The 140,028-nt window shown below is 46.3% G+C and overlaps 6 protein-coding genes and 1 long non-coding RNA gene across 14 annotated transcripts; 4 read left to right on the forward strand and 3 right to left on the reverse strand.

The window, feature by feature from the left end:
* Window positions 1-2,493: 2,493 nt before the first annotated feature.
* On the reverse strand, window positions 2,494-4,392 carry LOC148684033 (uncharacterized). The gene is made up of 2 exons (XR_015946585.1): window positions 4,276-4,392; window positions 2,494-3,495 (listed from the first exon to the last, which is right to left on the reverse strand). It is a non-coding gene; the product is annotated as an uncharacterized LOC148684033 (long non-coding RNA).
* An 8,065-nt stretch (window positions 4,393-12,457) lies between these two features.
* On the forward strand, window positions 12,458-46,750 carry LPCAT4 (lysophosphatidylcholine acyltransferase 4). The gene is made up of 14 exons (XM_035136217.3): window positions 12,458-12,916; window positions 35,721-35,863; window positions 35,979-36,199; window positions 37,267-37,379; window positions 37,478-37,538; window positions 38,634-38,692; window positions 39,520-39,554; window positions 39,689-39,743; window positions 40,686-40,768; window positions 42,027-42,152; window positions 42,784-42,925; window positions 43,768-43,866; window positions 45,046-45,202; window positions 46,118-46,750. The coding sequence occupies exons 1-14, from the start codon at window positions 12,488-12,490 to the stop codon at window positions 46,273-46,275; spliced, it is 1,881 nt and encodes a 626-aa protein (XP_034992108.3). The 5' UTR covers window positions 12,458-12,487; the 3' UTR covers window positions 46,276-46,750.
* A 1,287-nt stretch (window positions 46,751-48,037) lies between these two features.
* Window positions 48,038-60,998, reverse strand: NUTM1 (NUT midline carcinoma family member 1). The gene is made up of 6 exons (XM_088655352.1): window positions 60,478-60,998; window positions 57,470-57,598; window positions 57,227-57,366; window positions 54,200-54,489; window positions 51,845-51,961; window positions 48,038-50,639 (listed from the first exon to the last, which is right to left on the reverse strand). The coding sequence occupies exons 1-6, from the start codon at window positions 60,966-60,968 to the stop codon at window positions 48,291-48,293; spliced, it is 3,516 nt and encodes a 1,171-aa protein (XP_088511478.1). The 5' UTR covers window positions 60,969-60,998; the 3' UTR covers window positions 48,038-48,290.
* A 3,500-nt stretch (window positions 60,999-64,498) lies between these two features.
* NOP10 (NOP10 ribonucleoprotein) lies at window positions 64,499-66,033 on the forward strand. Its single transcript, XM_035135733.3, has 2 exons — window positions 64,499-64,624; window positions 65,623-66,033. The coding sequence occupies exons 1-2, from the start codon at window positions 64,571-64,573 to the stop codon at window positions 65,761-65,763; spliced, it is 195 nt and encodes a 64-aa protein (XP_034991624.3). The 5' UTR covers window positions 64,499-64,570; the 3' UTR covers window positions 65,764-66,033.
* Window positions 66,034-70,714: 4,681 nt separating this feature from the next.
* On the forward strand, window positions 70,715-119,420 carry SLC12A6 (solute carrier family 12 member 6). 7 transcript variants are annotated; one of them, XM_035134639.3, is made up of 27 exons: window positions 70,715-71,016; window positions 71,803-72,984; window positions 74,815-74,877; window positions 98,559-98,603; window positions 103,697-103,794; window positions 106,169-106,300; window positions 107,358-107,504; window positions 108,038-108,092; window positions 108,560-108,690; window positions 109,351-109,592; window positions 109,910-110,124; window positions 110,690-110,848; window positions 111,275-111,373; window positions 111,560-111,617; window positions 112,371-112,545; window positions 112,796-112,914; window positions 112,991-113,089; window positions 113,410-113,529; window positions 114,043-114,147; window positions 114,355-114,523; window positions 115,392-115,587; window positions 115,683-115,852; window positions 115,950-116,081; window positions 116,665-116,772; window positions 116,853-117,052; window positions 117,602-117,735; window positions 117,886-119,420. In XM_035134639.3, exons 2-27 carry the CDS (start codon window positions 72,738-72,740, stop codon window positions 117,975-117,977), a joined length of 3,510 nt encoding a protein of 1,169 aa, XP_034990530.1. In that variant the 5' UTR covers window positions 70,715-71,016; window positions 71,803-72,737; the 3' UTR covers window positions 117,978-119,420. The 7 variants fall into 7 exon arrangements, with proteins under 7 accessions (XP_034990530.1, XP_034990531.1, XP_088511471.1 ...); XM_035134640.3 differs by having other exon boundaries at window positions 116,868-117,052; XM_088655345.1 differs by lacking the exon at window positions 74,815-74,877 and having other exon boundaries at window positions 70,736-71,016.
* A 1,493-nt stretch (window positions 119,421-120,913) lies between these two features.
* On the reverse strand, window positions 120,914-124,862 carry EMC4 (ER membrane protein complex subunit 4). Of its 2 annotated transcripts, XM_035134643.3 has the most exons (6): window positions 124,805-124,862; window positions 123,236-123,327; window positions 122,992-123,106; window positions 122,672-122,825; window positions 121,504-121,664; window positions 120,914-121,171 (listed from the first exon to the last, which is right to left on the reverse strand). In XM_035134643.3, the coding sequence occupies exons 2-6, from the start codon at window positions 123,319-123,321 to the stop codon at window positions 121,136-121,138; spliced, it is 552 nt and encodes a 183-aa protein (XP_034990534.1). In that variant the 5' UTR covers window positions 123,322-123,327; window positions 124,805-124,862; the 3' UTR covers window positions 120,914-121,135. The 2 variants fall into 2 exon arrangements, with proteins under 2 accessions (XP_034990534.1, XP_088511477.1); XM_088655351.1 differs by lacking the exon at window positions 122,992-123,106.
* Window positions 124,863-124,888: 26 nt separating this feature from the next.
* On the forward strand, window positions 124,889-131,841 carry SDR39U1 (short chain dehydrogenase/reductase family 39U member 1). The gene is made up of 6 exons (XM_088655350.1): window positions 124,889-125,313; window positions 127,490-127,596; window positions 128,330-128,412; window positions 128,741-128,862; window positions 129,564-129,707; window positions 131,054-131,841. Exons 1-6 carry the CDS (start codon window positions 125,298-125,300, stop codon window positions 131,467-131,469), a joined length of 888 nt encoding a protein of 295 aa, XP_088511476.1. The 5' UTR covers window positions 124,889-125,297; the 3' UTR covers window positions 131,470-131,841.
* The last annotated feature ends 8,187 nt before the right edge of the window (window positions 131,842-140,028 follow it).

Here is a 140,028-nt window from a genome sequence, read left to right on the forward strand (position 1 = left end):
CTCGGGAGGTTGTGAACTCTGCATCCTTAGAGGTTTTCAAGCAGAGGTTGAATGACCATCTGTCAGGGACACTTCAGTTGAGATTCCTGCATTGCAGGGGGTTGGACTAGATGACCCTCGGAGTCCCTTCCAACTCTACAGTTCTATGATGCTATGACTCTAGAACTCCTAAACAGCAGAAGTATATGGCGACAGACGTGAGTGAAATTCCTAAAGATCTTCTGAAGCGTGATATTGCCGTAGAAAGATCTGCAATATTGCTACATTTAAATGCATCATCTGCCTCACCCAAATACATATATGTAAAATCAGTGCTTTTTTTCTAAAAAAAGAAAAAATTGAGCTACTCTCATTTTGACTCAAGAAAATCACCATTTTATAGTTCAAATCGGGGGGGGGGGGAAATAAATACTGTAAATGGACAAAAGTACAAAGATTCAAAAAATGTTTAGGGGTATGCGTACCCCTGCACACACACACACCCGAAAAAAGCATCGTGTAAAACCATAGAATTGTAGCATTGGAAAGGACCCAAATGGCCATCTAGTCCAACCCCCGGCAAATTTCATTCCTCTTGAAACCGTAAATTTGTGGAACAGGACTCAATTTGCTGGCCCCTCAGGTCTGTCATACTATTTCCAATAGTACCCAGGCAGGTGTCTTCAGAAAACTCATGTGTCCTTAGCCACTAGCATTCTGTGGTACACTGCTTCTGAACATGGAGGGTCCACTTTGTTATAATGGTTAATAGTTAATAATAATGGAAAGTCTCCACCCCCTTCCTCGAAGCCCCACCCCTTCCTTGTGGTTGGTGGTGCCTGTTAAGACTGGTAGGGCAGAAGGAAGGGAGACCAGCAGTACGTAGATGCAGCCAACCAATGGCGGGCTGAGCCACCTCCTGATTGGTTGTAAGGAAGAAGGCAGGCCAACAGGGTCTGAGGTTGGTGGGGCAGTCTGCCACTCACCTTTATGGGGCAACTTCCACCACTCAAAGCACCCTAAACATTTCTCGGTGGCTGTCAGAACTGCCTGGGCCTTGAAAGACATGAATAGATTCGTGCCAAATGCACAGGATGGGTATTCTTCAAGGGTTCCCTGGCTCCAGCCTCCGCCCGAGGGCAGCCAAGGTGATTCCCTCGGCTGTAACCCAAGCTCTGGGGTGATCGTGCTCACCTCGGCCCGGGCTGCAAGCAGTCCCCAGCCTCAGCACCCTGCTCATCGGAGTAACCAGCAAAGCCAAAGATAGATCTGGTGGGGGTCAAAGAAGGACAAGTGGAGAGGAAAACCAGGAGACTGGACTGCTCCCAGCCGGGCCCTGGATTCTTCTGAGGCCCAGAGCCAGGAATAAATATGACACTGACTGCTGACATCTTCTATCAGATGCCTTTCAGAGAGAGAGAGAGAGAGAGAGAGAGAGAGAGAGAGAGAGAGAGAGAGAGAGGCTGCATAGCACACTATGCAGTTAAAGCACACACACACACCCTAAGAATCCTGGGAACTGCAGTGTGTTAATTCACAAGTCATAAAATCATAGAGTTGGAAGGGGTTCCCCAAGGGTCATCTAGTCCAACCTGCTGCACTGCAGGAACCACAACGAAAGAATCCTTATCCATCAAAGTGTGGCGCAATGAATAAAGGTGGGTTGTTGTTGGTTTTCTTAGTATGAGGGAACCCAGGCACCAGTGCCCACCCCCATCCTTATCTATTTGCTTACTTTATTTTATCCAAACCTTCCTCCAAAGAGATTAGGGTTTCCTCCATTTGCATTCCGTCTTCACAACAGCCCTGAGGGGTAGGTTTGGTTGGGGGGGCCAAGTAACCAGCCTAGGACTATAGCTGAGGGGGAGATGTGAGCCTGAGTCCAAAGGTGCTTCCAGACTGTCGCCATTTTCAAGTGTGATTCAGGTTGCGCTGTTAGAGCCAATTACCTCAGTTTCCCCACTGGCAATATATGTATCCACCACAGTGAATCTTACTGGGATAAACCGGCTGACGTGAAGGGTTGCAGATAAGGACGACTTGCACCTTAGTCCTGGATATCACCCAGCAGGAAAAACCGGTTGGTCTGGTCAGTAGGAGCCAAAGTCCAACTGTGGAGTCATTTTCTTGCCCTGCCATTCCTCCGCCCTTGGTGCTTGCTTCCAAACCCGAGGCTTAGGCTTGGAACCTGTCAAGAACCCCAATAACAAACAGGCCCTCTGAGCATGCACAGAGAGCCCTTGCTTTTATGCTAAGCGCTCCACGTTTCCAGAATTTCCCCCTTACGTTTTGAGGTTCTCTGTATAGCATTTGTTTAGAAAGCTGCTTTTCCTGTTCGAGGGAAGACATCTGACATATCGAGGCTATTAGTTGGACACTAGTTTTTAAATTACCGGCAATTTATATCTGTGGGGTGATGTGTTGCACGTGCCGTACATTGCTTTTTTAATAAAAAAAAAAAGGACACGCTTATGTCCCTTGAGCCTCTGGGGACAGAGTATTGTGGAAGCTGAGTTGAGGGAAGGAGATTTTATTTATGATACTGAACCCTGTGACTAGGCAAAAGGAATGTGGCTTCAGTGAGGAATGAGGAAGGCCAGGATTCCTGGCTTCTCTGCTATTTACCTCTCCGAAGTACCACGCAGCACAGTTTCTACCATGTTTCTGTGGTAAGGGGGGGGGGGGAATCCAGCCTCAACATTTGGCAGCCACCAAGATGAGGAAGGCTGTGGAAGACCATTCTGGCAAGGTATCACATACAGAGGTCCTTGGGCGCTTGTGGCATACGCTGTTAAAAGCTTTGCAAAGTCATCATATCTCACCAGTAGCTTGGCCTATATCTCAACATAAAAAAAGAAGTGCTGCACCAACAAGTACAAAATAACCCCTCTGCAGTGCCACAAATCCAACTCAATGGTGTAACATTGGGAAATGTTGATCACTTCTCCTACCTGGGTAGTTACACAAGGGCCGACATTGATGCTGAAATTGAATTGTTTCTAAATAAGTGTTTCCCCCAACCTCTAGTCATATATGTTGTTGGACTACAACAACTCCCATTCTCCCTGACCATTGGGCAAAGCTGTCTGGGGTGATGGGATTTGTAGTTAATCTGGGGACCCAGAGTTGCACAACGCTGCTCTAATTCATCTGTTCGTCAGGCTGAACAAACCCAATTCACAATTCAACACTTAAGTTCCTTTGCTATTTCTGAACACGTTCCAGTTTGCTAACATCCTTCTTAAATGATGGTGTCCACATCTAGACGCAGGACTCCATGTGAGGTCTGATCAAAACAGGATGGAGCAGCCCCATTACTTTTTGTGGGCCCGATACTTCCGCTGATGCATCCTGGAACTGCATTGGCCGCCTTCTTCTTTTTGGCAAACACATCACACAGTTGAGTCACGTTGCTTGAGCTTGTGGTCTGCTAAAACTCCTCAGGTCCTGTTCACGTGCACGCCTGCCAAGTCAGACTTCACCAATCTTGTACTCTGTGCCTCCAGTTCTTCCTGTCTAAATGCAGGAATTCATATTTATCTCTGCTGAAATTCAGGGTGGGGGTGGGAGGGGAGGGGAGGGGTGTTTTACTCTTGTCGCAGCTCCTCGTGGTGTCTGGGTCATCTCAAATCCTATTTCTGTCACAGGAACCCAGGAGCATATCTAACCGGGGCGTTTACATGACATTACTCATGCCCATTTATTTTAATGGGTCTGTTCTGAGTATGAGTATGCTGGATCCATAATAACTGATCTCCGGGGTTTCAGGACACTGAGATCCAGCGCCGAGGGCCTTCTGGTGGTTCCCTCACTGCAAGAAGCAAAGCTACAGGGAACCAGGCAGAGGGCCTTCTCGGTAGTGGCGCCCACCCTGTGGAACGCCCTCCCATCGGAGGTCAAGGAGATAAACAACTACCTGATATTTAGAAAACACCTAAAGGCCGCCCTGTTTAGGGAAGTTTTTAATCTGTGATATTTTTATGTATTTTGGTATTTGTTGGAAGCCGCCCAGAGTGGCCGGGAAAACCCAGCCAGATGGGTGGGGTATAAATAAATAAATAAATAATAATAATAATAATAATCAGGCAGGAAGTATTTCTCAGCCCTACCTGGAAACAGTCCAGGTATAGAACCTAACAAACAAACCCCTGTGTTGCAAACAATTATCAGTAATATCCAAGGCAACACGATGACCAAGTACAAAGATAAATGTCAATTATCAACTCTTTATGAAATCTATACAGAACAGTAAACGAAATGAATATTATAAAATATGGACTCTAAATACAGTGGTACCTCAGTTTGCGACCACAATCTGTTCCGCCGAGGCATTTGCTCGCCGAAGGCACACTTCTGTGTGTGCACGAAGCACCAATAGAGCACTTCTGCGCGCACACACACTGCGCAGATCGCTTCTGTGCATGCGCGAGCTGCACAGATTGCTTTTGCGCATCTGACGCCGCGGAACCTGGATGTAAACACTTCCAGGTCCGCGGCGTTCGCTCGCCGAAGCATTCGTAAACGGAGGTGGTCATAAACTGAGGTTCCGCTGTAGATTCTCTTCAAAACATAGAAGCAAATGAACATAAATCTTATAAGTCCCTGAAAGTCTCTGTAGGCTATGCAAGTCTTTGAATGAAGCAATATATCAGATTTTTATCTGGTGAAAACAAGCTGCAAAGCTTTGTTTTATGGCATCCAACACTGCCAAAGTGGGCTGCAAACAGTAGTTGTGAGCAGTGATTCCGGATAGTGCACACTCTTTCGTGAAATTCTTCTTCAGCACATCAGAAAGATATAGAAATTAACCCATCTATTATGCGAATGGATATGTATGCAAAAATCAATTGCTATGGAGCAGTGGTCATAAAATTATGTTGTCACAGCCATTTTACTACTACTACTACTACTACTACTACTACTATTCCATCCCAGTTTGGTGGCACCTGCAGGCTTGATGAGGTAAAGGTAAAGGGACCCCTGACCATTAGGTCCAGTCGTGACCGACTCTGGGGTTGCGGTGCTCATCTCGCATTATTGGCCGAGGGAGCCGGCGTATAGCTTCCAGGTCATGTGGCCAGCATGACAAAGCCACTTCTGGCAAACCAGAGCAGCACATGGAAACGCCGTTTACCTTCCCGCTGTAGCGGTACCTATTTATCTACTTGCATTTTGACGTGCTTTCGAACTGCTAGGTTGGCAGGAGCTGGGACCAAGCAACGGGAGCTCACCCCATCACAGGGATTCGAACCGCTGACCTTCTGATCAGCAAGCCCTAGGCTCAGTGGTTTGGCCCACAGCGCCACCTGGGTCCCACAGGCTTGATGAACTTCCCCTCTAATCCTCTGCCCAAGTCATTTCAGCACCTGCTAAAAGCATTCCTAAAAGCCTACACAGATTGCTTAGAAAGTTAGAGCAATTTTAACCCTCTTTTGTATTTTAATTTTCGAACGTTTTAAAATTGGGTTGTACATTTTTCTTGATTTTTACTGTTTTGAGGTTTGTTTGTTTTTGCAGTGTATAAATTTTATGAAATAATTAAATTCCAGGGTTCTATCTCAGGTGTCCCATAATCTGGTAGCAGATGATATGAAAGACAAACAGGACCTTAGGCCCCATCTGTACTACAGATTTAAAGCAGTATCATCCCACTTTAATCAGTCATGGCTTCCCCCCCCCCCAAAGTATCCTGGGAGCTGTACTTTGCTGAGGGTGCTAAGAGTTGTTAGGAGGTCCTCTATTCCCCTCACAGAGCTACAATTCCTTAACAATCAATCTCTCATTCCAGAGAACGCTGCAATTCAATCAGCACTCACCACCTGAGTTTGCTATGGCAGAAGAAGTAACAGTAAAAGGGAGGGTTTTCCAGATCCTCCAAGTGTCCCTATTTTCCAGGGACATCCCTGATTTAGAGAAGCCGTCCCAGTTTCTGATTTGATCCCGGAATGTCCCACTTTTCCTTAGGACATAGCTGTCAGCCTTCCCTTTTTTTGCTGGAAATTCCCTTATTCCAGCACCGTTTCCCGCTGCTATCCTGGATTGTTAGATATACAGTAGACTGTCCCCGGGACAGGTGAGGTTGCTGCTGATCCCTTATTTTCAAATCCGAAAGTTGACAGCTATGCCTTAGGATGTCCCTATTCTCATTGGAGAAATCTTGGAGGGTAGGGAGTTATCCGACCCCCAAGCCATCTGAAGGCAATCCTTGGGTTACAAATGCCTCAGGTTACAGACGCTTCAGGTTCCAGACTCCGCTAACCCAGAAATAGTACCTTGGTTTAAGAACTTTGCTTCAGGATGAGAACAGAAATCGTGCGGCGGCAGTGGGAGGCCCCATTAGCTAAAGTGTTACCTAAGGTTAAGAACAGTTTCAGGTTAAGAACGGACCCCCAGAACGAATTAAGTTCTTATCCTGAGGTACCACTTTATAGGGAAGGGTTTTTTATGTTTAATGTTTTATTGTGTTTTTATATATGTTAGAAGCTGCCTAGAATGGCTGGGGCAACCCAGAAAGATGTGTGGGGTATAAATAGCAAAATTATCATCATGGAGTGGGACCTCACTATTTTCATCAGAGAAATACAATATTAGGAACGGGGTGAGGGGCTGCCGGTTCTGCAGGCAGGCAAGGGGTAACATAACTGGGCTCCTGAGGCTCAAAGCACGCTTCCCCACAGGGGAGCCGCAGAAAGAATGTAGTTGGTCAAAGGAGCCATGGACTCAAAAAGGTTGAAAACCTCTGGCTTAGACTGAACTGCGTTGCATTTTTGTTTGGTCCTTGTTACTGGCTGTTTTGCTTTGCTTTTTAAAGACTTATTTATTAGCGCTTCCTCCAGGAACCTCAAAGTGGTTTCCCATCAGCCTCTGGCACTTACCAGCCTGTGGCTCCTCTAAGTGTTAACGCGTCAGCGGCATCGCATCCCCTCAGACCGTGCCCTCAGCGGCCCCTTTTTACTGTTTTATTGATTGTACTACGCTCTCAGATCTGCAGGAGCAATGCATTGTTATGGTGCCTTATGGCCTGGAGCCTGGGACAATATATTTCTCAGATCGTCATATGGAAGATGTGATCTACATATGCAGCAGATTCTGCATGTGAGGCCTGCTGGATCAGGCCCAAGCCCTACCTAGTCCAACATCTTGTTCTCACAGTGGCCAACCTGATGCCTATCGGAAGCGGGATCCATGGCCGTCTTAAGCGTATCTGGCGCCGTGGTTCGAAGATCCCTCTGGCACCCGCCCTGTTTTCCAGCGCGGCTGGCAGGTGGGCGCAGCGCGGCCGCCGCAGGCACAGCCATGCGGCGCCCCCCTGGCAACCCGGCGCCCTGCCGCCACCCAGCCTTGCCTTAGAGCCGGCCCTGGCGGGATCACAGCAGCACTCTCATCACCTGTGATTCCTGGCAACTGGTATTCAGCAGCAGGCTGGCAAAGAAGAGCATAGCTATTGTGACTAGTAGCCATGTTTTCAAAAGGAGAGAGATAGAGAATATTTGGGGTCATTTTTGGAAATCACACTCCTTTGCCCTGAAAGTGAGTAAAGAAGGTTGTGGGCACTTAATACTGACCGAAACTCACTTTGTGCATGCTCAGAGACATTTAATTTAAGCTGCTAAGACAGGTTGTCCCCTGGCTGAGTACAGTCGCACCTTGGATCTCAGATGGAATAATGATAATGATAATTTATTTGTACCCCGCCCATCCAGCTGGGTTTCCCCAGCCACTCTGGGTGGCCTCCAACAAACATTAAAATACATTAAAATGAGGGACTCTGGGGGGGTGGGGGAGGGGGGGACATAAACTCAACTACAAAATGGAACATCTTCAACTGCCTGCCTGCATGGGATACTCCTGTGGCAGGGGAGGGCCCATGGGAGGGGGGGTGGAAAGAAGGTGGAAAATTTGTTTATGAAAGTGTTTCTTTTATATATGTCTCTTTTTGTAATCTGTAAAATCAATAAAAATTATATTAAAAAATAAAATACATTAAAATGTCACAGATTAAACTTCCCTAAACAGGGCTGCCTTTAGGTGTTTTCTAAATGTCAGGTAGTTGTTTATCTCTTTGACCTCTGATTGGGGGGCGTTCCACAGGGCGGGCGCCACTACCGAGAATCCGTTCCAGAAGTCCATTCGACTTCCGAAAACATTAGAAAATCAAGACGATTGGCTGCAGGAGCTCAACCAGAAGCCGCGTCAGGCATTCGGCTTCCAAAAAACGTTCACAAACTGGAACACTCACTTCCAGATTTGCGGCGTTCGGGAGCCAAAGCGTTCGAGTCGCAAGGCATCCGAGAACCAAAGTACGACTGTACTGGTATTGAAAACCAGCTTCAGATCCTTCACTTTCCCTGGGCCACCAGGGTTGGTAAAGGCAAGAATTTGCCCCCTTCTCAGGGAGGAGGAGAGGGCTGGAGAGCCTGGCATTGCGCTTTGTGTAGACTGCAAGGGATTGGCTGTAGGCATGAGGATCACAGGTCCAGCGTCTTAGGATTTAGCCATTAATTAATCAAACATCTCCATCCCCCACCCACTGTGCTTCTGGGGCTGTGGGTAGGGCTCCCATATGTCCGTAATTTCCTGGATATAGCTTGGATTCATCTGTCGAAAATGGCAGCTGGGCAGAATTTTAGAAAAGCAGGGGGGGAATGTCCGGGAAACCCTGGGTGTATGGCAGTCCATATCAAAAGTTATCAGAAGTATTTATTTTTGGCAATTTGGTTTAAAACTTCGATTTTTGGGAGGAGATTTTGCAAAAAACTTTTGTTTCAGGATTTTCACTTCTTGAGATATTTTGCAAAAACCTTTGTTTCAGGATTTTCACTTTTTGAAATATTCAACTTAGCTGTGGGTGAAAAAGAAGTGGGTAGTAGCAGCAACTACCAGAGAGAAGACTCAACTGCCTACACTGCAGGGTTGTTGTGCAGCAGTTGGGAAAGGAAGGAGGTGTGAGAAGTTCTCCTGAGCATGCTTGCACACACTGCACCTTTGTCACAGTGACAAAGAGGATGGCCTGTGTAGAAGGAGGAAATTCATGTTTAATTTGCATGGCAAGCAACACCTGTTGAATCTTCCCTCTTCTGCACAACTATTAAACGTAAATTAGCAAACTTTTTCAGCAGGGGGCCAGTCCACTGTTCTTCAGACCTTGTGGGGGGCCGGACTATATTTTGGGGGGGAGAGAATGAATTCCTATGCCCCACAAATAACCCAGAGATGCATTTTAAATAAAAGGACACATTCTACTCATGCAAAAACACCAGGCAGGCCCCACAAATAACCAGAGATGCATTTTAAATAAAAGAACACATTCTACTCGTGTAAAAACATGCTGATTCCCAAACCGTCCGCAGGCTGGATTTAGAAGGCGATTGGGCCGCACCTGGCCCCCGGGCCTTAGTTTGGGGACCCTGGTTCAGATCATCAGCCATGCAAGAGGAAGAAAAGCAGGTGGAATGAGGAACAAAGCACCAGACTTTTAGGGTGGACGAAGGGTGTGAACGAAGAGCAGGATGTAATTCAGGACCAAAGATCATTAGATCTTTCCCAAGAAACCTGTTTGAACGCTGGGACATTCAGCCAAGGCGCATGTGATGATTTGCATGACCATGTGCTGACCAACATTTACCTTCCCACTGCCCATAAAGCACCTCAAGGCAAAAGAGATCAGGGTTTCTTCTGTGTAAAGGACTCAAGTCCAACAGGTGCAGCTTGTAATACAAGTTGCCACTTGCTGGCACTATTTAAAAGTGCGGGGTGACTGGTTCCAGTAATAACTGGTTCCAGGAGATTTTAAGTTAGGGAAAAAATATTATCTAAAATCTGCATCGACTACAGTCTACTTCCGTAAGCAGTGGGATTGTTTCCAGATCTTTTAATTGTGTTATTGTTTGCTTGTTTGCTACTCTAGGCTATTTCATTACATTCAAGACCAAGTCCTAAAACAGCTGCTCGGAATAAAGCCCAGATTTGCTCAAGACACACAAAAAATCTACTTTGTGTAATTTTAAACAGTATCGGTCCAGTACACCTGAAGGAGCATCTCCACCCCCATCATTCTGCCCAGACACTGAGGTCCAGTACCGAGGGCCTTCTGGCAGTTCCCTCACTGCGAGAAGGGAAGTTGCAGGGAACCAGGCAGAGGGCTTCTCGGTAGTGGCGCCCGCCCTGTGGAATGCCCTCCCACCAGATGTCAAAGAGAAAAACAACTACCAGATTTTTAGAAGACATCTGAAGGCAGCCCTGTTTAGGGAAGCCTTTAATGTTTAACATGACTATTGTATTTTAATATTTTGTTGGAAGCCACCCAGAGTGGCTGGGGAAACCCAGCTAGATGGGCGGGGTATAAATAAATAAATTAATAAATTAATAAATAAATAAATATTACTATTATTATTATTATTATTATTAACAGCCAACTTTGAATCTCATCAAACTGTCTCAGCCTGAGATACCTCACCTGGAAAATAGGGTTTATAATTGGGGTGATCAGTGAAATTTTGGGGAAGGTGGAGGAACTATTGTTCAGCACTCGTAAAGCTTTTGGGACAACTGCCAGTCACACACAAGGTGCTCCCCCCCCCCCATGACAACATAGCAACAAACTATCACCCCCCTCCCACATTACTGGGGTACCCAGTAAATTTTTTAAAAAGGCAATTTAAAAACGGAAACACCTGATGGCAGCAAACAATTGCAATATTTAAATGATGTGTTTGTAATATTAACACACACACACTCAGTTCAGAAGCACCCACATTCTTCCCCCATCACCCTCCTGTTATTTTGCTATCTCCCTTGTGTCACTGCCTAGATTGTAAGCCCCTTGCGGGCAGGGACCTCCTCTCTCATTCTCTGCAAATAATAATGATACAACACAGGGGCAGGGGACCCTATAACCCTACAGTCATTGCTAGATTCCAGTTCACAACAGACCCAGCTAGAAGAGCCATTGGCCGGATCCAGCAGTCTCTTCTTGTGCCCTTATGTAATTGCAGCCTGCTGCAGGCTGTTTGCATCTTTTATTGACTGAAGAATCCTATTATACATGTTGATGCTGCTCCATGCACAACAACTTTAACCTCATTTCCCCGCCCTTCCTTGTGCCAACAACAACAAGCGCCTCTGCTCATTCCTACCTTGCAAGGCTGTGGCAAGGATCAGCAGATAGCTGCAATTAAAAAACCGGCCTCATTACTTGTAAGAGGCATAGTAATGAGCTTCGGTGACACAGCACTCGCAATGGGCACTGAGCAGCCTTATGAAACGTGATGTTTCCAACATATAGACAAACGACTACACCTCCCAAAGTAGAAAGAAGAAAGTAGAGAGAGGAAAAGGAGGGAAATAGCCCTGCAACAAAAAGAGCGGAGAGTGGGGGGGGGGGACAGAGAGAGGAGGTTCCGGGTGCGTCTGCATGATTTTTCCCGTAGGGGGGGGGGGCAATGCAAAACATTAAAGTGGGGAAAAGCAGGCTACTTTCTCACATTCACACAAATTGTGGAAAAATAGTGGCTGTACACGGGGCTGGATATAGGTTTGATGAGGCCCCAAGCTATTATTATTATTATTATTATTATTTAACATTTATACCCCACCAAACTGGCTGGGTTTCCCGAGCCACTCTGGGCGGCTTCCAACAAATAAAAAAATACATTAAAATATCACAGATTAAAAACTTCCCTAAACAGGAGTGCCTTTAGGTGTTTTCTAAAATGTCAGGTAGTTGTTTATCTCCTTGACCTTGACCTCCAATGGCTCCTTGACTACCGAGAAGGCTACCGCTTTATATGTCCAGCTGTCCTTTGTCAACAACAAATTGCCGCTCTTTTTTGTGTTGAATATATATTTTGTATGGTAATTTATGGACCGAATAGGTATCGAAAGCCATTGGCACATAACAACAAATGTATTTTATCAAAGTTTTTTTTCTTTAAATTTTTGGGGCCCCAAAGACAGTGGGGCCCTAAGCTATAGCTTGTTTAGCTTATACGTAAACCCGGCACTGTATTGGTTTGTTACATAAAATCGGTTTGATCTAGATATATAATAGCGCGTGTGCATTCTGCCTCATTTTTTGAGGTTCTGCAAATGCTACAACTTTAGTATTCTCTCTCTCTGTGTGTGGGGGGGGGGAATCTGAGGTTTATCGTTGCGGGGGTGGGGATTGCAAGGACACACTGCTCTGTAGGAGCCCAACTCTTAGGGGGTGAGGTCCCTTTGCCTCCCTCCTCCCCAATAAAGTATTTAATTGCCTCAAAGTTGATGGGCACTGCCATTCAAATAGTGTGCGTGTGCTGCGCCTTGTGGTCGATTACGCGGGGTGGGGCTTACCTTGTCGCCCCCCAATACGTTATACAAGTGAGCACCGCTGCAGTGCTCAGATTTTTCTGAGAAGGAGCCAATCGACAGGTGCTTCTCCCTTGCTTAAAACCCATCTTTTCTTCCTAGTGGGAAGATGCAGGTACTAGAGAGAGAAAGAGGGAGGGACTGATGATGGAGAGATGGAGAGATGCTGGAGCCTGCCCCCCCCTCTCCCTCCTTCCCTCCCTTCTCCATCCGGCCCCTCCAAAGCGAAAGTCCGTCCCCCAGCGGTGGTGTCGCCGTGACGACCGCGCCGTGGCCCCGCCTTCCCGCTCGCCTCGCATCCTGGCTCCCTCCTGCCGTGGTCCGGTGCCAGGGCGTCCGTCCAGCCGCCCGCCGGTCCCATCCATCCATCCCTCCATCCTTTCCCCCCATCCTTTCCTCCCTGCCCAGGGCCCCGGGCTCCGGCCGCGGGGACAGCTCCCAGGCTGGAAGAAGGGCAGCCTGGAAGGGGGGTACGGCCATGGAGGAGGGGGCCTCGAGCCGGGCTGCCCCGGAGGAGGACGAGGCTGCCGCCGCCGCCGCCCCCAACCCCTTCGTCCACGAGCTGCAGTTGACCCGCCTGCAGAAAGTCAAGGTGAGCTGCGGCGGCGGCGGCGGGCGAGGGAGGCTCCCCTCACCCAACGCGCGTATTTCCGACGGGGCGGGCGGAGCGCAAGGGCGCGCCCGGGGAAAGGGAACAGCAGGGAGATGTTGCTGGACGTCGTGGGGGGGGAGATATATGGGGCCGCGGTGGTCGGTCGGTTCTCTCTGGAAATCTGGGGTGCCGTCTAGGAAAGAACGGTCTCCTGTTGGGGAAAGGGTTGCTGTGTGGGGTGTTTGTGTTTTCCCCTACGGGGGTCGAAGATGTGGGGTTTTCTCTGAAGTGGCCTTGCTCGGCTGTGGGTCTCCTGGAAGTGAAGGGCGCTTGGAGGGGAGGCCCATGGGCCATCCGAGGGGGCGGGGAAGCGTTTTGGTGGAGTTTTAGTGGTCTTGGCAGGGTTGTTGTTTTAAGACTGCGGGAGATCTGTTCGTGCCTCTGTGGGCTGTCCTGTAGGAACTGCAGCGCATATGGGGGCTGGTGCGATTTCTGTAGGGTTTTCTTGATGGGTCTCGCAGGAAGTCTTCCTCCCCCCTCCCCCAGTTAGCTTTTGATTTTATTTTATGGAGCTTGACATCTTTTTGGGGGGGGGTGATTCTGGAGTTGGGATGCCCTTAGTGGAGCGAGGGGGGGCACGATCAGGGGGGTACTATAGGGTTTAAAGGTGATGGCCAGTTGTATAAAAGGGTTTAGTGCAGTCGGCAAGGCATTTCTGGGTGGGGGGGGGGATGTGTCAGCGTGTGTGTGCAATGTTTGCCTCCCAGTTTTTTGCAGTTTTGGAGGTTCCAGCAAGGAGTTTACTTTCAGCTGTGTGTGACACTGGGACCCATAGATTGCCGGGGTGTTTTTTTTTTTAAAAAAAAGGGGGGGGGCTACTATAGGCCAATCATGATGATGGATGGGATTCCTCGAGGGACTGGAGTTTTAGCAGGGTGAGACAGCATGGAAGGGGTGTCCCTTATAAGAGGGGCCATACCGGGTCTATGGGACTGGAATAGGTCTAGAAGAAGCACTGAGGGGGTCCAGAAGATCCTAGGGATTCCTCACCAGCAGGATCTCTGCAGAACCTCTAAGCTGTTGGACAGGCACTGTTTGTTTCAGAGAGGTGGCGGCAGATTCGGGAGTGCTTTATAGGGTCAGGAAAGGGCAAGGGCTTCGTGGGGGCCGCTGCAGTGCATTGTGGGTGATTATGCAGTCCTTAGCGAGCCACAAGGTTGCTGTAGGGTCTGCCCCCTTTCCCCAAACAAGCAGGACAAGTTTTACACATGCAAAAAAGACCCCCCCCCCAAACCACTGGGGACAAAAAGTGGTAGAATAGAGGATTTCTATATAGAGCAAGTGCATGATGAGGGTCACTGGGGGGGGTTCCCTCTTGGCTTTTGGAGAAAGGAGATGGGGAAGAACTAACGTCAAAGTGATGACTCTCTGCTGACCCCCCCCCTTTTTTTGCTTTAGCCATGCGACATTGTTGAGGGGGGGGAAGCAGAGGAGAAAAAGGAGGCAGTGGAGAAGGCCGGGAGGCCTATCAAAGCAGGAGTGTTGTGCCTCTTTCCAGGGGTTGCTGCCCCAGACTCAAATCTTGGTGCAGCCCCATAGCGGGGGGAGGGGAGAAGCCCGGTGGTTGGTTTACACCAGCGGTGTGGGCCAAAAAAAGCAATACCACAGATTGAAGGCAGCAGCAACTGATCTCTACTTCCACCCCCACCACAAGCAGCGCTTGCCGTTTGCTGTCTTCCTAGTTCTGCTTCCCTGACTCTGTATTAGCTCTCGCAGTTGTTAAGACTCTCCTTGGCAACAACAACAGGGGCTGTTTAGAGGGGGAGGGCAGGTGCCCCTCTTCCCCACATCCAGCCTTGCTGGCCTTTATTCTTCTTATCAGCCTTGGCATGAAATCCCCCTGCCTGCCCCTTCTCCCCTCCGCACGGTCTTATGCCCATTCCCCAGTATGCAAGCTCCCCCTGCCATCCTGCCCTGCAAATAACTCTTTTATTATTCTATTGCTGAGTCCTCCTCCTCCTCCTCCTTTCCTCCCCCCACCACCCGCCTGCCGCCTGGTGCTAAATATTCCCATTTGTGCTTGTCAGCTGGGCAGATTTAAACTGAATTTTTCAGTTCCCATAGCGCTGAGAGTGCAGAGACGCGATTCCCAAATTATATGTATAAACACACACATCTATATATAAACCACGAAACATACATACATAAACAAACAAACACACACACTTCCCTTTCTTTCACTGTAGCTTGGAATCATAGAGTTGGAAGGGCCCTCGAGAATCATCTAGTTCAACCCCCTGCAATTCAGGACTCTTCTGCCCAACATGGGGCTCAAACCCACGACCCTGAGGCTAAGAGCCTCATGCTCTACTGACAGAGCTATCCTTCCCAGCTTAAGGCAGGGGAGGGGAACCTGAGGCCCCTGTGAGTCGAATATGGCCCTTGAGAATTTTGTGGCCCCAACTTCACACCCTGAGGGTTTATGTCAGGGCAGAACAAGCCCTTGATCTCTGTTTATTCCACTTGCTTGTCCGGATGGGAGATAAGAGAAGCATTTGTTTGTAGAAATCTGCCTAAGGAAGGGCAGTAATATTTACACTTGTCGCCCCCACTCACTTTTGCTTCTGTCCCTGCCTGCCCGCCCAGTGGCTTGGGTCCTTCATGTTGAAAAGAGGTTCCCCCACCCAGCTTAAGGGCTTGGGGTGCAGGAGAAAAAGAGATACTTGCTGTAGGACAGGGGTCAGCAAACTTTTTCAGCAGGGGGCCGGTCCACTGTCCCTCAGACCTTGTGGGGGGTGGACTATATATATATATATATATATATATATATATATATATATATATATATATATATATATTGGGGGGGATGAACGAATTCCTATGCCCCACAAATAACCCAGAGATGCATTTTAAATAAAAGTACATATTGTTGTTGTTTAGTCGTTTAGTCGTGTCCGACTCTTCGTGACCCCATGGACCATAGCACGCCAGGCACTCCTGTCTTCCACTGCCTCCCGCAGTTTGGTCAAACTCATGTTCGTAGCTTCGAGAACACTGTCCAACCATCTCGTCCTCTGTCGTCCCCTTCTCCTAGTGCCCTCCATCTTTCCCAACATCAAGGTCTTTTCCAAGGATTCTTCTCTTCTCATGAGGTGGCCAAAGTATTGGAGCCTCAGCTTCACGATCTGTCCTTCCAGTGAGCACTCAGGGCTGATTTCCTTAAGAATGGATAGGTTTGATCTTCTTGCAGTCCATGGGACTCTCAAGAGTCTCCTCCAGCACCATAATTCAAAAGCATCAATTACATAATTCAAAAGCATCAAGTACATATTATACTCATGTAAACACACCAAGCAGGCCCCACAAATAACCAGAGGTGCATTTTAAATAAAATGACACATTCTACTCATGTAAAAACACACTGATTTCCGGACTGTCTGTGGGCCAGGTTTAGAAGGCGATTGGGCCGGATCCGGCCCCCAGGCCTTTGTTTGCCTACCCATGCTGTAGGAAGACATGGTAGCCCAGTGGCGGAAAATATGGTTACATGCAGAAGGCAACAGGGTCATAGCTGCCAAGTTATCCCTTTTTTTAGGGGTTTTCCCTTATGCTGAATAGGCTTCCTCGCGAGAAAAGGGAAAACTTGGCAGCTATGAACAGGGTCAACCTTTGGCATCTTCAGGTTAGATGGGGGTGAGCAGGGGGACTCCCAGTCTTACACCGAAGAGCCACTGCCAGTCAGTGTAGGCTGGATGGAGTTTGATGGACCAATGTCCTGACTCAGAGTAATCATGTTTCCTGCGTCGTTCTTATGCACCTATCTTCTATGTGTTTACAAAATTTGCAAATAGGTAGGAAGGCAGTTCCCTGCCCTAAGGCCAGCAATGCAGAACAGCCATCTCTAGCCAGATGTTTTGGACCATTGGTCTTCAGCTGTTGTGTTGGGACCAGTGTTCGAAGTTTGACAGGTGCATTTTGCCCCTTGGCTATCGGCCGCTTGAGACCAAGTGAGGGATGGTCCGGGTGCCAGGATGTCTTCTGACGTCTCCAACATCTGGAGGTGCATGCCTGGGGATCTTTGGGTCTTGGCTGTTTCCGCACACTAGCAACGCATCCTGTAGAATTCTATTTGTTATATTTCATCTGCACCATCAGAATGAATTTCAGGAACCAAAAAGTCGCATTGAAAAATACGACCTTTGAGCACTCTGGCACAAAAATGGCAACTAGGCAATCCATGTTGGCGACCGTAATCCTGGTTTAGGGAGCCATTTGGCACCTAGCTTATATATTTGAATTTCTAACACTGGTTGGGACCCGCTACTGGGGCCAACTCAAGGCCTGATCTAAGATGAACGGCAAAAAAGGAGAATTTGGTTCCCAAATGCATGTTTGGGTTAAATCGGGGTCTTTGGCTTGAAAATGCTTAAAACTACTGTTTTTGGACTGCAACACCCACCAACCTTGACCATTAGACATGCTGCTCAGAGTCTGGTGGGAATTGTAGTCCCAAACATTTTGAGTGGGGGCAAGTTGGGGAAGACTGATCTGAGGTGCGGCAGACAGAAATCAGTAGAAGAAGGGACAGAAAATGGAGGGACAATGTGTCATTATTTCAGTTCCCAGTTATTTGGCTTAAATTACAGTTGGATATTCCTGCCAACCTAGCAGTTCGAAAGCATGCAGTGCAAGTAGATAAATAGGTACCGCTCCGGCGGGAAGGTAAACGGCGTTTCCGTGCGCTGCTCTGGTTTGCCATAAGCGGCTTAGTCATGCTAGCCACATGACCTGGAAGCTGTATGCCGGCTCCCTCAGCCAGTAAAGCGAGATGAGTGCCACAACCCCAGAGTCGTCCGCGACTGGACTTAATGGTCAGGGGTCCCTTTACCTTTACCTTTACAATTGGGTATGAGGATTAGGAGGTTGTGAGAAAAGCTTCCTGGAAAAAGTGGAATTTTTGCAGTGGAATTTGATGGATTATAGAGTCCAAAATATAACTGAAATGGCAGGTGCGTAAGGAATGCACACAGTCATTCATGGCTAATCTCAACCGGATCAGACCCCACTAGTGCATATGGGGCGGAAAACCACCGTCCCAACTTCATATTGCGCATCAGTGGGGTCTGAGCAACTCTCTAGGAAAGTGATCTTGGGGTCATGGAGATCGGGCAATGAGTGCAGCAGCGAAAAGGGCAAATTCCCTGCTCTGGGATTATTAGAGAAAGATCTGAAAATAAAACAGGTGGTATTGTAATGCATTTATACAGGCCAACCACATTTGGAACACTGCTAGAACAGGGGGACAGAAATTATCAAAGCTGGGTGGGGGAGAGATGGACAGAAAGAGAGACAGACAGAGAGCGAGCACATCGTTCCATACAGAAAAGGTAAAGCATTGGGGCTTTTGCATTAGAAAAAAAATGACTCAGGGGAAAGGAAATGGCAATGTTAAGATTTCTAAGAGAGATAGAGTGGCCTGGTTTTCAGAGGGCCTTCCTCTAGCTCAGCCTTCCCCAGCTAGCACCTTCCTGATGTTGTGGGATTTCCAACTCCCATCAGCCTCAGCTAATGTGGCCAGTGAGCAGGGATGGTGGGAGCTGCAATCGATCAATACCTGGAGGGCACCAGGTTTGGGGCAGGCTGCTTTCTTTGCAAGATGCCAACCTGGTCCAAGCCTGGATTGAAGATCCTTAAAGAAGTGAGAGTAGGAGAAGCTTTGGCACTGCCCATCAGCAGCGAGCACCAAACAGCAGACTCATGCAGGTCACGTGGTCATAGGGTTTCCCCCTTCCTCTTTCACCCAATAAAGTTAGTGGGCAGCAGAATTGGGACAAACACCTTGCACAACACCTGAATTGTTTTTGTGGAACTCCCTGCTGTTCTGGAACCTCGTTAAAAGGGGAGGATGCAAATTTGTTGAGGAGGGTTGGTCAGCCAAAAGCTGCTAGCCAGGATGGCTAAATGGAGACTTCATGTTCGAAGGCAGTCTACCTCCGAATACCTATTCCAAGGGAGACAAACAACAGGAAGGGAACGATTGCCTTCCATGTCCTGACTGGGAGTCACTGGGTTGGTTCCAGATTTAGTTGTGTTCAGAATAGACCCATTGAAATCAGTTGCCCTCTCCAACTATAGGTGCAGTACCATGGCATGACAAGGACCATGGCTCAGTGGCGGAGAATCTGCTTTGTATTACTACGTTCCCAGGTTCGATCCGTGGCATCCCTGGCTGAGAGACAGCCCTGTCTAAAATCCTGGGCAGCTGCTACCAGCCAATGTAGACAGTACTGAGCTATATATACCAGTGGTTGAAAGAAAGCTTCATTTAATTTCAGCGGGTTGACACTAAAAATGATAAGATGTGGATCCACCCCACTGTTGGAAAAGGACGCTGGACTGGCTCCTGAGCCTGATCCAGCCCGTCTCTCCTTCTGGCCTTCACTTCTCGCCTGCTTCATCCTGGGAGTTTTGATTTAATTTCCAAAATGAACAGCTGCTGGGATGCCGGTTTGCCTGGGAGCCATTCATTGTGTGACCTGGAAGGTCCTGTTTCGTTCTAAATCCTCAATCTGTCAGTCCTTCCTGTGGATGCTGCTCAGCACTGAAGGGTAGCAGGGCGGGGACTGAATTAAATCGGCGATTTAGATCATATTCAAATCACTAAATGGGGGGAAAGCTGGTTTAAATCAAGTTTTCCAGCAGTAATCCATATATATCCTTATTTTTTTAAAAAAAAAATTAAGATGCATATTGATTGGTTAATCTAATCCCTAAAGCCCGTTGACAGTTAAATATGCAGGTGTAATTGCAAGGAGAAGGTGAATTGACAGAGAGCAGACTTCCTCTTTCATTTCTCCCATATTGAGTCACACTCCTGCTATGGAAACCAAAATCAGAGTAGCTAAGCCATAAAAAAATAAAAAATTCTCCCTGTAGCTTTTGTCTGTTTTGAGACAAAGGGCCCAGAATCAAGGGGAGAGCGGTTTGTTTTATGCTTTCAGAAGACATAAAGAAAACGACCTTGTTTGCTTACGGAGAGTAAATATTCACAATTTGAGAACTGAGCAAATTGCAGGATTCTGGCTGAAGGGCATTTTTTTTTAAAAAAAAAATGGGAGCATGCAAGTTCCGCCCGGGCAGGAAATATCTCCCAGTGCCGGAAGGTGCAATGATTTGTGAGTCCCCAGGATCAAGCCCATGATAACAAGGCCCTATGTGATCAGTTCCTGCCATATTTAGAGTGCTTGATCTCAAGCCTGGGCAGTGTGCTCACACTCACACTATGTATTTAAAGCACATGGCTTCCCACAAACGAACCCTGGGAACTGTAGTTTGTTGGGGGCACCGGGAAGTGCAGCTTTGTGGGTGCATACTATATTTCCCAAGATTGCTTGAGAGAAGCCGTGTCTGTTAGTGTGCTATGAATGCTCCTTAAATGGTGTGGATGGTTAGTTACGGAAGTTCAGGGAGGAATATTTATTTTACTGTGCATCTTCCTTCTGGCAGTAAGAGCTGTTCAACAGTGGAACAGTCTCTCTCAGGAGGTTGTGGACTCTCTTTCCCTTCCAACCCTGCAATTCTAAGTCTATTATTCCTGCAGCCCTGAAACGCCATTCTGGAGGGTCTGGGGAGCTCATGATTTGAGTGGGGTGGGGGAAAGATCAGAAACCAGGAAGACCAGGTATTCTTAAAAGACTGGAATACCTTTTTAATTTATTTGAGAGCAGGGTCGTCTTAAGTGTATCGAGCTCCGTGGCGTGACAATCCCTCCGCACCTCTTGCGCTCTGCCGGGCAGGGCCAGGCGCAGCAGGCCGCCCGAGGGCGTGGCGCGACAGGCAGGGATGCTGCGAGCTGTACTCCGCCTCCACCTGCTCAGCCAAAGCAGCTGCTGCCCCGACAGAAGGTTTGCCGACAGAGCATTGTGGGGCAGCGCCTGCCCACACTCCTTCAAGTCACAGCGAGCACAGTCAGCCGCCGCCGCCTCGCTTCAGCCACCGCTGCCGGGAAAGGGGCGAGGCGGAGGCGCGGGCAGCTCCATGTGCCTCCTTGATGCGCCCCCTGCTGGGCAGGCGCACTGGCGCACCATGCCAGTCAGCCCAATGGGAAGGACGGCCCTGTTTGAGAGACCCCTGTAAACAGTTGAAATCATTGGCAGGAATACTGTACAATGACACTTGGATACTAAAGTGGATACTATGATCATAGATACAGAAAAAGGAGTAAAATTTAGACATGGAACCCATGGAGGGAAGGAAGGAGGTCTGAAGATTCAAAAGAACCCTTTTTTAAATTTTGAAATAGTTATGCTTGTTGTGCACAACCTCTATGTAAAACTAATTTTAAAAAACAAAATAAAAAAATTCCTTCCAGCAGCACCTTAGAGCACCTTAGAGACCAACTAAGTTTGTCATTGGTATGAGCTTTTGTGTGCATGCACACTTCTTCAGATACCAATATTAAAAAAAAAAAATGAATTGGGTGGGATGGGGATCAAGATCTCTGTGGCAGGCCAGGATCAGAGGAGGCAAGGAAATTTGCTTCCTCAAACTTCCTTAACTTATTTTGCCACCCAAGCCTGATTTTGGACCAATTTCTCCCTAAGCAGCAATCACCATGCCATACCCCTCCCACATTGTTCAAGAGGGCCCAGCCCTATAGTGGGCTGGAAGGGAGGGGAAAACTTATTTAACTTAATGTCTCTTAGAATCCAAGCCATTCCCCACCCCGCCCCCCACATTGCTCTTTATTGCACCCTTTTGCCCAGTGGCCTGATTTGGACATGGATTCATAGCTTGCTAAGCCATTGTTGAGCAGCTGGGAGTGAGCTCTCCCTTTATCCCTCAACTCACCTCCTCTGTGGCAGCATGCTGATCCTCCTTGGCATAAAAACTACAGTTTCCTCTTATGTCCAAAATGGGGAACTGGGGTTTAGGTTGTGATTCTTATTTTTACTTACCTGGAATAAGTCCCATAGGATTGGGCTGTGAATGCATGTTTACAGCTCGTCCAGGTGAGCATTCCTCCCAGTTTGTTCACACAAAGATTATATTCCATCTTTACTGATAAGTTTGCAGGGCGGTTATACAACAGTGAACACTGGTCCTGAATTGCCCTCATTTGCTTGTGGGGTGCTCTTCCCTTTCGTCATTCATGGACCCCACACTTTTCCATGCATTTCGCTGTCGCTTTCCAAACACCACAGAGTCTGTTTCATTTTTTCAAAAAGTGGATTTGTTCCACTAAGACGACAGGGCCCTTTAACCCACTTTCATTACCTTGGCCTAAATTTTCGGTTAGCGTGTGAATCCCTCCCACAAAATAGCAACAGTCCAAAGGGACTCATCGTCTCTGGTATGAGAACATCGCCTGTGCTCCTGCTGCCTTTGATCTTGGCCCAGGCGTGGCTTTGACTACGCATCTGCCCTTGGCCCATGGACTAAAATGCAACTGCTCCTACCTGTTTGCTGCCTGGCTGCCTGGCCTCTTGCTAAGGCACGAGGGAGGTTTTGCCATTGCTTGCATCTCTCATCCTGTGGCGGTGAGTTCCATCTGTGAACTCTGTGATGTGTTAGGAAATATGTCCTTTCTTCCATCTCAAAGCTCCCGCTAGTGAGTTTCATTGGATGGTTCCTGATTGGTTGGTTTATTTAGACAATTTATATACCGCTTAAACACAGCCATCTCTCGGCAGCATACAGGGAGTGCCATACAATACAAATAAAAACCTGTCAAATCTATAAAATCAGAATTTGGTTTAATATGCCCACTGGACTGGGGTGGTGGTGTTAAGGTTTTGTTTGCTTTTGTTTATTTCTTAATTAATGGGTGTGAAAATAATGATAATAATAATAATAATTTATTTATACCCCGCCCATCTGGCTGGGCTTCCCCTGCCACTCTGGGCGGCTTCCAACAAACATTAAAATACATCAAATATCACAGATTAAAAACTTCCCTAAAATAATAATAATTATTATTGCTTTGTTTATTATTTGAATATGGAGTATGGAGGTTTCATTTTAAATTGATGTTAAAAGGTAAAAGGACCCCTGACAATTAAGTCCAGTCGCAAATGACTCTGGGGTTGCGGCACTCATCTCGCTTTAAAGGCCGAGGGAGCCAGCATTTGTCCACAGACAGTTTTTCCGGGTCATGTGGCCAGCATGACTAAGCCGCTTCTGGCGAACCAGAACAGCACATGGAAATGCCGTTTGCCTTCCTGCCAGAGCAGTACCTATTTATTTACTTGCACTGTGTGCTTTCGAACTGCTAGGTTGGCAGGAGCTGGGACCCCGTTGTGGGGATTCAAACCGCCGACCTTTTGATCGGCAAGCCCAAGCGGCACAGTGGTTTAACCCACAGCGCCACCCGAGTCCTAAATTGATGTTACGTTATATGAAACATTAAACCCCCTTTCCCCCCTAAGATATTATGTACTGTATGTCTTTTTTCTTTTCTTGCTTTATCTTCTGACGGTAGTTGCCTTTGGGTTACAAGCAACTAATAAGTCAAATAAATGAATGAATGAATGGGATTTCTCAAAAAAGTTTTCAGTAGATGCTGGAACTTCAACAGGCCTGCCAGGGAAGGCAATGCTGAATGCTCATTCTAGCATTTTGAAGGAGAGAGAAAATGCTCAGTGTGGTGTAGTGGTTAAGAGCGGTAGACTCGTTATCTGGGGAACCGGGTTCGTGTCTCCGCTCCTCCACTTGCAGCTGCTGGGTGACCTTGGGCTAGTCACACTTCTCTGAAGTCTCTCAGCCCCACTCACCTCACAGAGTGTTTGTTGTGGGGGAGGAAGGGAAAGGAGATTGTTAACCGCTTTGAGACTCCTTCGGGTAGTGAAAAAGCGGGATATCAAATCCAAACTCTCTTCTCTCTCTCTCTCTCTCTCTCTCTCTCTCTCTCTCTCTCTCTCTCTCTCTCTCTTCTTGTTTCCCATTCCTGCCTTGCACATGTGGGGTGGAGGGGGAAGAAAACCACTTCAAAACAAAGGAATGTAGTAGCTTAAACCTGCTTGACTCACATCCTATTCTCCCTCCCCTTCTTGACCTCTCTGCAATCTAAACATATCCCTGAGTCATTGTCCCAACCCACATTCACAGTTAACTGCTGCCTTTTTTAAAAAAAAAATTCTTCTTTGGGATGTGTGCAGTGCCGGAAGGCATGAAATGAGACCTTATTTACCACCGGGGAGAAGCTGCGCGTGTCAGTGGAGACCTCCGGTTTAGAAATCCAGCTCAAAGCAAGGTCATTCCTGATGCTTTTCTGTCCATATATGGGACTACGAAAGAGTGGTGCACACTGGGGCAGGCGTTTCCAAACTGTGTTCCTCCAGGTGGTCCTAGGAGTTTCTGTGGACTCGTGGCTGAAGGCAGGAGAGAGAGCGCACCCATTGCATTTAATAGACATACTGATTTTTGATTGCTTCTTTTATTTATTTTGTTGCCTTGAAATCTGAATTCTGTGGAATTCAATAAAATGCAATATATAAAAGACAATAAAAAACACAATTGAAAATCATACGGCATCTAGCACAGCACGTTACGATTTGCTACAACAGGTAAAAAAGAAAAGAAAAGAAATAGTTCAGTGGTCTGGGCAGACTCTCCACAATTTTTAGATGGGGTGCGTGGGAGCAAGTTTGGGGACCACTGCTTTAGAATCCTTTGCAGTGTTCAGGGGTTCCATAGCAAGCATCTAGGGTGGGGGACCTGTTATAAAAAATGTAAGGTCTTAGATATATAATAAATGTTCATAAATGTACAAGGCAAACACGTACATAAATATATAAACCACTGACTGAAAACAGTACAAGAAGACAGTCCTGAAACCTGGAAGATGATGTATAGATGGCATTTAACCCCGGTGAAATTAGCAAAAATGTATAGAATGAGTAATAGAATGTGCTGGAAATGCAATGAAAAGGAAGGGGATTTTTATCATATGTGGTGGAAATGTGAAAAGGTTAAAGGTTATTGGGAAATGATATATAATGAACTGAAAAAGATTTTTAAGTATACCTTTCCCAAAAGACCGGAAGCTTTTTTGTTAGGAATGATAGGTCAAGAGATAACCAAGGAGGATAATACCTTATTTCTGTATGCGACAACCGCGGCGAGGACATTATTAGCCCAAAAATGGAAGACCCAGGACTTACCGACAATCGGAGACTGACTGATGTATGTATTTTGAATGTTTGTTTGTTTGTTTGTTTTGTATAATCTTTTAAATGTGTTTAATTGGAAAATTTAATAAATAGTTATAAAAAAAAAAAAAGAAGACAGTCCTGAAACCATTTTGACTTCCAAACTGACCAAATGTTTCTCTGCAAGGACGGAGGGGGTGAGGGAACCTTCCCATTGTCTCAGGAATTAAGTAATTACCACCTCAAAGAAATGGCCAGACCACCAGGAAAGGCAATTAGATAAGGCATTATCAGATAACATGGCAGATAAGAAAAACAACAACATTCAAATTTCCGTTGTAGACCTCCTCTTCTGTGATGTATGTATGATATATGGAGGGGTGGTCTTGAGCTCCAGGGCAGGGAATTTCAAAATGTCTATATAAGGGCAGGCACACCTTTGTTCTGGGTGCTCCTCCTTTCTCCTGCATGAGAGGGAGCACCCTGTTGCAACTGTTCAATAAAGATCAGGCTTACTAGCTGCTTTGCTTCTCAGTATTCTCTGGTTGGCCTCTGTTATTTTCTCCTACAGATGGAGAACCTACAAAGGACTCTATAAGGGCAGATTTTGTTTACAACAGACCTCAGGCTCAGAGACTGAATGCTGCCCTGGAGACTTATTTCTCAGGCCCTCAGGATGCTCCCATACCCTGCCCCTCACTGGTCCTCCTTCACATCCTCCCCAAGTGCTTTGGCCTGACTGAAATGTGCCCTTGAACATTAAGTAACTCTTCTTGCTTTTCTGGATGGGAGGACAGGGACGGGTTTGTTCAGGGGAAGGGAAAAAAATACATTTGTTTGCCTGGAATGTCAGTGGTTGCACAAAGCGAAGACAGAGAACCTGTGAGCCTTTAGATCAGTATTTCGCAAACTTGAGTCTCCATTTGTTTTTTGGACTACAATTCCCATCATCCCTGACTACTGGTCCTGTTAGTTAGGGATGATAGGAGTTGTAGTCCAGCAAGACCCAAGTTTGGGAAATCCTGCTCACGAGGTTGCTGGACTCCCAACTCCCATCAGCCTCTAGCCAGCAAGGGTCTGGGGTGATAGGAGACGTAGTCCAACAATGTCTGCAGGGTGCCATGTTTCTCATCCCTGGTACAAAGGTTAAGAGTCACACCCATTGCCTCACATACCCCTTTGGCCCTTGGCTCCACCCACCACTGGGAATGTGGCCCTCAGGATGAAAAAAAGTTCCTCACTCCCGTCCTGATTTAGGGATTGAGCTCTTGTGGACAGTTTGCATCATATAACTCGGGATTGGATACAGTCGTAGCCATTCTTAGAGTAGGCCCATTGAAATAATAATAATAATAATAATAATAATAATAATAATAATAATAATAAATTTATTAAATTTAAATACTGCCCTTCATCACGAGATCTCAGGGCGGTTCACAGGGTGAAAATACAAAGTTAAAACACAAGTAAATGGTTAAAACAAAAACAACGAAACAATACACCCCCTTTAGTCAAAAGCAGTCAGGGATTATTGGTAATTTAACACTCTTGTGACCTCTTCCACAAAAGAGGCTGCCCACTGTATCTCTTAACAATCGGTTCCTTTTCTTTTTGTCTGCATCTGCACTGGGTGTGACTAGGTCACTTGGTCAAACCCAATGTAGCAGCGGCCTCAGAAAAGCCCATTCATGGAAGAGTCTGCCTGCTGCAACCCTGTATGAGTCAGTGCCCTAGGCTCATCTCTACCCATTCAGGGGGCCTTACTCAGGACGCATACAGAAGCACGGCTCCACTGAGAACAGCAAATTCTTTCTTTTTCATACTCTAAAATTAAAACTCCTTTGGAGGGGGGGTTTAAGCGTTCCTCTCCTTTTATTAAATAATGATTTCTGCGTGTTGTGTGACATTTGGAAAAGCACGGCTTTATTTATCCTCCGCCCATGCTGTTTCTGCCTTGCTGAATGCTTATTTGCCACCTGCTCCTTTCCGAAGATTGCTCTTCCATTGAACACACGTTGTAGATTTTACCGAGCTCCTCCTCTTACACACAAACACACCTGTCTCCTGCCAGATTTACTGCTGCAGATCTGCCCGCTAACCTGGTACCATTCCATGCCTGCTTCTCCCGCATGCCTTCCCGTTGCCCCCTCCAAGCTTCCCCTCATCTCCCCTTCCCATCCTTCAGCCCTCGCAGGCTCCTTCCCTCCTTCCCGTAAACAGCGCAGGCCCTTCCCAGGGGAAAGGTTACTAGCGGTCAAGGCAGCACAAGTTCTTTGGGGTATTTATGTCCAGAGAGGCCCGAGAGGGGAGCCAGAGTGGGACCAGCTTCTCTGCAAGCCAGGAATTCCAGAGCAACGGCCACTGGGACACGGGGCAGGGCTGTTTCCTCCTGCGGCTGGTTTGTGAGAACAGCCGCCGGTGTGATCACACAATATTAGCCTGATTCTTTTAATAGTGGGCTGGCCAGCCTGTGCTCGTTAATGGGCCGGCACATTTTAATTTGCAGACTCACAAATTAAGGTTGCTCCTTTCTTTATTTTTTTTAATTTTTGGGTTTCCCCGCCCTCTCGCTGATTAGGGAAAGGGAAAGGCAATTCTAAAAGAATATAGACTCTGTAGGGAAGTTATTTCATGTTCCGTTCCAAACCCTCCCCAAGGTCCCGTTATAAGAAGGTTAAAAGGGACACAGGTGGCGCTGTGGTCTAAACCACGGAGCCTCGGGCTTGCGGATCAGAAGGTCAGCGGTTCGAATCCCCTTGACAGAGTGAGCTCCCATTGCTCTGTCCCAGATTCTGTCACCCTAGCAGTTCGAAAGAATGCCAGTGCAACTGGTGGGAAGGTAAACGGCGTTTCCATGCGCTCTGGTTTCCGTCACGGTGTCCCGTTGTGCTAGTAGCATGCTGGCCACATGACCCAAAAAGCTGTCTGTGGACAAACGCTGGCTCCCTCAGCCTGAAAGCAAGATGAGTGCCGCAACCCCATAGTCACCTTTGACTGGACTTAACTGTCCGGGGTCCTTTACCTTTACCTTATAAGGAAGTTACTGTAATCTTTGCAACTGGTTGATTTTTTGAAAGAGAATTGATTAAAGTAGTCCTTGCCAACTTGCTCCCCACCCCCCAAAAAGTTATGTAGTCCCAAATAACCAGCATGACCAAGGGTCAAGGTGAGTTAATATATTTATTGCTACTTGAATAGCTCAGTTGGTAGAGCATTAGATTCTTAATCTCAGGATTGTGAGTTTGAGCCCCATGTTGGGCAAAAGTCTCCTGCATTGCAAGGGGTTGAGCTAGATGACCCTTGGGGTCCCTTCCAACTCAACAATTCTATGGTTCTATTGCATTTCTACCCCACCTTTTTATCAAAGGAGCTCAAAGTGGCATACATGGTCCTTCCCCCTCCTCATTTAATTCCTACAACAATCTTCTATGAGGTAGGGTTCGGGTGAATGGAAGTCACCCAGTGAGCTTCATGACCGAGTGGAGATTTGGACCCGGGTCGCCCAGGTCCTAGTCTGCCACTCTAACCACTGCACTCCACTTGTTTTCTTCAACTGTTCCTAGACCCACCTCTGACTCCCAAGCTGCAAATGGGGCCCACTTTCATGTTTTCACTTTTGATTTACCGTATTTTTTGGACCATAACATGCACCTTTTCCCCTCCTAAAAGGGAAAGGGGAAAGTCACTGTGTGTTATGGAGCAAATGCCAGAGCCAGAGCCCATGCAAAGAGCCAGAGCCCATGCAAGAGCCAGAGCCCGTGCAAGAGCCAGAGCCGTGCACAGCGGGAAACCGGCTCTCGGGTTGCTTCCGTGACAGCGAGCGAGGTGAGAGGAGAGACGGAAGGGAGCCCCTTCCGCCCCTCCTCCCAGCTTCCATATTTCCTCCCCTCCCTCCCTCTCTTTCTCTCTCTCTCTCACCCCTTTCTTCCCTCCTTCCTACCCTCTCTCTTCCTCTCTCTCTCTCTCTCTCTCTCTCTTTCTTTTCACCCCTTCCTTGTCTCTCTTTCTTTCTCTCTCTCACCCCTTCCTTCCCTCCCTCCTTCTTCCAAACGCTTCTTCCAACTTCAATAAAATATTGGGGGCAGGTAAGCCACACCTCACATACTGTATCAGCCTCCCACCTCCACCACATTCAGCGAGAAGTGGGAGGCAGCATAGGGATGATGCTCGTTCTTCCCCGCCAACCCCCGCTGCCTCCTTCGCTCCCCCTCCATTGCCCCCTTCCCAGCCTTTTAGAGGAGAAAAACCAGGAAAAGTTTTTTTTCCTCGTTTTCCTCCTCAAAAAAACTAGGTGTGTGTTATGGTCCGGTGCGTTTTATGGTCCGGACAGTACGGTATGTGCATGCCATTAATCCCAAAACGGCAGTTCACTGAGCAATGTACATAGTGTTACTTCAGCATGACTACTAAATGAAAACTAGCCCTGCAGTGTGTCAGTGCCCAATTCGCCCTAATGGACCAGCCTTCGCTGATTTGGTGCTTTCCCACCCTTCATCCTGGCAGAATGAGGTGGTAAAGCAGAGCTTTCCAAACTGTGTGTCGTGACATGTTAGTGTGTCTGCTGCAGTGTGCAGGTGCGTCTTGCGAAGGCTCCCTGTGCTCCTCCCGGAGTTGAAAAGGGGGTTAGTTTAACCTCCAGTTTGCTAGTAAAACTGAATTGCTGTATTGCGGAAGGATGCGTGTCTTAAAAGTGTGCCACCAACATGTAAAGTTTGGAAAGTTCTGTGGTAAAGTCTCAAGGTTATAGAGTGAACTGTACCACTTTGGCCTTCAGGGGGAGAACTGAGTTTAAACACACACACCCTCCCCCAGTGCTAACCACGCCGGCAACAATTCCCTGCAAGCTGAAGGGAGGAAAGCGCTAGCTCTGTCCTGTGCGGGTTTTCTGCTTATAGGGGAGCCTGTGAGCAGCGCAGGGAAGCATCACAAAATGTAACCTGTCAGCTGCATGTTAAGTGGTGCAGTCCGTTCTATCATCCTGCTCTGCTGCATGTGCTGAGCAAGGGCTGGATCTCACTGCGTTGGGGGGGGGGGGTTACCCTCAGGTTAGTGGTGACGAGAACTGCAAACTCAGAGCCAAAGCTCGACGTGACACCATTCGTGCAGTTAGCAATTGTGTCTCTTTGTCAGTAGATATATCGGGAGAGACAGACTGGAACGGAAAGGTTCTTCTTGTTTTTAAGCAAAACCCTGCCTCTTCCATTTGCCCTCTTCCTTTCTGTTTCATTCTTCACAAACCTTATACCATTTGGCTGCTGCAGGGCTTGGGTGCATTTGTGCCAAAACTGTCTCGCGTGCCTGGTCACTCGGTTCATGCTCTGTGTCTGTATTGACTGGGGTTTGTACGGAGAAAATCAAGCTAATTTAGTCTCTGTGGGGGCAGGGAATCTGGATGCTACTTTGGCTTTGCCCTGTAAGTATATGTCTTGTCTTGGAACCCCGGAAAACACAGATTGCCTAAGATCATGACATACCCGTCTTAAGTGCAATGCAGAAAAACACGTTGCTCCTTTCCTGGTTGCTCGTCCTGCCTTTCAGCCACGTGTTTTCAGGGAACAAGGGACAGCTGCCATGAAAACAAAGAGTGTCTCTGTATAAGCGCATGGAGCTAAAACTATATTACATTTTATTTGTTATTATGGTAGTCAGCAATGCATTCCAGAAGCAAGGGCTCCCTCCAGACATTCTTTCCATTGTGCATTCATGATTATTTGTGCTCATGATAGTATCGGAGTGGCTAGACATGACCCTGCTTTCAATAGCATTTGGTCCTGCAGAAGTTTCAAGGAGGACACGATGCTTTGCTTCTAGTCAGTGCATGTCTCCATAACTCCCTGCTGAATTCCTATAGAATCATAGAGTTGGCAGAGACCACAAGGGCCATCCAGTCCAACCCCCTGCCAAGCAGGAAACACCATCAAAGCATTCTTGACATATGCCTGTCAAGCCTCTGCTTAAAGACCTCCAAAGAAGGAGACTCCACCACACTCATTGGTAGCAAATTCCACTGCCAAACAGCTCTTACTGTCAGGAAGTTCTTCCTAATGTTTAGGTGGAATCTTCTTTCTTGAACTTTGAATCCATTGCTCCGTGTCCGCTTCTCTGGAGCAGCAGAAAACAATCTTTCTCCCTCCTCCATATTACATCCTTTCATATATTTGAACATGGCTATCATATCACCCCTTAACCTTCTCTTCTCCAGGCTAAACATACCCAGCTCCCTAAGCCGTTCCTCATAAGGCATCGTTTCCAGGCCTTTGACCATTTTGGTTGCCCTCTTCTGGACACGTTCCAGCTTGTCAGTATCCTTCTTGAACTGTGGTGCCCAGAACTGGACACAGTACTCCAGGTGAGGTCTGACCAGAGCAGAATACAGTGGTACTATTACTTCCCTAGATCTAGATGCTATACTCCTATTGATGCAGCCCAGAATTGCATTGGCTTTTTTAGCTGCTGCATCACACTGCTGACTCATGTCAAGTTTGTGGTCTACCAAGACTCCTAGATCCTTTTCACATGTACTGCTCTCAAGCCAGGTGTCTCCCATCCTGTATTTGTGCCTTTCATTTTTTTTTTTGCCCAAGTGTAGTACCTTACATTTCTCTTGTTAAAATTCATCTTTTCCTGTAACTTTTCATACCACAAATGCTCCAGTTTAATTTTTTGTGCCTGTTTTGTTGCGCAATAGCGCCGCAAGAGTGATCCTCTAGGCAGGAATAGTGCGGTGAGGTTGAGGAAGGATTGCAGAACAAGAAACAACAGGGAACACTGTGTGGACCCTCCAGTATAAATCCACCCCTAATTCACTACTATTGCATATCGTCCAACACAGCACACAGAAAAACTGGGACGCTATCTTCCGGGGCTGCATTCTTGTGTGAGATTGCAGCCCCGATAAAAGCACTTTTTCTGGGCACAGTGCCCCAAAACACACAGTTTGGGGTGCTGCACAAGATTGCGGCCCTGGAAAAATCACTTTTTGGGGGTGAGATAGCACCCCGAAATTGCACGAGAGCACAGCTCCTGAACTGGCCGTTGTTCTTTCGCGAGGAAAAACAGTATGTCCTGGTTTGCCCGGGACAGTTGTGGGGTATGCTGTTGTGCCAACTGACATGTTTCAGAATACATCTACTTTAAAAGCACCAGTTTAAAGTCCCATTGGGTTCAAATAAATGTGCATGGGATGGTTGCCTTACCAGTAAATTCTAGTGTGAGCCTACGTTTTCTACTCAAAAGTAAGCTCCACATGGGAGTTCACTTCCCAGTAAGTTTGCAGAGGATCATATGATTTAAGGCCTATTAGGGACAATCAAATATACTTCAAAGTAAACACATATAGGACTGCACGCTAAATCAGTTAAATTTGTTTACACTAACGTATTAATAGAATAAGCATTTTGTTTCTCCCCGCTTTGTTAATAAAGGATGTACGTATTTGTCACAGTGGGAGCTATCTTAGAAGATGCATGCCATCCTATGTGAAATAGAGTGTTTTTTTGGGGGGGTTGCTTTTTCAGTGATGGAGCCTGTTACCTACAGATTTTAAGTTCTTTTATTAGAAACAATTATATGAAAAATGTGTTGCCTTTTTAATCAAGAATGCTTTTATCAGAGTTAATTGAAAGGGTTTTCATGGGGTTTTCATCTGGCCAATTAATTAGCTAAACATTCCACCCTGCATTGAAGTCTGGAGTTCTTGCAGAAATTTTAAATCCAGTTTTGCAGTGTTATTTTATAGCATGACAACAATCACTAGGGACTCTGCAGACCACCACCACCACCCCACACACACACACACACAAACCACCGACACACACACATCATTAATTACATGATTGTGCCCCGGAAGTCTGGAATTTGTTTTTGTGCCTAGCAAGTTCAACATCTTGGGAATCTCTGCTTCAAGTTTTGTTGCTGTTTTGTTAAACAGAAGTAAGTCTCCAGACCTTAAGACTTCAGAGAAACACTTTGGAGTACCGTAAGTGGCTGAGCACGTATCTCACAAGCTGGCAGCGGGAGGGCGGGTTGAGAAAGCAGATGCAGAATACATTTTTATGCTAAGCAAATATCCTGGAAACTCTTCTTAAATTGAATAACTAAGACCGGATTTCAGAATTCAGCTTCTCTGGGTGCAAAAATGTGGAATCGCTCGCTCAGACAGACAGTTTTCATGAGGCTCTGTGGATTGTCCTTTTGTCAGCAAGCATGGAATCAGGCCAAAGAGGAGGAAGGATTGAAATCCAGTCATTACCGGGTTCCAAAGGGGCAGCTGAAAAAGGCTGGGCTGGCAATATGGCTCACCATCAGGACAGTGAATAAATCTAACATGTGCCCTGGCAGATGCCACCGTTTTGCCGGGGCTTTTAATCCGTGCAAATCGGGGCTGGTGGTCCCTGCAGAGTACACGTGATTAGCCTAACTCAATGCCAACCGCCCAGCCTGCCTGGAAGTCGGAGCATGAGATATTATTAGAAATAATTTCCTATGGCACGTTGAGCGCAGAGGGCTCGCAAAGTGAAACAGGGATGGTTTTGTTAACGAGAGGTCAGGTGCCTGAGCTGGGCTGGCGGTGGCAGCACTCAGCGCCCTTGGGTGGCAGCTGCCCACTAACACTGGCACCAGTTTGAACCTGCCTGCCTGCCCCTTGGCTGTGAGATCCTCTGGTATCAGCCAGCTGGGCCCGCCACTTGCCATTGTAAGGCCCAAGTTGTGTGTAATGCAAAGCCAAGCCATAGTTTTAGTGTGAGCTAGCAGGTTCCAAGAGAGGAGACTGCAGCTGCACTGATCTAAGCCATGATTTAGCTCCGCATGTCGAGTGATCCTGAGCTCATGGTTCAGCTTTTTCTAGGCTAAACATCATCCACCAGTTACCGTACTCCAGCTGTCTTGTAAAGATGTACAGTGGTACCTCTGGTTGCGTTCCGCTCTTGTTCCGGACTTTCAGCTTATGAACGTCGCAAACCCCGAAGTGTTTAGTTCCAGGTTCGCCCCGTGCGCAGGTGCGCTCAATCACGCTGCAGACATGTGTGGAAGAGGCACTCTAGCTGCAGACTTTTCGGGGTGCAAATGGATTAAGTCCGCAACTAGAGGTACCACTGTATCTTTTTGCCCTGGCTTTCCCTGGACCCACAAGATTTGACTCTGTTGTTAATGAATTCCTGTTGTTATAATGCTGCTTTTCTTTTTTCTTTTTGGTATCTCAGTGTTGCTATACAATTGTCTTGTTTTATGTTGTACTTAAACAGATTTTTAAAATATTAAGCGGTGTGGAAACGATTCTAAATAATAAAAATAACTGAGAGCCCTTTTGGGGAAATGCCTTGTTTCCAAATGTGGCATTGAAATTCTTGAGTAAAATAAATTCAGAAGTCTTTTTGAGGGTGTCTTCTGCAGTTTGCTTTAGGCATCCTCTGCATCCCAGAGGGTTTTGAAGTTTCTAATTCCTTGTTTACTTTTTCAAGTGTATTTCACAGTGTTGTGTATTTTCAACCTTTTCATGTACATAACCAACAAGCAACTGAGCAAAGAAAACAAAGGCGCCCCCACCCCACCCCATAATTATTCCCTTTTACCATTTTAGATCTGGAGATTTTAATAAACATATTAATATTACACTACCCCCCACGCCCACCCAATCTTTGTCCCAGACTTAAGGTGATGGCTAGACCTGAGGCTGGTCTTTAGGACCTCTTTGTGCTCCCTCCGGTCTTACGACTTTCTTATATTCTCCTAAAAACAGCCCGACACAAGGCACTTTGCGACGAACCCAAAGGACTTTGCCACCAATTAATATGCGACAAACCCAGTCCCGGCGTTGTCACTAAACTTTCGGGGATCCTTCTTAATATGAGACGAAATGTCCTCCCTCTCTATTACTAAAACTGTGACACAAGAATCCAGGGGTGAAACCACCACCCCCCACTTCTCCTGCCGCCTTAAAGTAAACCCCTGTTACTTGGGTTTCTTAGTAAAGAGAGTCTTCCAGCTTACGTGGCCTGGTATCATGAGAAACTCTAGGCTGTTTGACGGAATAACCTCCTGCCTACAGTAAAGGGTCTCACTCAGTTTGATTCCCCACTGCAAAAGTTTGCCCTTTCCACTCTGGCAACTTTGTAGCACCCCAGGTTATCCTCCTAAGCCTCCTCAGTGTAACTCTAAGACACAAACTGTCGCCTCTATTCCCGAGGTAAGTTTTGTCCTCTATTGAGCCACCACTTCTGTGAGTTCTGATACCCTGCTGGAATAACGAGGAACATCCACTTTTAATAAAACATTTAAGAAAGCTTTATTACTAGAGGTCTTTTAAACATGTAATGGTTTCATGTGTACAGGCTCTTAGATCATATTCTTAGTTTCCTTTAACAATGGCTAGATAATATAATTCAATTAAACTCCTCAGAACACTTTAAGATCTCCTACGCCTACCCACACTCTCCCTCGCTCCCACAACCCTCTCCCCCGAATTAACTGCCTCCCATTCCTTTTAAACTCCTGGCAGTCCCGCCCCTCAGGAACGGAATGCGTCATTTATCCAGGAGGTTGGGGTTTAACTCTCTGCACCCTGGAGTTCTTTTGACCACCAGGCCAATCCGTCACACACTTGACCTGGGCTTCCTTCTTATGACGTGCCTCCCTCTGACTTTGCCTCTTTGCAGTTCTATGTGCTGGGAGCTGTACTGGCCCCGATCCGTGTCGCTCTGGCCTTCGTGGTCCTGTTCCTCATCTGGCCCTTTGCGCTGCTCCAGGTGGTGGGATTGCCGGAGGAGACCCTCCAAGAGCCCTTCTCCGGTTGGAGAAAGTAAGTAGTGGGCCCCGCTCTGTGGGTTGCCTGACCCTTTGGACCCGGCTGGGCTCAGATCTCCTAATGCTCCTTCCTTTTGTTTCCCGCCTCCCCATTTCTCCCCCCTTTTCAGCACAGTTTCTCACAGTTCTGTCTACTTCCTGAGCCGCCTGATGTTCTTCTTGCTGGGCTTCATGAGGATACGGGTCCGGGGTCAAAGGGCTTCGCGGCTGGAAGCTCCCATCCTGGTGGCAGCCCCTCACTCAACCTTCTTTGACCCAATCATCCTGCTGCCCTGCGACCTCCCTAAGGTGGTCTCTCGCACCGAGAATCTCCACGTGCCCGTCATTGGAGGTGAGCGACTCCAGCACAACAGACCAGGGCCGTGGGGTGGAAAGGGAATGGGGCCACCTTGCAAGCAGGAAAACATAGGCGGGAAGAGGTTGCTCTGTGGCCTTCTCGGAGTGATGCCTCTGAAACGAGGACCCCACCTGAACTCAAATTTGAAGCTCTATTATGCCACTTTCGGTAGCATCTAGTCCAACCCAACCCCCTGCCATGCAGGAGTCTCAGCTAAAGCATCCAGGACAGGGGACCACCCAACCTCTGGTTTAAAAACTTCCAAGAAAGGAGAGTCCACCAACTTCTGAGGGAGACCACTCCACTGTTAAACAGCTCTGGCTGTCCGAAAAGTTCTTCCTGATATTTACTCGGAATCTCCTGCCTTGTAACTTGAAGATTACTTCGACAGTAAAGTATTTACAGTGGTACCTTGGTTGTCGAACTTAATCCATTCCAAGAGTCCGCTCGACTCCAGCAACCGTTCAGAAATCAAGGTGTGGCTTCCAATTGGCTGCAGGAACTTCCTGCACTCAATTGAAAGCCGCATTGGATGTTCGGCTTCCCGAAAAATGTTTGCAAACCGGAACACTCACTTCCGGGTTTGCGGCGTTCGGGAGCTGATTTGTTCAGGAGTCAAGTCGTTCAGGAACCAAGGAACCACTGTACTGGGATGTGCTTCTTTTGTTGAATCTATACTGTTCAGGTTGGAACAAGTTTGTTTTATTGTGTGTGTTTTGAATATATTGTTTTGCTTTTAAAGAATAAATACATGACTGTGTTGCCACGACCTGCCCTGGGACCTAGTGGCTAAGGGTGGAGCAGAGATCTTCAATAAGTTGATTAAAATAAAATAGGACTTTTGGGAAAGCAGGGCGGCTCTGCTAGATGGGCCTTTGGCCTGATCCAGCTGGGCTCTTCGTATGAAGCACTCGTTCAGATCGCCACAGCGATTTCAGATTTAGCGAAAGCCTCCTTAGGCCCGTTACCGGGATTGAGGTGTCTGGCGACGACCCAGGGATGCCCCTAAGTCCATCCTGCTCTTCCGAATCCCATTTTTCTTTCTCTTCCACCCCCACCAGCCCTGCTGAGGTTTAACCAGGCCATCCTGGTCTCCCGTCATGACCCGGCTTCTCGCAAGAAAGTAGTGGAGGAAGTGAAGAGACGGGCGACTTCCCAGGGGAGATGGCCGCAAGTAAGGTTTTTACAGGAGCTGCGGTTTGCATTCCTGAGTTTCCGGTTTGGGTCCCCGAGTAAGATAATCCACTTTATTTCCCCTTCTCTTGTTTGCAGGTGCTTTTTTACCCAGAGGGAACCTGCTCAAACAAGAAAGCCTTACTGAAGTTTAAACCAGGTAAGAAGCTGTGGGGAGTTGGGCACGCAGGTGTGCCTGTGCACAGAAGTGGGTGCAGGGTATTTTAGCCGAGGTAGGAACTCTAGTCCTCTCATTCATGCTGGGCAGACGGTCCAGGAAAAATGGGGGCACAGCCTGGGTTTACCTTCAGCCACCCATAGGATGACTTGCTGTTATTTTCATTGATTATAATCTAGCAATTCTTTATTGTACAGTCGTGCCTTGGAAGTTCAACTTCCAAAACGTTTGGAAACCAAAGCGTTGCTTCTGAAAAGGCTGCAGGAAGATCCTGCAGCCAATCGGAAGCCGCACTGGCCATTCGGCTTCCGAAAACCGTTTGAAAACCAGAACGCTCACTTCCGGGTTTCAATCGTTCGGGAGCTGATTCGTTCGGGAGCCAAGGCATTTGAGATCCAAGGTACGACTGTAATCGTTAAGTGTAAACTGTTTAAATTATTATTTGCGGACATTTAAGTTTTCTGTTGAGAGTCCCATGGACTGCAAGAAGATCAAACCTATCAATTCTTAAGGAAATCAGCCCTGAGTGCTCACTGGAAGGACAGATCCTGAAGCTGAGGCTGAGCTTCCAATACTTTGGCCACCTCATGAGAAGAGAAGACTCTCTGGAAAAGGCGCTGATGTCGGGAAAGATTGAGGGCACAAGGAGAAGGGGACGACAGAGGATGAGATGGTTGGACGGTGTTCTCGAAGCTGCCAACATGAGTCTGACCAAGCTGTGGGAGGCAGTGGAAGACAGGAGTGCCTGGCATGCTCTGGTCCATGGGGTCATGAAGAGTTGGACATGACTAAACAACAACAAAGTTTTCTGTTTACTATTATAGTCCGATGGATTATTTAATATTGCTTTATTTGATATAAGTTATGTTTTTATTATATATTTCCCCCCCGGTATTGGATCAGATTGCTATTAGGTGTGTGGCCTTTGCTATCTATTTTGTTGTTTCTTCTTCAGCTCGCCAAACCACCTTGTGTATAGCTATCCAGAAAGACGGTACACAAATTAAAAGTGACATGAAAAAAATGAAACGAAAGACACAAGAGCAAGTTTTGAGGGTGTGTGTTCTTCATCCTCAGGTGCCTTCATATCTGGTGTCCCCATCCAGCCGGTCCTCATTCGATACCCAAACTCTCTGGTGAGTCTACAAGAACATTAGGGAAGGGCGGGTAGAGCACCTGATTTCCTTGAGGATTATTATTATTATTATTATTATTATTATTATTATTATTATTATCTGTTGTGGCTCCCAACAGAATATTAACAACACGATAAAACATTAAACAGCTTCCATCCCTGGCATCTCCAGGTAGGGCTAGGAAATATTCCCTGCCTGATGTTCCTAAGGGTGCTGATCATAGCTGCCAAGTTATCCCTTATTTTAAGGGATTTTCCCTTATGCTGAATAGGCTTCCTCGCGAGAAAAGGAAAAACTTGGCAGCTATGGTGCTGATTGAGGCAGCTGAAGAGGCTATATTTCAGTTCCTCCGCACATCTGTACAGCTTTGCACCTGAACTATCTTGGTCCAGTATACCTGAAGGAGCATCTCCACCCCTATCATTCTGCCCGGACACTGAGGTCCAGCTCCGAGGGCCTTCTGGCGGTTCCCTCGCTGCAAGAAGCCAAGTTACAGGGAACCAGGCAGAGGGCCTTCTCGGTAGTGGCACCCGCCCTGTGGAACGCCCTCTCACCAGATGTCAAAGAGAAAAACAACTACTACCAGACTTTTAGAAGACAGCCCTGTTTAGGGAAGCTTTTAATGTTTAATGGATTATTGTATTTTAATGTTCTGTTGGAAGCTGCCCAGAGTGCCTGGGGAAAACCAGCCAGATGGGCGGGGTATAAATTTATTATTATTACTATTATTATTATTATTATTATTATTATTATTATTATTATTATTATTATTATATTACGACAAACCTCCCTAAATATTATTTTAAAAGTGCTTCTTTTCTTTATAGGATTCAACAACATGGGCATGGAGAGGACCTGGAGTGTGAGTAATTGACTAGGGGGCGTCAAATCTGGAACACTGTGTGCACTGATGTGTGGGGTGGGGTGTGGTTCTTCGGCAGGCCGATGGGGGCTCGGCTTGTAGCCAAGCGTCACCTTCCATTTTTGTCCTTCTAGGTTAAAAGTCATCTGGTTAACAGCATCTCAGCCCTGCACAACAGTGGAAGTAGAGGTAAGGAAAGGTCTCTTTTTCCTTTCCTTTTCTTTTTTGCACTGCAGCGCCCCCTACTGTGCCATGCTTCCTATTGCAAAGTCCCAGATTGCCCAAACTCTTTAGGAATCAGTCAGAATCCATAAATTCAGGTTCAGTTAGCTACCCACTCCACTTTTTGAAGAGAGTAGTTTTTCAATACCCCTCACCCCCACCACCAGCATGGTATCTCTCTTTTATCATACACAATTATGGGACTTTCTGGAAAATTTGAAGCAGTAGAGAGGGAGAAATGGTTTGCTGCTGTTTTTTCCTAGGGAAAACAGGGTGGAACTTTTGTGGGGAATTGGAATATATGCAATACTTATTTGCCAAAGGTGAGCTCATTTTACTACTTTAACTGCATAGAATGTATTACAGTCATACCTCATGTTGCGTCCGCTTCAGGTTGCGTCTTTTCAGCTTGCGAACGCGGCAAACCCGGAAGTGTTTACTTCCGGGTTTCGTCGTGCACGCACGCACAGATGCGTTCTGTGCACTTTGCACATGCGCAGAAGCGCTCTTATCGCGTTTCGCGCATGTGCAGAAGCGCCGCTCTAGTTGCGAACTTTTGGGGGTGCAAACGGCACCCCGGAATGGATAGTGTCTGCAACCAGAGGTACCACCGTATTTAGTAGGGAGGACGGCATGGCAATGTACAGAGAAATCGTAAGGATGTTTAATCAGAGACAGGGCCCACTTTTCAGTGGAACAAACTCCTAGGTAAAGGCTCCCTGAAATTCCTCTCCTGCTGGAAAAATGGGGGTGGGAAGTCCTAGCAGAGTGGGACAAGAAAGTAGGGGACTTTTTTTTCTTCCCAGGAGGTTTTGTGGACCATCATAACTCTTACCAGTAATCGCATATCAGACCCAGAGTAAGCCATCTCTCCCAGATCGCGCTCATAATTCTTCCTGCCATTTTCAGTTCCTCCCAGTTTATCAGCCCAGCGCTGAGGAGGCTGTGAACCCCACACTGTATGCTAACAATGTCCAGAAAGTGATGGCCAAGTAAGTATGGAGAGGGAGAGAGTCTTTGTAGGTTGGGGGAATGAGGGACTTTGGTAGGCTGGGCATGGGGTGGAATTCTATTTAAAGTCCTTGCTTCCCCTCAAAGAATTCTGGGAAGTGAAGGTGACCCTTTGACAATTCCTAGCACCCTTAACAGTTCCCAGAAATCTTTGGAATTACAGCAATCTTTGAGGGGAAGCGATGTGCTTTCTGTGTATGCCACGGATACGAGCAAAGAGGACCAGAAGTGAGGAGGAGAGGCAGTGGCAGTGTGGAAGAGATAGGGTGAAAAAGCTGGACTCAGGGCCCAAATCAAGGGGGCTCCCCCCCCCCACTACAGTGGTGCCTCACTTTACGAATGCCTAGCACAACGAAAAGCTCGCTAGACGAAAGAGTTTTGCGTTGCGCGAAGCATTCATGAGACAACAAAATTTTCTATGACCGCCACTTCGTATTACGAAGTGCGGCCATAGAAAGCGGCAAAGGAAGATCAGCTGTCAGCGAGGGAAGCTGACAGCTAATCTTCCTTTGCCAGGGGGGACGGAGCCGAATGTTGGGGGAGGCAGGCAAGGCGGTGTCTGGGAGAAGAGAGCTTCTCCCCCCGCCGCCTTGCACACAGCCGACATCGAACGGGGCTTCGGGGACCTTCTCCGAAGCCCCGTTGCATGCCACTGCCAGTCCCCCAGAGCCTATAGGAATGCATTGTTTCAATGCATTCCTATGGGAAACTGGGACTCGCTAGACGAAAAATTTGTTACATGAATTGACCCGTGGAACGAATTAATTTCGTCTAGCGAGGCACCACTGTACAGCCGCACAGGTTGCACGGTCACGATCAAAAGTCTTCCATTCCACTTTTTCACAGAGTGTAGAAACTTCTGCTGCTTGAAAGGTGTCAGAAGCAGCCGCAGGGACTGTGAGCATTTAAACCTGAGGGGAATGGGGAATGTGGTAGCTGTAGTCAGAACAAGAAGAAGTAGCAGCAGGTAAAATAAAGAGAAAGAGAGAGGCTTTTCTTCTAGCAGGAAAAAAAACCCCATCAGCCTTAGGCAGCTGGTTCAAGTCCCCGGTGGTTAATATCTGGGGGAGATGATCAGGATGTTTGTGGGCAGGAAATGTGGCTGTAGCATTGGGCCTTGACGCAAGCTGATGGGAAACCCCTCCTCTTATCAGGCGAGGCCTCCATTTGCTACCTAGACCTTTTTCTCTCTCTCTCCTCTCCTTTGCCTCTTACCTCTTCTCCCCTTTTTTTGGCCAGAGCCCTGGGAATCCCGGCTACAGATTGCGAGTTTGTGGGCAACCTTCCAGTCACCGTCGTGGGGCGCTTGAGAGTGGCCCTGGAACCACGCATCTGGGAGTTGGGCAAAGCGCTTCGGAAGGCCAGGTGAGAGGCCACATTTGCGTGCAGGAAGGTTGCAGGTTCAACCCCAAGCATCTCCAGTTAGAAGGATCAGGAAGTAGGGGCTGGGGCAGATCTGGGCTTGAGATCCCGGGAAGCTACTCTTGAGCCAAAGAACACTGGGCTAGATGAGCCTGTCCTCTAAAAAAAAGAGGAACAGAGGGGCTGGGAACGCACAGGAAGCAAAGGAAGATGCCTCATATCAGACTCTTGGTCCATATAGCTCAGTGTTGTTTACACTGGCTGGCAGCAGCTCCCCAGTCTCTCCTAGCCCTGTCTGGAGATGCTGGGAATTGAACCTGGGACCACCTATGTGTAAAGCAGATGTTCTGGCGCGGAGCAAGGGGCGTACGTCACTGGCAGGAGAAAGCCACTAGTTCTAGAGTGCATGAGAGGGTCCCAGCCACAGCATGATGGGAGTGCCCAGGATGCCATGTTGCCATTTTCTGATGGCAGCTAAGTTCCCCTTCAGTCTCCTCTCGCAACGGGCGGACATGCCCCCTCATCATCCATGGCAGAGTGAAGCATGTGGGGAAATCCAAAAGGAGGGTACTTGTTACGGTAAATGTGAAAACCTGGCTTTCCTTATCTGTCTCCCCCCCACACCTTCCCGCAGGTGCCCGACAGATGGAGTCAAAGGCCAGTTGGATTCCTTGCCTGCAGGTGCATCAGGGCAGCTAGGGCCAAAGGAGCTGAGTCACTGGCTGGGGCTGGCCTGCCCCGAGGATGTTGAAGGGCTTTGCACCTATTTCCAACAGGTAAGTGGGAGCGGGGGGGTGGAAGCACACAAGCGGCTTGTGCAATCGTAAGCCAGTGTTTTAAACGTGAAATGTCCCTGAGGGTTTTGGCAGGACGGCGGTATGCAAATGTAGCAAGAAAACGTGTTGGGGTTATTGTTTTTTTTGTTTGTCACTATGGTATTTATTTTTTGTGTTTTAATATTGTAAGCCACCCTGTGATCTTTGGATGAAGGGCGGCATAGAAATTTAATAAATTAACAATGATGCGTTTTATTCATTGTATTTATATCCCACTTTTCCCCCATGGAGATCAAAGTGGTTCTCCCCTCCCTATCTAATCCCCACAACAGCCCTGCGAGGTAGGTTAGGCTGAGAGGCCATGACTGGCCTCCCAGGTCCAAGTCCTAGTCCGACACTCCAACCACCGCACCACACTGGCTTTCCAAAATAGAAAGGACATGGAAAGATGTGGTATTAAATGAATATCCTGAAACAAGGGGAGATGTTTTGTGAAAATGGCTGCAAAAATTCCAAATCGCTGTTAATGTGCTCCCTGATTGGCTAGGGTTGGCCATTTTGATCTGCATGGGAAACGTCGCCATTGTCTTTAGCTATGTAGGCCTAACCTGCCCTCCGTTTTGCCTGCACATAGCCAAAATCTGATGGGAAACAGAATGGGGAAAATAACAATGAAACAGGGGTGAGCTATGGCTGTGAACAGCTTCGAAAAAAGGTGATTTCAAGGGAATCCACCCCCCTGCCCAATGAGTCGCTACTTTTTGAGGTTGAAATTGAGCCAGGAGAACATCTGGTTCAGTGTGCAACGCAATCAGTCCTCTCCTTCTTGCATCTCTTCCCAGGATGCCGATGGCAACATGGACTCCCGGGAAGTGGCCCTGGCCCTGGAGGCATTGGAAGGAGAGCACAACCCACAGGAACTGACGTTTCGTGCTTTTAAGGTAACCACTGTGGTTGAGTTCGATGGAGAGAGAGAAAGTCAAGCTAGTGATCTGATGGGGGCAGAGAAACCCAATTCTCGGCTAAACATCTAACGATAAGTTGGACGGCACTGGCTTGCTGCTTCCTTCGGGCTTGGGAAATGCATCTCAGCATCTTGGTTGGGGAGAAGCATCCAGGGAGGGGAGCTCTAGGGTGGTCGCTACAGGACTTCTGCCCACGTGAAGCACAAGTGGGATTGTGAGTTTAGAAAGGGGTTAATCCGAGCGATGGAAGACATGGCTGCGTGTCTCTGTGTCAGTCTGGGTGGGCTATATAGAACAAAAGGGGCGGGGATTGGGGCAAAGTGGACCGAACCAAAGGTTTAAAGGGGAGGAGCCTCTGCTGTGGTGGGAAAGAGGACATTACAGTGGTACCTCGCAAGACGAAATTAATTCGTTCCGCGAGTCGTTTCGTATTGCGAAAATATCGTCTTGCGAAGCGCGGTTTCCCATAGGAATGCATTGAAATTTAATTAATGTGTTCCTATGGGCAAAAAAAAAAGCCGCTGCCCTCCAGGGTTCCTGCAGATCCATCCCCGCAGCTCGCTCGATTCCCCTCCCCCCAGCTCGCCTCGGGAGCCAGAGCTCTTTCCCGCCGACTCAGCCGCCACAAGAGCCACATTGCCCCCAAACGCCACGGCCGCTTTAAGGCTCTTCCACTCCATGGCCGTTTTAAGGCGCCCAAGAGAGGAAGAGAAGCCCGCCCGCCTCCCTCACAGCCATCATCTCCGCCGGCGGCGCTGAGGCCCGAGCCAGCCAAGCCAAGACTCCGCTCTGAGGGAAAGTGTTGAAGGGGGCGCGTGGCGATGGGGAGGCGTGGACGAGGCCTGCTGCCGGCTGCGCTGCCCCCTCGGGCCAGACGGAGGGCCAGCCTTCTTCAGGGGGCTCCTTTCCTCATCAGTCATCGCAGCGACGATGGCGATGGCTTCCCTTCCTGTCACGAGGTTACTTCGTCTTGCGAAGCACGGCCATAGAAAACTTAGTTTTGCGAGTCTTCAAAAAAAACCACAAAACGCTTTCGTCTTGCGATTTTTCCCTTGTGCGAGGCGTTCGTCTTGCGAGGTACCACTGTATATGCAATGTTACGTTCAGAGTTCATGTCTGTGTTCCTGACACGCACACCCCTCTCCACAACGCCAGCTCTTCATGGATACAGACAGTGAGGCAGAGAACGGTCGGCTTCGCCAAGATGGATTCTGCGCCATTTTGCGCCTCCTGCTGGGCACACCAGCTGCAGATGGGGCCGAACTCTATAGTCGACTTTGTGGGGACCACAGCCACGATGGACTGACCCTCGGTGAGATACCTCATAAAAGCAGGGCATGGAAGGGAAAGGGGAGGCATGGCGGGTGTTGTATGTCGAGTAAATGAAGGGCACGTTAACAACAAGTTTTGAGGAAGAAGGGCATTAGGTTTTGAAGACTCCTAGGAAGTGGGTAGAAACCAGGGTCTCATCCACACCATATACTTAAAGCATGCGGCTTCCCCTAAAGAATTCTGGGAACTGTGGTTTGTTTATTAAGGGTGCTTGGAATTGCAACTCTCTGAGTAGGTGAACAAGTTGCCAGGAGTCTTTGGAGGAAGCTATGTGCATTAAATATTATATATTCAGGAAGGAAAGAAGTTGCTGATTGGGTAGAAGTGACATGAGAATTGTGATGTGTTGATTTTGGTCAGCTCAGCTAGGGAAATTGACGAGGAAATGGGGAGATTGAGGGTTATGGGAATGATTAGGGAAGAGGATTGGGGTAAGGGGCAAAAAGTCAGGTGGTTGTTAAAAGTTGCAGGAAGAAGCGTCAACCCCGGGGTGTCCAACATGGCATCTGTTGCTGGCACTCACAGTCAGCTCTTCCCTCCATGCTGAAATTTGTCGTGAAAGATGCATTCTGCTGTAGCCGGCAGAATACCTGCAATGTTTGTTAGATTGCCCAGGCGGGCGAGCCCACAACAGTTTCTCAGGTTTCCAAATGGGCCCATGGGTCCCCAAAGGGTGGCAGCGCCTGGTCCAAACTGACGCAACTTCTGATGCCAGGGGATTCTTCCTAGGGCTACCCATACATCACTTTTACACTGATGTTCCTTATTTGTGCTTTTTATCTCGTGGTTTTTATCTTGTGAACTGCCCTGACATCTTTTGATGAAGGGTGGTATATATAAAGCTAATCAATGAAGGAAAATATTCACCCTGCTTTCCTTTTTCTCTCTTACCCAGATGAGTTCCAAGACTTCTCTCTCCGCCACCCTGACTACGCCCGCCTCTTCAGCACGTACCTGCGCCCCTCCGTGGTGTGCACTCTGTCTAAGCCTGGCCTCCCGCGCACCTATGCTAATGGCGTTCCTGCCTCCCTTCCCAAGAGCAAGGCAGACTGAACCCCCTGAAAACTCTTTAGCCACGTGTATACAACAAAACACACACACACACACACACACACACACACACACACAGCCATGCCACATCCTTGGCCACGCAAACCCCGCCCCTCCTGCTCGCTTGCTCGCTCTCTGCCGCCACGGTGGTTAGGCAAAGGGGGGCGGAGACACCCCCATCTCAGGGCAACCGTAACCGGGGAATCACAGCCGCAAGTTCTTTGGGGATTGGGGCTTCTCTCCGTTTATTTTAAAAGTTTTATTTTTGTTATGTTTTAATTCTATCATTTTATCTTACGTTGTTGATATTCTGTTTCGTTCGTTTGTCAATGGGGAAGGGAAGGGTGGAAGGGTGAGATACTGTTGCTTTTCGTTCTATTTTCTGTTTTGTAAAATATAAAAAGTGCTATTTTATATATAAAATAAATATCTATATCTCTATAATAAAAAAGATATATGTATTAAGTTTTAAAACAAAGGTGGTTCCTGATTTTGTTTGCTTGCTAAGACAACTTAGGGAAGACTTGGGGAAGGAGATGGAGGCCACACCTTGAGTTTCAAGGTTTTTAGTTCAAGGTTTTAAGGTTTTTAGTTCAAACATTGGAAGTTGGTCCGTTTGGGCAAGTGGAACACTGACCCAGCACACACACACTCTCTGCTTTCAGCCATCCCTCATCTGCCTGCCTTCTTACAACCAATCCAGGGGGTGGCACTGCCAGTCACGGCCTCAACCATTGTCCAGAGGCTGGCATAATGGGACACCTGATCTCTGGTTGGTCACATTGCTACTGCATGCTAGGAGGAGGAAGGGCAGCACGGCAGCACTAGCAACCACAGCGCTGCGCAAACGCTGGCAGAACCAATCTTGGGCTCCTGCTGGCACGTTTGCACTGCACCAACCTCCCCAACCTTCTCCCCTCCTTTACTTCCCAGTAAGCAGCAGTGGTGAGCAGAGGTATCCCACCCTGCTGCCTGCTACTGCTGTAGTCTCAGCATTGCCTCTGTAGAAATCGATAGGGAGGATGGGGACAAGACTAGAATTAGTCAGCTCTGTCCTGTCAATGGGTCCTTGCCTTCTTCCCTACCAGCCGCCGTGGAACTCCAGTAAGATATGCACGTTACGTGCCGAGGTTGCATTCAACTCGGCTGTAAGATGAGAGCAAAAGGTTGCGCTGTGTCGCCAGCCTCTTAACAAGAGTGATTCTATCCAGGGCTCTGTCCAGCCTGAAACTGGAGCACTGGAGCATTATTCAGAGACGGGGAAGGGAACTGGATCTTGATTTCTGCCAGCCCTGAACCTGTCATATAGCCAGGAGGTTCAGGACAGTGAGAAAGGGCAGAAGTATCATGTTTTCTTCCCTTTGCTTCCTGAAGCCTGCCTGTGCAGTTCAACTAGGGGAATTTTTAAAAGCTCATGTCTCCTCCCTTCTCAACCTTCATGCTCGCCTCCAGGATGCTGTCAGCTGAAGGAGGCAAATCCCTATCCCTGTTGTTTTTTAAACCAAAGTGACCATTTCAAAACTTTATAGGCTTGGAAACCACCGAGTGCAGGCTGGGGTTGCTCTTCTGCTTTATTACACCCCCACCCCATTTAATTTTATTTTTAAACCAAATGTATATGTTTCCACAGGTATGCAGAAACAAGCACTGCCTTCCTTTCCAAAATTCCAAAACAGATCGGCACAGGAGAACCTGAGTTCGATATTAGGCAGGCTGGTAGTCTGGCGAGGTGGAGCTTTCAGAGCCATGCTTGCAGCCAAGCAAGTTGGATTCAATATCTCTTTTAATTTGCTAAGAAATTTGAACAAATGTGTCAAGTCCCACAGGAAGCGTATCTAGGCAGACAGTGACTCGGTCAAGGTATTTTGGCGTAGTCTTTTTCCCTGTTACCCGTACTATTTTGAGTAATGGCGGGGCTCTGAAATCTCAGCACAGGTGGCAGCTGCCAGAACAGGGACTTTTAAGAGACTTTACCAGGGTTTGCTAGAGTCAGCCTCCATTGAAAGAAAGGAGCTCCGCTACTGGTTGCGAAGGCGCTTGCTCCTCCGCGTACCTGAGCCACTGTTTTTTCTCTTGTGACTGTGCTGGGCGGCTGTGTTGGCTTCCGGACTCCTGTTTGGTGGGGTGGTGGAATTTTGGGGCACCTGCGCCCTCGTGGAATGCCTTGTCTTAGCCCCTTGCTTCCCAGCCTCCGTGGGTGAGGAGGAGGACAGTGTGTCTCCTTGTTCCCTTGCAAGAGGCGCAAGGGCACTGTGAGGGGAGAGGCTGAGCTTGGAGGCAAGCAAGGAGGAGAAGCTAGATAGCTCCTCATCCTCCTCTTCATCGTCTTCTTTAGCGCCATATTTAAGGATGCCTTCCACGCTTCCTCCGGGGAGTTCTGGAAGCAGGCCCTTTGCCACAGCGACTCCCTCAAGCAAATCGCCCCCTTCCCCCTTACTCGGGTTCTTTGCGTTACTCTCTGAACTGATGGGCCCCCTGTGGGCTTTAGAAGGGAGCAGATCGCTAGACTCAGATCCCTGACTGGCCTCATCATTTCCATGGCTGCCTCCACTGCTTCCTCCACCTTGTTGTAGTGGAAACGCTGCTCCCCCTTTCCCAGAACTGGCGGCCACAGGAGTGTGAGCTCCACCCGGACTGCAGCTGCCTCCATCAGCTTCCACTGTGGCAACGTAGCTTGAAGGGTTTGGCATGGGCTCTGGGTTCCCCTTGTCATCTGGAAGGTTTTCCACCCAAGGCGTGACTTTGCACTGATCTGTGAGTGGCCACTGAGACTTTTGGAATATCTCAGGGCACTTCTGGATACTTGGAGATTGAGGCCCTGGTACTGAGAGGGTGAAATATGGCACATGCTCAGAATCTATGCCTGTGGGCTGCTCTTCAAGCAACCCTACCTGACTAGAATCGGATAAAGTCAACTTCTGTCTGTTTCCCTGGCTGAGTTCAACATGCGACTTTTTAGTTCCTTCATCTGTTTCCAACACGGGTGAGTCAATGGGCTTTTGGCCATCTTGTCTAGTGGAAATTGGTTGCTTTTCTAATGATATATTATCTGCAGGCAACTGTACACTTTTGACTAAGCCATTGTCCTTTACTGATGTCGCTGTCATTTGTTTCCAGTTAGGCTCTGGCTTCTTCTGAGATTTGACCTGTGCTTCTTGGCCATTGAGATGATTCCCATGTCCAGAGGGGCTCAATGCTAGGCTGTCATGCGCTGCTGAGCTTTTCCCACATGGCTTGATGCCTCCAAAATGAGTTACAGTTACATTAGGAGTAGGTTTTGCCCCTCTATAAACGCCTTGGGACTGGAGTTGATCTTTGGCTACTTCTCCTTGACAGCCATTTTGCTTTTCACATTCAACCTGAAGGAGTTCCTGTTTTATCTGGTTGCCTGGGTGAGATATCATCTCCTCACCTTGACAGTCAAGTTCTCTTCTACTGGAGATATCCTTCGGCCCCCTATTACTTTGAACTTGGAGTTGACCTCTGGCCTTTTCTACAGAGTCAACATTTTGTCCCCCATGCCCATTCAAAGTCATCCTAAGAGTCCTTTCTGCTGCTTTGCGATCCCCTAATAACATTTTGTTTAGGCCTTGGCTATTATGGTCGGTCCCTTTTGGATCATCTTCCTGTATTTTCCAGACAGCATGAGCCTTCTTTAGACATTTGACCTCCCCTCGTTGGATACCATCTTGTTTTTCACATTTGTTGTGGGGTGCTTCTAGATTATTCCAAACCAGCTCCATCCCATTAGAGAACTGTCCTTTGACAGCAAGGCTGCCTTGCCCTGTAGCATGCTGCTTGACCTTTCCTTCTTGGCCGCCATCTTGCTTTGAATGTTCCAAGGCATGGGGCCTTGCAATACCTTGCTTGGCCTTGTTGTCCCCTTCGGACGTTAAGTTCCCAGTAATGCTGGTGTTTCCTGTTATACCAGGAGTAGCTTCCAATGTGACCCACTGGCTATGAGAAGAGCTTCCATGACTTTGAACCTGGCCTTGTCCCTGTGAGTTCTGGGTTTCCTCTTCATCTGTGCTCTTCAGGGAGAGGAGCATATTTGCTTCCTGAGAGTCCTGGGTGCCACATTCGTGGTGAGGAGAACTCTCTGCTTTTGGTGGAAAGCCTCGTTGCTGCGAATGATGTGCCAGCGGGGAACTGGTGGCTGGCATAGGCAGTTCTGGCTGGTTGCTTCTAATGACTTTGCTGGCCAAAGGCCTCTTCGGGGTGTGGCACGACGCATCTTCTCCTTTTCCATTACCACTGACCTCGTCCTCTTCCTCAGACTGCGAGGGAGTGGAGTCAGAATGGGATGTAGGGTAGACAGAGGGCTCCCTCTCTTCTTCTGACAGCGCCAGGAGTCTCTTCTCTGTCAGCTGTAGATCAAAAGGAAAAGGGATCAATGCAGAGTAGTTGTGGGGAAAGCCTTGCCCGTACTGCCTCTCAGCCCAGCCCCTTAGTGGGATAATTATGTGCCTCCACAGCCATATGCAGGTTCAGACCCTCCAAGTGTCCCTATTTTCCAGGGACAGTCCTGGATTTACAGAAGTCATCCTGGTTTCTGATTTGACCCCAGAAGGTCCCACTTTTCCTTATGATGTCCCAATTTTCATTGGAGGCCATTAGAAGACATCTTCCCTGTATAGGGAAGGTTTTTTTAAATGTTTAATTATGTTTTAAATATGTTGAAAGCACAGAATCATCATCATCATCATCATGAGATAAAGGTAAAGGGACCCCTGACCATTAGGTCCAGTCATGACCGACTCTGGGGTTGCGGCACTCATATTGCGTTATTGGCCGAGGGAGCCTGCGTACAGCTTCCAGGTCATGTGGCCAGCATGACAAAGCCGCTTCTGGCGAACCAGAGCAGCACACAGAAACACCGTTTACCTTCCCGCTGTAGCAGTTCCTATTTATCTACTTGCATTTTGACCTGCTTTCAAACTGCTGGGTTGGCAGGAGCAGGGACCGAGCAACGGGAGCTCACCCCGTTGCAGGGATTCGAACCGCCGACCTTCTGATCGGCAAGCCCTAAGCTCTGTGGTTTAACCCACAGCGCCACCTGCGTCCCTCATCATGAGATAGGATGTGCCTATTTTGGAGGGAATTGAGTTATGGTCTGGCCTTTCAAAGGCCACTGCCAATGTCACTTTATGGGGACTGATGTGGCAAAAATAGGATTCCACGCATGATGGGAAATATGCTATGTCCCCATTCAGTGTTATGGTCAGTTTCCAGTTGTATGGGTAGTAACCAACACAAAATGGTTGGGACGGTCTTGACAGTGGTGAAGGGGAGGAGATAGTCCTCCAATTTGCAACATGGCCGTTCTGACCAAACAGCAGCTTTCAAATGGAAACAGGAAATGAGGCCTCTTTGTCTTTTCCACATGCTTCACACACCTCTCTGCACGAGACTTCTAAACCACAGGCTGCTGTGGCTAGAAGGCACAGTGGCAAAGCTGACATAACCACGGCTGCCATGGTCTGAACTGGCAGCCTGAGCAGGCCCAAGCTGCAGCCTTGAAACTCCAAGCATGTCCCGATGATTCCCACTCCATTCTCATTCCACGTGTTACCTGGTTGGGTGTTAAGTTTAGCTCCTCCGCCAATTCCTCCATCAGATCCAGAGGATCCTGACTTTTCTCCAGAGACAGCAAGTCAGCCATAAACTGTGGATGAATGATAGCTTCAACCTGTCGGAGAGAGGAAGGGAAAGCGTCATGGCTTGTAGTATTGCACCTGGCTGAAAAGGAGCAAAAGTCTGCATGCCCAAGAGATAATGTAATAACTCGTTTGTTTAAAAATACTGTTAAGGATCTGGGTCAGGGCAGTCTCGAGCAGGTCGGGCACCCTGGCGCTGAGGGGCGGAGATCGCTCCGGCGCCCCTGCCCTTGTGGGGCGCAGCATGGCTTACGCACGGCTTTGCCGCGCAACGCCCCGCCTACTGGCCCGGCACCCTGGCGCCCCACACCACCGGGACTCTACCTAGAGCCGGCCCTGATCTGGGTTAGGGGAGAGATCCCCCTAAAACCTAGGAATGAATAAATGCTAGGATTTTGATTCATTGGGAAATGGATTAAAACATAAAATGCAGGATTAAAACATAAAATGCAGGGCTGTGCCAGACAGGGAATTCCTGGGCTGGCTTATGCAAACCAACCTTGCGAAATGAGATACGGCTAAAGGGCCATTAACTTCTTCCCCCAGGTGTGAACGGAGGGGTTGGGGAGGCTGCTAGGGTAAAACTGGGGGAGCGCAAAGGGTTTTATGGGAAGAAGAAGGGGAGAAGGGTCTGAGATCAATCTTGGAGAGAGATTGCCTGAAGGTTCCTTGCGATGCTGCCTATGGAAATGTGCATGAAGTAAGATCTGGACTCCCTCCACACAGACTGGAGGTGTAAATAGGCGAATAAATCATATTTCTTTAGGCACGACAGTCTCCACTGTGTCTTCTATTCTCCAAAGGGACACAGACCCTGTATGTGTGCCCGGGACCCCATGGGCTCTTGCCATCACTCGGCAGAGAGAGCGGTAAGATGCAGGCTTTGGGGAAGCGAGGCTTTGTCAGCAGAGGAGTTTCCAACCCACCATGGATGGATAAGACCAAAATGGTGGGTAGAGACCACTGAATTCTAAGAGGGGAAGGGTTAGTGGAGCTAAGGTTCAGATGGTGGAGACATGAAGCAGGGAAAGGAAGTGGCTTGAGGAATGGATACGGAAGACCAACTCAGCATATGGAATGCTGTGGTCCAAGGCATGGGTGTGGATTGGGAACTAGCCTTCCCCAACCTGGCGCCCTCCAGATGTGTAGAACTCCAACGTTCATCACCCTCTGACAGCATGGCTGATGGTTGGAGATGATAGGAGCTGCAGTCCAAGAATCTCTAGGGGGCACCAGGCTGGAGAAGGACTACAAATATCTGTTTATTTCTCTAGATAGATATCAGTAAGGAAGGGAGAAGTAAAATACAAAGTTGCATTGGATAATAATAATAATATTATAATAATTTATTATTTATACTCCGCCCATCTGGCTGGGTTTCCCCAGCCACTCTGGGCGGCTTCCAACAGAAAAATAAAACACAGTAATCTATTAAACATTAAAAGCTTAGCAACAAATAATTGCTTAGCAACACTCAGTAGTGCATTAAAGCTGGGCTTGTGCTGTTATAGCTACAAGACACAAAAGTCAGGTGCTAACCATGTGTTCGTTGTGTGTTTGGCTGCCACCTTTTTAACATCTAGTAGGATTTACCATGATGATGATGATGATGATCGTATTATGGCCCCCTCCAGACGTCCTTTCTTATGGTGCATTTGTGTACAGTGGTGCCTCGCAAGAACAAATTAATTCGTTCCGCGAGTCGTTTTGTATTGCAAAAATTTGTCTTGCGAAGCACGGCCATAGAAAAATTCGTCTTGCGAGTCAACAAAAAGATCGCAAAGTTTTTCGTCTTGCGAGTTTTTTGTTGCACGAGGCATTCGCCTTGCGCGGTACCACTGTAATTTGTGCTCATGATGGTATCAAGGCACTTATACATGATTCCGCTATCAGTGTTGATTGTACCTACAAAGGTACATACTCCTTTATTTCCAATCAGTGCATGGCCCTCCTGAAATCCTGTACCTTTATCATACTACAAACATTCCGGTTTGTTAGTTGTCCTTCTTTCGTTCTGCTACAGTGCAAGTGATGCCCCTCTAGATAGCAATAATGCAATAACACTGGGGAAGGATTGCAGAACAACTAATAAATCAGAATGATGTGTGGGCGGTCTTATATCAATCTGCCAATAATGCACTATTATTGCCTTAGTGACTTGTTGCAGAGTATAAATGGGGGGGGGGGGGTGAACCAGAGAGGAGCCGAGAGAAGGACTGCAAAATTTACATTTGCTCCTTTCCCACGAAGCAAACGCCACTACTGTTTACCTTACAAACAAATTCTTCATCGTCACATAACTGATCGATATACTGCAGCAGGGCGGGATCTGGGAAGGCCCCCTCTTCCTGCTCTTGGGGGTTGCTGCACACCCCTTGTTCCTTCTTCTCGTCCTCTTCTTCCTCCCAACTCGTGTCCAGGCCTTCCATGATCTCAGCATACTGGTGCACCGCCTCGGCAGGGATCTCCCTGGGCGCTCCTGGGGTGGAAGTGCTGGGCGGACGCCGCTGGCGACGCCGAGGCTGGCGGCTCTTGGAAGCTGACTTCTTGGGGATGTAGACTTTGGGGGAAGCAGGGAGATCGTGGAGTCAATCCTACATGAGTACACTGAGCTAGGTGAGCTTGAATGGCGTGTGCCAATCACAGTAGTTCAAAAGGAGTGTAGCCATTTCCTGATGGGTCCAAGTTTACTCCACTTTCGGGAGGAAACGGGATGCCATCAGACCCCACTTTCCCCACCCACCCTTTTTGGGGGGTTGGCAACTGGGAGAACAGCTAGCACTCCGCCAAGAGGGCCTGCAGCAGCTGATCTCTGCCTAGGCCTGGAATGGGGAGAGGGGATGGTACCCCCAGCATATCCTTACAGGCCTAAAATGGTTGGTGACCCCTGCTCTCGGCAGAGACGGGGCAACCTGCTCCGGTACCCTGAGCGGCGCTCGTCCCAGGGGGTGTGGCATGCGCCCCAGGGGGTGTGCGATGAGTGGTGCACGCGCCCGGAGGTGCCGCCGATCGGGGGGTCAGCATTTTGTCACCCCACCTTTGGAATGGCACCCGGGGCGGCCACCCCACCCCCGCCTCGGAACGCCCCTGGCTCTTGGTATCTTGTTGCTAAGAGGAAGTGCTCAAAAATAGGTTGGCAATGCCAGACGGTGTCTCAGAAGGCAAGGCTCATGGGGAGTGCAGAAGCAAGAATTTAAGTGGGCTCAGGGCTGCTGCATAGCTCCATCCCATAACTAGGGGAACCGGAATCAACTGCACAGCAAACAGATTTAAATGTATATATTTATGCAAATAAAATGTATTGAAATCTGCATAAAGTCAGGTTTTCTTGTAGCAGAATATGGCTCAGAGTTGCGATTTTAAAATAAGCACCACACCGTCTCCTGGGCATAGGGAAGAATTAGCACATGGAGGCGGTGTGTAAAATGAACCAGGAAGTCAATTCCATGTGGGGTTTTATGATCAAAGGCATACTAGCTGCCTGGGGTGAAAACATGCCAGACAGGGAAGCAATATAGAGTGGCTGGGGAAACCCAGCCAGATGGGCGGGCTATAAATAATAAAATTATTATTATTGGGAGGAAGGAAAGTGAGCTTATTAGCCATTTGCATACCAGTTCCCCATCAGGTCCTCTTCCTATTGACCTTGGATGCTGCTCCATTAGGACAAAACGGGGGACTGTCCCACCAACCTCTCTCTTCCTTCAGTCAGCCCTCACCTGCCTGCCTTCTGACTTACAATCAATCTGACAATCCAAAAGCAACCCGGTAGGCTAATAATATACCTACAATACTTTTATATCACTACTGAACTATGTCTTAATTTACAATCAGATAACGTACAATATACAGTGGTACCTCAGGTTACAAACACTTCGGGTTACAAACACTTTGGGTGACAGACTCCGCTAAGCCAGAAGAAGTACCTCGGGTTAAGAACTTTACCTCAGGATGAGAACAGAAATCGTGCGGCGGCAGCGGGAGGCCCCATTAGCCAAAGTGTTACCTCAGGTTAAGAACGGTTTCAGGTTAAGTTCGTAACCAGAGGTACCACTGCATACATGGCGACACCAACTACTATGAGTTAATAAAATGTCCCAAAGTGAGGGATTTTTAGGCTAGTATAACATCACGAAGAATCACTCAGGCTTGAGGCAACCAGTGGCGGAGTTCGCTGCATGGGCGCCCGGAGTGGCGGCCATGCCGTGCATCCGGGGGCTTGACGCGAGCTGCACAGGGAGGTGGCGTGATCCGCCGCGCGCAGTGGTGGTACCGGCGGGACGAGCCCCCCGTGGTTTGCCTTTTTGTCACCCTCCTCGTGAGTGACACCCGGGGCGGACTGCCCGCCCCTGCCCTCCCCTTCCTATGCCCCTGGAGGCAACATGCCTCCCAAGGTTAGTGTCTTATGCAGTGTTTTACAGGGAGTGAGCTGAAGGATGTTGGTGCTCCAAACACCGCAACAGGACAGTCCTTCCAGGATAACCGACCGTTTCAATGTTCTTCCTCAGCTGATAATAATACCAAATAGAATCAATTACATTCAAATGCAATAAATGAGACATTTTCTTAACTCATATTAGTTGGTATCACCATGTATATACAGTGGAACCTCGGTTTATGAACACCTCGGTTTACGAATTTTCGGTTTACTAACGCCGCGGACCCATCTGGAACGGATTAATTCACTTTCCATTACTTTCAATGGGAAAGTTCGCTTCAGTTTATGAACGCTTCAGTTTATGAACAGACTTCTGGAACCAATTGTGTTCATAAACTGAGGTACCACTGTATTGTACATTGTTGTTGTTTAGTCGTTTAGTCGTGTCTGACTCTTCGTGACCCTATGGACCAGAGCACACCAGGCACTCCTGTCTTCCACTAATATTACAGATAACATAATATAATTATCTGATTCTAAATTAAGATATAATTCAGTAGTGATATAAAAGTATTGTAAGTATATCATGAGCCTACCGTGTTGCTTTTGGATTGTCAGATTGTTCTGTTTGCAACACAGGGGATCTTTTTCGTTTCCAACCAATCTAGCGGGTCGCTCCAGCTGCCAAATTCCTTCTCCTTAGCCTCAGAGTTGTAGAATTCAGCAGGGAGGACGATGTGGGGAGGAAGACACTAGAATTGGCTGGCTCTGCCTATCTTTGGTTCTGCCTCCACCTACCGTTGAATTCAATGCCTTCTGCCCTACTAGTCCCTACGAGCCACCCCTGTTGGCCAACAGTTGGTCTAGATGGGTAGGAGTTTTGCTCAAAGTGCAGAGCCTTGTGGGAGGAAGACACTACCTTGCTGCTGCCCAGACTCAGGGGCAGGGGACGGAGGTGGCTTGTTGGGTTTGGGAGCTGGGGCCTGGAACTGAGAGCAACTGGCCAAGAGCTTCATCTTTTGGATCTGTTGTTCCTCTTCTGCTTCAAACTCCATGAACCTGAGAAAAGGAAGGGCAGAGGAGGGAGGGCAGAGTTGAAATGAGGGGCCCCTCTTCACCCGCCAGCCACCCGTAAGCCCATATGTGGGTGGGGAACTCTTACTTTTCTGCCATTTCGTAGAAGATCATGCGCTCAAAGTTGCTGCTGTGCTCCCATTCTTGCACGGCACGGGGAACCCCATCCTCCAGGGTCATGTCGGGACGCAGGCGTGCCAGTGAGCGGAGGACGGGGCTGTAGGGGCAGGATGATGATGTCACATCAGTGAGAGCAAAGCTTCTAAAATGTGAGCAGCAATCCTTGCCTCTATGGTCACACCCACACCAAAAATCTAAAGCACATTTAACACACATGGCTGTGGGATAATTGGCCTCATATAACCAGCATGCTTAAGTCTAATTCATGAAGGGGTTAAGACCATAGAGCAAGATGTGCTGTCAAGCTTAGCTAGGTCACTCCCCCTCACCTTGGGGAAGGGTTATCAAACTCAGGTTGCATGGCTCAAGCAAGCCATCTTTGTGTTTCTATGCAAATAAATTAGAATCATTCACCACTTTGGAAACTAAGTTTGACAGCCTGTGTTTTCTTAGTGCTGTATAAGAAAGCACATGAATCTGATCTTTGAATAAGTAAACTTTTTAAAACTTACCATACACATGGTCTCTTTCTATTATAGAAAGATGTTGGAAGCAACTTAGAAGGGGATATTTTAAAGCGACCTAAATTTCCACATTTTACTTTGCTGCACCATTGTCTCTCCAAACCTGGATCTAAGCATCCAGGGAATTCTTTTTATTTACCATATTTTTTGCTTCCCAATCAGCAATGGCTTCCTCCAAAGAATCCTGGCAATTATAGCTTAACCCTCACAGTACTACAATTCTTCACACCTTTAACAAACTACAGTTCCCTAGTTCCTTTGGGGGAAGCCATGTGCTTTAAATGTGCTTTCAGTGTGGGTGAAGTAGTTCATAGCCGTTCACCACCACAACCACCCACAACTTTGGCTATCATGACATTCATGGAGCCTTTTCTAATCCCAATGTAGCTCCTTAACCTCACTTGACAGTATAACAATAATAATAATAATTTATTATTTATACCCCACCCATCTGGCTGGGTTTCCCCAGCCACTCTGGACGGCTTCCAACAGAAAAATGAAATAAAATAATCTATTAAACATTAAAAGCCTCCCTAAACAGGGCTGCCTTCAGATGTCTTCTAAAAATCTGGTACCGGTAGCTGTTTTTCTCTTTGACATCTGATGGGAGGGCGTTCCACAGGGCGGGCGCCACCACCGAGAAGGCCCTCTGCCTGGTTCCCTGCAACTTGGCTTCTCGCAACGAGGGAACCTCCAGAAGGCCCTCGGTACTGGACCTCAGTGTCCGGGCAGAACGATGGGGGTGGAGACGCTCCTTCAGGTATACTGGATCTAGGCCATTTAGTATAGGCAGTATAGCCCAGTGGTTAAAAGAAGAAGAGGAGGAGAGCTTCAAATAGGTGCCAAGGAGTGTTGTTGTTACACTGGTACATGAATACTTTGGAAAGCGCCCTTTCTGCCATGGAGGAACTTTGAGCAGTTGTAGCAACCCCTGATTGCAATTTGTCAATACTTTTCAGCTTATGAAATGAGCAGAATTAAGTGCTAAAGCTACCTCACCCAACCCCCTGCTTTTAATTGTACTTCAGGTTGCAGGTCCTGGATTGCATGGCAACTCTAGTTGAAATGTGTTTTTCACAGGGGAATGTGCATGCATATTCAAGTGCAGTGTGGTTGGGTGGGGGTGGGGGGGTACTTCTTGATTCTGCTGATAAACAGGAAAAACTAGCCCTTAAGATGATGGCTGTGTGAGTTGATACCGCACTTCAACAATTTCCCCAGGGTATAAAATGGGAATCGCCATGAGGTCCTGGGTTGGCAAAGTTAGGATTAGTGTTCAGTTCTCAACCAGGGCTTCAGGGTTCATAAAGAGAAACATTCAGAACTCCCAAATCCTTATTTTGTGTGCAGAGTTCTACCACCAAGCTCAATTTGCTCATGACTCAAGGCCTTCCATCTAACTTCAGCCATTCTGTGTGTGTTGGGTTCAGTGCCTTTAGAAAACAGTGGGGTCCCACAACTCAGTACAGTGGAACCTCGGTTTATGAACACCTCGGTTTACGAATTTTCGGTTTATGAACACCGCAGACCCATTTGGAACGGATTAATTCACTTTCCATTACAGTGGTACCTCGGTTTATGAACACAATTGGTTCCGGAAGTCTGTTCATAAACTGAAGCGTTCATAAACTGAAGCGAACTTTCCCATTGAAAGTAATGGAAAGTGGATTAATCCGTTCCAGACGGTCCGCGGAGTAACCGTTCATAAACTGAAGCGAACTTTTCCATTGAAAGTAATGGAAAGTGGATTAATCCGTTCCAGACGGGTCCGCAAAGTACTTAAACTGAAGCGTTCATAAACTGAAACATGGGTGTAATTGGTTACGGAAGTCTGTTCATAAACTGAAGTGTTCATAAACTGAAGCGAACTTTCCCATTAAAAGTAATGGAAAGTGAATTAATCCGTTCCAGATAGGTCTGCGGCGTTCATAAACCGAAAATTCATAAACCGAGGTGTTCATAAACCGAGGTTCCACTGTACTTTCAATGGGAAAGTTCGCTTCAGTTTATGAACGCTTCAGTTTATGAACAGACTTCCGGAACCAATTACACCCATGCTTCGGGTTAAGTACGCTTCAGGTTGAGTACTCCGCGGACCTGTCTGGAACGGATTAATCCACTTTCCATTACTTTCAATGGGAAAGTTCGCTTCAGTTTACGAACGCTTCAGTTTAAGTACTCCCCGGACCGTCTGGAACAGATTAATCCACTTTCCATTACTTTCAATGGGAAAGTTCGCTTCAGTTTATGAACGCTTCAGTTTATGAACAGACTTCCGGAACCAATTATGTTCATAAACCGCTGTACCAATGCTTTTGCTGTCTCAATCAATAGTAACCCAAGGCTGACCAATCCCCCTGCCCATCATCACAGTTTGTTATCTGCTTATTATCCCCACTCTAGGTCACCCTTGTCTCCCAAACCAAACGATCCTTGCCACCAAGACCCTCACATGAAGAAACAGGCGAGAGCTTCGGCATCGGGCGTGGCAGGGAAATGGCGCCTGGCCAAGGCCTTGTAGCGTTGCCAGCGCCGATAATTCTCATAAACCCCCTTGGAGGTGCAGGCAAAGGAGGCATCACTGGGAGGGGGCGCTCGGGCAGATGGCATGGCCTCTGGCACTCTCTGTTTCCTACCACCTGGCTCCTCGCCAGCTTTCGCCAGCAACACTGTGCGGATGCCGGGGCCTGCTGGCCCATCCCGGCGCTGGGTGGCCCAGCCCAGTGGCATCCCCGTCAGAAAGAAAGTCTGAGTCCGGGGTATTTCCTCGGCGCCCCCCATCATGGGGCCTTCTCGTTTTAACTTGATGATCAGCTTGCTCCCCGGGGCATCGGCTGAGGTCACGAGCAGAGCCGTCCCAGGGAAGGCGGGCAAGAGCAGGGAGGGGGCGCTGGGTGGGCAGGAAGGTGGGGCAGGGCCCGGGGTGTGGGCCTGAGAGGCCATGGCCCTATGGGAGAAGGAATATGGAGCAAAGAGAGCCGTTCAAAGGAACTGGGGCCCTGTCTCTGTTTGCTCCGTGAAGTCCTGTTGTGGGATCGTTGACGGAAACGAATCGGATACAGGTCCTTCTGGGAAGTTCACAATGATGCCATTTGGTTTCCAAGAAGATCCATCATTGTTGACTCAACTCTAGGTGCGAAGGTTGAAGGATAACAATTCCAGAACCTTGGGGATTCCAATAAGTGGGAGGAAGTTAAAGTTCTAACCTGCAGGCCTGATCTCTATTCTGCATGCTACGTCTGACTTCATCTTCATACTGTTTCCTGAGTATCCGCATGTGCAAGGGCTGTTAATGGATTCCACAAGGAGCAGGTGTTCCACTCGATCTCAGCATTACCTCCAACGTGGGCTGTCAACCTTTCTATTGGCCCCTGTTCCTGGGTCTTTAACAACAGCAGGACCTGCAGAGACAACAAACAGGTGACAATCTCCATACTGCAAAACACTTCTCTTGATGATGTCTCCAACCCACCCTATTATTATAAATAAAAATGTTGTTGTTGTTGCTGTTGTTAAGATTGGCCATGATTTTTCCTGATTATCAATTACCCACCCTACCTCTGTCTATAGACATTTGAAAATGAAAAAGCAACAGGGGGAATCTGACCAGCATCGGTCCACACCAAAGATACACACCTCTCCCAACCCACGACCCCAGAAATGATGCAAGAGGTGCTACCTGCCCAAATCCAGCCCAGATTAAAATAGCAATACAGTAGTTGTTTGTGAGGTGCCTCTTGACTTGTTTTGTGTCTGCTCTGACATCGGGCAGCAGATGCAAGCGCAGGGTTGTGCCACATGAGGGCAACAAGCAACAAATCTTGACCAGTTTGAAACTGTTTAACTGTCATGGCTTACCCTGTGGAACTTTGGGAAATAAAAGTTTTGAGAAGGTGCTGAGAATCATAGAATCATAGAACTGGAGAGTTGGAAGAATTCTCTCTCGGGTGTGATGATTTGACAGAAGTTTCACCTGAGCAGTGTGTGTGTGTGTGTGTTTTCTGCTTTATTCTGCAAACCAGGAATTGTATCCAACCAAGTACTTTCCAAAGCAAACCCTTTGAATTTACCCATAGAGAGGGTGTCACAACTGAAAAGGCTGTCTTCCTGGTTGCCTCAGTAAAAAATCTCTGCAGTATACGGCACAACCAGGAGGCCCACCTCTAATGAGCTTCGTGATCGGGTAGGCTAATATGGACAAACAGTTAGCCTCGTCCAACATTTGGGGTGGATTTTATTAAGTCAATGCTAAAACCTTAAACCTGCCCAGCAGCATATTATTATCGGCCAGTGCAGCTGCTTTAAGACTGGAGTAAAGTGGGTGTCATAGGATGCCCCATTCTTCAACCTAGCTGCTGCACCCTGTACTTCTGGGTTATCCTTCAGGGCAGCCTTACATGGAGCATGTTACAACAGTCCAGCCTTGACATTACCAACACATGAGTCACAATGACAAGGCTATCCTTGTCTAGGCTATCCTTGTCTGGGTCTGGAGGCCCTCCTAGGCACTGTGACCTCTTGTGCCTCCAGCAATAAAGATGGTCGAAAGAGTACTCCCAGACTACACCTTCTCCTTTTGAAGGAGTGCAACCTTGTCCAGTTCTGGAAGATCTTTCCCATTCCCAGATGTGTGAACTACCTGCCCATAGGACTTCCATTTTGCTGGGATTCAGTTTCAGGTTATTTACCCCCACTGCATCCAGGCAATGATGCAAGAATTGCACAACCACATCTGACTACGATGCAAAAGAGAAGCCCATGCAGGTATCACCAGCAAACAGATGCCACCATGCTCAAAATCCCCAAATGAGAGCTTGATAGGCCTTCTTAAATTATTGCCTCCTGTTTTATCTCCCCTCTTAATTCTTTGGTTTAACTATTCTATATGGCTTAGCTCTGAGGCTTATTAGAACCCCATTGACATACAGCCATTCCCACAACTAGGCCTGTCTCTTGTCCTCTCCTCTGCACATAAAACTTTGTTTGGCCATCCGTAGGCTCCTGCTTATACCCCATCCTTAACATCTGGTTTGAATCAAAGAAATGTAGAGTTGAAAGTGACCACATGGGTCATCTACTCCAACCCCCCTGCAATGCAGGAATCTTTTACCCAACCTGGGGCTCGAACCCACGACCCTGAGATCCCAGCACTTCAGAAACTCCTCCTTTGCCCTCTCCTGCTGGAATCCTGCACCTGCCTCTTAACTACTTAGAATCAGGCTACTCAGCTTGCCTTTGGACCCTTTGAGGTGTTTGTTTGTCATGACAGGGAAATGCAGAGGAAAGCTTGGGAATAGCAATTGCTTAAAGCAACGTAATCTAACCTCCTGGCAAACAGATCGGGATGAATGCTCCCAAGGTGCTCCTTTAGGCCACTCTTGTCCTCGCTTAACACCCTCTTTGTGATTTCACCTGGCAGGTATGTGTCCTTGAACTCTGATGATTACTCCTGCGTACCTGGAGGGAGGATAGAACAGGGTACAAAAATAAACCTACTTTAAATATGCAAACCTTACATTTATTATTCTGCACACTTTTGACTCGTGCCCTGACCACTGATGGCATACGGCCCCTGGAAGGCTGCCCACAAGGTAATGTGGCCCTGAGCCTGAAGAAGTCCATGCAGAGCTTTTATTAGGCCCAGGGCAGGAGTCACCAGTCAGCTGGGAGGCACAGAGCATTTTTGGCATGACATTAGGTACCTGCCCCACCCCCACCCCCCAGAAATGTGTACCCAGCTGCCAACCCCCTTCTGCAGGGGTACAGGTCACCCCATTATTTGTAGAGGTGCTTTTAGTAGAGAAAGATGCAGACTTTCAACAGGGAACTCTGAGTATGTTTAGCTGGTAGTTGGGTATGTTTAGCCTGGAAAAGAGGAGACTGAGAGGAGAAAGGATAGCTACGGTATCTTCAAATATCTAAAGGGCTGGCACATGGAAGATGGAGCAAGCTTGTTTTCTCCTGCTCTGGAGGGTAGGACCCAAACCAAAGGATTCCAATGACAAGGAAGGAACTTCCAAGTAAACCTTAGGATAAAACTTTCTGACAGTAAGAGCTGTTTCACAGTGCAGCGGTCTCCCTTGGGAGGACATGGGCTCTCCTTCCTTGGAGGTTTTTAAACAGGGGTTAGATGGCCATCTGCCATGGATGCTTTCGCTGAGATTCCTGCATTGCTGGGCGTCGGACTAGATGACCCCGGGAGTCCTTTCCAACTGTACAATAAAATTCTAGATTTGAGTCTAGTGTGTGTGTGTGTGCGGCTAGAGCAGATAGACTACAATTCCCACAATGCATTTAACCAACAATGACTCCTGGAGCGGAGTACAGGACGAGAATCGGGCATTCTGAAGCCGAAAGACTACAACTCCCAGAATGCTCGGTTTCTTTACGAGCTCGTTCATTGGCAGATTAAGGCATCCTGCTGGAGAGGAAGTGGGTGGGGCTAATGCGCACGTGGGTTGTATGGAAGCGCGTGTATATCGGTAGGAGGAAGCTCTTTTAATCCCTCTGCAGGTACATTGCTAACGCTTTCATAACCCGCAGGAATGTTTCTGCAGTACTACCTCGATGAGGAAGGAAATAGGGTCTACACCCTCAAGGTAAGGATTTTACTTTAATGGCGTTTGTCTCTCCCCCCCCCCAAATTCTTAGTCCCTTTCTCCTTCCTGATGCCCCCAAATCCAGATGCTATGCATATCAATTCTTGTTACAGGTAGGTAGCCGTGTTGGTCTGAGTCGAAGCAATCTGAAGAAGTGTGCATGCACACGAAAGCTCATACCAAAATATAAACTTAGTTGGTCTTTAAGGTGCTACTGAAGGAATTTTTTTATTTTATATCAGTTCTTGTTATGCTCCAGCTAGAACACTATAATAATAATTTGATTATTTACACCCCACCCATATGGCTTGGTTGCCCTAGCCACCCATATCTGGCTTCTTTCCCTGTTGTTTCCTTTTAAAGATCGTCATTGGTTTAAATGTGGAATTATCTGTGCAAAATCTGCATGATACCCAGGTTATAATTTAACATTGTGGTAATTGCATTGCCTTCGTTATTGTATCCACCCCCTTATATTAATTAAATACAGTACTTGTTTCTAGTCCCTGTAAATGGATGGGGGGGGGGCGTGTTGGGAAAAAGAGATTGTACGAATCTAAGTATTCTGTTGAAATCTAAAGAAAAGAGACATGGGTAAGTTCTCCCGATCATGAAAAAGTGTTGTATTTTTATTAACTTGTTTGTTTGTTGGAATATAAGCACATGGGTAGGTAATGCCTTGTTTTGATTTCATGAAAGCCACTCTGGGAGGGTTGCGAGACTCAGATGGGAAAGAGGAGAAGCATGTATGGCCTTTTCAGTACCTTGGAAGAAAGGTTGGACATAAAGAAAATACACGTGATTTTGACGCCTGGTTTGGTCTTGCTAAGATTGTAGTTGCTCACATATAGACTGCCAATATTAACTTGCACATTTAAGCCAAGATTGGTGAGATGATATTGTTCTTAATGTCAGCTGACAATGTTTGCATGTATATATATAAGACCAAGATTTTGTATGCTCACAAATTGTGATGCCTTCTCTTCCCTGCTTTGCAGAAGGCGGATCCCACCGGCCAGCCAACATGTTCAGCCCATCCTGCCCGCTTTTCTCCCGATGACAAATATTCCCGACACAGGATCACCATCAAGAAACGCTTTGGAGTCTTGCTGACCCAGCAGCCTCGGCCTGTTGTGTAAACTGTTTGCCAGCCGTTCTGGTAGGAGCCTCTGCAGCCCATGGAGATTAGGCAAGCTTCCAGCTCCAAAGCAGCCTTGAAGATGTTGACACAGAAAACAAAAGCACCAGATCTGCATTTCTTCATTCCACTTTATCACTAGGACTTCTGGAGAGCCACTAATGATGTGCGAGGAAACTCCTGCAATGAGCTTGAATTCCTTCAGTTGCACCTGCTTGAGCCCTTGATTCTGGAAATAAAGCAAATGAAATATTTCATTTTATTCCTTTAACATAAGAGTGCTGGTAGTGTTGTCTGAGTAGGAAACCTGGAATAATTTGGTTCTAGCAAAGCATCTGATATGGGTGGTACCCGGTAGTGGTGTCATTTTGAGTAGTGGATCACAAAGCAGAGGGGGCTTCTAATCTGAAAAGGGAAGAAGCAATTGTATATCTCAGAAGTGGGGAAACTGGTGCTCCGAGTGTCCCAAGAGGAGTCCTCATGTTCAACGTCTCTCCTAGGAAGGCATTCCACTCCTCTTTCCGTTCCCTCTTCCAGTTTTCCAATCTCCTTTCTATAGCCAGTGCTCCGGGTTCTCTGAACCATGCCAAATAGCTCTGTCTTGTTTCTCATTAACATTGCTTTGATTACAGTCCTGGCAGCACTCACTAGCTGAGTTTGCTTGGAGAAGGAGCAAAGTGATACTGCCTCACAAACAATTCAAATCCATCACAGATGTTCAGTGTAGGATATTAGGCCAGGGCTACCCAAACTTTTTTCAAAGAGAGCCAGATTTGATGAAGTGAAAATGCGTGTGGCCCAACCAAAGTTGTTGAGCTTTTCTTTAGCATTGAAGTTGTTGAGCCTTTTTAAGGATTTAACTCCAAAGTTGCTGGGCTTTTTTTAAAGGATTTTACCCCAGGACATATACTGCCACTGCATGCCGGATTAGGCCCCCAAAACAGACTTTGGACATGCCTGTATTAGGGCAATATTTGCCAACCTGGCACCATCCAGCTGTTTTTGGCCTACAGCCCTAATGTGCCACCCTGAGGCTGATGGGAGTTGTAGTCCAAAATACTTTCTGGGTGTTAGGTTGCTGATGGATGTACTACAGATGTGTGCATGACAAAAGTTTTTTGCACCAACAGATGAAGACGAAGGAAATGAAGCATGCAACCCCGGAACAAGATGGATGGTTTTTGTGTGTGTGTGTTCTCTCGCACCTTCTGTTCCTTAGTCTCATTTTCTTTCGGTAGTGCTTTTAAGCAAGTTGTTGCTCTCCGCTTCCCTCTGGGAGGCAGTATGTAACCAATACTGATTAGCATTGGTGTTCTATGGAGGAGAGCAATGGCTCAAATTTGAAAGATCAAATACAGTGGTACCTCGGGTTACAAATGCTTCGGGTTACAAACACTTCAGGTTACAGACTCCACTAACCCGGAAGTAGTACCTTGGGTTAAGAACTTTGCTTCAGGATGAGAACAGAAATCATGTGGCAGCACAGCAGCAGCAGCAGGAGAAGCTAAAGTGGTACCTTAGGTTAAGAACAGTTTCAGGTTAATGGAAGACAACATCAATTCCTACAGATATACAATAGCAGCCTCTTTTGCTGAGTGGTTTGCATGGCTGGGAACATAACTGGGCCTAATAACGCTAAACAACCTATGTCCGTCAAGGGCCTAAGCCCAGTTTACTGTCTGCCTGGGATTGCAAATAGGTCACCTGGCAGGCCACTTTACATAGCTGCTAGGCAACATTGGGTTACAGGCTGGCTGTAAGCTATTGTGTTTCATTTATCAGTCACAGTGGGGTATCCAGCAAGGAGATCCGGTCTCTTAGCTCCCTGTGTACCATTAGACACCGCCTTCTAATTGAAGGATAGGAATTCTTGCTGAATAGAAAAGTCTTAGGAAAGGAACATGTGCAGAAAGGGAATTGTTGGGGTCAGAGCATCTGCAAGAAGAGCAAACCTATCCCTTCTCAAGGAAATCAGCCCTGAGTGCTCACTAGAAGGACAGATCCTGAAGCTGAGGCTCCAGTACTTTGGCCACCTCATGTTGGGAAAGATTGAGGATACAAGGAGAAGGGAACAACAGAGGACGAGATGGTTGGACAGTTCTCAAAGCTACCAACATGAGCTTGACCAAACTGCAGGAGGCAGTGGAAGACAAGTGCCTGGTGTGCTCTGGTCCATGGGGTCACGAAGAGTCGGACATGACTAAACAACTAAACAATATTGTCTGAGAGTGGGATGCTGGAAAAAAATATTATATGAGTAATTTTGACGAGCTCCGCTCCCTCGTTGCTTGCTTATGTGTCTTGGACATAGCTTGGGGGAATCTCTGGTCCTCCAGATGCTAGGCTCATTTTCCTTCAGCTCCAACCAGCATAGCCAATAGGAATGACTGGAGTTCCAGTCTATCGTCCTCTATATTGGCACAGAGTAGCCAGTCCTGGTTTACATACAGATACACAGTGTCCCTTTCTCATCACCATCCTTTCAGCCATGCTAGTCATTTGGGTCAGGGTTTTGTGGTTTTGTCCTAAGAAAATGGAGTAGTGCCTTTTTCGCAATCCCAAAGTACCTTAATTTGTAATGTGACATCATTCAGTGACCTATAGAAGCTGCCAAATAGTTGAACACCAAAGGCGCTTTGGTAGGGCAAGCCCTGGGAGCTGCCAAAGGACAGAAAAATGTTTATTATTACTGCATTTTTTGTGGGAAGGGAGGGAAGGGGTACTTGTGGGATTTTCTGTGTCAGGTGGCCAAATAACTTCACTTGCCTTATGCATTTTAACATTGGGAACACCATTTGCAATGAAGCCTCAGGCAGTAAACCACCTAGGCTGGCCTTGTGCTTTGGGGAGACAGTTAGCCACATGTTCCTGCTGAGATGCATTTTCTGCTCCTAGTTAGCAAACATATAAGCAGGAATTCAGAGGGGGAATATTAAGATTTCTCCCTCATCATGATTTTTATGCTCTGCCATTATGTTACTTCACTCCATTTCCCCTCTCGTAGCTGAGATGTTTACAGCTGGTCAGAGCCCAAGGGCAGCTCTTTTAAATGCCTCTTGCTCGCTCACATCCTGCCACTGAAACCACAGCAGAAGTAGGGGAAACCAATCAAAAAGCTGTAAATGGAAATCCTTCTGTTGTTTGTTCTCGAAAAGCAGAAGGGCTGAATGGAGGCTGTGCATAACTAGTTAAGAATTTCCAGATCAGCCCCCAGCCTCGCAGTTCTCTTGTGCTGTTCAGGCTGATGCAGCCATTTTGCTGGCAAGGGTGTGTAAATGGAAATAATTTTGTGACCTCAAGCATGCATAGCATGAGCTTGGGATGTGCAAGAAGCAGAATGCACATGACTGACTTTGCTGAAGGGTGGGAATCACCGTAGTCGGGAATATTCCTTAGGCTCATGTGACCATGTCCAAACGCAGAATCCCTCTCCATGTTTCCCCTAACACCCTGTTAGGGTTATACTCCAAGCCAATGTGGTGCAGTGGTTCAGGGAGCATAGGACTCCACTGGGCAGGACCCAGGCTCAAATCCCCAGCCAGTCTTAATGCCCACAAAGTAAGTTTGCACCACTCTCGGCTTAACCCAGCTGCATCACTGACATAAAAGCCCTGCTCTGTCTCTTTTCCAGATACATTTTTTGATACAAGTTGTGGTCATTCTGTGATCAAAAGAACTTTTTACTTCGATACTTAATACAGGACGCGACCATTTCATGCAGGGGTTCCTGGTCCCTCTGTGTGTGTTGGCGGAGCACATATAAGCATTTTTAACGCCATCCAGGTTTGTGGCCATGCTTAATTTTCTCCCCTGCCAGCTTCTCATATCCCTCCCTTGAAATACTGCCCTCCCTCTCCCCACTTATACTTTCAATATCACAAGGAAGTCCTATACAGGTCAACAACTGGGTATGGTTGAACTTCTGACAAGGCAATAGGACAATGCAGATTATCAGTTTCATGGGTTGTTGTTGTTTAGTCATTTAGTCGTGTCTGATTCTTTGTGACCCCATGAACCAGAGCACGCCAGGCACTCCTGTCTTTAACTGCCTCCCGCAGTTTGGTCAAACTCATGTTCGTAGCTTCGAGAACACTGTCCAGCCATCTCGTCCTCTGTCGTCCCCTTCTCCTTGTGCCCTCCATCTTTCCCAACATCAGCGCCTTTTCCAGGGAGTCTTCTCTTCTCATGAGGTGGCCAAAGTATTGGAGCCTCAGCTTCAGGATCTTTCCTTCCAGTGAGCACTCAGGGCTGGTTTCCTTCAGAATGGATAGATTTGATCTTCTTGCAGTCCATGGGACTCTCAACAGAAAACTTAAATGTCCGGAATTTAATTTAAACAGTGTACACTTAACAATTACAGTCGTACCTTGGATCTCAAACGCATTCCATGGGACTCTCAAGAGTCTACTCCAGCACCATGATTCAAAAGCATCAATTCTTTGGCGATCAGCTTTCTTTATGGGTTTTGGAGCTTATATTTTACATTTTCCAGCGTGGGTAGCTGTATTAAGCAAAAAAACAAACAAACAAACCAGCAACCGTATTTGTAGTAGCAAGCTACTGGTATCCTCACAGGTTTGTTTTGGGGAGGGATTAAATGAGGTGGGAGGGGAGAACCAGGTACACCGCCTGGAGCTCCTTGGGAGAGGAAAAAGAAGGTGCAATAAATATTAATTAAATGAATTAAATGAAAACTGGAAAGTGCCTTGTGGCATCTCAACGACAGGCAGCAAAAGAGAATATTTTACAGCATAAAGCTTTTGTGGTGTCCAGGCAGCCCACTTCCTCAAATCCACACAAGTGCAATATTTATTTTTTGCCATTATTTTTATTATTCTCTCTTGCACCCCCGCTCCTCCCCCGCTCCCGCCCCCGGTTCTTCTGAGGAGAAGATGAAAGCCCAGCAACAGCGGCCGCTGCTCGCTCCTGCGCACGCGCGGAAAATCAACTGCACGGACAAGGAGGAGGGGCATGGGGGAGGAGGATGAGGACAAGCGAGGAGAGTTACACGCTTCGCCAAGCCCGCCTCCCCGCCCCCGCCCCCGCCTCCTCCGAGCCGGCATCCGAGATAGCGGCAGTGGAGCTGCGCGCGGGGGCAGGAGCTAGAGGTGCCTGCAAGCTGCCGCCGGCGCCACCGCAGCGGCGATCATAACAGCGGCGGCCGAGGTGGCAGCGCGCGCGCGCGCGACCGACGCGAGGGACCTTTCGGAACGTTCCGAGAGCAGTAGCAGCAGCAGCGGAGCGCGCGCCTGAGGTAAACAATTAACGGTCACTTAACTGCCGCCTTTTGCTTTCTCGGGGGGCTCCCATTGACCCAGGGGCTAGTGGTGGTGGTGAAAAAGACAGGGCTGCGCACGCGCAGTTTAAACATCACCCCCTCCCCAATTTCTGCACAGTGGCCAGGGCAGGTGTGGAGCGCACACCTCTTCTGCACCTCCTTTCTCTCCCCACCTTTTCCAAGAGTTATTGTACCTTCTCACAGTGGCTCACACTTCTTCTGCTTTGGTGGGGTGGGGGTGGGGGCTAATCTTTTATGTGGGGGCAGACTTGCTTGCTAGGGTGAGGGAGAGCTTACTCGCCCCGCCTACCCTTGCCCTGCACACCTGGCGCAAGCTAGAGAGGTCTTCGCATGCTGCCACTTGCACCCGTTTGCCTCTCTGCCCTTGGCATTGCTGAGCCTTGCCGCCCTCTTGCTTGCGGTCCTTGGGTGTTCGCAAAGCACCCCCCCCCCTCAGGAGATGCGCACACCTTTGCGCTCTTCACGGCCCTGCCAAATTGACATTTCCTCTTGCCTCTGGAGTTACAATGGGTGGCTCAGGCATGCTTCCACACTTGGCTCTCAGGGAACAGTCTTGTTCTTGCTGTCTTGAACCTGCCCCCGAACCCTTATGGGATAGCATGTGTGTTCCCAAGTGTGGGAACTTTGGGGGATTGGTGCAATACACACCACGGTGTCCCTGTGTGGAAATGACTCATCCCTGCAGTTTCAATTTTGTGTAAGACACTAGAGTTACATCTGTATTCACTCTTATTTCTCCAGGACTACCTAAGAAACATAACGTTCTTTTTCACGCTGCTGGGGAGCTGCAAACCCTTGTACTAGGCCCCATCCAGAGGTTATCTTCTCATACCAGGACTTTTGAAAAGCCAGCAGAAGCCTGTGAAGTAATTGTGCATTATTTTTTACAAGGGATAACATCATAACAGCACTTTCTGTTTGTTTCTGTTTTCAAAGTTCTTGCACTGGGACATTTCTTCTCCTTGGACTGAGATATGAAGGTTCTTTAATCATTGTTTCCAAGCCGGAATTCTAAGGGATATTAGCAATGAAGAAAACCCTCTTTCCTTGCATGTCACACTGGAAAACAAGTGGATTATTATTGAACTTTCACAAGGAACCCTCTAGCCTTTTTGTGTGCTTTGCAGATCTTTGCACTGAGATTTTCCCAGGTGGGAAGAAATTACCTCTATGCATTTTGCTGTGCCAAAAGATATTTGCCTCATAAACAAAACTTAACCGGGACCTGTGAGACGGCCTGTTACAACTCACATTAATACCAGGAAAGCAGTGCGACCCTTTGGTAGACAAAGATTACAGTCACCTTTCCTTTAGATCCATAGGCTCCCTCTGAACAGGAAACTGCCTTACTTGCCTGATAAATGGGAATCTTCAGACTAATAACTCATGAAAATTGTTGTCTTGACAAAATCTTAGGTAGCATCTTCACTACGTCTTCAACTCTGCTTGTGGAAAATACATCTGATAATCATTGATATCTAGATACAAAGTTGTGTCTGACCGTTTGTGAATAAATGCAAGACATGAATCTTTCTCTTGAGAGAGCGCTTGGTAACCCTGTTGGTATCTGCTCTTTTGAGTGGTCTTCTTCCTCTTCCTGCTTAGCACTCCAGGCAACTCTTGGTTAAAATCACCAAGGAAGTAATTTTTTGCCCCCTTCCATTCCTGCTGTCAAGATGGCTTCTGTCCGGTTCATGGTTACTCCCACTAAAATAGATGATATCCCAGGCCTGTCAGATACCAGCCCAGACCTCAGCTCTCGCTCCAGCTCCCGCGTCCGCTTCAGCTCCAGAGAAAGTGTCCCTGAAACAACCCGCAGCGAGGGTGCCAGTGACTTCTCCAGAGCAACCAGTTCACTGGCCACTGAAGCAGCTGAGCCGGCCACTGACAAGACTACCAATCCCCGCACAGATGCGGCTGAAGGTAGGTTCTCTTTGGCATATTGGGTAGGAGAGGGGACAGCTGAATGGTAGAGGAAACCTTGTTAATGGAGAATGCTACCTATTACCACCTTGGGGACTTGATGAAGGTGCACAAAGCTTAAATAGAGTTTACAGCTTAGAAGTTCCAGAAAGGACTGCTCAAATCTTGGCTGTGCTGCAGATATAAAAGAATATCTTTTGTGATTTGGGATATGCAAGGTGGGAGTGAAGGTGGAGGGGGATCTCCTGTGGGTCTCTCTCAATTCATGCATGCGTTTTGAATCAACTGCTTTCGAGCAGATGGTGTTTTCAGACATGACTGGATTTTTTTTTATTCACCTCACCAAAATACATAACCTTGATGTGGCCCCTTCTTTTATGTCAAGGGCTTGGCTGTATTGCAGACAGAATAGTTCACAACCAAAATTTCCTCATCCCTCTTGCTGGGAACAGCTCTTGGCTTCCTATTTTCTAAAATGGGGAACATGCAAAGTAATTCCCCCCCCCCAGGCCATAGTTTCTGTCTGAGGGTATCTGTGCTTCTGATCTGTCCAGCTTTTCAGATTATCTGTTCTTCAGTTTTGTTGTTGTTGTTTTTTGTGTGCCAGGAATTGCTGAGCAAGATTCATGGGAAATGACTCTGGAGAATTTCAGTTCCCCTAATCTTGTTGATTTCCTTGTCTCATGCATTTTAAAACGACAGAATATATCTGAGGTCAGACTGGTCTTTGCTCTATCACCACTTAGTCACATCTTCTACAGTGGAGTTTATGAATAGCAACATTGAACTATCAACAGTCTTTGTAGATTCAGCCAGATTCTGATCTGTAAGATTTACTAATCATCTTGTGATAGATATTTCAGAGACATTTTTTTTTAGTTTATGAGATACGTGCATATAAAAGGGCATTGATAGGACACTCTATTCATTTATCCACCCACACGCCCCTTATTCTGGATGGTGTTGGTTGTGAGACAGTAGCATGATCCTGGCCCCACCCCCCAAAAATTGAAGATGAGAATGAAGAAATGCTTCACTAGATTGTGAAATAATAAAGTTGTTTGCAGTTGATGTAAATTGGGGTGGGGAGTTTTTGAAAATGCTATACATAAAGTAAAAAGTACCATAGCAGACCTGTAAATATCAATTTGCCTGCTCAGCTGTGATTAGCAAGAATGAACTCGGGGCAGTTTGGTAGGAAAGCTTCTGTAAATTTGATTCCTCTCTATTTATCCGTATTTAGCTACCCAGATAAATGTCCTATTTTTTTTGCACATATTTTCTTGATTAAGGCAGCAATCATATCAAAATCTACTGAAATGAGCGGATTTAGGACCCAGGGGATCTCTAGCTGAGTCAGGAGGTTCCCAGGGCAGCTGGGCTATTCTGACATTGCTCCCCATCCTTGGCTTAGCCAGAGGCATATCTCTCATCCCAGCTCAGCCAGGGTCCAGTTGGCTGAGACAGGTCTGGTGGATCTTAAGCCAGCATAAGCCTTAAAAAAACCAAAGCATTCTGGGGTAGGACCAGGGGGTAATGGGGCACTTAGACTGGATCATAAACCTGTTCAGCTCAGTCACATGACCTGGCTACCCAGCATAAATTAAGCTGACAAAAGGGTGATGTAATCAAACACTATTTAACACATAATTTATCCTGCCTTAACTTTACACCAGTTTATTGTGTGTAGGATTGCTTCTTAGGGAGAACTATTTTCCATAGCTATCCTTCCACACCATAGTCACACTTCTTCCATAGACATAGTTGTTATTCAAAGAAAAAAAAATTCCCATTCAAATACCCTCTGTGCTGTTTCCTTCTCTTCTACAGAAATGAATGCATCTGGCTTCTGTAGGCAAAAACCAAGGGAATCTGTGACTCTGCTGACGCATGGTAATAAGATCAATGGTTATAAAATTAACTCACAGGAGTCAATACTAAAGAATATTTTATATCTGGTGGTGTCTTTGGTGCTATTACCTTGCCAGTGGCCACCTTTTTTTGTTTTACTGATTGTGTTCTTGTGCCTTTAACACAAAGTGGACAGACAGAGATATAAAACAACGAAGGGTATTATTATGGCCCCTTAAAGATTCAACAGATTTACTGTAACATAATATTTCATGGACTACAGTATATTTTACCAGAATCATTGTAGATAGGTAGAGATTTTGTGGTGTGCTGGCAACTAGGCCACATTGCACCATATACAAGATGACAGTTTTAGGATACAGGAGAGTAGACCAGACCAGCAACTGACCAGGAAAGAATGGTCAGTCTGGAAGAATGGTGGAGAGCCTGGTAATTTCCTCCAGCAACAAGTGTGCAGGCCATGGAATTATTTTTACAGCAGACAATACTGTGAGATTGGCTCTTCTTGAGCTGATGACTTCTAGGCTCAGGATGATTCTAGTCAGTCATGTGGCTTGGAATACCTTCAGTTCCTAATCTTAACAAGTGTCTCTGAGGGGAAGGGAAATGTGTGAATTAGTGTCTCAACCATGGTACTTTTACTTTGAGCTCCACAGTAGCATCCTGACTTGGTTAGCCACACTCTTGCCTATTATTAGAACTGATATTCCCCCAAGGGGAGCACCACTGCTTTCAGGTTTTAGTTTCTGTTTCTTAGCAGTTAGGGCTAAATTATACATCACATTAGTCATGTAGTTTGCCTTAAATGCAGGATTTTTCTTTCACAAATAGCCACTGGAGATGCAAGCAGATTGGGACCCTGATGTGGGAGGATAAATGACTTTTCCCCTTTGCCCACCACTGTGGGTTAAGGCCTCTCCAGATGGTCCTAGGCCAGTGCTTCACATAACCCCACCAGGGGTCCATTGCTACCATAGAGATATCAACATTGTCAAAAGTAGGGTGCCCGTGGGTTGAGTTTTGAAAAACGGGGTCCTCAGGTAATTGGGAACCATTATCCTAGACTGACTGATGGCTCCACCATGGTTGTGAAAGAAAAAACTTGCACTTCAGGGGAACCCTTTAATGCAACTTGTAATTTGTTCCTTGTATATGCCTACCAATTTTGCTCCTTTTCTGCCAATATACCGTACCTCATCTCTACGCATCATTCTTTGTTTTCTACTTTGCTTTTTTACATCCTACCTGCAAAAAAGCAATTGATCTAAAATAACCTCATGAAACAATTGGTCTCATTCCCATCAAATCTAAGGGTTGGCTTACATCATAATATAAAAATAGTATGTGGGCTTTTGCTTCACCTCTCCTTTGGTTTTATGGCATTACTGTAAGTCTAGAAGCTTAGTTTGTGCATCTACGTGCATGTATGCAGGTGCATGTGCATGCTAGCAGGTCTTCTTCCATAGCTGATGGTGTTTTAGGCTGTGACTCTAAGCTCAGCTTGTGACCCAACAAGCTGGATGCAGCTAACTAGGTGCATATTGTGGCCTGCCATATGCTCCACATGTCCTTCCCCACTTTTTGAAATCCTAGCAGTAGAAACAGGAGATTAATGACCCCCTGGTAGGTCTCAATGCATAACTGGTGGGCTGTGTTCAGCTTGGTGGCTCACAGCTTCTTCGGGTGTGTTTTAAGGACGATTAAATGAATTTAAATCCCATTACTTGCTCATTTCAGTTACCCGATGCTCTTATATTCTTTTGCTCTTTTGTCTTTATTGAGTTAAAACATTGTGTCACAGGGTGCAGGGGCATTTACATGGCCTGTAAATGGTCCTGACCTATATTTGAAGCATTGGACAAGGTAGCTTTTAAGGTTTTGTTTATTTATTAGAAAACGTGTACCTCACCTTCTATTGCAGTCAGAATGCTGAGGGCACCTTTTCCAGTTCATTGCAGCCCTGCAATGATTGCAACATCTTTGCGGTTTCCCCCCACAGGTAAATACATTTAGGTTAGGGCTGTAAACAGTTTTGAGGCATGTTAACAAGTGAAAGTTGGTGGACCAGCTTTTGCTTCCACCTTAGCTGAGCATTAATGTGCACATTTTCTCCCCTGCATATTGTCAATGTCTCAGAAACTCTAAGGAATCATTTGTTGGTACTACATCAGCCAATCACTATTTCCTCCCCCACCCAAACACTTGATTTCCTAGGCATCGGTTTACACCAGTCATTTATACTCCCACCCCCTCTTCCTTTCGGATCATGTTGACATTATATGCAGACCCACGCTGTAAATGTAGGTCATTCTGCAAAAAACATGTTTTGCTATTTGGATTTTTTCCCTAATGGACAGAGTGCCTGCTGTTTTGTCATTTTTCTCTTCTGGTTGAATGCCCTATCATTGGAGACCCAACCCTTCCGAAGTTGTAAATGAAGCCAGAAAGCCTTCTCTCCCCACAACTCCACATGCACATATATCAGACTTAAGTTGTATTGCCAGCCAGCCAGTGCTTCAGGGACTCCATGTCCCTGCTGCCTAGGCCGGTTTATCTCCTCAGAGATACTGGCTGTAGGTTTCAAATGGGAAACTGCTCTCTGCTGCTGTGTCCTTGTTGTGAGAATATTTGTGATTTGTAGAGGTTGGCAATGAGGGTGATGGCTCCTCAAGTCAGGGATGTGTGTAAAAGGAAGTTACATTCTTTGTAGGTGGAAAAACATATTCTTTAGTCTTGGTTGAGTATTATTCTCCCCCCACCCCTGGCCCTGCCCCAGTACATCTTAATTTACATTTGTCAGCTCCATACCCACCCCACCCCCCATACTCTTGGGACTTTTTTACATATGCAGAATTTGGTTAACTATTACATAAGCATATGTACACAAGTAGGGAAGGTGTGCACATGCACACACAGATGTGGCAAAGCTTGGTTTTCAGGACACAAAGACTCCCAGGTTTCCAGATGCAGGTTTGTAAATTTGTATGTATGTAAAGGTTGCTTTGTTTACTTTTGTTCTTAATTTGCACTTGGGTATGGCACTGGATATTTCTATGGGCATTTTTTTGTGACGAGCAATCACCTTAGCCTACCATTGCTATCTTTTGTATTCCGGTCCATAATACTCCCCATTTTCTCTGCACAAGATGGCTTGTGTTCAGGGAAGTCATATTGGAATACCCCAAGGACCCTGTTCTGCTTCTAGAGAGGCAGTATTATTTTATCTTAGTGGACATATTGGGAAAGAATGGAGAGTGCCATTTCCAGTAATATGTCTCCATGGCAGATAGGTGCAAACAGATAAGTGCTAACTTTCTTTATTAAATCTGAAAGCTGGAATTCTGCTTATTTGCCTGGCTTACATGTTGAATGCCATTTTGTCTATGACCTAATCATGTCCACACAGATTTCCCAGACAATAGCATCTGGTGTCCGTACTTCTTCTGTTCTTTGTTCATGCCAGATAACAATCTGCTTTCCTCCCCCATTTTTGTTTTCTCCTCCTCTTTGATCCTGTAACAAGAAGCTCTTTGGCTGTTGCTGCCTACGCCTGTTTCATTTCATATTCTCAGCAGAACCCCAGAGTGCAGAAAGCTTTTGTTTCTTAGATGTGCACTTTAGCCCCCAATCCCTTCCATTAGATCAGAGGGTTCACAGGCCCCTTTGGTGCTGCCTCTTGTGAGGGGAATGCCACATCCCTGTGCACTGTGGATAAAGAAGTATTCAAAGCACATGAAAGGTTAGCCCATCCACCTGTAGTAACTTGGATAATATGTCCTTAGAAGTTTATGTTTGTTTTATTCTCTCTCTTACCTATCTTACACTTCTTAGATGAATGGTTGCCTTTTGTGAAATATGAATATGGTGCTGTTGAGAAAAATGTATGTAAGTTGTAGCATAATTTCACTTTCCCATACATTGTCTATCATTAGATGTCGTCTAGATTTTCACAAAAGAACTATAGTTACAAAATTATGGAATTGAAACAAGTCCAATAGACTGTATATGGATGTCCTATATACCTAAGGAAGGAGGACCTACAAAATCCTTGTTCTTGAAGCTAGGAAATGGGTATGCAGGGACAAAGCTCACACTCAGCTGAAGATTCCTAACTATAGGATGCTAAGAAGTGATGATACTCCTGGGAGGATTGCATGGGTGGGAAAACACATGTGTAATTTGGAGGGTTGCTTTTATTTATACTTGAGCCTATCACTTGCTCAGTTAAGGGTTGTCTCTCTAGTAGTAAGAACAGCACCTCACCTTTTTTGGTATGTGTGTATCATGTGTTTGGATCGAGGTATAGTTAAGAAATTGTTCTTAATGTTAGACTTAAATCTGTCTTAGAATATTTTATGGCTTTTTGTCTTTCCCCATCATGTTTTGAATGAAAAATTAATCCCTTCCCTGAGAACTTATTAAATATTTGTTTTGAGGATTCAGCATACATTCTCCCTTACCCAACAGACAGACTTGGCTTCCGTAACCTGTACCTCTTAGCCTTTTCTCATACAATTTACTTTGTAGACCCTTATTTTCATCTTCACCGCTGAATCTTTTTCAATTTCATAATATTGCCTTTGAACTGTAGTATAGGCTTAATGCTTTGAAGGGTATCCACTGTCAAAATATACTACCTTAGGGGCAGGAAACCCTTTTTATTCCAAGTGCCACATTCCCTCATGGAGAACCGTTCTTGGGGGGTGGGGGGCACATACCAATGGTGTACATGGCCAGAGGTACCGTAGTAGTGGGTGGAGACAGGGATAAAACACAGGCAGACCAATGGTTGTTATTGTTAACTTTTGCATAGTAGGTCACATTCCAGGCACACAAAATTCAGAAGTTTCCACACCCAAACACATGCACACATCTCTCCATCCAGGCAAGCAAGATACATTATCAAGTTCAAGGATGCATTGCAGCTAGGTGAAAGCACCTGAGGAGGGCTCATAGCACAGCTTGTGAGGGGTGTGGTTTGGGGAGGAGGCATGTCCTGAGTAAAGTGCTCAGAGTCAGATAAGGAGACCTAGAGGGCTACATTTGACCCCCATGCCTGAGCTTTCTCCTTTTCATACTATTTTGCCTTTCTGTTTTGCCTGCCTCAGAATAGCAAGCTGAAATCAATTAATTGGATTTCCTTGTAAGTATACCAGCTCCATTTGTGGTTTTTTGGTCCCCCCAAATTACTGAGTTGGTTGGAGTGCATTTGGAGACCTAAAGGGCTTTATATTTGATGCCTTGGCTCTAATGTAACTGATGTGCTGCAGCTGATGCACTTAGGCTCAGGGAGGTCATTAGTAAATGAGTTACTCTGGACTTCCCCAAGAACCAAGATTGCATTCTGTCCTGGCTTTGCCTTTGGTCTTTGTGCTCCTGGATTTAGCCAGATTTAGTCAGAGTGGGAAGTTGGAAGGACAAAACTGAAACTGGACACTTAAACATTTGGTGGCCATCTGTGTATTTACTTCAGGGAGCAAGTTTGTTGAGCCATTAGGATTCCCGTGGGTTAGTAAGAATAAAAAGCTCACCTGTTGCAATCAGCAGTAAATACAGGGCCCTTTGTAGTAGTCTGATGCTTTCTGTAAAGACTCTTGGAGAACTAAATAGATAAGACAAAGAGCTTTTTAATATTCTGAACAGGAGTAGTGTTGTTTCATCATTAATAAATGGCCAGCTATAAATCCAAATGCTTTCTACAAGCAGAAGAATGACTAGATCCCTACGCCTACACCTAAAATTCCAGTATCTTAACTAGAATCACAAATGTACCTGCAGTTCTAGGATAGCATGGGCTGGGGATGCAAAACAATACATGAACAATGTAGTGGCTGTGAATCTCACTGCTTGACATCCTTTGGAAGTAACTGTTAGCCTAACCTAATTTACAGGGTCTTTCTGATAAACAACACTCTGAACTAATTGTTACAAGTGAAACAAATAGCATGATAGCTTGTGAATTGGTACAGCAGTTTTAATGACTGGGCTATACATTGATGTGGATCAAGTAGAAATGTTGCAAATGTATATGGAGAAGCAGTCATGCAAGTGTCATGGTTCAGTAGAGTGAACGAACCCCCCCCCCACTTCTCTTGTTTGCGTGACAGTCTGATTTCACTGCCCAGCACACAGCAGGTACTCTTGAATGTGACCATTTTGTTAACATGTTGATGTGTGAGTGTTCCTGTAAATAGGCAAAATGACAAAAGACAAGACTGACTTCAGTAGACACTCAGGAAATTGTAATGGGCATCTCTTCTTTTTAGCGTTTTGTGCTGCTTAATCTCTTCTGTGGCCAAAACTTATAGAAAGGCTCTAGTCCAGTGTTTCCCAACCTTTTTCTGACCATGGCCCTCCTCCGACCTTGTTTCTTTCCTGTGCCCCCAATAAGCACAAATCAATACAAATCTGAAATTCTGCTCTCCCCCCTCCCAACAAAAATCCTGGCTATGCTCATAACCTGCTCCCCATGTCCAACTGGTAGAAAGGTAGCTATTTAAATGTTTTGTTTGTAAATAAAACATGCTTCATTTGTAATTTTATAATTTATACAAAATACAATTACATAAAATGCTAGGAACATAATGAAATATTGTTGAAGCAGAAAAACATAAAAACATGGAGCTGGAAGGGGATCCCAAGGGTCATCTTTCTAGTGCAACTCCCTTCAATGTAGGAAACTCAGCTAAAGCATCCATGACAGATGGCCACCCAATCTCTGCTTAGAAACCTCCAAGGAATGAGAGCCCAGAGGAGATCCATTTCCCATATGTTATAAAAAGTAAACCACTTATTAACCCCAGTTACTTGACACAGAGGGGGAAACGTACAGATACAGTACAGTCCAAAAGGCGCACAGGGAGTTCTGTATATATGGGAGAATTTTAAAATTCTCACTGACCTGGTGCAAAAAGATCTTGTAATCAGGAGGAGCCTAGGCTGCCAAGATAAAACACTACAGTATAGCCCCACATATCCATACCTGGGAGTAAGACCCACTGAACCCAGTGCAGCTTTCTTCTAATTAGACACTGCTTTATTTACTAGATGCAAGTCAGCAGCACCAAACGACCCCGCTCAGCTAGGTGCTTGGATGGATTTCCCCCCGCACTTTGCAGAGCCAGGCCAATGATGCCATTGGCCCCGTGCCCCTCAGCAACATCCAAAGGCCCTGATCCACTAAGTGCTGGGGTAGATTGCCCTTTGCAGAGTCAGGTCCAGGCTGCCAACGGGCCCAGCACTAGCAGCAGCAACAAACAGCTCTGGCTCATCCAGCCCTACCCATTGCTACCCCACCACCGCACTTGCCTGACCTGGGGGTTTTGGATCATGGGCTCTACTGATCAAAATGGGAGCCTCAGTGATCACTCTCTCCCACTGGAAACAAACTAGGACTGCTCAAAGAAAATGCACATGGCAAAAAGGAGTGCCAGGTCCTGGTGGGCTAGTCCCTTACCCACTTGTGATTGGCCAAGCAGGTAGCCAGCCAATCAGGATTTTCCCCTTCTCACTTCCCTCTGTGGCCTCCTAGCCTCTTGTCCCCCATTTACGCACTTTTCACCTGGGCCCCCCTTAGAATATCCTGGGGGTTCCCAGGGGGCCATATGGCCCCTAGTGGGGAATCACTGCTGTAGTCTTTCCTCATAGTTATCAAGCCTTTCTAGCTTTCCAACATTTTTCATCAACTGTAGCAGTGCAAACTGAATGGAGAACTCTGGTTGTGGATTAATAATAAAATTAATCCTAACAATTGTAGACTCTGAGAGATTTAGACAAGCTTAGTAATTTTGTGTGTGTGGATAAGTAACTTGGGAGGCATTCATACAATTTTATGTATGTGAGTGCCAACAGCATGATTATACTGAATATAGTATTTTTCCCATATGAAACAACAAATCTAGAGTAAAAACAAGTACGGTAAATTGCAGCAAAATGTTAAGGAAGGAGAGTTGGCACATGTGAATATTTCCATCTGCTATACTAACTGTGCCAGGTCATTAGTGGGAGTAAAATGATGACAATGCTAGGTTGTGGACAATGCTAGGCTAGTTCTTTAAAGGTACTGTCTTATACACACTTACCTGGGAGTAAGTCTCACTGAACTCAATGGGGCTTCCTTCTGGGCAGGCAGGTGTGTAGGATTATAAGAAAATATTTTTGATATGGGGAAGAAAGATCTAGGACAGATGTTTTAAAGAAGTTTTCTATCATCAAGACTTAGTTATTGCCAGGTATGCTAGTTTCTTAGCAGGTGGGAAAGTACCATCATGACCAGATTTTAAGTATTTTATTTAAAATAATTTACCTTTCATTGTAAAAACAAGTCAGTTTACAAAATAAAGTCAATAAAATAACAACAAACCATACGAAGAGCTATTCAAAGTGCAGTAGAGCAATACTGTACTAAGGATCAGTGCTTGGGACTGCCTTGGGAATGAACACCTACACCATAAATAGGTCCCTGTTGTATTACCAACATACTGTATAGGATATTAATTTATGACAGTGCATTCAGTATTTGCAGATACAGTTTTGATGTTACAGAACATTAAACGAGACACATTAAACATAATAACCAGAAGTGAGAAGTGGTTGTAAAACAACTAATTGTGAGCAAACATTTCAGAGTCTCTTCTCAAAGGTTTACACTATTTATGGTAACACATATATAAATACAGAAGGCAACGGGAGAGAAACTTGCAGACCAGCATTCCTGCTGCACAGTGGAAATATATTTGTGCCACAGGGGCCTTCATTTTCAACAGATGCATCAATAAAGACAAATGTTTACAAAACAGTAAACAAGAACCGTAATTAGGAGATTTAAAACAGAACAGCACTGTTACGTCAAGCACATTAGAACATTTTGTTATTTTTGAAGCCCACTGTTTTAATTTTTGCTGAACGCATGGTTCTTGAGCAATTGGAGGTAATGACATAAAACATGGTGGTGACTCTGTATTTAATTTGTAATTAATAAAGAATAGGATCTGGCCCTTGCTTCCTTGAGTCCTTATCAGAGTTAAGAGGGTCATTGAACTCCATACAGTGGCAAAACTTACTCAGACCTGTATTGTATAGCTCCCCTCAGCATGTGACATGCTGACCTCAGTCTCATTTCGTTCCACTTCAGGGCATTAGCTTGGACCCACATGCTTATAGAGCTGGAGTAACGATCAATGGAGGAATAACTGGAACAGCCAGGACTGAAATAGCAGAAGAAGATACAGCCAGATTATAATCACGGGGTATATGTAGTGATTTGCAAATTGTTGGTTAGAATAACTTGCCAAAGGATCACAGGAACTTTATGAATTCTGAATAAAGAACATTATTTTGTAGATACATTTTGGGCTCTAGTCTCCAAGCTGGACTTCTGATTCCTTTATGCTTTCTGGGGATAAAGTTTATGTTTTATAAGAAGAGGGGATGTGTGGGACTCAAACCTGTTGAAGATGCATGGCACTGATATTGTAACCATCATAGTGTCAGAGCGGATTCTTATTTGCAGACACTCTAGATTCCATCTGGCATGTGACAAGGATGTTTTGAAGTGTATAGTGTGTGCATGCAAGTCTGGAGTTCTCACATGCAACCTTAACACTTGCTTTTCTGACCTTTTGACGTTGAACCTGGCTGTGCTCTGGAATTTGGCTCCTCGAGGGTTAATGCAATAAAGGACAACAAATATAAAATTCAAATAATTATATTATATTAAAAAGACAATTAGGATACCTATTAAAAAGAATTGGCACATGCTTTCATAAGCAACCCACCAACAATAGGCTAGTTTTAAAGATTTAGCATATATAAAATATTGCATAGAAATACATACCATAGTGGAATGAAGTGAAATTGTTTAGGAAAATGGATAGAAAACCAGTCAGAATTTTCTCTGAAACTAGAATACAGTGGAACCTCGGTTTATGAACACCTCGGTTTATGAATTTTCGGTTTATGAACACCGTGGACCCATCTGGAACGGATTAATTCATTTTCCATTACTTTCAATGGGAAAGTTCGCTTCGGTTTATGAACGCTTCAGTTTATGAACAGACTTCCGGAACCAATTACACCCATGCTTCAGTTTATGAACGCTTCAGTTTAAGTACTCCGCGGACCCGTCTGGAACGCATTAATCCACTTTCCATTACTTTCAATGGGAAAGTTCGCTTCAGTTTATGAACGCTTCAGTTTAAGTACTCTGGAACGGATTAATCCACTTTCCATTACTTTCAATGGAAAAGTTCGCTTCAGTTTATGAACGCTTCAGTTTATGAACAGACTTCTGGAACCAATTGTGTTCATAAACCGAGGTACCACTGTATGCAGAAAACAATAAAGAGCAATGATTCTAAAAGCTGCGTTAAGAGCGCAACATCCTACACAAAAAAACAAAACAAAAACTACAGGTGTGCACGTGTGTGTGAGTGAAGGAAGGAAAGAACACAATTTGGTGATATTGATGAATGAACAAAGTTCATTTATCAAGTGAACAGGAAAAAAGTTTGGTAAAGAATTGGCTTCTGAAGATGTTAAAGCAGCTTGCAATGTGAGCTTTTTGACTTTATAGGAATAGTGGAGAGAGAGAAAGTAATCGGCTGGGGCAGGGGTAGAGAAATAGTATTGGGTGCGGGTGGGAAGTCCAGTGAAAAGACATAAAATGGACTGTGAGCACATGAGAGGTATAATGGTATAGTGTGTTTAGACCAGGCACCCCCAAACTCCGGCCCTCCAGATGTTTTGGACTACAATTCCCATCTTCCCCAACCACTGGTCCTGTTAGCTAGGGATCATGGGAGTTGTAGGCCAAAACATATGGAGGGCCGCAGTTTGGGGATGCCTGGTTTAGACTGTCTGATTAGGACATGGGGGGCCAGGGTAAAATCATATCTTCCTGATGCCTGCATATGATGGTATTCAAAGTTTTTTTTAATGCTGCCAGCCGTGAAGAGCTTGTTCTAAATTTTTGAGAATTGGTTTCTAAAATACATCTTCTACCTGCTGTCCAGCTGGCTGGCTGGCTGAAAATACATACAGTACATACATACATGCATGCATGCATCATTTTATTTGTATGCCACCTTTCCATTATTAGAACCACGTGTAAGATGGCTTGTAACATGAAAAAACATACCACATAATTACTTATGTAACAAAAGTAGGCATAAACAATAAATAAAATTTTAAAAAGTACACAACCAAATTAAACAATTCCCACATAAACCATAAGATCTAAGATAAAGATACAAAAAGTGATATCAATAACAGCAGCACCATTACCCCCAAAACAAAACACCTGGCCGCCCTAAACAATACTCCAGCCCAAGAGACTGTTTTGCAGCCTCAGCTTTGTAGCTGGAGTCAGTCAGGGTCCCACCCACCCAAGCCAGGTGGTAAAAGTCCTGCAGATCTTCCAGGACTCACTGCCAAGTAGCATATATTTTGCCTCAAGCCATTGAAACATCTTGGCTAGTTGAGGGAAGAAGGAAGGAGGGGTTTTCATTAACATTTTAGCTGATTATCTCCTGGCTTAACACTGCCAGAAGGGGTTTACAAGTGATAGGGGGATGACAGGATGGCAAAGATTTACAGAGGAGGAGACAGCTATCAGTAGAATTAGCAGGAAACTGTAGCCTGTACCTGAAAAGGGAAGCTCTGTTTCTGTTTCAAGAGGCAAAGAAGGAGCCTTCCTTATGGATTTCAAGTTCAAGAAAGTGTTGTAGCAACTGTCACTTCTGTACTAGAGCTTGAATTCCATAATGGAGGCTCCTTTGCCTCTTGAAACAGAAACAGAGCTTCCCTTTTCAGGTACAGACTACGTTTCTTAAAGCAAACCTAGAGTAATTTGTAGCAAGGGATTTGCCCTGAGTACCGGTAATTGCATTCCAACACACTGGTTACGGGAATGAATTATGAAGCTCATCATTGCAGTCCTTAACTCAACCTTTAGGACCACCACCCTCCATGTGTTCCTCCCTGCATGCTCCTTTAATAATCTGAGGCCCTTCTCTGTTTTCCTCAACTCCCCAAGGCCTGGCAGATGGCAAAAAAAGTAGGGCACACTCATTGCTAGTAACACACACCATGTGGAATGCCCTCCCAGTTGAGATTTGCCAAATCCTGACGCTTTATGGTTTTAGGTATTGGCTCAAACCTGAGTGTTTTTGAAGGACCTCAGCTAAAAAAACTTTTACTATCTCTGTGCCTTCACTTTGGGTTTTGTTTTGGAGGGTTGGGGGTTATGAGTTGCTTTTTGTTGCTTTTGGAAATTTGGGGTTGCCACTATGTTGGTGTTTTCTGATGGTTGTCTTAATTCATTTTATTAATTTGATTTCAGTGTGTGTGTGTGTGTTTATATGCATGCTATAGTAAGTTGCTTTTGAGTTTCTTTCTTTTTGAGTTTTTTTTTAAAAATATTAATAAATACACCTGGTTCATTGTCTTCACCCCTATCACCTCAAAGGGGGTGACCACGCCACACTTCTGACCAATGACATCTGGCAAAGACTGTGCTCTGCTCCCCACTCCGACCCCCCACTCACTGGGTGGCATCTTTCAATTTGAAATATTTCTCTCTAAATCCATTCTGAAAGCCATGCATGATGGAGATGGTTCCAGTCTCACTGATCCTGGCAAGTGTAGTGCTTGTGCTGGGTTGAGTGTTTGCAATACTGGCCTCACATTCCCAGTTTAGCTGTCTTTTAAGCTGATTATAGCATTGGTCCTAATCTCAACATCTTGAAGGTATAAATAGCTTGGGCGAGATTTCTGAAAGTAGAACTGGAACAAGTGGACTTTTCTAGATTGGCTGTCTTCCTGAATTATTAGCCCACTAGAGTGCTGCTACTTTTACTAAATGAGTATTTAGAGTGCTAAGGACTGTACAAAGATAAAGAAGTATTGCAGTCTCTGTCCAGTGGACTTAAAATGTACATCAATTATACAGAGCAGGTTGTGAACCACAGATATGACTGATAGGTGGTTGTATGGAGTCAGAAAAGAAGACTAAAAAAAATTGCTGAAAACTTGTATCTTGAAATACCTGGGAAGAGGCAAAATATTTTAACCTTTGACCCACCCATTCCATTATCTTAGTGTTTTTCAAACTTAGGTTGCCAACTATTGTTGGACTACAACTCCCATCATCCCTGACCACTAGTCCTGCTAGCTAAGGATGATGGGAGTTGTATACCAATAGCTGGAGACCCAAGTTAAAGAAACACCGCTTATCTCTCTTCCTCCTCTTCTCTCCCCTCTATTCTTCTTTTTCTACTTTCCCCAGAACTGGAGGTTGTACCCAGGAGTTTGTTATAAGAATTTTGAGGTCATATCTATATATATATAATAATTGTTCATAAAACATGTACATGAATGTACAGAAACATGTCTGAAGCAGCACAGGAAAACAGGCCTGACTGACACCATTTTGACTCTCTCTGACCAGGTGTTCCTCTGCAAGGAAGAAGTGGGGTGGGGGGAACCTTCTCATTGTCTCAGGAATTAAAGTGATAACCCTGGCATCCTGATACCTGACTGCCAGACAAAAGGGTGTGATTAACTTGGCTGGGAAACAGGGAAATGTAAATATCTCTCAATTTTGTTGATTAGGTTTTGGGGGCAGGGGGCAGGGTCCAGGATGCTCAGATTACTGCCACCAGACCTCCCCTTTCATGATGTACCTATGATGAATCTAGGGAGGGGGGGTCTTGGGCTACACCCCTTCTGTGACATATGGATGATGCTTCTGGGGGGTGGGCTGAAACCAATTTCAAATTTCTTTTTAAGGGCAAGACATCTTTGTTTGGGGTTCCTTCCTTGCTCTCCTATGTGAGAGGAAGGACCCTGTTGCAACAGCAAAAATAAAAGTGCCTTGCTTTGTACGTCCTGGTTTGGTCTCTGTTATTCGGTGGGCAGGAGACGCTTAAATTCGTCTGCTTGCCTGGATCCTTGAGCTCTCCCTGGGTCAAGATCCATTTCTCTGGGTTCATAGGAACCAGCTTAAATTTTACAACAAGTTATAACTCCCAAATATTTTTTTCTTGGTTCAACCACCTAAATGCTGTTCCAGGAACATCACAACACCAGCTCCGATTCTCTACTGCCCACTACTTTTCTATAACCTGGGAGGATTTTCTTCCCGTACTAATTCCTCAATGCTTCTGGGAATATTTAAAAGCAACTAGTTACTAGGGCCCCCTCTGCATTCAATTGTCATTGCCATGCAGGCATATGCACTGTGAGTCACATTATGGCTTTGGGGGAGGGCATTTTGCCCAGATTAGACAGTCTTCTGGTAGGGAGTAGGCTTGCTTTGCTGAAGTGCTTAAATTTGTTTTGTAGAATACATTTCTTGTCCCACAGGCACCACTAGTATGGCTACACCTCAGTCACTCCTATTCTTTGCTTTATAACTGATAATTACTCATAGTTGGATTCTTCAAGTACATGCTGGTTCCTGGCCCTCTGTTACATGACCTTTACAGCTCCTCCCAGCTTCATCCTTACCTAGTACCCTGTGTGTGGTGTTTGTGGAGTTGCTAACCAGCTCTCACGCCTGCGGGCATGTTGTATTTCCTCTCCAGCCCACAATGGAAATGTTTCTGTGTGGCTGCTACTTCATTGCCCTAGCTCAGGGGTGACCACTCCCAAGAGACTGTGATCTACTCACAGAATTAAAAACTGGCAGTGATCTACCTCCTTTTTGGGAGGCTCAGGTCACAGTTTCTGAGCTTTTTTTAGGGAGGAGGAAAGCCCCAATTTTTGAGAATTCAAGCCTAAGCTCATGGGAGAAAGGGGAACAGCCACTCATCAACGGGTCACTGGGAAAACAAACAGCCTTGATGAGTAAACTTCTTCTTCCGTTTTTTTTGCAGATCGTGAAACAATGGAGGGCGGGGCGAGGGGGCAGGCTGGATTCTATTTTATTAAGGCAAAACCTCCCACCTCCCAGGGATCTAACAGTACTGTAGATCACAATGGACCTGTTGTACATCCCTGCCCTAGCTTAAAGGTAGCTGCAAATCAATGCTCTGGAGCTATCTGTCTCCTTTCTCACTGAACTGAAGGCAGCAGTAGAGGGTATAATCCTCTTAGCAGCAATGTGGTAAATATGCTTTCTGGCATGCGTACACCAGGACAAATACACTCACATACTGGGGGAGGTGTGTCTTTCTACACACGCACACACACCAGCACACACCCTATCCCTCCCATTCCTCAGGGGTTGCCTGTCACCTGATCTACCAACGCTTTCAGTTCTTCCGTTTCTGGCCTGGGAAGAAAGTTTTGCCTTGAACATGCCTCAGTTCACCGTCACAAAGGTAGAAGTTGATGATGAGGGGGAAGTGCAGGAAGGCATGCAGAAAAGAACCAGTACAGGGCAGATCTGGAAACCTAATGAGACTGCTGGGTCAGGTAAGCAAGGTAGCTTGGATCTCTTTCTTTGAGATTTCTCCCTCTTCTCCCCCCCTCCAACTTTTTACTTGGGAAGCTTTGATACGGAGAAGTAATGTTTAGTCCGTGTTACTAGACTTTCCCTTTCTTGTCTGCCTAGTAGGCAGCCTTTGTGACTCCTCTGATTTTATTTTCATCTCTGGATATTGCCAGATTTCCCTTCATCACCAGTAGCATTCCCAGTGTCTCTGTTGCTTTAATTCAAAGACTCTTTGTTAGAATTCTCTGGTTTGACCTTTAGTCAAACAATAACTGAATGCCAGGGGGCTGATAACTGATGTGGAACAGAAATATAATCAAATGGTTAGAGACTATTGAGGTTTGGCGCCAGGTCTGAGCTCTCTGTCCCACTTTTGGAAGGAAATCGGGATCCACGCAGTAGTAACAAAGAGCCAGGACGTCTAGGTTTTATTTTCAGCTCTTGGATAGGAAAGCTGTCTAGAACAATGGAAAATTATAGGTTCTGATTCCCAAGCAATCTTAGGAATATCATCTAGAAATCAGAGCAACATTGAATTGAGCAACAACATTTTCTAGTACCATAAAAAACCCTCAGAGCTGCTCTGCATCTCACCTTCTGAGCAAAGTTTCAGGATATCCCCTTTATCTCTTTAGGATTGCATTCATTCTCACATCCTAAGTTACTGCATTCACAAATGTTGCATGTAGCTGGTGGCAAAATATCTGTTCCAAACAGGTGATACCTGTGTAACACTTTCTCCTAGAGTATGTTTTGCCAGGCACCATGCTGTCTTTACTCTCTTTTCTATGCTGCACTGTTTCTGCTTCCCAGTATTAATTTTCTTGTGATTCCTGTTTAACTGTATGAGTAGGAATTGCAGCAACACATTTGCATTGTGGAGTGCTTCTGTTTGGGGTTCCAGCCAAGATACTCTGCTCTATTATCTTTATTGACTGGTGGTTTTCCATCCCTGTCCCTCCAAGAGTCAGCCAACATTCTATGACAACTGAGCATGTCATTGTTAAGCCATTTTGGGCTCTCTCTCTCTCCCCCCCCCCCATTTCATTTATTTATTTATTTATTTATTTCTACCTACAAACCTCGGAATTCTTCCAAGCCTGCTGATAGTTTCACTCTGCAGAAGGTGCTGTTCTAGCTACATAAGGATTCACATGTTTTGTTGTTGCTTTGAGTCTTGAGAAATAAAGAAAGGACTTATTGGTTCCAGCTTAAGAATGGTTGTATCTTTGTTCTTTACCATTATCTTCTCCATCCCATTGTATTAGTAAGGCCTTGCTTTTGCCGGGTGGGAATTGAGCTGAATAGTTTATCTTCAAATTGTTATCCTTCTCTCAGCACCAGCAAGACCTTCGATTTGTTAAACTAAAGTTTTTTCTCACAACTTTGCCTCTTATTTGTTCTGTGGATTAAAACCAGTTTGTAAAAGTCTCACTGGTTTTGGCTGTGGTTTTTACTTCTAACTGTTAGAGTGTGGTTAGAGTGTTGGACAATGACCTGGGAGACCAAGGTTCGAATCTCCACTCATCCATGAAGCTTACCTTGGGCTAGTTACTGTTTCTCAGCCTAACCTTCCTCATATGTTTTTTGTGAGGATAAAATGGGAAGGAAAGAACCATATTCACCACTTTGCGATCCTTGGGAGAAAAGGTGGTATATAAAATGGATGAATAAAAGAATGAAAGGAATCTTACATGAAGTGGATGTAAAGATGTTAGTCATACAATAAGCATTTATTTATCATCTAATATTGCTGTTGGTCTAGAAATGGTTAACATTGGTCTGTAAAGTGGTCTGTCTCATCCTTCTTTCTCCCTATCACCCAAAAAGGTAACTCACTATTATTCCCATGTATTGGGAGTTATTGGGTTGTTGTTTTTATTTTGATTATGTCCTTTATGGTTTTATATTCTGATTTTATCCTGTGAACCACCCTGAGACCTGTGGTTATAGGGCGGTATATAAATTCAGTAAATAATAATAATAATTTTACAAACTTGGACAAGCAGCTTGCTTAATGCCACCCATTGATTTTTCTTATACTAATAAAGTAGGGATCTGAACCCAGAATGAAGCAGGACTCCAGGTTGCAGAAGATGAAAAGTTAAGAACATAGACTCCTGGGTGTTTTTCTTACTTGTATATTCATCTTTCCTCTGTGTGATCAAATGTACTGTACTTGAATTATACACAGTTGCAATTGGAAAGTGACATGTGAACAAGAGGTGTTACCAGTGCTACTGATCTGCCAGCCCTATTCATTAAAATATCATGCAAATTTTGTCAATGACTGTGGTAATTAAAGGCTGTGCATTTTGCTGTCTGCAAAACCAGCTGCTGTGTTTGAGAGGCCTGGAAATGGCATGTGCTTTTGTGTTTTTGCTCTTGGGACTGACAGTGGGTAAGGTTCTTGTGCTGCACAACGGCCCAGATGATTTGATTTAGGTTCTGACTGAAAGAGCTGACTGTGATCTGGCAACCCAGGTTAAATATATAACCACTCTTGGTGCCCACCCTCTTATTCTTTCTGATGCTGCGTCACTCATAGCTGTCAAAGATGTCAAGAACTCCACCTGGGGGTAGTTGCTATCAGATCTTGGGCTGCATAACTGCTTTGAAAGGGGAATATGAAGGTTATTTTTTAAAAAAGATATCTAGGATTCCAGTGTACAAGCCAAAATGTGGGGTGGGGTGTAATGGTTAATGCTGGGTGCTGAGTTTCCGTGGGCAAGGGCGCATCAAAAGGCATGGTGTCTGTGTGCTCAGTCCCTCTCTACCTGCTCACAAATAGCTACAACCATGAGATTGTTCAGTTTACTGTTTTTTATTGGGGACAAGGCCCTCTTACCCATAGATGCTAGTGGTGCAGGGCGCCAGGGTGCTAAGTTCTAGAGGGTGCCAGGCGAGAGTCTGGGGAACACCAAACGAGCGCGCTGAGTGAGCGAGGGTGCGTGCGCCGCTCCCACCAAGCACTGGCTCAGTTTTTTCCCCCTTTTAGCCTGCAGGCGCCAAATTCTGTGGGGCGCCAGAAGGCTAAAAGGGGAAAAACCGAACCAACACTTGGAAGCAGTGGCACACGCTCATTTGACGCAGATCCTCTCGCTTGGTGTGCTCGCCCGCCCAATGGGTGCTAGCTCCTGCTAGCTGTCTTCGAGCCGGGCAACAGGTGCCACGGATCTCCACGCAGCCTGCTCACCGCCCTCACCCACCTACGCCATGCTGTGCTGAAGCAGCGCCGCACCCAGAGCCTTCGCCTGCCGTGGCACGAAGTGGCCAGCTGAGCTGGGGGGCGCCGCATTCAGCCTCCGCCTATTCCCCGCCGGAGGAGCCGCCCACAGCATCTGATCTGCCCGCCTCCTCCAGCCCCACAAAGCTGGGCGCCCCACCAGCAGTGCCATCCCATCCCAAGAGGCTTCCTCCACCACTGTTGGTGTTTCCTTCCTAAAAAAAGGTCACCAACTCTGGGAAACGGGGGGGGGGGGCGCCGGAGGGATCTTTGCCCCACAGCACAGGATATGCTTAAGAAGGCCCTGATTGGGGACAGGGTGTTACATCACACACTGTTCCCCCAGTGAATGCCCTTTAGCAGTTCCTTGTTGAAGAATCAGCGGGGCATAGTCTGATGCCTTACACTTCACCCTGTAGCCTGCCAGCCCCTTGAGTTCCTTCCCAGCCCCTTCTCCCTTCTAGGCTTCGGGTCAAATTGAAACTCCAATCAGGCCCTATCTGCCCTCACCTTTCCTCTGCAGCTAGTAGGAACTCTGAACCATCCTGCCAACAGCTGCACCTTTTCCATCTGTTCCCTATCCGACTTAGTTCCCAACCGTTCTCCACCAGCAATCTCTGCTGACCAAGGACCTGATGCTGCATTCCCACAGGAGGGAGGGAAGTGCAGGTGGGCAGTCCTTCACATTGGGGAAGAGACTTTTCTTTATATTCCAGCTTACTCCAAGAGCTCATAGTAGGTTGTAGCAACTGCTAAACGGAGACAAGAGAGTCATCCTAGGTGTGCTGCTTTCACTGCCTACTTGGCCTCCTACTTGGCCTGCTATTCATACACCTCAAATACCTTGCACATATCTCTCTATATATTTTGGCTTTGTATACATAATAATAGCCATAACCAAGCAATTTCATTATTATTGTTGTTGAAAGGAGAGAGAGAGAAAAGAAATAATAAAACGTGAAGACAAAAAACAGAACAAAGATAAGGAGAGACAGAGAAAAATCCCCTACCACATTAGTCGAAACAAAATAAAAACATTCCTTCCAGTAGCACCATAGAGACCATCTAAGTTTGTCATTGGTATGAGCTTTTGTGTGCATGCACACTTCTTCAGATACCAATGACAAACTTAGTTGGTCCCTAAGGTGCTACTGGAAGGAATGTTTTTATTTTGTTTCGACTACGGCAGACCAACATGGCTACCTACCTGTAACTACCACATTAGTGTTACATAACGAAAACAAAAAACAGATTATCCAATTTCACTAGTTTTGAAAATAAAAACAGAAAAAATAATCCAAATGGAAAAAGAAAAATAATGATTTCTGGAGTGGGCTGAGCTCAGTTTCCTTCTCCTTTCCTATCAGCTTGACTCTGACTTGTTAATATTTTATTCTAAAGCGGTGGTGACTTTTGCTGCTTCACTAGTCAATAAACAGTGATATAGAAAAGGCATAGGCAAACTCAGACCTCCAGATGTTTTGGGACTACAACTCTCATCATCCCTAGCTAACAGGACCAGTAGTCAGGGATGATGGGAACTGTAGTCTCAAAACATCTGGAGGGCCGAGTTTGCCTATGCCTGATATAGAACATTCTCTTTTTGATTTTCACTGCTGACTGTTTATACCCCAATCTATTGGTGGAACGCCCATACTGGCAAAACAGTATCTTCAACAGTGTATCCTCTTATTAGTTAGTTAAGGGAGTCATTCAAAGCTTCAGGCCCAGAGTGTCACCGATTTTAGTGAGGAATGCCTCTGCAAAATCTGGCTGGTTGAATTTGTTAGTCTGACCTGAATACTGAATACAAAACTTTGCCGGGAACTGAATGTAGTATTTCACATTCTTTGCCCTAGGAAGGGCTTTTGCTTTAACAAATTTAGAGCGCGCTTAAATCACATCCTTGGAAAAGTCCAGAAAGAAAGGTAGTGGCACCCGCCCTGTGGAACGCCCTCCCACCAGATGTCAAAGAGAAAAACACCTACCAGACTTTTAGAGGACATCTGAACGCAGCCCTGTTTAGGGAAGCTTTTAATGTTTAATAAATTATTGTATTTTAATATTTCTGTTGGAAGCAGGGTATAAATAAATTATTATTATTATTATTATTATTATTATTATTATTATTAATTCTTCTGTTCCCACTTCACTGGGGCGTCCATTGATTTTTGGTGGCATTTGTGAAAGAGCCCATCTCTATCCTGAACAAGCACAGATTTGACAAATGTACTACTGTATATTTGAGGGAGTCCACATCCATTGCCTTTTCACTGGGATTCTGAAAACGTGTTCTATGTCAAACTGACGTTGAGCTGGCAGAGAGAGCACCTCTTTGACCTTGGGCAAATAATATTGTTCTGTCCCTCTAATTAAAATAAGAATCATAAAGACCTCCTTTCACCACGCACACAGAGAGGGAGAAAATGTGTACTCTTCAAATCACTTTTTTTATTCTGGATGTAGTGGTTCTGAATAACTATCAGCCTTTGGATCCATAATTTTTGTCATTTGTACAGATTAAGGTTGCCATTCCACACAAAAGCTTGCTTTGAGAAACTCCCTTTTTGTGGCACACCTTAAAGCATTCTAATGGTGTCTTTCGCCTCTTGGTAAAATGAGTCAGAATTGAAGGGCAGGGCTTTTTGAAACCTGGAAGTTAAAAACTACTATGGAAAGCTATTTTAGGGGCTAAGGTTAACCTTGGAATGGAATATGAAGGGCAGAAACAAGCCTCTTAACATTAGACCTCCCAGGCTGAGTAATGCAACTGCATGCCCTCAGCATGACTATCCTAAGGTCTATCCTAAGGTCTTTTTCTGACCCTCCAAAATACCACAGTCTCAAAAGGATTTGCTCATTATTGTGTTGCTATCAAGATGGAAAAAAACAGAAGTGCACTTCTACTCAGACCTAGACTATGTACACACATCCTTCCTGGTCGGAAATGCCCAAATCCCAGGATTCTCCATATAATCTCTATTTATCCCAGGCAGTTTGAATCCCTTTATCCAGACAATGAACAGAAACAATGCCCTCTGTGTAGGGCACTGAGTGCAGACTCAACAAACAAAGGATGTTTCTGCTGCTGGAAGTTGAATGGTGCCAACAGGATTGGGGAAATTGCCAAGACTGGGGTGGCTGACAAGAGCAAAGATAGGTTGTTGAACAGAAACACTTCATTTGTGTTTGATTCCTCATCAACAGACTTTGCTCCCATCTGTCTGTTCTGAATGATCTGCTGTCTACTCTGGCATCCCCCACACGTTCACTTTGCAGGCTTTGATAGGTGTGATGCACCTATCAAAGTTTTTAGGCAAAAACTTGCTGGCCTCCAGCTAGACCCATGGCCTTGCATCCCCCTCTTCCTCACTGCATGCTGTTGCCCCAGACAAAGGCACAATTTGGAGCTCTAATCATTTGGTCTTTGCATTTTGAAGAAAACATGTAACTGCCTCCCCACCCCTTTCTCCTCTTTTAAAAATACAGTAAATAGTTGCTTCTACCATACTTTCCCTTGTTATTAGTTTCACACCTTTTTGCCAGTACCAGGCCCACCCACAAGGCATAAGGTGTAAACATGCATAAACAGTAAGCAACATAAAATATCAAAATAATAAACAACATAAGCTGCAGCAGAACACTTGTATTGACAGAACTTATTAAAACAAAACAAAAATTACAAAAGTGAATGGGCCTGTGTCCTCCTTGAGAGAGCAGGTTGGGAGTCCCTTCAAATTACTTTATGAATGGTTTTTGTGCTGCTCATGAATGGATTGGTGCAAAAGCACTGCAACTATCCCTTAAGTTGAATTGCTGGGTCTTTCTTTAGGATTCAAGTTAATTTTTACACCTTCCCGAATTTTCATATATGGTACTTTTTGGAGATGGAAACCCTATGCCTACCCTAAAATGCACTAGTCTCCTTCCCTTGGTTGTCACAATCCATTTTTAAGGCAGGAAAATGAGATGATTCAAGCAAATCAGGTTGTTGAGATTTTTTTCTCAAACATTCATTGTTAAATGGGTTTGACACCGCTACACCTGTATATTACCAAATCTTAGCCGTCTGGGGTGTTTGCATTTTTATTACAATAAACTTCTCTAGAGAATTTGAGGCTCAATTTGTCACAAAGTCAGGCAGATCAATAAAGGAGACAGTGTGGCGTTCCCTTAAGGGAATTTATTTTATTATTTTATTTTATATGTTTATTTAATTAATTTAAGGGAAGACTTCTGGAAAATAAAACCAAAAGTAGGGAATTAGTCTCCTGCATTATTTACTAGGTCAGGTAAGGACAAACATACATAGAATGATGTTTATCTGATTAAAAAAGAGGGTGGGTAGAGATTCCCCCATAGCCCAGTCAACAGTACCGTAATCAAATTCAGAGGTGGAGAAGATATTGGGGAGAATTCAGCATCTATCTTGCATGTCTAAACTGTAATAAGAGTGCTGTTGATCTTTCCCACCACCATTTTTACAACATTAATCACAAGTCACAACCACTATGCACATGAAACAGAGCTCATTTACAGAGACTGAATCAACATCTCGTATTAAAAGTGGTAGAGGGTGGGGGGAGATATTGATATGCTTCTGTCCTGTTGATTTTGCTGGCTTCGCCTCCCAACACAAAAAGATTACTCCATTTTCCCAGTTGTCCATTACCATAAAGCCTGAACAAAGCCTGGTTGGTGGGGACCGACCCTCCTCTCCCGTTTGAGTTACAGCGTGTTTTCAATGGTGTGGGAGGAAAAGGAGATAAATACTTTTCTATGCTACTTGAAAGGCTTATGAATATTCTACAATTCCTCCCCCCACCCCGTTGCAGCTATTCTTGTTTTGAAATCACAGCTTAAGACTATTATTTTTTTACTCCTTACCATTTTTGTTGCTGATTGTGATTGCTGGGGAAGAAAGCCATTTTTGAATCTTGGGGAAGTGGGAGAGAGAAATTTTAGCCCATCACTTTATTCCCTCATTCTCCCTTTATTTTGCTATTCATTTTCTTTCCCGTTTTCTGTTTGATTTTTCAGATGTGAGTCAAACTTCCGTCACAGGGGAACAGTATCAGCTCTTAGGTACAGTATTACAGGACTTTTGTGTATGTGCAGTATATATGTCTCCTGTGTCTATCAGTGTTGCCCATTGTTAGACAATCAAAGGTGTATATGCTCCATTGCTAGGGGACAGGTGAAAAATAAGTTCTCTGTGTGTATGCATGTGAAAGGATGACTAATAAAGAAAATGGTATATGTGTGTAACCATCTTATGCTGAAGGCACAAATGTCCCTGTGTGTGTGCTCTAGGGCAGACCTGAAGATACCCCCGTGTTTCTCATAAAATAAGACACCATCTTATATTTATTTTACTCAAGAAAATAAGCCTATGGCTTATTTTCGGGGGTGTCTTATTTTTTAAAAAAATTACCTCCTCTTCCTGTCATGGCTCGGCGCCCGGAACTGGCTGCTGCTGCTGCTGGGCGCTTTGTCAGCGCTTCAGCAGGGCACGCTGCTGGGTCCCGCCGGATCGGGGCTCCACACGGCGCATGCTGCGGCTCTTGCCGGGTCCCACCGCTGGGTTGGAGCTCGGTGCAGCACACGCTGTGGCTCTTGCCGCGTCCCGCCACCAGGTCGGGGCTTGGAGCAGCGTGTGTTGCGGCTCTTGCCGTGTCCCGCCGTCGGGTTGGGGCTCCACACGGCGTGCGCTGCGGCTCTTGCCGCATCCCACCGCCGGGTCGGAGCTCAGCGCAGCGCACGCTGCGGCTCTTGGCGTCCCGCCGGGTTGGGGCTCGGAGTGGCGCGCGCTGCGGCTCTTGCTGGGTCCCGCCGCCGGGTCGGGGCTCGGAGCGGTGCGTACTGCGGCTCTTGCCGGGTCCCGTCTGGGCACGGGGCGCGCTGCGGCTCTTGCCGGTCCTGCCGCCGGGTCGACGCTTGGCGCGGCGCACGCTGCTGGGCATTTTGGAGGGGCAGCAGTATCCAGTCCGGGCGCCGACAGGCATCTTCCTCTTCCATGGTGCCATCCAGACCTGCTCCCACCACTACGGCTTATTTTTGGGGTATGTCTTATATTTTGTCAACTCAGGAAAATCCTGCCATGGCTTATTTTCTAGGTGCGTCTTATTTTATGAAAAACACGGTAGCCACTCTACTGGTTGCCTGTGGCAGGTACGGTATTATCCAGATGAATAGGGCACTTAACAGAAGTTATTGTTTAAAAGCCATAAATTGCTAGCAAGTACAGACTTGCTGGTCATTTTTGTAGGCCATTGAAAAACTGCTTTAGGCAAAAACCTTACTGGAATGGTCTTGCTCAAACTAGATTTTTATAGCATTTAATTTCAGCCTAAATTCTTTTCACCAAGGCATGGTAGCTGTCTCTCTGTTTACAAGTGCTTTTGTTTGAAGATCGAGGTGACATTGAATTCAGACCTGTATCATATCTAACACTAGGAAGTGTTTTCCTAATAGGGATCTGCTTTACTTGGTTGTTCCAGAATAAGAACTTTTGAACTCACTGCTGTATTTTATACATTTGAGGAAGTGAATTAAAGATGGTTTAAAGGCAGCCAATGATCTTTGTAAAGATCAAGGATTCTTGACTTGGGATAGCCGGTTGCATAAATAGTAGCAGGATTGTTATCTCTGGTATGTCATAGTTAGTGCATTTAAGGTACCCTAGAGACATAGTAAGCAGGGCTAAGCTGCTGAAGTACTCAGGAACTCCTTGCACTGAGGATGCTATCTAATAATAAAAATTCAGAGAAGCCTCACACTTGATTTGAATAACGGATTCTGCATTATTATTATTTTTAGAAAACCCCAGAAATAATTTCCATTAATTCATTAAACCGTTTCTTAAAAAAACATCTTTAGACCCAGCCAATATGGCCAACTATCGCCCAGTCTCAAATCTTCCATTCTTGGGCAAGGTGATTGAGCGGGTGGTTGCTGAACAACTCCAAGCACGCCTGGAAGAAGTAGACCATTTGGATCCCTTCCAGTTGGGATTCAGGCTTCATCATGGGACTGAAACTTCCTTGGTCGTGCTGATTGATCTCCAGCGGGCTAGGGACAAAAGTGAAAGTTATTTCCTAGTTCTGCTGGATCTCTCAGCGGCTTTTGACACCATCGACCATAACATCCTTCTGGACTGTCTAGAGGGGTTGGGAGCTGGGGGCACTGTCATACAGTGGTTCCGCTCCTTCCTCCTGGGCCGTTTCCAGAAAATGGTGTTAGGGGATGAGCGTTCAGACCCCTGGGCCCTCACTTCTGGGGTGCCTCAGGGGTCTGTCCTCTCCCCCATGCTTTTTAACATCTATATGAAGCCGCTGGGAGAGATCATCAGGGGGGTTGGGCTGGGTGTCTATCAATATGCGGATGATACCCATCTCTACCTCTCTTTTAAATCAGAACCAGTAAAGGCGGTGAAGGCCCTGTGTGAGTACCTGGAGGCTGTTGGAGGATGGATGGCGGCTAACAAATTGAGGTTGAATCCTGACAAGTACTATTCGTGAGGGACAGGAGGTGGGCAGGTGTGGAGGTTCCCTGGTCCTGAATGGGGTAACTGTGGCCCAGAAGGACCAGGTGCACAGCCTGGGAGTCATTTTGGACTCACAGCTGTCCATGGAAGGCACAGGTCAGTTCTGTATCCAGGGCAGTTGTCTACCAGCTCCATCTGGTACGCAGGCTGAGACCCTACCTACCTGCGGACTGTCTCGCCAGAGTGGTGCATGCTCTAGTTATCTTCCGCTTGGACTACTGCAATGCGCTCTACATGGGGCTACCTTTGAAGGTGACCCGGAAACTGCAATTAATCCAGATTGCGGCAGCTAGACTAGTGACTGGGAGCGGCCGCCGAGACCATATAACACTGGTCCTGAAAGACCTTCTGGCGGTTCCTTCACTGCGAGAAGCAAAGCTACAGGGAACCAGGCAGAGGGCCTTCTCGGTAGTGGCGTCCGCCCTGTGGAATGCCCTCCCATCAGAGGTCAAAGAGATAAACAACTACCTGACATTTAGAAAACATCTGAAGGCAGCCCTGTTTAGGGAAGTTTAATCTGTGACATTTTATTGTATTTTAATCTTTGCTGGAAGCTGCCCAGAGTGGCTGGGGAGACCCAGCCGGATGGGCGGGGTACAAATAAATTATTATTATTATTATTATTATTATTATTATTATTTGCTTTTTCCTGTACACAGCTGTCCTGTTGCCATGATTTCAGTGCTTTCTCACCCCTGTAGCCAAAACTGGGTGAAACATCTCCTGAGCTTTATTATCTGCTTTGTTCTGAATGCTGAGGGAAACAGGGTGGGGTGTTAATCTACCCCAGCCAGATGCCAAGATTCCATGCCTCAGGGTTGTTGGGTAGGCCCCAGTAATAAATGTTGCGGTTCCTTGCTTGCGGACAAGCCTGTCTCTATGATTTACTAATTTTTTGAAGAGCACCCAGCCCTAGAGTCTATTCACTTACATATCTGCATTCTGTGAGATGGAGCTGGAGGGGATATGTCACAGATAGATTTAGAGTTCAGGGGCTAGCATATGCTGATGGTTTGGAGAATGGGCAGCAGGTCTCTGAGGTTGTGTTTCTGGATATATGGATCTGCTGGGGTAGGAGAGAAATGAAGGCAGCTAGTAAAGCAAGGGACAAGTAGAGATTGGAATTCCTTATACTCAAACATTGAGACAGTTGGTATAGTTTTTAGCTTTTATGGTCACACATAAAGTTTGGAAAGTATGGTAAAACTGCAAAAAGGACTGTAAACAAATAAAGAGGTGGCTCAGCCTAGGCTATGTCTCCAGCATACATAGCACCCTCCACAAAAATAATAATAATGGGAGCTGTAGGTTTTAAGGATGCTGTGACTTGTAGCTCTGTGAGTGGTAGTTCCCAGGATTCAGGGTGGAGGGTGGCTTTAAATGTGCTTTAGATGCATGATGTGTACACAGACTTTGTTAGCATTTAAAACTGCTGTGATTTTTAACCTTCTTTCAAGGACTGAGTACAGTCCTTTTCACACCTGAAGCACTTATAAGAACCTTACAGGAGGAGTACAATGTGCCCCTCTTTAATTTGGAACACACCCTGTTCTTGAAAATTACAGGAAAACAAGTACATGCAATTTAAATATGCAATTTGCCATTGTCATGGTGCTTGTTAGCCTTTTCCTTACTGGCGAATTCAAACTATTGCATTTGAGGGAACTTTTCCTCCATATGAGGCTGTAGCACAACCGTGCATATAGGTTTGCTAAACTTGGCTGCTTGCCTGTCTGTCTGTCCTTTCAAACAGCCGGGGGGGGGGGGGGAAGAACCTCCAAAGCTGCATGGGACTCCCTTACCTAACCCTTCTGTCTTGGCAATGGTATAATGCAGGCACCCCCAAACTTCGGCCCTCCAGATGTTTTGGACTACAGTTCCCATCATCCCTGACCACTGGTCCTGTTAGCTAGGGATCATGGGAGTTGTAGGCGAAAACATATGGAGGGCCGCAGTTTGGGGTATAAGGCAAGGAGAAGTGAATGCTTGACAGCAGTATTACCCAGATGATCTTTCTAGCCTCAGATTCCTTATCTCTGTAATGTATTTCTCCCCTAAACCCCTTGCCTGCTCCTCACCACAAACCCCACTCATTTGGGGACAATATTAAATGCCCTGTGGTAAAAGTTATTGTCAGCAACTGAGCAGGCAGGTGGCTCATGATCTGAAAAGATCTAGGGTAAGGAGGGGTCACGAAGAGTCGGACACGACTAAACGACTAAGCAACAACAAGGAGGGGGGAGCAACTTTTCATACTAAGTGGGCTGCAAGAGTACTTTGACAAGGAACCCGTAAGCCACATACTGCCTTGTGTGTGCTACTTTCCCAAGGCCAGCTAAGTGAGGTGCTGGGCTTTGGAAAGGGGACACAAAGTCCTGTCAGGGTCCTTGAGCCTTCACTCCTCCCTTCCCAAAGCCCAGCACCTTTCTTACCTGCTTTCTGAAGGCACTGCAAGAGCTGTGGGGGTGTAGATCACCAAAAAGGCCGTGATGGACCGCCTTGACCTAAGGTGTTTCTCTTATTTTCCCACTACCCAGATAGAGCTCTGATAATCTACAGTAAATGTATGCTCAGCACTAACTATTTTGCTGGCCTACTCCTTTCCTTCCATTTGATCTCTCTCTTGTTGCAGATCCTGGTCACAAGAAGGATCCTCATAATGCCTATCTCAACAATATCAACTACGAAGATGGTGATGAATTCTTTGACAAGAATTTGGCACTGTTTGAGGTGAGATCATTGTTGGTGGGTTAGTTTTTCCTGCCTTTTGCCTTCCCTCCTTCCATTATATGTCCATATATGTATTAATCAGTGTTAGAAACTGAGATATGAAAGCTAGGAGGTAATGGCACCTTAAACCTAGGTTATGGGTGCAACAAAGGAATGTCTAGGCACGTTTTTTCAATAACAATAATACAAAGCTAATAAGGAATAAACTGCAGCTAAAATATTGTGTTCATTTTTCTGGTCCTTCCCCTGGTCTATTCCTTCCCCTGCCCATTCCCCTAATATTCTTAAGAGGGTCTCTTCTCCAGTCTCCAGAGAATTGCTGGAAGTGAGGAGGCAGAAAAAGGTCCTCTTTTCCTTCCACTCAGCAATTTTAATCTGAAATCTTAGGCACAGTACTGTGCCTAGAGCTCAGAAACTGCCCGCTCTAATGAAATTCCTTATTGCAAAATGCACCTAGAACAATGGGAGATTTGAACATTGGTTTTAATCCTTCTTTATAGCCTTTCATGATAGCTTTTATTATGTCTGCTCTGTTTCCCAAGGCTACGCATGGTGGTTGTTTTTAATTCCCCCAAAACACAGAAAAAGTTGCAAAGGATTGGGAACTGTGACAAGGGAAACATGATGGATTCCGCATCTTGGAAATCTTACGTCTCTTTTTTATTTTTTAAAGGTTAATTTTTAACTCTCATAGCTGCAGCGATTGACTTGAAAATGTATAGGCAGGGTGAGAAACCTCTGGCCCAGGGGTGAACAACCTGAGGTCCATTTTTCTGGACTACAACTCCCATCAGCCCCAGTCAGCATAGCCAGTGATCAGGGCTGATGGGAGGTGTAGTCCAACAACATCTAGAGGGCCGCAGTTTGTGCATCCCTGCCCATGGGCCAATCTTGACCCACAGAGGGTCCAGTTTGGCCCATCAGACCTTTTCCCCAAGCTGCACCTACTTGCCAATCAGCTGACATTACTGGGTGATGAGGTTCAATCCTAATGGAGGCTGCTTCGCTTTCCTGCAATGAATGCACTGGCAATGCAGACTTCTTACCCCACCCCTGTGGGGAATGAGCTGGGAAAGCAAGCCCCTGCAGAGAGCAGGATACAACCCTTTGCTCATGTTTAGGGAAGCTTTTAATGTTTGATGGATTTCTGTATTTTAATATTTTGTTGGAAGCCGCCCAGAGTGGCTGGGGGAGCCCGGCCAGATGGGCGGGGTATAAATTATTATTATTATTATTATTATTATTATTATTATTATTATTATTATTATCAGCTGGTAAGCAGAGTATTGAGTCCTACTGGCCTGAATGCATTGGCAAATCAAATCCCCCTCCCCACAAGCCCCCAGCTGATTTTGACAGGTGGGTAGGATGGCCTTGTTAGTATTTTTACTGTATTTGTTAGAAGATGTGTTTTACAAAAAATAAATTGTACTGGGGAAAAGAAAATCAATATACAGTGGACCCTCTGGATACGAATTTACTGGTAATTCATTCCGGGGGTCCATGCACACTTGAGAGTAACGTAACCCGAGGGTCTACTGTAATGTAATGTAATGTAACAGCTGCAAAATCTTGTGACTCTAATTAAGGTCACAGAAACACTGAATCATTGTTTTGTTAATTGGTTAACTCCCTTTAAAAGTGAGCCTGTGTGTGTGTCTTCCGTAGTGATAGGAGGGGTGGGAGTTGGAGGTTGGTTGCTTTGCCGTTTTGCTGAGCGTGGAGACTCCCAACAACTTGCTGCTAGAGGAATTGGTAAGGACAGACAAGCTATAATTTCTGCACTGCTTCAAAGGAGTTTTAGAAGGAAGAAGATCATCTCATGGGCTCAAGAGAGTGAAATACAATGCATCCGACTCAGTATATATGTATAGTAACTTGTAATAGTGGCCATCCTGCTAGTAAAGAGTCATCTTCAGAGTGTTGTGTGTGGAGTCTACTTCATCCCTAGGGCTTTGAGGGTGAAACACTCTGCATAAATCAGAAAAATAGCTAACAACCCCACAGCATCACAATGCCAGAAAATCAACAAGGGTGGCCCACGGGGTGTGGGGAGAAAGTTGCCCCACCCCTGCGGCAGAGGAAGGAGATGCAAATTGATCAATGATTGCAAGTTTGCCTAATTTAGCAAAATGTAATATACAGATTGCAGAATTCAGAATTTCTTGGCGTATAAGTTGTGGGGTTTTTTTTTAATGCCAAGGGTACACCAGCCTGCTTATACCCAACCCATTTCTTTTCTCTCATATTCGGCTTTCCTATGTCTCCATTCCCAAATTACTATAACCATACTAATGACTAGTGGGGGTTTTTTGCCTTAGGAGATTTTTCATATCAAGTTTTAATGTCTACTGCCCTCCTTTCCACATTGCAGGAGGAGATGGACACCCGGCCCAAGGTGTCCTCCCTGCTCAACCGCATGGCCAATTACACCAACTTGATGCAGGGAGCCCGTGAACATGAGGAGGCTGAGAATGTCCCTCCAGGCAAGAAAAAAGCTATCAAGGTAAGGAGCTTGGTGATAGTGAGATACGTAGGCAGTTAGAGGTGGTAAGCATTTGAAGGTAGTGAGCGAGTTGATGTCCAAAACTGAAAGGAGTTGATGCTTTCGCTATGGCTGCCCTGCAACTATGGGGCTTTCATTTCCTGGAGACTTCCCAGAACAAAAAAACTGTGCTTCTTGAAGTTTAAAACACCTTTTTGTTTTGACATGGATTTTAGCTGCTGATCTTAAGGCAGCATGAAGTAGACCTCGAAAAATATTTTTGATTTCTTGACATCAGTTAAAAAATAAATACATCAGATCAATTAAAAGCCCTGCTCAGAGTTATGCAAAATGTTCAGATTCCTAAGCCACCAAATCAAGCTCTGAGGTATCTGGGTAACCAGGTGCCCAGGATTTCCCCCTAATCCTGTGAGCAGGGCTTTAGGTTGGTTTTTATGTGTTGCCTATTTGCAATTGATTTTTAATATGACTTACTATATGTGCAGTTTTGATGGGACCCAGGTGGCGCTGTGGGTTAAACCACTGAGCCTAGGGCTTGCTGATCAGAAGGTCAGCGGTTCGAATCCCTGTGACGGGGTGAGCTCCCGTTGCTTGGTCCCAGCTCCTGCCAACCTAGCAGTTCGAAAGCACATCAAAATGCAAGTAGATAAATAGGTACCGCTCCGGCGGGAAGGTAAACGGCGTTTCCATGTGCTGCTCTGGTTTGCCAGAAGCGGCTTAGTCATGCTGGCCACATGACCTGGAAGCTATACTCCGGCTCCCTCGGCCAATGCGAGATGAGCGCGCAACCCCAGAGTTGGTCACGACTGGACCTAATGGTCAGGGTCCTTTACCTTTATATGTGCAGTTTAGTGCTGTTACCTGCCCTGCACTTGGTGGCTGGGTTTGTCTGGGAATTCAAACAAAGGGGTGGGATTGTCAAAGAGAAAGATATCTGAAGGCCTGAGTAGCAGAGAAGTTGCAGGTATTTAAATCACGTATGTAAAGGATGAAGAGCAAGGTAGGGACAGCAAAATGGAGTAGGTTTGGTTTTGAGAGCTTGTCCTTTTCCTTCCAGTCTCCACAGATGGGCACATTCATGGGAGTCTATCTGCCTTGCCTGCAGAACATCTTCGGGGTGATTCTCTTCTTACGGCTCACCTGGGTGGTGGGTACAGCTGGCGTGTTGCAAGCCTTTGCCATTGTCCTCATCTGCTGTTGCTGTGTGAGTTCCTCTCTCCTACTGTCTGAATCATTTCCTGGTTTAGGGGTTTTAATGTCTTAGAGCAGTGTTTCTCAACCAGTGTGCCTCCAGATGTTTTGGGACTACAAATCCCATCATCCCTAGCTAGCAAGACCAGTGGTCAGGAATGATGGGAGTTGTAGTCCCAAAACATCTGGAGGCACACTGGTTGAGAAACACTGTCTTAGAGAAGAAGATTGGAGTGAGGAGTCTGAACCACATCATGGAAATGGGGGCTAAATCATGCTTTGTGACTTTAGCGGGCCACAGCTGAGATCCTAATGTAACAGTCATAAGATAACCCTCTTTCCCATATGCATCCAGATGTGTCATGAGGCCAGTGATAGATTTTATTTCCACAACTTGTCAGATTTTCTTTAGCTGTAGTTGTATCTTATGGGAAATTGCCTATTGTCCTATCTAACAAGAGTATAATTGCACAACCTAATGAATGAAAGCCATTTAAGATTGTGTGTTTTTCTTCTAAATCCTCCTGCGTCTTTTCTCCTCCTCAGACTCTGCTAACAGCCATCTCCATGAGTGCCATTGCCACCAATGGAGTTGTGCCTGGTGAGTACTTAATATCTAAAGAGTCATTTTCTCCCACACTTCCCTGCCCACCAAATACATTCATCTTCAAAAGCAGCCCTGAGTGCTCTCACCATCCAAACTTAAACAAGTAACTACTGGGGAAAGGTCCTTTTCTGAGGTGGTGCCCAAATGGTGGAATTCTTTCCTTAAACTTGTCCACCAGATACCAATGTGATCTATGTCAGATGACGTTCATCTTGTCATAAAAACACAATGCCTTCTAATAGTATTTGAGATCCACATAAATCATTGCTTTGTTTTGTGCTACTCATCAGCTAACTCAGTTGATTAATTCCATTTGGGTGCTATCCTGACAAAATTCTAGAAATAAATAAGTTCCTCTGCAAGCAGATGTTTAGGATGTGTAGGAAGTGCAAATGATAACCCTTTTCCCTATCTGCGAAGTCTCTTGACCTCCTACCCACTGCTTTATTTCCTCTTCACAGCTGGGGGTTCATACTTCATGATCTCACGAGCTTTGGGGCCTGAGTTTGGAGGAGCCGTTGGACTCTGCTTTTATCTGGGCACCACCTTTGCTGCTGCAATGTACATTTTGGGAGCCATTGAAATCTTCCTTGTAAGTGTTCTGCTCCTCTAAAATTAACGAGATGCAATGCTCCATGGTTGTGAAATAGGTGCTATTCCACACAGCTGTGGCATAGCTGCCAAGTATCCCGTATCCGCCGGGAAAACCCCTTTTTTCTTACCGTTTCCCAGCGGTCTCCCGTTTGGTGAAAAATCCCGGTATTGTCCCTTAAATTGGCTTCTGCCCGGCGGCCATTTTTCTGGTGCCGCTTTGCCCTATGGGCACCAGAAAATGCCGGCGCCGGCGCCGGAAGTCGCTTCCACGCATGACCGGAAGTTGCGTGACGCGACTTCCGGTGGCGCTTTGCCCTTCTATGGGCATCAGAAAATGGTGGTGGCGGCAGCGGAAGTCGCTTTTACGTGTTTCCGGTCATGCGCGGAAGTGACTTCCGGCGCTGGCGCCGCCATTTTCTGGTGCCCATAGAAGGGCGGCGCGCCACCGGAAGCCGTGTCACGCAACTTCCGGTCATGCGCGCGCTGCCGATCCCGGATCTTTATGACCCGGACTTGGCAGCTATGAGCTGTGGCCACTTCCAAGCAGCCTGATAGCCTTGAGCGGAGTGAGCACTTCTGCTAATCTTGCAAAATCCATGTTTCCCCCCTATCTGCTGACCTTTCTAAAAGTGACGTGTGTCTTCCTTCCCTCTCTCAGATGTACATGGCCCCTGAGGCGGCCATCTTCCATAGTGAGGATCCCTTAAAGGAGCCAGCAGCCATGCTCAACAACATGCGGGTGTATGGCTCAGCCTTTCTAGTGATTATGGTGCTGGTGGTGTTCGTGGGTGTGCGCTACGTGAATAAGTTTGCCTCTCTCTTCCTTGCCTGTGTCATCGTCTCAATCCTGGCCATCTACGCCGGTGCCATCAAGTCCTCTTTTGCACCTCCCGACTTCCCGTAGGTTACCAGTATACTTGGATATGATTCATTGTGACTTCTCTTTAAATCAGTCGGGTGTCGCAGATCCCACGAGAAGTGGTTGGAATATGTAGTTTTGTGAATGTGCATAGAGTTGTCTGTTCTGTGGAAGGGTTTAGGGATCTTTGGTCACAGTTTTTTTTTACAAGACTGCAACCATCTCTCCATAGATAATTTCTGTTTCCCATGCCCTTGGGCAACTTAAGAGTTGGGACTCTCAAACTGGTTTGTGCATGCGTTGGTCTCTTTATAGCCTAACGGGTTTGTTCATCTTTTTGTGTCTCCTCTCCATTCAGCGTGTGCATGCTGGGGAACCGCTCTCTCTCCCGGCACCACATTAATGACTGTGCTAAGACAGTGGAGCGTGACAACATCACCCAGCACACTGTCCTCTGGGAGTTTTTCTGCAATGCTACCAAGCACCACAATGCCTCCTGTGATGATTATTTTCAGCACAACAACGTCACCGTTATCCAGGGTATCCCAGGGCTGGCCAGTGGCATTATCACTGGTGAGAGATACCTTTTCTTCCCTGTCAACAGTACACTTGGTTTTCTCCATGTTGGGACAATCCAAGAGGTGTCCTACACACTGTCTAGATAAACAGCCATTCCCCTTCCCTCCCTAAATTGAGGGCCCGTGTTGTGTAGTGGCCATAAATGGCAACTGGGTATCCTTGGGACAGTCACCACCTCTTAGCCTAACCTATCTCATAGGATAGTGTCAGGGAGTTGTTGCGGCTACTCCCGAGTAAAGACGCTCCAGTCCGTTGTGTCTTTAAATGTTGTGCATACTATTTACAGTGCAGAGATAGCAGAAAACATGGCCTCCTAGTCACTCTCAGAACCTGGCAATGGCTCCCGTCTGCTTCGGGCCAGCATAAAAACCTGGGCACCCCGAAACGCCGCCCCCTAGCCCTGCGTTTGGGTGCGCACCCTGACAGATAGCAAGAAGAAGTTTGTAGACCATTGGATGAAGGGTGGGATTATGATGATGATAATGATAATGACAGCAATAATCATGCTAGTTCTGGTGATGGTGATGATGATGATAGATAATGGTATTGATAATTGCAGAGAATCTTTGGAGCAGCTACTTGGTGAAAGGCGAGATAATTGAGAAACCATCATTGCATTCAGCTGATGTGTGGGGAAGCCTGAATCAGCAGTATGTGCTGGCTGACATCACCACTTCCTTTACCCTTCTTGTGGGCATCTTTTTCCCTTCAGTCACTGGTAAGAGCTACATTGTTGCTATGTATTGTTCAGAGGTGTCTCCAGAGTCAAACCATTCCAAAAGTGTAAATAGCCAGCTTTGAATCTGGGATGCTTGTACTCAAAACACAGGTCTCTCCATGGACTCTTGCAGTTTTCAGCAAAGCACCCTCTTTCAGCCTAGGAGTAGGGACTTAATATTGTCCCAGCTGTGAGCTGGGCTGGATGCAGCTTTGTTGCTGCTGTTCCCCTCTAATGGCCCAGTTTGATGCAGTATCATCTTTCTTCATATTGCCCAGCATAAGATCAACTATTTCCCCCCTTTTACATCAGTGTAATAGATCATATGCAAAGATTCAGTATAGTTTCTTAGCAGTACCTCCTTTGGTCACAGAATTTTGTTTTCTTGCTCTCAGAAGATCTTTTTTTTTTTTTTGGTCTTCACAGGAATCATGGCAGGATCAAATCGTTCTGGAGACCTGAAGGATGCCCAGAAATCTATCCCCATTGGTACCATCCTGGCTATTCTCACCACCTCCTTTGTGTGTATCCTTCCTGGCAAATGTAGGGTCAAATAAACAAGGGATGGATGAGGGTGGGATGGAAGGAGTTGGGATGGATGAGGGTGGGATGGAAGGAGTTGGTGCCTCTGTGGGAAGGATGGTTGCCGTTTTGCATCCTTTGCTGTCTTGCAAGAACATCTTACTGCTCCTTGACCATTTGACACATCAGATCTTAGCAACGTAGTGCTGTTTGGGGCATGTGTGGAAGGTGTCGTGCTCAGAGATAAGTAAGTAGTAACTTTCCCTAGTACCACAGTTCTCAGATATAAATCAGATGTGAAATTTCTATTTTGTATTAAAAATTTAAGACTGTGTTCTTAATAGGCAGTGATGGCTAACAACCTGGAAGGCTTTAAAAGCAAATTAGACAAAATTCATAGAGGAGAGGGCTGTTAATGGCTACTAGCTATTATGGCTGTGCTTTGCCTTCACAGCTATAGGCATCAGTGCTTTTGAATACCAGTTGCTGGAAGCCACAGGATGGGAGAGTGCTCTTGTGCTTGAATGCTGCTTGTGGGTTTCCCACAGGCATCTGTTTGGCCAGTGTGAGAACAGGATGCTGGACTAGATGGGTCATTGTGACTAAAAATGTGGGGCCCTTTTTAGGAGCAGAGTCTCAACCCTTTGATACATATTTCTGGCCCACTCATCTCTCAGCCATGCTGGATACATGCTGTTAGCCTGGATCCAACCCACAGAAAGGAAACTGGAGAGAAAACTAAGGCTCCAGTCCTATATCTGCTTCCCTGGGAGCAAGTCGCATTGTACTGGCTAAACTTATAGTATTGCACTGTTAAGTTAGTTGCATCTATTCCTTTTGAAACCAATGGAACAAATGCAACTAACCTGGTTTGGATCCAATCCTGCATCTTCTGATTTCTCTGTGTGCTGGACCATTCGTTTCTGCTGGATCTTTGTACTTCTCACTATTAGCCCTTAGGCATACACTTAATGGCCTCACATTTGCTTCTATTGGATAGGTTTGGTGATACAGTGAAAGGGAATCTGGTGGTGGGAACCCTGTCCTGGCCCTCCCCTTGGGTCATTGTCATCGGTTCGTTCTTCTCCACGTGTGGAGCTGGGCTGCAGAGCCTCACCGGCGCACCCAGACTGCTACAAGCCATAGCCAAGGACAACATTATACCCTTCCTGCGGGTAAGAGTGACAACCGCTGCTATTATTATTATTATTATTATTATTTATTTATTTATTTATTTATTTATTTATTATACCCTGCCCATCTGGCCGGGCCTCCCCAGCCACTCTGGGCAGCTTCCAACAAAAATATTAAAATACAATAATTTATTAAACATTAAAAGCTTCCCTAAACAGGGCTGCCTTATTGACTTGCTGCTGAAAAAGACCTTGGTTTGTCCCAAGTAATCTGTTTCCTTATTCACTCTAGGTATTTGGCCATGGCAAAGCCAATGGAGAACCCACGTGGGCCTTGCTTCTGACAGCAGGCATTGCAGAACTGGGGATCCTCATTGCCTCTTTGGATATGGTAGCACCCATCCTTTCCATGTAAGTGCCATATTTATCATGGGTTGGAGTCTCCAAGAATCCTACACAGCTGACTCTACTTTCTGTCATCCCCTAGGTTCTTCCTGATGTGTTATCTCTTTGTCAACCTAGCCTGCGCGTTACAAACTCTGCTACGCAGCCCCAACTGGAGACCCCGCTTCCGGTACTATCACTGGTAAGAGGGCCACACTACCTAGTCAGTGGGAGGAGGAAGGACATTGGCGGGTACTACAAATGGGGGGGAGGGGAGAGGGTGCAAATTTAGACTCCCGAGTTCTGTGTTCTGCTGTGCAAATGGAATGGGGTTAGCATAAGATGAGGGAATTGGGGTTGGACTCTTGACCTGTGTATTTGATACATCTGCTGACAAGTACAAAAGGTTGTTCTCTTCAATGGAATCCAACACCCTTAGACTCTGGGTTCACATTTTAAACAGCAAACGAAATAAACAATAGTCTGCATGCTTTCCTCCCTTCCCTCTTTCTCTTCTTGTAGGGCACTCTCCTTCATGGGCATGAGCATCTGTGTGGCACTCATGTTCATCTCCTCCTGGTATTATGCAATTGTTGCCATGGTGATAGCTGGAATGATCTACAAATACATTGAGTACCATGGGTGAGTGTCTGTAACCTTCCAGAGCTCTAGGATTCTAGCCCTCTTTATGCAGCCTCTTACTCCACAGCTGGGGAACAGCAGGGGGAATTCCTTGCAACCACACTCACTCACCCAGTCTCCAGTTGGGTGAGAGCAGGATCATTTCCTTTTTGGAACTCTTTGCCGAGATTGTGAGGGTGAAGGATCGGTTGTGGGTTTCTGAGGCTCAGGCTCTGGAAATATACGGTTGCAGCCAGATATTTTGGGGCCTCTTACCTTCAGTTGCAGGATTTTTGTTTTCTTTTTGTGAGAAATGCAGGTCAGAGGGCATGAAGGCTTGGAATCATGATCCCTTTCTTTGAATGTTGAGGGTGGAAGTCACGATGCCAGACCTCTTATGTGATGCAGCCTTGTCCTCCTGAATGATTGCTTTGGCCACATTTCCCCCTCCACCAATACTTCTGGAAAGGAGGGGCACTAAGTGACTTGGCTCTCCTTGAGCCCATTTGGCTGAACATTTTCTGCATCCCCCAGGGCCGAGAAGGAGTGGGGCGATGGCATCCGTGGCCTGTCCCTCAGCGCAGCCCGCTTCGCCCTGCTGCGTCTTGAGGCGGGGCCACCCCACACCAAGAACTGGAGGTAGGAAGAGACTTGATGCTTCTTCGTTTTGCCATGGGCTGGGTGTGCCACATGCAGAGACCTTGTGCATGCATACATGTATTTGTGTACATGTGCTGTTGAGTGCTCCAAATGCGCACACAAATATGCTCTTCTGTGTGGCAGCCTGAACCCACCTGCTACTTTGCTCCTTGTGTGTGCATTTTGGACTTTTTTTTTCTTTCTTAGGCCACAACTGCTGGTGCTGCTGAAACTGGACGAGGATCAGCACGTGAAGCATCCGCGCCTGCTCACCTTTGCCTCTCAGCTGAAAGCTGGAAAGGGCCTCACCATCGTAGGCTCTGTCATGGTGGGCAACTTCCTGGAGTGTTACAGTGATGCACTGGCTGCCGAACAGGTGAAGCCCACTGCTGCTCACTGGATTTCATAGGTCAAATAGGCGTAGGCACTGGGGTTGATCTGGCAGTCAGGCCATCAGACTTAGAAGCCCTACTTCCTGATCCTAAATGAAGAGGACAGCTGTGGTCATTCAGGCATAATGAAATGGGATTATTCCTTTCCAATATTCAGCAGATGCAAGAAATGTAGGAAGCTGACTTATGCTAGTCAGACCATTGTTGCCTCTAGCTCAGTATCATTCACACTGACTAGCAGTGGCTCTCCAGAGTTTTAGACAGGGATCTCTCCCTGCTTTACAGTGGTACCTTGGGTTACAGACGCTTCAGGTTACAGACTCTGCTAGCCCAGAAATAGTACCTCGGGTTAAGAACTTTGCTTCAGGATGAGAACAGAAATCACGCAGCAGCGGCAGGAGGCCCCAAATAGCAGGTTAAGAACAGTTTCAGGTTAAGAACAGACCTCCAGAACGAATTAAGTTCTTAACCCGAGGTACCACTGTACCTAGGATTGAACCCCATAGCCGTATTAGTTCCTGCTGCAGAAACCTCCAGTATATTGATTTTAGAGACCATTTACTCAGTAATGTCCCATCTCCATAATGCCTTCAACCCTGAAGGATAAACTTTTAAATACTTAACCAACTTAAGAGAGTTGGAGTTCAGCACACAGGATTTCACTGTGGCAAAGCATTCCCAGAGTGCTCTCCATGCTAGTGCCCTCTAGCAGTCTTAATGTGTTGCTTGAGGAGGACAGCCATATGTCAAGAATGCTTTGATGGTGTTTCCTGCTTGGCAGGGGGTTGGACTGGATGGCCCTTGTGGTCTCTTCCAACTCTGATTCTATGATTCTAATGTTTCTTGTTTCAGACCATCAAGCACCTGATGGAGGCAGAGCGGGTGAAAGGCTTCTGCCAAATCGTGGTGGCTGCCAAAGTGCGAGAGGGTATCTCCCACCTCATTCAGTCCTGTGGGCTGGGTGGCATGAAGCACAACACGGTTGTCATGGGCTGGCCCAACGCCTGGCGTCAGAGTGAGGATGCCCGTGCTTGGAAAACCTTCATTGGTAAGGCCTCTCCCATAGGGAGGTAAGGTGAGGTGAGAGGGAGGGCTTCCTCGGTCAAGGGATCCATATTGCATGACTTTCTTTCTACCCTGCAGGCACTGTCCGAGTGACTACAGCTGCTCACCTTGCCTTGCTTGTGGCAAAGAACGTGTCCTTCTTCCCTAGCAATGCAGAGCCTTTCCCCGAGGGGAGCATTGACGTTTGGTGGATTGTTCATGATGGTGGGATGCTGATGTTACTCCCTTTCCTCCTCAAGCAACACAAGGTGCTGGCGGGGGGGGGGGGTATCACTGGGGGAGATGAATTGGAGGGGAAGGTAAACCGGTAGATGGGGCTGCTAACTCTCTTTTCCTACTTTAAAGGTGTGGCGTAAATGCAAAATCCGCATCTTCACTGTAGCCCAGCTGGAGGATAACAGCATCCAGATGAAGAAGGATCTAGCAACCTTTCTCTATCACCTCCGCATTGAGGCAGAGGTAGAAGTGGTGGAAATGGTGAGAGACAAAACAGGCAGAAGAAACCAGGAGGGGTTGGGGGCATTAGTTGGTTTTTGTTTTTCTGTGGTCAGCAAGTTAGGCGTCACACAGTCAAGGGCAGGACTTGGAGGATTGATTGGTTAATAGAGAAATGAGGCAAGGGCATGGACATATGGTGGGTACAAGAAGCTTTCTCCTGCCTACTAGAAATCATACCCTGATGGCCCGTTTTTTTCAGTGTTCACCTGTAACTTCAGGCAAATTGTGAGTTGTCTTCCTGTCATCTCACCCCTCCCCTCCCCTCCATAGCCACAGGGCGTAGCTACTCAGATCTTTGTTTAAATTGTTCTCTGCCTTTCAAAGAAGCTACTAGTTCTTGCTTTGTAAGCCACAATATTCTGTTGCTCAGAGCATATCTACAACTATGCAGATTCCTAGAGAAAGGCACACAGACTAATGCATGCATCCAGTTCTGCCATTTCCTTGCACTAGGAAGAAATCTGGGTATTTTTGTGCGCTCTGGATGTACCAGAGATGGCCACAGGACAGATGGTCTGTGGCCCCACTCTGTGCATGACTTTAGTTTCTTGTCTCCCAACAGCATGACAGCGACATTTCTGCCTACACCTATGAGCGCACGCTTATGATGGAGCAGCGCTGCCAGATGCTGCGGCAAATGCGTCTCTCAAAGACTGAGCGGGACCGAGAGGTGAATTGGGCTGGGACAAGTGGGAAGGGAAGGGCTGAAAGATTAGCACTTCCTAGTTGCTTCTTCACTGATCTTCTTAGGTCCTCCCCACACAGGCGCAGCTGGTGAAGGACAGAAACTCGATGCTGCGGCTGACCAGCATTGGCTCAGATGATGACGAAGAGACTGAGACTTACCAGGAAAAGGTGCACATGACGTGGACCAAGGACAAGTACATGGCATCCCGAGGACACAAACCCAAGACCTTGGAGAACTTCCAGGATCTGCTCAACATGCGGCCGTAAGAATCTGCCAAGTCCCAGGAGACTTCAGCCCATTTCTGTTCACTTAACTCTTGTTCTGTTCATTTAACACTTTCCTGAAGTTCTGTCCTGCATTTTATGGCTTCCAGAATCCTCTTGGATAGTAGCAAATCTTTTTTTTCCCCTTCAATCCTAGCATGCTTTGGGGTCACACTTCTGCTTTTCTTTGGCAATACCACCTTTTACACTTTTCTTTAGGGTTAGGAGTCAAGAGACAAATGTCCTTGCTACTTCTTCACAGCTCCAGCTGCTTCAATAACCATACCATCAAATGTTACATTATTTCCACTGCTTCCATTTTGGCAGCATAAGGCCATTCTGTTTCTGTTTCCCATCTACAGTGTGGTCCAGACGTGTTTACATCTTACAGATTGTTGCAGCTGCCATATTGTATCCATTCCCTCCTCCAATCCATGTGTGTCTTAGTGCTTTCTCCAGTTTTCCAGAAGCCAAAACTTCCTGCAAGTGTACATCCATAGGCATGCCTGGTCTTGGTGACAATTTGTCTCTTCCTTCCTATGACCCAGGGACCAGTCCAACGTGAGACGTATGCACACAGCTGTGAAGCTCAATGAGGTCATAGTCAACAAGTCCCACGATGCCAAGCTGGTACTGCTCAACATGCCAGGCCCACCACGTAATCCTGATGGTGACGAGAACTGTATCCTTTTCTGCAGGGTCCTGTCTTATGCTGGGATGCAAGAAGGATTGGAGGTGGCAGCAGGACTGGGGTATGTGTGTATGAGAGAGAGAGAGAGAGAGAGAGAGAGAGAGAGAGAGAGAGATTTCCTTGACTGTCTTCTAACTGCAGATATGGAATTCCTGGAGGTCCTAACAGAGGGGCTGGAGCGTGTGCTGCTTGTCCGGGGTGGTGGCAGCGAGGTCATCACTATCTACTCCTAGGGGAGCTAGGAGGGCTTCCTCCTGACTCTGTTCTGTCAAATTGACATCTGCTTCCTGCCTGTCACCACCTGCAACTTGATCTCCCGAGGAGAGCAGCTATCAGTGTCACACCTCCTATGCTTTCTTTTCCCTGTGGCAGTTTGGGGTTCTTCAAATAGGGCGATTTCCCCATTTGGAGACTAGAGTTGACATTTCCCCATGCCTTCCGAAAAGGTACATGCCGGAAACTGCATAAGCTTGTCATGAAAGGAGATTAGACTGGATTGGGCTGGGAGATGGCTGGATCTTCCCTTCAGAAAGTGTAGGACTAGTGAGGCAAGACTTACTTTGGAGGGGTCAAACAGAGCAAAAATGTAGGTTGCTTCCACCTTAAGAGTTAACTACTGGTTCTGCCCTCTGGTGGGCATGACAAAAATGGAGCAACAGGGTCCTCCTACTGGAACATTGAGGGTTTGGAGCAGCTGCAGAGACTGTTACATTTCATTGTTGAATCAAGAAGAGGAGAAATGATTGCTGCTTGGAGGAGCTAGAGGGAGATCTAGCCTCCATTGTGCCACTTTCTTCTCGTCAGTGCCAAAGTCTTTCTGCTTTCTTTCCCTTGAAATCAAGGGGAAGGGCAACATTTAGGAAGATGGAACTGACTCTTATAGTACTTAGTACTTATCTCATACCCTAATCTCTTGAGGGATTCGAAAACTCAAATTAATTGTTGGCTGGGTTGGGGGGGGGGGAAGAGTTGACTCTTAAGCCAGGGTGCAGGTTGCATATTGATGGAGGGACATACATAATTGTTCTACTTTCTTTTCCCTGTGATCCTCACACTCCTATCTGGGCAAGGAAGCTAGACCAATTTGCCAGGTCCTTCTCCGTAGCGTCCGGTTGCTGTTACAGGTTGAGAGGAAAAGGAGACAGCAGCCTCTCCTTTCGAAGCAGAGCAGCAATATCTTCTGACCTTTGTAACATGCCCTCCCTGCTCCCAAGTGGCTCCCCTTCTCTTCCCTCAAGCTTGGGCCAGAAAAGGCTATTGTGACCCTATCTGTGTCTATGCTGAGGACCCACAACTTGCTGTTTTTTGTGAGTGTTGGGAAATAAGTCCTTCCTACCCTTACAGAAGCAAACACTGGAAGAGGTGCTGTGCTGTTTTGTCCAACCCAATTTCAATGACGGATGTCTAATTCTCCTCCTCCTCCTCCTCCCACCACTTTGCTCAAGTATAGTATGCAGGGACCACTCCTCTTGGGGGTAGCCTTAAAGCAGATTCAGCTCCGGCCTCTCCTCCACTTTTCTTTTAAAAGGGAAGTTCACGTAAGTTCCTCACCTCTTATTTTGGGGGAGGTCTTTTAATTTATTGGGGGGGATGACCTTGTTTACATACAGCATCAAGTTTTGGGGCGTGATTTTTTGCTCTCTGAATTATGTAAAGAATAAACTTTTTATATATAATTCTGTCTTTTTTTGAAGTTGTGATGATTCATTATGTCACATTCATTCAGTCTATACTCGCTATTTTTGTGAATCTGTTAACTGATTAGCTTCTGGTATATAGACCTATACTTGGGTCCATTCCAGTCTGGCTATGGCACTGAGACTGCATCGGCTGCCCTGGTTGATGACATTTGCCAGGATAAAGGCGAGGTGTCCGATTGCAGTAGCATCCCCACCCCAAAAAAGCTCAACAACTCTGGGCAATCTCCCCTCATTTCCTTAATTTGGGGTCCCAAAAATAGGGGTCGTCTTATACACAGAAAAATACAGTAGTTAGGGGAGAGTACTGTTTAGCACCATGGGAGGTGTCATATGGTATCTCACAGGGTTCCATCTTCACCTGCATACTTTTAAACATCTATATCAGGTATCCCCAAACTTCGGCCCTCCAGATGTTTTGGACTACAATTCCCATCTTCCCTGACCACTGGTCCTGTTAGCTAGGGATCATGGGAGTTGTAGGCCAAAACATCTGGAGGGCCGCAGTTTGGGGATGCCTGATCTATATGATGTTGGTCATTATCAGGAGAGCTGGAACGAAGTATATTCAATATGCAGATGAAACCTAGCTCTCTTTTATTACAAATAGTTACATATTTATTTATACTCGCATCTTTTTCTCTGATGGGACAAGGTAGCATACAGCTCTCTCTCTTCCATCAGGATGAGGCATCAGCTGAGGTATTAGGCTGGTGCTTGGAGATTGGATGTTGAGCAGTAAGTCGAAGCTTAATCCTGAAGACAGGTGTTGTGTCCAGAGTTCTCATGTCATTGGAGGTGGGGAGACTGCCTGTTCTAGACAAAGGAGATGCATGGCCATGCCTCTGGCAACACAGAGACCCTCCCAATATTGCTGTCAGGTTTCTGCACAGGCCTCTACATGCATAGCTTTCTCCAGAAGCTTGAACTATGCACAATTGGCAGGCAGAGGTGGGGTGCTCAAAAGCATGGTTTTTCTACATACTAATATTTGAAGGTGTGCTGTGTATGAAACAATAGTGCCTTATTGTGGATATTTTCAAGGCACTTAAGCTTCACCTCTCACCCCAGGTGCCTCAAGCCCTTTTCCAGACTATTTTGGAATCTTAAGAGCCAGGAGTACCATATTTACTTGAATGTAATGTGCCATCGAATCTAATGCGCACCCTCATTTTCATGGCATAATTTGGCAAAAAAAGGTGCGCATTACATTCATGTAAATACGGTATGTGGAACAGAGGAAGCAGCCTTCCTTATACCAGGTCATCTAGCTCTGTACTAGGCTCTCCAGCACTAGAGTTCACCTGGCACCTGCTCTTTTTCTAAGTGGAGAGTGTAAGGACCTGAATGTGTGCCGTCACAAAGTATGATCAATACATGTACACATTATGTAACATGAAAATGAATGCTGAATTTATCAGCATGTAGAGCATCCTGAACCCATTTTCAAGAAAGCTGTGTAAACATTAAAACACATGTGCATAACACTTTTATTCTGCTTTCACCACAGCGGGGAAGGTGAAAAGAGCATGTCAGGATAAGCCTCCTGCTCCTCCCTCGGCAGAGAACATCAGTCTTTCACATTCTGTCTGCATCTTCATCTGCCAGTCTTATTAGGAGCGATGGGTGACGAGTATTCTACAGTAGCGATCCAGGCATCTAAAGCAGCAATTGGTTTCTGGAACTGGGTTGGGTCATAACACTAGACCCCCACCCGTGAATTCCATGCGCTGGCCATAAAAAGAAGAAAGTGTTGTCAATAAACCTGAGCAAGCATCATCATAGCTCCACTGTCCTTAAAGGCCCCCAAGCACTGGGACAAAGTAAGACAATGTTAAACATCCTACCATCACTGCTTTAGTTTTTAAGCACTGAGATTTTGTAGCAATGAGAATCCAGAAGGGACTGAAGTGCTGTTCCATGGACACTGGTACAAAACATCCCCATCCCTCAGCCTTTTAGGGTAACCATGGACAGTTAGAACATGTCATCTGAGTGGGGAAGGAGAAGATCACCTCCATTCACAAACATGTATTCAAAATGTCAGACCCTCCATACTCACCTCAGGTGGCTCAATAAAAGCTAGCCAATCGGAGGCATGAGTTGGCAGCAGTCCCATTGATTGGCATTTGTAAACCGCCAAGGCCAACCCTAAAAAGTTGCCAATTAGGTACACCAGGCCCTGCAAGAACTTCTGGCTTGAACTCTCAAGTAATTTGAAGGCTGTGGGGACAGCAGAAAATTAAGTCAGAGGCAGACCACAAACACGCAGCACAGGGCCAGCTTGCTGGCCTATTTTCACTTCTGAATATTCAGTCAAGGTACTAACTACAACAGAGTTAACCTCTGTTAGCATGTTAGGAAACTATCCACACAGAGACAGAAAAGATCACCAGCCACGAATTTCTGCCCTAGAGAGTTTAACCATTCAGTCGCACAACAATGGATGAACCCAGTTAAGCATTTCCTACTGCTGAGGAAAGTTAGTGAGCAGAAAGTTCGTCAAGCATTAGGTATTTATACTGAAGAATCCTCTTCTGAACACCCACACTTCAGATGAAACTGGCAGTCTATGAATTCTCCAGGCCTATGTATAGCATTTTAAAACAGACTACACAGTGCATAGCATTCTCCACTTCTATTGCCACTAGATGATTACTTAACTTCAATAACAGATTTGCAAGAACCCCTGAGATCTGCAACTTTTACCTGGTATGTCCAAACCACCACTACAAATGTACATTTGTACATTTTTGTATTATTTTCTCCTAATTACTTGTTATCCTCTAGAGGTTCACAGGGGCATATACTGTATATAAATTCCCACCACATTTATCCTTGCAGCAACCCTGTGCATCTCTAGTGGATAAATTCACGCACACATACCTCATTCACACAACTGTTCCTGGATGGCCATTTGGGGATTGTATGAAATAATGGGAATAACCATTGCTTGCACCAAACCACCATACCTTGCCCCTTACGTCTAGCTATGCACGTGCAAGAACCCTCGCTCAATGGAGGAATCCTTCAATTCCTCATATACACTGATGCAATCCAAACTGGGAGCAGTTTTACCATCCCTTCTGTTGGTGTGTACAGGACTATTCTGCATTTGCCTCAAATTCCCAGAATGCAGTGTCTCTTCAACTGGGATCACAGACAAATCTCATGAGGCAAGAAATGAAGGAAGCTTGGGATAAAAATACAGTTGATGAAAATACACTTACTGGCAGAGATGGACATGAGTGCTTGGATGGGCCTCCAGGCCATCATACAGACCATCATAGTGGGGAAGATGGAGATTGTATTGCCTGCCATGTACATGATAAATAAGTTCATAGGGATTTGCTTCAGGGGGCCCAGAGCGATATCCCAGCAGCGCTGAAAAGGTGGAAGAGAAAAGAAAGTAGAATCAAGGAGCAAACTATTCACGTTCACCTTGCCTTCTTCAAAACTCACATGAAGAGGGTATCTGGTTCCAGTGTTCTGCTCAGCACAGAATACCAAGAGATCCAGTGGCCAGCCCCCCCTTCTTTTACTGCACTACCTTTTCTACTAGGATGCGATCCGTTTCCTGGACACTTGTGTCTGGCACCTGCTTGTCTGAGTAGCCGATGGGATAGAGGGTGTCTCCCTGGCCACCGCTCCGGTCACTCCGGCCTCTGGCAAGAGAAAGGGATGGGTGACATCTGAGCTAAATTCATATACCTGCCAGAGACAGAGCTACCCCTGGAATCAAGCTACCTGCTTACACTGGGAGATGATATATAGACCTCCAGTTCAGTACATACCTGCTCCCACTGCCTGGACCACTCAACTCAATGGCCCATTTGAAACGCCGTCCGCGGTTGGTAACTAGCCCCCCAGGGGTGCTCATCGCTGCCTAAGGGAGAAAAGAAGGCATAGACAGACACTAAAAGAGAACCTCAACCAGAGGTTGAAGACCTAAGCAGCTTGACCCTTCCACATAACTTCCAGTGACTCCCAGGAAATCACAAGCTTCTCCAGTGCACCTTGCCTCTTCCCATCTCCAGCTCTGATAAACCAATCATTTCTCAAGTTAGGGGCTAACACTGAAATGGAACCCAAGAGGACCCTGGGTTTGTATGTCATGTCGGCTGAAGATTCCCGAAGTGGTTTAGGATGAATTGCAAGGTCTCAGCTTCAATTCCTTATCTCCAAAACAACGTGAAGTGCATCATATAGAATGCAGGATGAAATGTCAACAGCAGCCTAAGCCGCTCTTCTCTGTCCCAATTCCACACACCTTGCACACTCTGATAAAACTATCCATTTCACTTGTGCAATAGTATTTCTGACCATCTAACAAATCCACCTTCAAACTTCCCTGCTTCTCGTTCACCTATTTCTCTGCATCCTCAAATCACTTGTCCCTCACAATCCATATAGGAATCTTACCAAATCCATCCTTTAAACCGATAAATGCCCCCAGTCTCCCACCTACTGACCTGATAAAACATTCAGTCTGCTCTCCCAGACTACAGTCCGAGCTGTCGTGGGGCCTCCCTGACACCTTCGAAACACCCCCATTCTCAGCTTCCCAAACAGTTATGAAAGTCTGATCCTATTCCTTTCTCAGGGTTGTCAGTACCATTAGGCAGAAATAGCTTATTGTGATTATTGTGAGTGTTGTGACAGCCCATTGCTGTTGATACCTGCTGTACTATTATATGCAATGATTACTGGGGATGTGTCACCCAGGGTCTGCTTACAGATTTATTGTTTATTATTATTATTATTTTACTGATTGCAGCAAAACATCTTAGGCCAGCCTGGCCCTCCTTTAAATCCAACTCATGCATCCCATGACTGTATTCCTTTCTCCTTCTCTTCCATTGACCCACAAACCCCATCGAAAGCTTGGGGAGAGGACACTTTCCACCATCAAGCTTTCCTAATCCACCATCACTGCTATTCCAAATAACATTCTTGCTGGGTTGATCACGTATCAGTTTTTGCTCACTGTCAAGCCTGCTTGGAGGCCTGGTGTCAGGCCTAAAGGCAGGATGCTCCAAGCACGAAGAGCAGCTCACTTTCAGCATATAATCGGCATTACATGCAGCACATTTAGGTTTGGACTGAGGTGAGAGAGAATTAAAGTAATAATACGCATTGTCCCATCCCTCCAGAATTATTATTATTATTATTAGGGGGAGAAAAAGATAAAGGAACGAGATAATATCTGGACTCGTTGCTGTTGTCACTAAGAGGGGAACTGCAGCTTCAGGCGAAGGAGCCAGTGGGGACGAACAAAGATACCACCCCCTCCAAATCAGAAACGTCCTTCCCTGCAACAAAACCTGCTGGGCCCTCGGAACAGTCCCTGAACAGGATCCTACCTTTGACGTCCTCGCTGCCTCTTCGGAAACACTCTCGCCCCGCTGCCTCTATTGCCCTGGCCGCTTCCTGTTCCTGTTTCCGGTGATGTCACAAGCGTGGAAACCATGGCAACCCCTCTTCCCAATTTTCTCGCCCTTTAGGAGAGAAAACGATTCTCCAATAGTAAAAAATAATTTGCTTCGTCGCCCTCCCCCCCCGGATATAGAGAAAAGGAAAAGGTCGTCAGACACTAAAGCCACCACACAGCCCTTCTTCACTCTTCCGGGTCTACATTAACCCGCTTCCCTCGCGTTCCGCGGATGCCACCATAGAGGTGCCGAAGAGCAGAGCGGAACCATTTGGCTGCCTTTCGGAAGCGAGTCTCTGCCGGAAGTCCGGGCTGCGCGTTTGTCTACCCGCTTGCCTCCCCTCCATCTCTATGGTCTTGATTGATCCGTGGGCTTGTTCAGCGTCCTTCCCCGCCGCGCGTGCGCGCTGCCTGCTTTTTCAGCTATGAGAGTCTTAGTGGGTGAGTTAGAAAGGGGCGTGGGTGGGGGTGGTCCAGAAGACCTTGTTACTGTTGCTGTATTATTATTATTATTAGTAGTAGTATTATTATTATGCAAAAGAGGTTTGACTAGCTTTTGTTGCAAAGGAAGCCCGGAGTTGGGTTGCTGTTTGGAAGTTGTGATTTTCAGCCAGCTTTGAGTTGCAGGCAACCAGAGTCCCGGGGGATGATCACCACCAAAGGAGACCCAGTGGAGAGCATGCCTTTCCTCCAGGCGAGCAGACCCCTGAGCAGAATCTGTGGGTTTCATGTCCATTATCTCAGGAGGTTGCTGGCTCTCCTTCCTGGTTGATTTTTGCAGAAGTTGGGTGGCCATCTGTCATGGATGCTTTAGCTGAGATTCCTGCATTGCAGGCGGTTGGACTAAATCAGGGGTCAGCAAACATTTTCAGCAGGGGTCCACTGTCCCTCAGACTTTGTGGGAGGCCAGACTATATTTTTGGGGGGAAATAAAGAATGAATTTCTATGCCCCACAAATAACCCGGAGATGCATTTTAAATCAAAGGAAACATTGTACTCATGTAAAAACACGCTGATACCCAGACCGTCTGCGGGCCGGATTTAGAAGGCGATTGGGCCAGATCCAGCCCCTGGGCCTTAGTTTGCCTATCCATGGACTAAATGGCCCTTCCAATTCTACAGTTCTATGATCTGGCTGTTTAATTTATCGTTTTACTTCTTCCAGAGAGCTCAAGGTGGTGGACATGGTCCTCTTCCTCACAGCAACTTTGCAAAATAGGTTAGTCTAAAAGACAACTTCTGGCCCATGGACACCCTGGCTGAGTGGAGATCTGAACCCACAGCCCCATGCTCAGAGCTCTTGACGATTTCACCATAGTCGTGTCTCCTAAATAAAGAGCAAGCATCTTTACCCTGCAAGTGAGGAACAATAGGGTATTCCACCTGCAATGCTTGTTTTAGAGGCTACCAGCTTTTCCACCCAGCTTCTGAAGAAACAGCAATGTTCTTCTCTGTACAGGTCTTAAAGGGACACGATTCCCTTTCTTCTTAACTTATTATTTATGTATTAAATTTGTTAGTCGCCCAAAGGGATTTACAATGCAGCAAAGAAGCAGATGACACCCCACACACCACCCCGTACAATAGATACATTAAAACCAAGAGGAAAAGGAAACATCTTACCCATTTCTAAAAGCTCACAATTACAGTCATAACTCATGTTATGAACGCTTCAGGTTACATTTTTGGGTTGCGGACCACGCGAAACCCGGAAGTACCGGAATGGGTCACTTCCGGTTTTCTCCGCTCACGCATGCGCAGAAGCGTTAAAATTCACTTTGCGCATGCGCAGACGCGGTGCTTCAAGATGTGAACGCTGTGGGTTGCAGATGTGCCTCCGTCACGGATTACGTCTGCAACCCGAGGTTCCACTGTAGTCAAAGGCCAAAGCTAGGCTATAGAAGAAGGTTTTTTTGGTACTGGTCAGTCTGAAACAGACACATTGCATGGGGTATGTGCAGACATGTTGGACTAGATGACCGTTGGGTCCCTTCCAACTCTATGATGCTGCAGTAAAATATCTCCATTGCCCACCTGGCTATTGATTTGCTTCAGGGTCTCGGTGATATTAAGCGTCATTTACACAACTAATGCATTCGTCTGTAATCTTATGCATACTGTACTTATAAAGTTGGGGTAGAACATTCCCTTTATGCTTGATCAGAGGCACACAATTTCACAAGCTGTAAGCCGCCTAAAGGGGCTGGGAGAAACCCAGCCAGATGGTTGGGGTATAATTATTATTATTATTATTACAGTATTATCAAAAGTTAATTTTTAGGGTGGGAGGTTCTCAGTACGTACATAGGACTTGGCCACAGGATTTGTTTGTTTGTTTGTTTGTTTTAACTCCTAAGCACATCTGCACTGCAGTAGGTCCTATTAAGTTCAGTGGGACTTACTTTTTGGTAAACGGGGTTAGGGTTGCAGCCTTACTCAGTTTGAAAGGTAAAGCCTCTTGGTTATTTGGGAAGGGGTAATTTTTTTGTGTCACCCACTACTTTTCCTCTCATTGCTTGGTGAACTATCCCATTATCTCTCTGTATATAGCAATTACTAACAAAAATAAAATCATTTATTAAAAAAATGCAATTACATTTTTCATATTGAAATTAGGTGGTGGGACTGGATTTGTTGGCAGAGCCTTAACCCAATTGCTGAGGAGCCGAGGGCATGATGTCACCCTGATTTCCCGCCATCCCGGAAAAGGACGGATTACCTGGGTATGTGTTGTTGTTGTTGTTGTTGTTGTTGTTTAGTTGTTTAGTCGTGTCTGACTCTTCATAACCCCATGGACCAGAGCACACCAGGCACTCCTATCTTCCACTGCCTCCCACAGTTCGGTCAAACTCATGTTAGTAGCTTTGAGAACACTGTCCAAACATCTCATCCTCTGTCACATACCTGGGTATGTGATGAGGGCTTATTTTAAGCATGTGCAGAATTTCTACAATTCCCTGGCTCTGCTGCTGTGCTTTTAACCTGGGGGTGGCTAACCCTTTTCAGCCCCGAGGGCCACACCACCACCTTCCAACTCCTCCAAGGGCCACATGCTAGCACACTGGACGTGACTAAAATGCACAAATTACACTGCCAAATTACAAGTGCCCAACAGAACAGGCTTCAGAGAGGCAGTAGGAGGGGAGCCACAATTAGCCATTCACTGTTCTCTTAACCTCAGGCCAGAAGCCCAAATGTGGCCCTCCGAGGCTCTCTGCTAGGCCCTTGGGGTTCTCCCAAGGCCACATCCTATCCCAGACACACATATGCTAGGTAGCTGTAAAGTATCGGGGTCAGTAGAACTAAGCCGAAAAGACAGATTTACTCCTATCGCTGGATGCTGAGTTGCATATCGGTAGAAAGAACCAATCAAGAGTGGGATGGGCAAATTTGAGTGGCAGGGGAGGTGTTTGTAGCTAAAGTGACTAATGCTGCACATTCCTCTCCTCCTCCTAGGATGAAGTTTCCCGCTTGGGGCTCCCTCCTTGTGAAGGTGTGGTCAACCTAGCTGGAGAAAATGTCCTTAACCCCCTCCGGAGGTACGGTAGGTCCCTGGATGAGATCACTCAGGGTGATTAATACGACTTTGCAGCTGACCCTGATATCTGGACTCCTAGCTGTAGTATCAAAGCTGAGCTGAGGGGAAGGAACAAGCGGTTGATAGGACAGGCCCAAGGGGCAGTTGTCGGAAGTCTAGAGGACAGAATCAATTCCACCTGATTGGTGGAGGGTGGAAGGGATTGCTCCCACTCAGGGTGGTCCAGACCGTGGGCCGCAGGTGGAACAAAAACTTAGCACGCTGCTCTGAGACTTGTGTAAAAGCCATTATGTATAGAGATACAAGGATAGTTTCTTCCAATGCTGCAGGTGGAATGAGTCCTTCCGCCAGGAAGTGGTTGCCAGTCGGATAGAGACCACAAATACTTTGGCGAAAGCCATTGCAGGAGCTGAGCGCCCACCTTCTGCCTGGATCCTTGTCACCGGCGTAGGTACTTACCTCCATGCTAGCTAAAACTGTAGCTTCGCTTGGTGGCTGCTGGTAGCGAAATAACTGTGGGGGTAGAGTGCACCCCCTCAATCTTGGGAGCTTGTGAACATGCAGTGTCCTATGACTCCACAAGCAATTTTACAAATATGAAAAGAAAATGGTATGCCAACACCTAGGAGTCTGAGGGCGGATGCCGGCTGCAGCCTGTTTTATTGTTAGGGATGCTATGGAATGCCCACAAACATTTTGTGTGCTCGGGTGAATGTGTCAACAGTAGAATGACCGACTGAGAATATAGGTTATATAAGGGGGTGAAGAATAACTCCTGGGGACAAGGAGGGGTGGTGTGCTGTTGGCAGTGGGGGGAACACATACACAGGGAAGCTGGGAGGTCTCACGAGGGCAGGAAATCCAGAGCTGGCTAAAGGCAGAGTGGGCTTACCAAGGATTTAAAGTGATTTTTAGAAGGGCTTAAGTGAAGGATGTGTCAGAGAGATAGAAGCCTAAGACAAAGACTTGAAACTGGGAAAGGAAACAAAAGGGCCCTTCAGGATTGTCATTTACAAAGTTAAAAGCAGTTTGGGAATTTAGGAAGCCTTTATACAGGTTTCTTGTGACATAATTATTCAGGGTTGGCTGGTTAGGTAAAATCCGGGTATGAGATAAGTCAAACTATTGGTAAAATGCGTGTCCCAACCCCAGGGTACTACAGACCCAGCCACACCACTGAATACACAGAAGAGAGTCCTGGTGGAGACTTTGATTTCTTTTCTCGCCTGGTGACCCGCTGGGAGGCAGCAGCTAAAATCCCCGGTGACGCCACACGCCAGGTGGTAGTGAGATCTGGTAAGTTGGGGAGTAAGGGCCGACAATGGAGAGAAGGGCATCTTTGGAGATATGGGCTCAGCTTGGACGTGGCGCGTGAAAGCCCAGAGACACGAGAGGCCGAGGGTGAGATCATAGCTCTCGTAGCCTCAGCGTCTGTGTGTCTGACTCGGAGGATGATATTCCTTCATACAATGTGGGTGAGAGTAGCAGATGCTTACAGGCTCCTGTGCCTCCGTTCACCTGTCCGAACTGTGGTCTGAAGGCACGAGATGCAGCGATCCCACTGAAGCTCAGCAGGCCTGGGTCTGGTCAGTGCCTGGATGGGAGACCGCATGGGAACCCCACCAAAACCACGGTGGGGAATCTGCTCATTCCCCTTTCCCAGACTCTATTAAGGATGTGCCACGAATGATTATACACTCGAGGCAGATGGGAAGGGTAAGCATCCTGTTCTTCTTGCTGAATCAGCCATCCACTTTTCCTCTTTGCTCACCGTGAGTGTGATTTAACTTCCACACCTGTGTAAAGCCAAGCCCAGGAGATGCTTCTGTATAATTTTTTGGGGGGGCGGGGGGGATTGAGATAGGGCTGAAAAGTGGAAACATAGCTGGATGGTACTGTGCTACAGTTAGAAAATTGGGGGGGGGGCAGCAGGGGACAAAGAAGGGAGAGTGGTGGATAGGTGGTGAAAGAGTGGGAATAGGGTGAGAAGCAACAATGGGTTATTTTCTGATTGATTAAGATGGTCCGAAACTGGAACGTTTTATGGAGCTGGTTGATACATCTGGGAGATCCGGAGTCCAGGGGGAGGGGGGGTAGAATTAGATGAAGGTGGTTAAAGGTTATTATGGGAAAACTTTGGGGTATAAATTGTGAGGCTAAATGAAGAATTAGAGATGGATGGGAAAATAAATTTAGATTTGGATTAATTAATGAATTATAGGTTGAGGATTGTCGATGTTTTTTTCCTTTGTGTAGATTAGAATTGGTTGTGAAACAATGGGAAAATTGTGTTAGAATGATTTAAGATAATAAAGGAAAATTGCTTAATTTAGATTTATTAAATGGGCCCAGTGTGGGGGGGGATCGAGGAAGTCTACAATGTCAAGTTAATGTAAGAATTGATATGTTTTTTCTTTTTTTATTATTATGTTTTATTTTTGCTTTTTTGTGTTTGTTTTTGTGTTAAAATGTTTGAAAATCAATAAATATTATTTGGGGGGGGGTAAGAGAGATGCTTCTGTATAAGCTTGTTCAATCTATAACCCTGTGCAACTCACCTTGGTGGTTTCCCTATAAGCGTTTGCTTTTTGCCAGTAAGCTTGCACTCCCTGAGCAATAATTCTCCCTCTCTTTGCCTCCAGGTGTGGTGCTGGGCAGAGAGGGCGGGGCTGTTGCCCAGATGTTGTGGCCCTTTCGCCTCGGCCTAGGAGGCCCCATCGCTTCTGGCCTCCAGCCTTTCCCCTGGATCCATGTGGCTGATTTGGCAGGCATCCTGGCCCATGCGCTGGAGCGGGAGGGCGTCCGGGGGATCCTGAATGGCGTCGCACCATCCGCCGTTACCACCACCAATGGGGACTTTGCCCGGGCTATGGGGTCAACGCTCCAGCGGCCTGCCTTTTTGCCTCTGCCAGGCTTTGCTGTGTCAGCCATCTTTGGCCCCGAGCGGAGTGTCATGCTGCTTGAAGGACAGCGCGTGGTACCCAAACAGACTCTGGAGAGCAACTACCGCTTTGCGTTCCCTGATCTTCCCTCTGCCCTCCAGAATATTTTAACCTGACCCAGGAAAAAGTGTGCCTAGTAGTAGTAATTCCTTGGTAGATAAAATCTGCTGGTTTCCTCCCACCTCGCTGCTTTATTAAGTTTCAGTTCTGTTCGTTTTTGCTGAGGACACACACAGGAAAAAAAGAAGCACGTGGGCCTCTTAAATATTTATTGTTGCAGACGCTTTTGTTAAGTCGTTAAGGGTCCCCCCAGATTTGTGCAGTGTAAATAGCCGTTCAAAGTCTTTTAAGTGCCTGTCTCCTTTGGCAAGAGGGGGTTCAAATGACAGAAGGCACAGCCACTTACTCAGGGGTGTGTGTGTGTGTGAACTCACACGAACATAAAATTTGGTTTCTTTTGTAAGAATAAAAACTGCTGATAGTTGAAATAGCATTGTGGAAAGAGGATTTGTTCGCACTGTTGTTTGTTCTTGGGTGGAAAGTCTGTCACACTTTCTGCCCAATGTTGAGTCAGACGGTTGGTCCATCTAGTTCTGTTTACACTGACTGGAAACAGCCCCTCCAGGATTTCAGAAATAGTGTGTTTCCTAACCTTACCTGGAGTGGCCAGGTATTGAACCTGGGAACTTTTGCAGACAATGCAGAAGTTCTTCCACTGGGCTGTGACCTAACTGATGACCCAGCCTGGGACCCAATCCACAGTCACGTCCTGGTCTGCCATCTTGATTCAGAATGATGACTGGTCGCCCCACCCCTGTAGCCCTTGGGCCCAGTTTTGTGAGAATATCTTGAGAGGTGGCTGAACCTATGTCAAAAAATGGATGAAAGTCCTGCCAAGCCACGTTTCAGTTTGCCATCTTGATTCAAAATGGCACCTGCACCCAGATGTCAATGTAGAGCTTCCCACCCCGCCCCCACCTCAGGAACCCTTGTGCCACATTTTGCAATGGTGTCTCAAGAGGGAGCCAAATCTATGACAAAAAATAGACAAAGTTACATCAAAGCGATGTTTGTCTGCCATCTTGATTCAAAATGGTGTCCAGGGTCCAAACAGTAACAAAGCCTGCTGCCCCATGTGGGGAACCCCCTTGCCAAAATTGGTGAAGATATCTTGAGATGTGACTGAACCAACGCCAAAAGAAAAAAAAAACAGGTAAAGTCACACCAAACTCACATTTTAGTCCTCCATTTGGATTCAAAATGGTGGCCGCTGTCCAAACATTGATGAAGAGCGCTACCTCCATCTTGGAAACTCTTGTGCTAAATATGATGACAATATCTCAAGAGGTGCCCAAACATATAGAGGACAGACAGACACACCATTCTCCAAAATATATATAATAGATGATCTTCATCACCTATTTCAAGGACCAGAATAGCCACAAAAAAACACAAGCAAGTCCTTACGTTTTTCATTTTACTGATTAAACAACTAAAGCTTTCATTGACTGAGGCTGATTAAATAGAGGCAAATGGGTGACCCTCGAGATGCTGAACTACAATTCTCAACGTTGGCCAGCAATACCCTGAGGGTACCATATTGGCTACTCCTGGATGAAAGCTGAATTCAGCAACCCGGCAGCAAATTTAGAGTGTATGGTATAGTAGTTGGTTCTAGAAATCATAACAATACTTTATTTTTCACGGCATGGGGTAAACGTTCCAGCGGCCTGCATTCCTGCTTCTGCCAACCTTTGCTGTGTCATAGGGCACACGATAGTTGCACACAAGCTCGAGATCATTTGCAGTACAGCCGATATGGCAGCATATTCCGGCGAGGATCCAATGAATCCTTTTCTCTCTCTCATCTTCCGCACGTGTTTCAGGGGGGAGTTGCTTGCCTAAGAAAAACACAAGGTTGTTTTGTAAGAACTGTGTTACTTGTTGGTGAATTTGGTCCAGCCGAACTCTTCTTAAATCCGGAGCAACTGGTTCTGATTGCCTTACCTCAAAGAAGGATATTGTATAGCAGGAAAAGGTTCAGAAATCTATCAAGGGGGTGGGAGCGACTCACCTATGAGAGAAGGTTCCAGCACCTGGGGCTTATATGCATGGCGATAAAAAGCTACACCTGGTGTGAGGGAAAGGAACAGAATCTTTTCATTCTCCCTCATAATACTAGAACTTGGGGAAGCCGCATGTTGGAATATCTGGGGTGGACAAAAGAAAGTACTTCTTCAACCAGTCCATAATTAAACCTATGGAAACCGCTCCCTCCAAAAAAGTAAAGTTGTGGCCAATTTGAATCCCATAGCACGTTGTTATGCGTCTTTATTCCATTCAGCGGGTCGCCTGGGGGTTTGGGGGACTCCGCCTGTCCACGCAAAAGAAAGTACTCCTTCAACCAGCCCATAATTAAACCTATGGAAATCGCTCCCTCCAAAAAAGTGGTGATGGCTCTAACCTGGATAGCTTTAAAAGAAGAAGAGTTTGGATTTGATATCCAGCTTTATCACTACCCGAAGGAGTCTCAAAGCGGATAACATTCTCCTTTCACTTCCTCCCCCACAACAAACACTCTGTGAGGTGAGTGGGGCTGAGAGACTTCAAAGAAGTGTGACTAGCCCAAGGTCACCCAGCAGCTTTAAAAGAGAATTAGCGAAGTTTACGGAGGCTAAGGTTATTAGTAGCTACTAACCACAACAACTACTTTATTTATTTATTTATTAGATTTATATGCTGCTCTTCATCGTAAGATGTCAGGACGGTTCACAGAATAAATCAAGGATAAAAAAGTAAAGAAGTAAAACAAAACAGCAAAACAATACCCCACCCCCAACTTTCCCACAGATACATTTAAAAGGCTGTAGAATATGAATCAGCCCAAGGCCTGGATGAAGAGGAACGCTTTCCCTTGGCGCCTAAAAATAGATAATGAAGGCCCCAAGCGAACTTCTCTGGGGAGAGCATTCCACAGATGGGGAGCCACTACAGAGAAGGCCCCGTTCTCATGTTGCCACCGTCCAGACCTCTTGAGGAGGAGGTACACAAAGGAGGGCCTCAGGCGATGAATGCGAAGTCTGAAGATGGGCGGTCCTCGAGGCATTGCAGTCCTGAACCATTTAAGGCTTTGTAGGTCAAATCCAGCACTTTGAATTGGGTGCAGAAGCTAATTGGAAGCCAGTGCAGACCCCGAGATTTTTCTGCCTTTGCCACACAGCAGTTGCTGGGATCTCAAAGGGGACTTCGCTGTTGCACTCAGTGGTCCTGAGGACCACTGTGAGAACAGGATGCTGGGCTAGATGGGTCTGGGGAACAAGGGGCTTCAGGCCCCTCAATATTTTGAGGCAGGGAGCTCAGCCTTCCCCCAATATTGAGGGGAACCCCACCCGCTCACCCTGCCCCATGGCGAGTGAGTGCCAGCTCACCAGGCAATGGTGGGAGGATCGCCAGGCGGTTTTGGGTCCTCAATGTTGGGCCCAACTCGGTGCGCCTGGATAGGCTTTGGGTCTGGTGCGTGCGCACACACCCGCACACACATAAAGGTAAAGGTAAAGGGACCCCTGACCATTAGGTCCAGTCGTGACCGACTCTGGGGCTGCAGCGCTCATCAACACAGGCGCTCATCTCGCATTATTGGCCAAGGGAGCCGGCGTACAGCTCCTATTGGTCTCTATACATAACGAGTTCTAAAGTGTGGGACTATATTCTTCACTCCCTGTGTTGTTGTTTCGATTAAAGATTTTGGGTTACCAAAGTACATACATGATACATTGTCTCTGTTTTCAGATCATGAAGTTCTTCCTTCAGATCAATTATATTTGATGTGAGACATTAATGTCGTAGGTAAAAGGTAAAGGGACCCCTGACCATTAGGTCCAGTCGTGACCGACTCTGGGGTTGCGCGCTCATCTCGCATTATTGGCCAAGGGAGCCGGCGTATAGCTTCCAGGTCATGTGGCCAGCATGACTAAGCCGCTTCTGGCAAACCAGAGCAGCACACAGAAACACCGTTTACCTTCCCACCAGAGTGGTACCTATTTATCTACTTGCAGTTTGATGTGCTTTCAAAGTGCTAGGTTGGCAGGAGCAGGGACCGAGCAACAGGAGCTCACCCCGTCGCGGGGATTCGAACCGCCGACCTTCTGATCGGCAAGCCCTAGGCTCTGTGGTTTAACCCACAGTGCCACCTGCGTCCGTCCGTCCCCCCCCCCCATATCCTGGGCCAAATTCCAAGTGTACACGAATCTCTTAGCAGCTTGGCCCCAGATTCCTTAAGGCACCACCGTGTTCCTTATGTGCACATTGAAGCTCTTTGGTCAGTTGAACATGTTCTTTTGCAACTGCCACGTCATGTTGCTCCTCGGGAAGTCGATCTTGTGCGGAAGCCCCTGTCCTGCCGTTTAAGCTTGGGCAGGTACTTTATTATATATTTGAAGTGGCCTCCAGTTTATCAATATCAACAAATCTATCTGGACACACAGTTCAGTCATGTGCAATTGCTTGGAAATGATGTTGATTTTACACGTATTCTATTGGATAATTTATGTCTCTGTTTCACGTCCGTGACGTGGAGATTTCTTTGAAAATTAAGCGTTTCATAGCATTTCTTAAATAAATAAATAGCGTGTGTCAGCATTGGATGTACAAGACACACACAAATATTTCCCTAGCTCTTGAAATGATTTAATAAATATAAATAGAGAAATAAATAATAATAATAATGGAGAAGATAGACACCTTCTCTGTTATATTTTCAGCCTGTGGAATTGTTAAGTGTGTGTGTGTTATTGATGTTTCTTCATTGTTAGCTTTATGGGATGCAATTCTTAAATGAAATAAGTATTTTTCTTGTTATTTATAGAAAATATTTCGTTACTGTTATCTATAAAAAAACACATCAGAGCAGTTTGCAACTATTATACATAAAGCCATAACATTTAAAACCATATAAACATTGGGCAGAGGGCCTTCTCGGTGGTGGTGCCTGCCCTGTGAAACGCTCTCCCATAAGATGTCAAGGAAATAAACAATTATATGACTTTTAGAACACATCTGAAGGCAGCTCTGTGGAAGTTTCTAATGTTTGACATATTATTATTATTATTATTACTCTGCTGGGAGCTGCCCAGCTGGGAAACCCAGCCAGATGAGCGGGGTATAAATTATTATTATTATTATTATTATTATTATTATTATTATTATTATTTAAATAAGAATAAGAAATCAGCTAATAGCTGTGGAAATATGCCATCTTGAGAGCCTGTGTAAGCCTGATGGAATAGAAACTTTTTCAGTGGACCTTTAATATCAATAAATGATTATTGAAATAAATTTAAAATTAACTTTTGTTTTGAGTTCATTTCAATAATAATTCATTGGTATTACATTTCTTGCTTATTATTTATTTAGGATTCCCAGGGCTGAATGTGGGGAGATTTTGATGGGCTTGCAAACAGGAGAGCAGGCCTGGTGTTAGTGGTTAGGGTGTTGGACCTGGGATCCCCATGAAACCTAGCCATGAAACTCACTGGGTTGCCTGGGCCAGTCACACACACTCAACCTGACTTGCCTTCTCAACTTTCTTGTGAGGATGAAAATGGGGAGGAAGAGAATGGGATTTAAGCATAATGCAATGAACAAAGCAACACAGGCCTGTTAAACCAGTGTTTCCAAACCTTGGGCCTCTAGCCGCTTTTGGACTACAACTCCCATCATCCCTAGCTATCAAGTCCGGCGGCTGGGAATGATGGGAATTATAGTCCATAAACTGCTGGAGACCCAAGGTTAGGAAAGATTGTGCTAAATAACTGTAGGTTGCACACTGCTTATCCATGTGGCTTCATCCCCAGGAACAAAGGCAGGCAGCCTGCATGAGGAATTTCAGCTCATGCAAGGGTGCAAAGGCAGGATCAGGCCAATGGCCCATTTTAGCCCAGCATCCTTATGGGACACCTGCAAGCAGGAGCCAAGTGCCGGAGCAGTTTTCAGCAACTTTTATTCGGAAGCACCTGTGACATTTGTATGAAACAGATCTCCCTGCCTCTCTCCAGGCAGCTCACGACAAGATCAAAATACAGTGGAACCTCGGTTTACGAACACCTCGGTTTACGAATTTTCGGTTTACAAACGCCGCGGACCCATCTGGAACGGATTAATTCACTTTCCATTACTTTCAATGGGAAAGTTCGCTTCAGTTTATGAACGCTTCAGTTTATGAAGAGACTTCCGGAACCAATTACACCCATGCTTCGGGTTAAGTACGCTTCAGGTTGAGTACTCCGCGGACCCGACTGGAATGGATTAATCCACTTTCCATTACTTTCAATGGGAAAGTTCGCTTCAGGTTAAGTACGCTTCAGTTTATGAACAGACTTCTGGAACCAATTGTGTTCATAAACTGAGGTACCACTGTAAAACAAATCGAAACCAATACATCTCTAATAGTTCCAAATTAGGAGGCACGGGAGATAGCCGCCCACAAAACTCACCGCAAATACTGATGAAAGCTTCTTCAAACTCTTCCCCGCACAGTTTGATACGTACTTCTCCCACTACCGGTTTGCCATAGGCAACCACCACGGAGCAGAGAGAGAGCAACCCATATGTCACAACCATTTGCATGGTTAAGAAAGAGCGGCCCTCAAATCAGAGTGTTTGCAGGAAAGCGAGCAGCTAAACCACAATATGGAATTGCACGTTCTCCTCAGCTATTATATATACACAGGACATCCACTCATTTTATTAGATATGCACCATGGCCACCACCCTTCAAAGGTCACCATGTATTACACCAGTAATAAGAAGAATAAAAATTAGACAGCATTGCAGTTGTACCGTACAATTCAAGGAACAGCGAACATATTAGCATATCTCGTAGGAACCAAGAGTTGTTTCCAGCTAAGTTTTGCTCCGAGTGAACGCATGGAAATTAATGGACCTAAGTCAGTCATGCCCATTTATTTCATGGGTCTGCTCTGAATCGGGCTAGCATATATATATGATGTGAGTCTTTTAAAACCAGAAAATATCTTGCTTTACTTGCCCAACTCAATTATACCATTTGTGTTACTTTTTCGATAATAAACTAAAAACCAAACGTGCCTATATCTCTAGTCCAGGGGTCAGCAAACTTTTTCAGCAGGGGGCCGGTCCACTGTCCCTCAGATCTTGTGGGGGGCTGGACTGTATTGGGGGGGAATGAATGAATTCCTATGCCCCACAAATAACCCAGAGATGCATTTTAAATAAAAGCACACATTCTACTCATGTAAAAATATGCTGATTCCCGAACCGTCCGTGGGCCGGATTTAGAAGGCGATTGGCCCGCATCTGGCCCCCAGGCCTTAGTTTGGGGACCCCTACTCTAGTATTTACCAACACTTCCCATTTTTTAAAGAATAGTACCAATTTCAAGTCATGTTTTCCCTCAGCCAGGCTGAGCCTTGCTCAGCACTCAGGAGCTCAGTTCCTGATACTACTTTAGATATAGTACAATATTACCCCGACAACATTGGCTTCCTGTGCAAAGGGTTGCCCTGTTGGAGTCAGTTTCCCCTGTTTCTTTTATTTATTTTTAACCAATTATGTAAACCTAAAATTTAGTATTTGGGTTTTTTGGCCATTCATTAGCAGAGGCCGTGAATCAAAGTTTGTTTAAATCAAGCATAGGCTCTGGCCTTGCCATTGTCTATCCTTGCGCTGACCAGGGTAGCCAACTGACACAGTCGGAATTCAGAAAACCGAACCCCCCAGTAGCTGATGGTAGCTACTTCCATTCAACAGCCTTGTGTTGTCTGAAACCTTGGAAGGAAACCCAGAGATGATTACTGTATTTTTTCTGTGTATAGGTAAAGGGACCCCTGACCATTAGGTCCAGTCGTGACCGACTCGGGGGTTGCGGAGCTCATCTCGCGTTATTGGCTTAGGGAGCCGGCGTACAGCTTCCAGGTCATGTGGCCAGCATGACTAAGCCACTTCTGGCGAACCAGAGTAGCACACGGAAACGCCGTTTACCTTCCCGCTTGGAGTGGTACCTATTTATCTACTTGCACTTCGTGCTTTCGAACTGCTAGGTTGGCAGGAGCTGGGACCGAGCAACGGGAGCTCACCCAGTCGCGGGGATTCGAACCACCAACCTTCTGATCAGCAAGCCCTAGGCTCTGTGGTTTAACCCACAGCGCCACCCGCATCTCTTTTTCTGTGTATAAGACTATTTATGTGTATAAGACTATATACAAAAATTGAAAAAAGGCAAAAATTGGCTGCCATCTTATACACGGATAGTGATGTGCGATTAATGGCAGCAGCAAGCAGGAGGTTGGCATCGGCGATTGGGCTGGCAATTGGTGGCTGTGGTGAGGCCAGCAGGAGATCGTTGGCTGTGTGAGGTGTGAGGTCAGCAGTGGCTGTGGCAAGCGATTGGCAGTGGCAGACAGGCAGGTGAGCGATTGGCAGAAGTGACCCCCCCCTTCCCCCAAAAGCTAAAGAACTTAATTTTTTAATTTTGGGTTTAAAAAATAGGGGTCGTCTTATACATGGGGGCGTCTTATACAAGGGAAAATATGGTAAATCCCGCCATGAATTTTAGCCCTCCATGGGAAAAAGCTTAATCTTTTCAGTATGGCAGTGCCACCTGCTGGAAGCAATAGCAGAAATAGCAAGGGGACACATGG

This window comes from Zootoca vivipara, chromosome 12 (genome assembly GCF_965207765.1).
Source record: "Zootoca vivipara chromosome 12, rZooViv2.hap1.1, whole genome shotgun sequence".
Lineage (NCBI taxonomy): Eukaryota > Metazoa > Chordata > Lepidosauria > Squamata > Lacertidae > Zootoca > Zootoca vivipara.

What these genes read in the sequence shown, in the direction of transcription:
- LPCAT4 (XM_035136217.3), top strand. Translation starts at nt 12,488, where the DNA reads ATGCTGGAGCCTGCCCCCCCCTCTCCCTCCTTCCCTCCCTTCTCCATC. An exon ending in CTTACTGAAGTTTAAACCAG is followed by an intron (nt 37,539 to 38,633) that starts GTAAGAAGCTGT and finishes CTTCATCCTCAG; the next exon opens with GTGCCTTCATATCTGGTGTC. An exon ending in AAAGCGCTTCGGAAGGCCAG is followed by an intron (nt 42,153 to 42,783) that starts GTGAGAGGCCAC and finishes ACCTTCCCGCAG; the next exon opens with GTGCCCGACAGATGGAGTCA.
- NUTM1 (XM_088655352.1), bottom strand. Translation starts at nt 60,968, where the DNA reads ATGGCCTCTCAGGCCCACACCCCGGGCCCTGCCCCACCTTCCTGCCCA. An exon ending in TTCTACGAAATGGCAGAAAA is followed by an intron (nt 57,367 to 57,469) that starts GTAAGAGTTCCC and finishes TCCTTTTCTCAG; the next exon opens with GTTCATGGAGTTTGAAGCAG. An exon ending in TGAGTCTGGGCAGCAGCAAG is followed by an intron (nt 54,490 to 57,226) that starts GTAGTGTCTTCC and finishes CTTCCCCCAAAG; the next exon opens with TCTACATCCCCAAGAAGTCA.
- NOP10 (XM_035135733.3), top strand. Translation starts at nt 64,571, where the DNA reads ATGTTTCTGCAGTACTACCTCGATGAGGAAGGAAATAGGGTCTACACC. An exon ending in ATAGGGTCTACACCCTCAAG is followed by an intron (nt 64,625 to 65,622) that starts GTAAGGATTTTA and finishes CCTGCTTTGCAG; the next exon opens with AAGGCGGATCCCACCGGCCA.
- SLC12A6 (XM_035134639.3), top strand. Translation starts at nt 72,738, where the DNA reads ATGGCTTCTGTCCGGTTCATGGTTACTCCCACTAAAATAGATGATATC. An exon ending in CCCCACACCAAGAACTGGAG is followed by an intron (nt 114,148 to 114,354) that starts GTAGGAAGAGAC and finishes TTTCTTTCTTAG; the next exon opens with GCCACAACTGCTGGTGCTGC. An exon ending in AGGTAGAAGTGGTGGAAATG is followed by an intron (nt 116,082 to 116,664) that starts GTGAGAGACAAA and finishes GTCTCCCAACAG; the next exon opens with CATGACAGCGACATTTCTGC.
- EMC4 (XM_035134643.3), bottom strand. Translation starts at nt 123,321, where the DNA reads ATGAGCACCCCTGGGGGGCTAGTTACCAACCGCGGACGGCGTTTCAAA. An exon ending in GGTCCAGGCAGTGGGAGCAG is followed by an intron (nt 123,107 to 123,235) that starts GTATGTACTGAA and finishes TTCTCTTGCCAG; the next exon opens with AGGCCGGAGTGACCGGAGCG. An exon ending in ATCGCATCCTAGTAGAAAAG is followed by an intron (nt 122,826 to 122,991) that starts GTAGTGCAGTAA and finishes CCACCTTTTCAG; the next exon opens with CGCTGCTGGGATATCGCTCT.
- SDR39U1 (XM_088655350.1), top strand. An exon ending in GAAAAGGACGGATTACCTGG is followed by an intron (nt 127,597 to 128,329) that starts GTATGTGTTGTT and finishes TCCTCCTCCTAG; the next exon opens with GATGAAGTTTCCCGCTTGGG. An exon ending in CCAGGTGGTAGTGAGATCTG is followed by an intron (nt 129,708 to 131,053) that starts GTAAGTTGGGGA and finishes CTTTGCCTCCAG; the next exon opens with GTGTGGTGCTGGGCAGAGAG.